At 44.2% G+C, this 144,179-nt stretch overlaps 6 protein-coding genes across 13 annotated transcripts; 4 read left to right on the top strand and 2 right to left on the bottom strand.

Annotated features, from left to right (window-relative positions):
- The first annotated feature begins 40,452 nt into the window (after nt 1–40,452).
- On the top strand, nt 40,453–91,183 carry LOC115112397 (chromodomain Y-like protein 2). 2 transcript variants are annotated; one of them, XM_029639436.2, is made up of 8 exons: nt 40,453–40,726; nt 58,474–59,134; nt 63,054–63,271; nt 85,141–85,313; nt 87,091–87,301; nt 87,453–87,596; nt 87,890–87,946; nt 88,074–91,183. In XM_029639436.2, the coding sequence occupies exons 1-8, from the start codon at nt 40,703–40,705 to the stop codon at nt 88,134–88,136; spliced, it is 1,551 nt and encodes a 516-aa protein (XP_029495296.1). In that variant the 5' UTR covers nt 40,453–40,702; the 3' UTR covers nt 88,137–91,183. The 2 variants fall into 2 exon arrangements, with proteins under 2 accessions (XP_029495296.1, XP_029495295.1); XM_029639435.2 differs by having other exon boundaries at nt 40,455–40,726; nt 87,890–91,183.
- A 2,369-nt stretch (nt 91,184–93,552) lies between these two features.
- Nucleotides 93,553–99,614, bottom strand: LOC115112395 (COX assembly mitochondrial protein 2 homolog). 6 transcript variants are annotated; one of them, XM_029639427.2, is made up of 5 exons: nt 99,214–99,614; nt 98,701–98,767; nt 98,485–98,555; nt 94,151–94,222; nt 93,553–94,017 (listed from the first exon to the last, which is right to left on the bottom strand). In XM_029639427.2, exons 2-5 carry the CDS (start codon nt 98,735–98,737, stop codon nt 93,934–93,936), a joined length of 264 nt encoding a protein of 87 aa, XP_029495287.1. In that variant the 5' UTR covers nt 98,738–98,767; nt 99,214–99,614; the 3' UTR covers nt 93,553–93,933. The 6 variants fall into 6 exon arrangements, with proteins under 6 accessions (XP_029495287.1, XP_029495286.1, XP_029495293.1 ...); XM_029639426.2 differs by having other exon boundaries at nt 99,263–99,614; XM_029639433.2 differs by lacking the exon at nt 98,701–98,767 and having other exon boundaries at nt 98,485–98,596; nt 99,214–99,613.
- A 489-nt stretch (nt 99,615–100,103) lies between these two features.
- LOC115112394 (centromere protein N) lies at nt 100,104–103,728 on the top strand. Its single transcript, XM_029639425.2, has 10 exons — nt 100,104–100,394; nt 100,804–100,849; nt 100,953–101,012; nt 101,178–101,251; nt 101,396–101,569; nt 101,685–101,786; nt 101,919–101,973; nt 102,108–102,217; nt 102,313–102,436; nt 103,434–103,728. The coding sequence occupies exons 1-10, from the start codon at nt 100,224–100,226 to the stop codon at nt 103,520–103,522; spliced, it is 1,005 nt and encodes a 334-aa protein (XP_029495285.2). The 5' UTR covers nt 100,104–100,223; the 3' UTR covers nt 103,523–103,728.
- A 76-nt stretch (nt 103,729–103,804) lies between these two features.
- Nucleotides 103,805–126,141, top strand: LOC115112393 (ATM interactor-like). The gene is given in 5 exon segments (XM_029639424.2): nt 103,805–104,242; nt 112,661–112,786; nt 119,639–119,838; nt 121,095–122,834; nt 122,836–126,141. Coding segments are annotated over 5 exon segments (2,337 nt in total). The 5' UTR covers nt 103,805–104,011; the 3' UTR covers nt 122,876–126,141.
- Nucleotides 126,142–126,876: 735 nt separating this feature from the next.
- Nucleotides 126,877–130,172, bottom strand: si:ch73-103b9.2 (uncharacterized protein LOC100150067 homolog). The gene is made up of 3 exons (XM_029639423.2): nt 128,801–130,172; nt 128,203–128,433; nt 126,877–127,946 (listed from the first exon to the last, which is right to left on the bottom strand). Exons 2-3 carry the CDS (start codon nt 128,404–128,406, stop codon nt 127,059–127,061), a joined length of 1,092 nt encoding a protein of 363 aa, XP_029495283.1. The 5' UTR covers nt 128,407–128,433; nt 128,801–130,172; the 3' UTR covers nt 126,877–127,058.
- A 118-nt stretch (nt 130,173–130,290) lies between these two features.
- On the top strand, nt 130,291–136,829 carry LOC115112391 (protein phosphatase 1 regulatory subunit 3E-like). 2 transcript variants are annotated; one of them, XM_029639421.2, is made up of 2 exons: nt 130,291–131,614; nt 131,931–136,829. In XM_029639421.2, the coding sequence occupies exon 1, from the start codon at nt 130,400–130,402 to the stop codon at nt 131,321–131,323; it is 924 nt and encodes a 307-aa protein (XP_029495281.2). In that variant the 5' UTR covers nt 130,291–130,399; the 3' UTR covers nt 131,324–131,614; nt 131,931–136,829. The 2 variants fall into 2 exon arrangements, with proteins under 2 accessions (XP_029495281.2, XP_029495282.2); XM_029639422.2 differs by having other exon boundaries at nt 130,291–132,079; nt 135,381–136,829.
- The last annotated feature ends 7,350 nt before the right edge of the window (nt 136,830–144,179 follow it).

Below are 144,179 nucleotides of genomic sequence, written 5' to 3'. Positions count from 1 at the left end.
GGTTATTGACAACAATCTCCTTTTCAAATAAGACCTGTAAAAGTTGTAGCCGACAGAGACAATGATTATTTCACTAATAAATAGTCCTCTTCTTCTCTAGACTCAACCTTTGACCCTTGAACTGGTTCTCTGTTTCTTTGAAACATTTTCCAATCTGGTGCAGAGATTGTGGCTAAGGGATCTGGGCATGTTTTGATTCCAGAGAAAACTGATTCAGTGTTGCTTTACCAGTGACCCTCTCTCTTTTCTCAGCTGTGATTGAAGGGGTCAAAGGTCAGCTGTTAAGCTGCTCATGACACATCCCTTGAGAATGATCCATGTGCGTGTATGCTCACAGGCATTGGCCAGAGTAAGCTGCAGTCATAAAACTTATTTTCATTAATAAAATAAACCTTACTTCAAAGAGATATATTGTGGTCGCTTTAGTTATATTAGATACAGAATTATTGAATTGATTCCCATTCATAATCGTTTTATTTCTAATAGCTGTTAGGAAATATTGCACTTTGACATGTTATCGTAAGTCTGTCAGTGGCAATACTAACATAAAGTGAATTGGATCAGTATTTCAACAGAGGTCAAGAAAGGTCAAGAGAATCTTACTCTGTTATATAGAGTGCAAGGCCTATATTTACTTGTTGAACATCCTGAAAAGGGAAAACACACAGTACACTAACCCAGGCCTGAGTGCCATGGCTGCTGTTAGCCTGCCTGTCTTCGTGTCTCCGTGTTAGTCATTCTATTTGAGCCACATTAACACTGCATGATGAGGTGTTAATGTTTGCCTGATCTCAGAGGGGGAGATATTAGGGCCTTCAGCTATGGCTGACATCTGGTTCCCATTAACTCTCCAGTCACACAGGCTGCCTCTCTCATCCACTGGATGATCCCCTCATTTACCTACTTGGAATGATGGATGGAATGGTCCTGGATAAAGGGCTACCACAGTCTGAGACTTCTGTGAGTAGTTGACAAGAGTGAGGCCTGTAATCTTCAACGATAAAATTACAAACAGCCATGCTCACTTTGTGGACTCAACATGTGACTATAAGCAAGATGAATTGACAGTCATGCCTAAGCATCAAATTGTATCCTGACTTTAACTGACACAACAGTGTTTTTCCACCATGCACATCTGCTTACTGTTAATGCCCACAGTGCCCACAGTGCCCACAATACACCCATTTGCTACTCTGTGGCGGTTCCCTTACATAAGCAAGACATGCCGAAGTCATGACGGGACGACCCTGGGCTGTCCCTCTTCTCCCATGTTCATCAGTACGGTCATTGAACCACACAGGATTTCCCACCACTGGCATAGAAATCTGGCGCCTGGCGATTAGGGCTTACGCCTTGTGAAATGTGATATTATATAATGCTCTGGATGTATCTCTGACTCTGACCATTAGGTATTAACACCAGACTGAAATGTTGTCCTCAGTACAGTTTAAAGAAAAGGTGTGGTCCTCAGAGCATCATGCTTACACACAGATGGGAAAGACATTAACCTTGTAGTGTTCTGTAAGACCATCCAGATAGACTGCAGGCATTACGGCTACAGGTGATGACATCTAATCTCCTGCATGTTCTAATGATGAACTAACACAGACACTTTCTGAGATGTAGAATGCCAATGCACATACATGAACTATACGACAGTAATGCATTGAACACACACACACAAATAAAAGTCCTACCAGCTCATGGAACATGTAAGTAGAGGGGAGCACAAGAGATTTCAGAATTACCACTGTAACCCAGCAAGAGGTTTTCCTAAATCTCCTCTTACAGAATGGGTGGCAAGACACAGGGCACATAGCCAGACTGTGTGTGTGTGTGTGTGTGTGTGTGTGTGTGTGTGTGTGTGTGTGTGTGTGTGTGTGTGTGTGTGTGTGTGTGTGTGTGTGTGTGTGGTGTGTGGTGTATGTGCATGTGTAGAACTTAATCCAGTGTTCAAGACTATTCAAGCCCAGCATGCTGAGACTTCACACTCTCCACCCCAGAAACCGGTTCTGGTCTTTCTGAGGGGGGCTCTCACTCTCCCGTCACGCTATATACCACATCCTGGCAGCTGCCCCTCCCAGTGGGAAGAAGGAGAGAAGGAAAGAAGGAAAGAAGGAAAAAGAGAGAGAGAGAGAGAGAGAGAGAGAGAGAGAGAGAGAGACTGTTGATGTTGGAAGCCACCAGCGGAGAAGGTGACAAGCCAAACTCCAGGAGCTGGGCTGAGGTGCGGGCCCTCCCCCATCCTACCCTTCTCTCTTCTCCTCTCTCATCTTCTCTGTTTTTAAACCACTCTGTTCCCCTTCTCCATTATGGTTCATTCTTCTACCCAGCTAACTATCTCCTCTCTTCTCCTCTCCACTTCTGTACCACTCATATATTCTACTCCTCCCTCTTCCCACTCATATCAGCTCTTCTCTTTCCTCCTTCCATCTGAACATGAACGTACACATCCTTTCTGCACAACATGTTTGGGTTTGGGTTTTCCTCGTGGAGCTTTTTCTGTCTCTTTCGGTCTCCTCCTATCCTCTTCTCTGCCCTCTGCTAATGCAGGCATGAACGAGCACCCTCTTCCCCTGTTGTTGCTCCTCTCTGTCTCTCAGTGGGAAAGGTGTCTGTCCATTGAGAGGAGAGCTGGGTTCTCTAGAACAGGTGTAAGGGTTTTCTGGTGAAAGAGAAGCGGACCAAAAAGCAGCATGGTGGTTATTCATGTTCTTTCATTTATAAAGAAACTACACATGAGATAACTAACAAAAACAACACACGTGAGAAAACCTAAAACAGTCCTATCTGGTGCAAACACAGAGACAGGAACAATCACCCACAAACACACAGTGAAACCCAGGCTACCTAAGTATGATTCTCAATCAGAGACAACTAATGACACCTGCCTCTGATTGAGAACCATACTAGGCCGAAAACAAAGAAATACCCAAAACCTAGAAAAACAAACATAGACTGCCCACCCAACTCATGCCCTGACCATACTAACTAAATACAAAACACAGGAAATAACAGTCAGAACGTGACAACAGGACACATGGCCAAGCCTTTGATTGAAGTTGTTTGCCAAGGGTTACTTATCTGATTATGAACTTCCAGAAGAGGAGTGAGAGCAAAATATGGGGAGTGTGTACTAGGGGTGTAATGGTACAGGCATTCATACCGAACTGTTCGTACGGAGACCTCAGTTCAGTCCGCACTGTGAACCTGAATGAATACATCAAATAAATATAAAATAAATATAGAACAAATAAAAACAAGCTGCTTTCTATGCTTGGTATGCCTGTTGAGTAAAACATTTCAGGCTATTCCATTAAAACAACAAGATCCTATGCACATATTGTAATCAAAATTCAAATCAAATTTGGCGCATTTCATACTGTCCTTTTGTGAGGTGCAGCCGGGAACTAGTTCTGTATAGTTCTGTACAGTGGCGAGTGGTGGGGTAGATAAACCAGGAGGATTGTCCATCATCGTTAGATGAACGGCGATGGACAGAGAGGGTATATCGCTACTGTTTAACAAGAATAGCCTATGCAGCAACAACACCTCAAACATGTTGACACGTTTACGCAGACATCACCCCAGTATTCCTGCCACCGGAACAAGACGGAAACGCAAAAAAACAACATGACTTCTTTTCCCTTCTGCAGTCAAGCAGTCTTTTGCAGCTGATTCTGACTGGGCCAAATAAATTACAAGTGCGATAGGTATGTTTATAGCCGCGGATATGCGCCCATTCTCAGTGGTTGAGAAGAATAGTGGGTGACAGCACCTTGTGAAAGTGCTCGGGCCACGTTACGAACGCCACCCTCGAACACCCATTACAGCTAACACGTAGTACCCGCTCTAAGCAATCTAAAGCCGAAGATGTCAATGAATTGGCCAACGCACCCTGAGTTGCGCTTGCTGCAGATGGATGGACCAGCAGGGGTACAGAGAGCTACTTATCAGTGACAGTCCATCACATTACCCTGGAGGGGGAAACTAGAGATACAGTGCTACAGACACGCCCCCTTTATGAGAGTCACACAAGTGTGCATATTATTCTCTTTGTAAGAAAGCATAATAGAATAGGTCTATACAGGTCTGAGCCTGTTAAATGTTAAATATTGATTGCACAAGCATATTGCACTTTATCTTAGTGTTGTTGATGAGTAACTGTGTGTTTTCATTGAAGAAAATACAAAGTGTAGTTATTCCTAGTTGGACTCTCATCAGGGATTATATGACTCATGATCATATGGAATCAGGAATACCAAACAGTTTCTATTTCATTTTCCCACTGTACTGAAACCGAACCATGACCTCAAAACTGCAATACGTGTAACGGCCGTTGAAAGAACTGGACCAAAGCGCAACAGGGTGAGCGTACATTTTTCCTTCATTTAAAATGACGACAACAAAACAATAAACCATACAAAACGACCGTGAAGTTTACGTGCCACAAGCAAAGACAACCTCCCACACAGAAAGGAGGGAAAAGGGCTACCTAAGTATACGATAGACAGCTGTCCCTGATTGAGAACCATACCCGGCCAAAACAAAGAAATACAAAAACATAGAAAATACAACATAGAATGCCCACCCAAATCACAAACTGACCTATGGTTGTGACAGTACCCCCCCCCCCCCCCCCCCCACCCCAGGGGACGTAGACCCCGCTCCAGACCCCGCTCCGTCGCTGGAGGCTCCGGACTGGGGACCGTCGCTAGAGACTCCGGACTGGAAACCGTCGCTGGAGGCTCCGGACTGGAAACCGTCGCTAGAGACTCCGGACTGGAAACCGTCGCTGGAGGCTCCGGACTGGAAACCGTCGCTAGAGACTCCGGACTGGAAACCGTCGCTGGAGGCTCCGGACTGGAAACCGTCGCTGGAGGCTCCGGACTGGGGACCGTCGCTAGAGACTCCGGACTGGAAACCGTCACTGGAGGCTCCGGACTGGGGACCGTCGCTAGAGACTCCGGACTGGAAACCGTCGCTGGAGGCTCCGGACTGGGGACCGTTGCTGGAGACTCCGGACTGGGGACCCTCACTGATGGGAGGAGACGTATAGACAGCCTGGTGCGTGGGGCTGCCACAGGGCAAAATACAGGAGGCCTGGTCCTTAGGGAGACATACAGGAGGCCTGGTCCTTAGAGGCACAGGATGAACCGGGCTGTGGGGGAGCACTGGAGATCTGGTGCGTAGCCTTGGCACCACTCCTCCAGGCTGAATTCCCACGTCCCGAGTGCAGGCACAGGTCGAACTGGGCTGTGTGGGAGCACTGGAGATCTGGTGCTTACCACGCGCACCTCTCCCTTTGCCTGCATGCCCACCTTAGCCCGGCACGTGCAGGAAGCTGGAACAGGCCACACTGGGTTCTCCTGGCGAATTGGGGATAGCGTGCGTAGAGCTGGCGCAGGATAACCCGGGCCGAAGAGACGCACTGGAGACCAGGAGCGCTGAGCCGGCACAATCCCTCCTGCCTGAATGCCAACTCTAGCACGGCAATTGCGGGGAGCTTGCAGAAAGCGCACCGGGCTATGAGAGCGCACTGGAGACGATGAGAGCTGCATAACCTGGTGCCTGACTAGTCACTCTCTCCCCACGGTAAGCACGGGGAGTTGGCTCAGGTCTATAACCTGACTCCGCCAATCTCCCCGTGTGCCCACCCCCAAAAAATGTTTTGGGGCTGCCTCTCGTGTCTGCTTCGCTGACTTGCCTCCTCATATCGCCGCCACTCTGCTTTAGCTGCCTCCAGTTCCTCCCTTGGACGGCGATACTCCCCAGCCTGCCTCCACGGTCTCTTACCGTCCAGGATCTCCATGTCCAGGAGTCCCTTTCACCACACTGCTTGGTCCTTTGGTGGTGGGAAGTTCTGTCATGACCGTCGAAAGAACTGGACCAAAGCGCAGCGTGGTGAGCGTACATTAATCAGAGTGGGTTAAATAAATAACAAAGGGGAAAAGGCTGCCTAAGTATGATTCCCAATCAGGGACAGCTGTCTATTGTTGTCCCTGATTGGGAATCATACTTTTCCCCTTTGTTATTTGTGGGAAGTGTTAGTGGCACTTAGCCCTCGTAAGCTTCACGGTTGTTTTTCGTTTGTTGTTTTGTTGGCGACATTAACTAAAATATAAAGGAAAAATGTACGCTCACCACGCTGCGCTTACCACGCTGCGCTTACCACGCTGCGCTTACCACGCTGCACTTACCACGCTGCACTTACCACGCTGCACTTTGGTCCAGTTCTATCGACGGTCGTGACAATACGTACCAAACCGTGGGTTTGGTGAACCATTACATCCCTAATGATTATGATTCTCGTTAGTTCACATTTAAAATGTGATAATGCGTTATGTCCACCTCAAACTCTCAACCTTTAAAACTATTTGTCTTGCATTCAATATGAAATAAAGAGCATTATAGAAGGTTACATGAGCCGGTTATGTTAAGGCCAAACCCTCTTCCATGAAGCCATATTGGACAAGTGGATCATGTTCTTATATAATATGTATTGAAAAAAGACATCTCTGCAGTGCCAGGGTCTTGACACTCTTGGATCTCAGAGAGGAAATGGAACTTAAAAATAAAAAATACTGAATGGCCGCAGAGGAACAGGTCCAAAGCCAGATTCTCCACAACACAATGAGCTGAAACCCAACCTATCACACCACAGGATGGAGAGAAGGAGTGATGGAGAGATGGAGAAGATGAAGAGAAGGAGCTATTGAGAGTTTCACTATATGTAATGGTACGTTTTTATTCGGCCTCAACATTTTGTTCTCTACATGATATATTTTGAGGGAGACAACATTAACCCATGGGAGCTTTATATTCCATCCCATGACACTGAAGTTACCCCAGCTGAATTAAAGTTCATGGTGTTGTCGTGACAAATTGAGACATACAGTTTGTAATCAGTCTACAAAGGCCCTGTCCCCTTCAGAGGTGACCTCTAGTCCCACTCCTCCTGTTCTCTCCAACATCCTCTCCTCCTTAGGCTTCACAACCTCCACCCTTTATCCACCACGTACTCTCTCTCTCTCACTCACACACACAAACACACACCTGCCATCCCATGTAGTTTTTCACCCCACTGCTCTGATTACTGGTTACACTGTCTAGCCTATTTCCACTTACAGCACCTTGTCTTCTCTCTCTTTATGATATTATTACATCTCTTTATCACCACCATCAATACTCCTCCACCACCTTGTGTGTGTGTGTATGTGTGTGTGTGTGTGTGTGTGTGTGTGTGTGTGTGTGTGTGTGTGTGTGTGTGTGTGTGTGTGTGTGCGTGCGTGCGTGCGTGCGTGCGTGCGTACGTGCGTACGTGCGTACGTGCGTGGTGTTTTGTGTGTGTGTGTGTGTGTTACACCGTATGATGGTCCTAGTTGGCCAAAGCCCTAAAGCGTTACTTAGAATTGTGTAAATACAGCATATGTTACAATCCAGCTTGTAGTTTATGTATTCTCTATCCCACATCGTCACCACTTCAGTTATATGGAGAAGATAATCAGTATTGATCACTGGGCTTGGATGTAATTTTCTTGCATGTTAATACTGGTTGGCTGCTCGGTGTTGTCCTCTGAGGAACGCAGAGGTTCGATAATTTGACTAACCAAGCATGTGGAGGTTTTGTTACAGGCCTGATAAACAAATGAATCAAAAGGAGATTAAATAGACATCACCGAGAAATCCAACTCCATTTCTCAAACTGTTAATTAACTTACACAGATAAGACAGGGACAGGAATAATGACAGGGAATCACAAGAAGAAGAGATGAGAGAAGAAACCACAAATAAAGAAAGGGAAAATGTGTTCCATAATTTCCATACCACTCCTCTCATACAGTATGTGTGTAAATCACATGTTTCGCACACATTTAAAGCGGACACTTTATAAACACACATCTCTCCTCTAGTCATTGAATAACTTCGCCACAAATCCATCTGGCATTTCCTTCCTCTTAGTCCAGGGTTAGTCTTTCCAAGTCCAGCCCCGGAGTTTTCAACCAAATACAAAAACCCATATTGAATGCAGATTATGTTTTTGGAGTGTGGGACAATTCCAGGTGTCGGCCAAAGGGGAATGGGCCGATGAGGGATGGAGGAGGGGTAAGAGGGGATGGGCCGATGAGGGATGGAGGAGGGGTAAGAGGGGAATGGGCCAATGAGGGATGGAGGAGGGGTAAGAGGGGATGGGCCGATGAGGGATGGAGGAGGGGTAAGAGGGGATGGGCCGATGAGGGATGGAGGAGGGTAAGAGGGGAATGGGCCTATGAGGGATGGAGGAGGGGTAAGAGGGGATGGGCCGATGAGGGATGGAGGAGGGTAAGAGGGGAATGGGCCGATGAGGGATGGAGGAGGGGTAAGAGGGGATGGGCCGATGGGGGATGGAGGAGGGGTAAGAGGGGATGGGCCGATGAGGGATGGAGGAGGGGTAAGAGGGGTAAGAGGAAAATGGGCCGATGAGGGATGGAGGAGGCGTAAGAGGGGAATGGGCCGATGAGGGATGGAGGAGGGGTAAGAGGGGATGGGCCGATGAGGGATGGAGGAGGGGTAAGAGGGAATGGGCCGATGAGGGATGGAGGAGGGGTAAGAGGGGATGGGGGGGGGTGTCCTGAAAAAAATCTAATTAAATCTTAAATAAATCAAACCAGCACACCACCTAGCAAATCACTCAGAGTAACAGAGATGTTCACAGGCAATATTGTATACTGGGTCTCAGTGTTGAGTCTATGAACATCGTTTCAAAATGGTTTACAAAGACATTCAATATCAATTTATATGGTAAATCTATATTGTCAAAATAAACCTTTTATTATTGATATTTTAATGCTTATCTATTTCAAACACTTCTAAAACATGTGACCGAAACGGGAAAAAAATGTTTTCACCATAATGTTGTTGATGGTTATCTGCCAGGAGCGTGGAGGCACCAGTATGTTGCCTGCTGAGGCATCAAACCACAGGAGATGAGGCTGTTGTCCATGACAGAGGGACAAAGTACAACAAATGAGCCCCTATTCTGGACTACCTTAACAGACAGAGATCGATTGAGGTGAGGAGATGAATAGAGCTGGTTTATAAATACACAGAGGCCTACCATGAAATGGAATAGTGACATGTAAATACACAGAGGCCTACCATGAAATGGAATAGTGACATGTAAATACACAGAGGCCTACCATGAAATGGAATAGTGACATGTAAATTCACAGAGGCCTACCATGAAATGGAATAGTGACATGTAAATACACAGAGGCCTACCATGAAATGGAATAGTGACATGTAAATACACAGAGGCCTACCATGAAATGGAATAGTGACATGTAAATACACAGAGGTCATCATACATCACACTGTTGGCACACAGAGGCACATTCAGTGGAAACTCAAACACAACTGTGCATGTGTCAGTCTAAAGTCTGTGTACAAAAGGCATAATTCAAGTACATAGTTCCATAGTCTTATCAAAACATTGTCTCTCAGTAGCAGACACTACGCCCATCCTTATCATTCAGAACATTATGAGGAAAACCACAGAGCAGGCCCAGGCTTCCAGCTCAGTAAATAACAGTTAGGCCAATGGAAGGGAATTATGGACGAAGGGACGACAGAGGCAGGTAAGTAACAGTCACTTAGGCCAATGTAAAGGAATTAGGGGTGAGGAGAAGACACAGGATCACTAATGGGGATGAATGGTAGACATCAGCCAGAGAGAGGGAGAGAGAGCGAGAGAGGGGGGGAGAGAGAGAGAGGGAGAGAGGGCTGGATCTGCCAGTAAACTGCAGAAGAAGTGGGTAGGGGTGGAACAGCCAGTAAATACCACAGAAGAAATAATGCAACAGGAAATGCTTCCTTGGATTATGTCCCTGTTAGATAATGTTAAATTTTTCTATCTTTCTTATAATACTGTAGATCTGCTTGTTCTCTCATAAATGCAGTGTGGGTGGGCAAGCGTTGTGTGTCTGTCTCTCTGTGTGTGTGTGTGTGTGTGTGTGTGTGTGTGTGTGTGTGTGTGTGTGTGTGTGTGTGTGTGTGTGTGTGTGTGTGTGTGTGTGTGTGTGTGCGTGCGTGCGTGCGTGCGTGCGTGCGTGTGTAAATCCCCAAAAGTCCCCTCAAGGATAGTAAAACAAAGACAATTCTCCCTCGTGGGGACATTTCCCACATCCCAAGCTTAGGGGTTAGGTTTAGGGTTCAAATTTATTTTAGGGTTAGGTTTAGAGTTAGGGGTTAGGTTTAGAGGTTAAGGTAAGGGTAAGGGTTAGGCGTTATGGAAAATAGGATTTTGAATGGAAATCAATTTTAAGCCCCCACGAGGATAGAAAAACAAGTGTGTGAGCGCTTGTTTCTTTGTGTCTGTGTACACAGTAGCTTGCCTTGATTAAAACCGGGTGAGATTAGCATGTGCAAGGCGTAAGCACGGTTTCACAATTATGCCGTTTGAATGTCAGAGGAGCAGTGTACTGCTGACAATTACTATTGACATCTTGCTAATTGTAGCTGAATAATTAATATTTAGTGTTGTGGAGAGGAGGGGCCAGGAAAGGTGAGGTGGCTACAGCAGCCCTGAACCCTGGTGCAACAGCAGTGACGCCAGTCGCTAATTGGAAATAGAATCATAATATTGTTTTATTGTATTATTTTACTGTTCCCCATCTCAGTTCAGGTTGTAGTTCATGGTTAAGGAGGTGAGACATTATCTGAATTTAAATCAGGAATACTGTTGCTGCTGAATACAGATGACCAACAAATACAGAATGTGCTCAAATTATTTAAATATTCCCGTGCTCTAAAGTGCTGGTAAACAAATTCACCAGTCACATTGTACTAAATTCCTTAGATGGAAACAGTGTGTGTACAGTATGTTAGCATGGATGTAGATATTGTGATTAATTTGGCTCCGTAAATTCTTTGTGAAGGACTTGTCTGCCCTCTGCAGGGTAAGAAGAGACACAGTCATCTCATTCACCAAACTCCTATGATGATGGGGCCACCAAACACCTCATATTTTACTACTTTATGAAATAGAAAATAATTAGTTATATTCTAATATCTAGATGTCATTGCATTACAAGTTTAGCTACAAGTTTAATTACAAACTGAACAGGGAGTTTAATCTTCCTAACAGATTGGAGTGGCTTGTGAGAGGAGTGACTGGAAAAACACACATCACTCTTTAGGTCTAATTTCTCCTATCTACAAGCTAATTCACACAACTGCAAATAAGATGTCATGTGATTTCCAATTAGGACATGACACTGCCATTCATTCAGTCAGATGTTGTGGAGGGGATGCATCTGTCTCAAGTCCAATCAAATCAAATTGTATTTGTAATTGTATACTTACCGTGAAATGCTTACAAGCCCTTAACTAACAATGCAGTTCTAGAAATAGACTTGAGAAAATATTTAATAAATAGACTAAAGTGGGGAAAAAAAGAATAATCTAAAAGTAACACAAGAAAATAACTACACAATAACGAGGCTATATACAGGTGGTACCGGTATCGAGTCAATGTGCGGGGTACAGGTTATCTAAAGACCATTAGATGAGAAGCATGTGATGGTGCTATCTGTTCTGATTAATAATGACGTCACCTGATTCAGCTGGACTAATGACGCTCTATTCATTCCTGTTGCTGCATTAACATGTGATTAAGAATGTTGAGCGTCCATCATAGAAATGCTGGTCTATTAGAGAAATGATTGAAAGACTATCATAGTAGGATGGAGTTGTACTTCTTCACTGATCTAAGGTCAGATTTACATTTCTACCTCCTATAGTTATGGTTAAGATTGGGAGATGGTTAGCTGATCCTAAATCTGTGCATGAAGCCAGGGTAACGTCTACCAACAGTTTAATGTGGTGGTCTGTAGGAGAGGTAGCAGTGTAGCAACAGTTTTTTCTATAATACAACAGCGCCATCTAGTGAGTGATCAACTGAACCGTGTCGTGATGTCCCGTTTCAGTCAACCTGTCCTTAAATAAACAGACTGTGTAGAGTAGACTACATTATGACCAGGGACTGGTAAACAATTAGAGGTGATACTGTTCTTTACCTTGATGTGTGATGTCCCGTTTCAGTCAACCTGTCCTTAAATAAACAGATGTGTAGAGTAGACTACATTATGACCAGGGACTGGTAAACAATTAGAGGTGATACTGTTATTTACCTTGATGTGTGATGTCCCGTTTCAGTCAACCTGTCCTTAAATAAACAGACTGTGTAGAGTAGACTACATTATGACCAGGGACTGGTAATTAGAGGTGATACTGTTCTTTACCTTGATGTGTGATGTCCCGTTTCAGTCAACCTGTCCTTAAATAAACAGATGTGTAGAGTAGACTACATTATGACCAGGGACTGGTAATTAGAGGTGATACTGTTATTTACCTTGATGTGTGATGTCCCGTTTCAGTCAACCTGTCCTTAAATAAACAGACTGTGTAGAGTAGACTACATTATGACCAGGGACTGGTAATTAGAGGTGATACTGTTCTTTACCTTGATGTGTGATGTCCCGTTTCAGTCAACCTGTCCTTAAATAAACAGATGTGTAGAGTAGACTACATTATGACCGGGGACTGGTAAACAATTAGAGGTGATACTGTTATTTACCTTGATGTATTCAGGTGGGTTCTTGATGTCCTCCTCTCATTCACCTCTTGTACGTCCTCAGTTCTTCATGTAGAGCCAAGCAATACAGCTCTGCTGTCAAGTTCTTCCTCACCGATCTCGGCAAACCATTTTTGAATGCTTCTTGCTTTGTGCATGGGGGCATTGTCATGCTGAAACAGGAAAGGGCCTTCCCCAAACTGTTGTCACAAAGTTGGAAGCACAGCATCACCTAGAATGTCATTGTATGCTGTAGCGTTAAGATTTCCCTTCATTGGAACTAAGGGGCTGAAATCATCCTCAGACCATTATTCCTCTTCCACCAAACTTTACAGTTGGCACTATGCATTGGTGCAGGTAGCGTATCCGCCAAACCCAGATTCGTGGGTCGTACTGGCAGATGGTAAAAAGTGATTAATCACTCCAGAGAACGCATTTCCACTGCTCCAGTGTACAATAGCAGCAAGCTTTACGCCACTTTACACCAGCTTTACACCGCAAGCTTTACACCAAACACCAAGTGTTTGAGGTGATGTGGTGATGGGGGTTTGTTTTCTCAGCCTCAAAACTGGAGATGAATAAGATATGGACCTGGCTGGCAGGACCTCCGCACTACAGAATATATGAAAAGCATTAATGCCCTTAAATTAATTACCCGCCCAGCATCCCAACTTTTACTGACCTGCAGCTTTCGGCAGACGTACGGAGACATTTACATCCAAAATGTATTTTGGCAGAAACGTGCTGCCGGGATCAGCTGGTGATTAAAGTTTGATTGGGAAATACGGTTCAGTTCTGATTGAAACAGACTCTCAATCCATTTGTTGCATTCTATTATTTGAGTGCTGGCTGATTTAGTACCTGAACAAAAACCCTGCAGGCCTATCGACACCTCTCGGACCATCAGATTACACGACCGGGATTACCGTTTTATAAGCTTTTTGGGCGAAACCTTTTTATATGAAAAGTACAGACCATTAAACAGTTAATTCACTATTAGAATATGTATTATTATCATAATGATACAATCTTAATTAATTCATCAAGATATGTCCTTCACAGCAACAAGGGTCTTGTAAGATCTCTCCTACGATGACAAGCTTGTGAAAAGTTAGGTGAGTACTGGTACAGTGTGGCATATCTGTTTTATTTACTGGTCAATGGAGTCTGTAAAGTCCTTTTATTTGAAGCGCTAGATGAGGACTCAAGACAGTGAATTCATGCATTATGCACTGGCCATTAATTGCCTTGGAGATGAACTAGAGATGAAGACACTACACCTACTTCCCTATCCCCTCTTTCTTCTCTCAAACTGTCCTCTTCCTTAGTGTTGGCAGGCTTCTCTAGCCATCCAACCTTTCAATCATATTGTCCATCTATGCTCTAGGATCCTCTCATCTCGTCTATGTGTCCTCCCCTCTCCTCTCCATCTGTATGTCCATATCTATCCTCTCATCTCATCTATTGCCACAGGTCCTCTTGAAATACCTCCAATATAAGGAGGGTATTAGGTTTTTGAACAGGGCCCATGTATTTAAAGCCTCCATGAAGAGAACACCCAGTGAAATTTTCCAGGGAATAGATGTTGTTAGATAAAGTGATATTTTGCATGGACATGAACAACAAAATTAGATTAGGAGTTTGCTCAGCCATGCAAATGTTTACACAATTAAATGCAAATCAGGCACACATTTGAGCTGAAGGACATTGTCTGCCTAAAGTCATATTCAGCAAGTAGTATCCTTGGGGTAAAATGAGTGATATGGCCTGCATTTGACCAGCACTGCAAGACAAGCCCTGTCTTACAATTACCTCTGCTAACATTAGCTGTAACTATAGGCCTTCTCATGAGTCATTCCACATCCCTTTTGATTAGCTGAGGTGATTCGGTCAACTGTGAAACGCATATCTAGAAACAATTGTTATTTGATTGCGATTGAAAATCTTGAACACTTCATTATTATCGAAAAATAAATGTACAAATACAAAATATACACTTATTTTTGGCAGTTTTTCCCACCGTTTTTATTGTAACAGTTTTGAGCCAAAATATTTTCTACAATGTAAAAAAAGCGCACAATAAGTGCATCTTTTCTATTTCTAAAATTATTTGAAAGTTGAGTTTCTGAGGTTTCCAAAACAATATTGTGTGCAGTAATCAGGGCCAGTTCCAGTCACTGCCTGGTACGGCAACTGCTCGGCCTCCGACTGCAAGGCACTTCAGAGGGTAGTGCATACGGCCTAGTACATCAATGGGGCAAAGCTGCCTGCCATCCAGGACCAGGCTGTGTCAGAGGAAGGCCCTAAAAATTGTCAAAGACCCCAGCCACCCCAGTCATAGACTGTTCTCTCTACTACCGCATGGCAAGCGGTACCGGAGTGCCAATTCTAGGACAAAAAATGCTTCTCAACAGTTTTTACCCCCAAGCCATAAGACTCCTGAACAGGTAACCAAATGGTTACCTGGACAATTTGCATTGTGTTAACCCCCCCCCCCCCCCCATAGTCACTTTAACGATACCTACATGTACATACTACCTCAATCAGCCTGACTAACAGGTGTCTGTATATAACCTTGCTACTCCTATTTTCAAATGTCTTTTTACTGTTGTTTTATTTCTTACCTACACACACACACCTTTTTTTCCCGCACCATTGGTTAGAGCCTGTAAATAAGCATTTCACTGTACAAGTAAACTTTGATTTGATTTGATCTTTTGGGGGCCCTAAGCAACATTTTGTTGGGAAGGCCCCCCCCCCACCTCCCGGGCCACCTCCCGGGTTAATGTTTTAGTGGCCCCAACTTGATGGTGGAGAATAATTTTTCCTGCTATTCTACATTTTGCTACACATGCTATGCTATGTTAATATGATATGAGTGACTAACAAAATCTATGTGGGCCCCCTGGAAGTCAGGACCTCTGGACAAGTGCTCTGCGTGCCCGGCCGATAATTCGACCATGATTACTACAAGTTTAGATAGCTGGCAAGACTAACTTACCAATAAAAAAATATATATATATGTATAACATGTTTACATAATATAACAAGAGAAAAAGTGCTGATACACAACCACACGTTTAAATAGCACCTTGTGTATTCTAGTATTCTAACTCTCAACAGTAAGTACATTTTTTTAATTGGGGTGGGGAGCCCCTTAGCGACCACGGGACCCTAAGCGGTTGTGCATGTGTATAGCACACTCTGCCAACCCAGATGTCTTAGCCGTGTCTGAATCCTGACTTAGGAAAACCACCAAAAACCCTGAAATCTCCATTGCTAACTATAACGTTTTCCACCAAGATAGAACTGCCAAAGGGGGCGGTGTTGCAATCTACTGCAAAGATAGCCTGCAGAGTTCTGTATTACTTTCTAAGTTTGTACCCAAACAATTTGAGCTTCTACTTCTAAAAATTCACCTTTCCAGAAACAAGTCTCTCACTGTTGCCGCTTGCTATAGACCTCCCTCTGCCCCCAGCTGTGCCCTCGATACTATATGTGAACTGATTGCCCCCCATCTATCTTCTGAGCTCGTGCTACTAGGTGTCCTAAACTGGGACATGCTTAACACCCCGGCCATCCTACAAACTAAGCTTGATGCCCTCAATCTCACACAAATTATCAATGAACCTACCAGGTACAACCCCAAATCAGTAAACACGGGCACCCTCAAAATACAACTCTGCTGTTTTCAATCAAGATCTCAGCGATCACTGCCTCATTGCCTGCATCCGTAATGGGTCTGCAACCAAACGACCACCCCTCATCACTGTCAAACGCTCCCTGAAACACTTCTGCGAGCAGGCCTTAATCGACCTGGCCGGGGTATCCTGGAATGACATTGACCTCATCCCGTCAGTAGATGATGCCTGGCTATTCTTTAAAAGTGCCTTCCTCACCATCTTAAATAAGCATGCCCCTCTCAAAAAAAATTGAACTAGGAATAGATATAGTCCTTGGTTCCCGCCAGACCTGTCTGCCCTTAACCAGCACAAAAACATCCTGTGGCGTTCTGCATTAGCATCGAATAGCCCCCGTGATATGCAACCTTTCAGGGAAGTTAGGAACAAATATACACAAGCAGTTAGAAAAGCTAAGGCAAGCTTTTTCAAACAGAAATTTGCATATTGTAGTACTAACTCAAAAAAGTTCTGGGACACTGTAAAGTCCATGGAGAATAAGAGCACCTCCTCCCAGCTGCCCACTGCTCTGAGGCTAGGAAACACTGTTGCAACCGATAAATAATTGAGAATTTCAGTAAGCATTTCTCTACGGCTGGCCATGCTTTCCACATGGCTACCCCTACCCCGTTCAACTGCCCGGCACTCTCCACAGCAACCCGTCAAAGCCCCCACCATTTCTCCTTTACCCAAATCCAGATAGCCGATGTTCTGAAAGAGCTGCAAAATCTGGGCTCCTACAAATCAGCCGGGCTAGACAATCTGGACCCTCTCTTTCTAAAATTATCTGCCGAAATTGTTGCAACCCCTATTACTAGCCTGTTCAAACTCTCTTTCGTATCGTCTGAGATTCCCAAAGATTGGAATGCTGCCGCGGTCATCCCCCTCTTCAAAGGGGGTGACACTCTAGACCCAAACTGCTACAGACCTATATCTATCCTACCCTGTCTTTCTAAGGTCTTCGAAAGCCAAGTTAACAAACAGATTACTGACCATTTCGAATCCCACCATACCTTCTCCGCTATGCAATCTGGTTTCAGAGCTGGTCATGGGTGCACCTCAGCCACGCTCAAGGTTCTAAACGACATCATAACCGCCATCGATAAGAGACATTACTGCGCAGCCGTTCCTGATCGACCTGGCCAAGGCTTCGACTCTGTCAATCACAACATTCTTATTGGCAGACTCGACAGCCTTGGTTTCTCAAATGATTGCCTCGCCTGGTTTACCAACTACTTCTTTGATAGAGTTCAGTGTGTCAAATCGGAGGGCCTGTTGTCTGGACCTCTGACAGTCTCTATGGGTGTGCCACAGGGTTCAATTCTCGGGCCGACTCTCTTTTCTGTATACATCAATGATGTTGCTCTTGCTGCTGGTGATTCTCTGATCCACCTCTACGCAGACGACACCATTCTGTATACTTCTTGCCCCTCCTTGGACACTGTGTTAACTAACCTCCAGACGAGCTTCAATGCCGTACAACTCTCCTTCCGTGGCCTCCAACTGCTCTTAAACGCAAGTAAAACTAAATGCATGCTTTTCAATCGATCGCTGCCCGCACCTGCTAGCCCATCCAGCATCACTACTCTGGACGGCTCTGACTTAGAATATGTGGACAACTGCAAATACCTGGGTGTCTGGTTAGACTGTAAAGTCTCCTTCCAGACTCACATTAAGCATCTCCAATCCAAAATTAAATCTAGAATCGGCATCCTATATCGCAACAAAGCATCCTTCACTCATGCTGCCAAACATACCCTCGTAAAACTGACAATCCTACCGATCCTCGACTTCGGTGATGTCATCTATAAAATAGCCTCCAACACTCTACTCAACAAACCGGATGCAGTCTATCACAGTGCCATCCGTTTTGTCACCAAAGCCCCATACACTACCCACCATTGCGACCTGTACGCTCTCGTTGGTTGGCCCTCGCTTCATACTCGTCGCCAAACCCACTGACTACAGGTTATCTACAAGTCTCTGCTAGGTAAAGCCCCGCCTTATCTCAGCCCATTGGTCACCATGGCAGCACCCACTCGTAGCACGCGCTCCAGCAGGTATATCTCACTGGTCACCCCCAAAGCCAATTCCTCCTTTGGTCGTCTTTCCTTCCAGTTCTCTGCTGCCCATGACTGGAACAAATTGCAAAAATCTCTGAAGCTGGAGACTCACATCTCCCTCACTAGCTTTAAGCACCAGCTGTCAGAGCAGTTTACAGATCACTGCACCTGTTCTTAGCCTATCTGTAAACAGCCCATCTACCTACCTCATCCCCATACTGGTATTTATTTATTTATTTATTTTGCTCCTTTGCACCCCTGTATCTCTACCTGCACATTCATCTTCTGCCGATCTACCATTCCAGTGTTTAATTGCTATATTGTAATCACTTCGCCACCATGGCCTATTTATTTCCTTAACTTACCTCATTTGCACTCACTGTATATAGACTTTTTGTTTTCTTTTGTTCTACTGTATTATTGACTGTATGTTTTGTTTATTCCATGTGTAACTCTGTGTTGTTGTATGTGTCAAATTGCTACACTTTATCTTGGCCAGGTTGCAGTTGCAAATGAGAACTTGTTCTCAACTAGCCTACCTGGTTAAATAAAGGTGAAATAAAAAATTAAAGAAATAAACAAATGTGGCTTAGTTGCTAGCAGCTAGATTTTCACAATTTTGAATTAGTCAACTGGGTGGGACTTCCTATGGGTTAAGGAAGGCTCAAATAATTAAATCTGGGTCATCAGGAGGGACCAACCAATGAATTATGCTCGTGAGCAAACATTTCATAACTGCAGGTGGCATTAAATCACCAACCTTGGCTTTATGCCGTTAAGGGAATTTTTATCAATGATGACTAATTATGTATACATTTCAATCAGGACTAACTAATCCGAATACTATTATGTTACTGTACATGCACTAATCAGAATACTAAATGTTACTGTATATGTATGAGTTGTCATTCTTGATCCCAGTACTGAAAATAATGTGTGTGTGTGAACGTGGGCAAAAGTTAGAACAATGACGGTCTGTTCCTTGGTACAAATGAATGAACTATCTCCAGACTGTCTAGAATGCTTATTTACACTGACTGACCTTGGCTCTAGGCGAGGAGGGAAGACTTGAGAGCTATAGGGCCTTTCTACCAGTGTCAAGAAGAGACGGAACATTTAGAAAACGCTGACGCCATTTTCAGTTTATAACCTGTGGTAAAATGTGTATGAACCCAGTACTCTCTTGAATAAAGACTGTTACTTGACTTTAAGACCGGGACTCTGTCCATTCTTATAAAATAAGGGTCTTACAAATCCTTATGAATTGACAGAGTGTTTAATTTTAATTGGGAATTAAAACAGAGGAATTAAATTCCTTCAACAATGCCTGTTCAGAAACACACTCCTGGTGGCAGTATACCTCCTTTCAGTTTGTTTACCAATCATAGAAATAGTAGAAGAAGAACATATATATTTTTTAGATGGCCTCAATGACACTGTCTGTGCACTCACAGATACCATAACGGGACATATACAAAGAAGAGTCCTTTATCATCCTCTATGCTAGCGACCCATATTGACTAGGGACGACATCATGTGATGAAATATTCATTTTCAATGGAGGGAAAGCGATGAGACGCTGAGTGGGCGGGGGAGCGTTGGGTAATGCGAGCAGGGTCAAGAGAGCATGAACAGGGCGGGAGTGAAGTTGGGGAAAGCTGAACTTCATACAAATGCTCAGCAATATTGCGGAGCAATTAACCAATCGAAGCTCACCATAGCATCCAGACACTACTGGATTGGCTGTTGATACCTAGCACTACGTACAATGCTGTCGGCTTGCTAGCACCCACGTCATGGGTGAAACTAGCAGGGCTAGCGAAAGTATCGCTGTGTAGTCAATCACGGCCGTAGGGCCGGCCTGGGTGATGATTATTTACGGTTAGACGGAGGGTCAGGACCGCTGTACACATTGACCCTGCTGTGGTGAATTGTTCAAATGAGAACATGTGGATATATATGTCCTTGGGTTCTCCAAGGCTACCTTAACTACAGCAGAGCAACCATACAGACGTCATGAAGCCAGTCAGCTTACAAGTCAAGGTGCAGACACGAGCAATAAAATACATAAAGAGATGAATTATTGATTTCATATTTATTCAGTTAAAGGGAGAACATAAATTATATTTTGTATTCAGCAAACCACTGTGTTTGTTCAAGGGCAGACATGTCAAGTCTCTATCTGTCTCATTGTAGCCAAACCATTGAACAGCCAGCTGCCGATGACAGTATGTAGGACGATGTCTGAGAACTCTAAATACAAAGACAATATTTTCTAAGTTTGTACTCGGTTTAGGCGCCAAACATTTGTTTGTTGCTCCGCTAGGTTAATTTGCCTTACCTTAATTTAACTTACCATGCCTTTTGTTAATTTAAATGTTATCACTAACAAGTGCACGTGTTTTGGGGTAATAAGATCGCGAGAGATCGTGTTCAGAACTTAGACCTAACTGCATTCTTTCTAGCTGAAGAGGTGACATTTTGGGAATTTATTTCTGTCTTGCTTGCAGGTAGATGACTCAAACAGCAGGTAGCCTAGTGGTTAGAGCACTGAGCCAGTAACAGAAAGGTTGCTAAATCAAATCCCCGAGCTGACAGGGTACAAATTTGTCATTCTGCCCATGAACAAGGCAGTTAACCCACTGTTCCTAGGCCGTCATTGTAAATAAGAATTTGTTCTTAACTTACTTGCCTAGTTAAATAAAGGTAAAAATAAGGTATAATAATTTTAAAACAAAGCGGTATTCAGAAGCGCCAATTATAATGCTGTTTGGGTGATGCTAGGCCTTGTTCCGTGGCCTCCAACTGCTCTTAAACGCTAGTAAAACCAAATGCATGCTTTTCAACCGTTCGCTGCCTGCACCCGCACGCCTGACCAGCATCACCACCCTGGATGGTTCCGACCTTGAATATGTGGACATCTATAAGTACCTAGGTGTCTGGCTAGACTGTAAACTCTCCTTCCAGACTCATATCAAACATCTCCAATCGAAAATCAAATCTAGAGTCGGTTTTCTATTCCGCAACAAAGCCTCCTTCACTCACGCCGCCAAACGTACCCTAGTAAAACTGACTATCCTACCGATCCTCGACTTCGGCGATGTCATCTACAAAATTGCCTCCAACACTCTACTCAGCAAACTGGATGCAGTTTATCACAGTGCCATCCGTTTTGTCACTAAAGCACCTTATACCACCCACCACTGTGACCTGTATGCTCTAGTCGGCTGGCCCTCGCTACATATTCGTCGCCAGACCCACTGGCTCCAGGTCATCTACAAGTCCATGCTAGGTAAAGCTCCGCCTTATCTCAGTTCACTGGTCACGATGGCAACACCCATCCGTAGCACGCGCTCCAGTAGGTGTATCTCACTGATCATCCCTAAAGCCAACACCTCATTTCCTTCCAGTTCTCTGCTGCCTGTGACTGGAACGAATTGCCAAAATCGCTGAAGTTGGAGACTTTTATCTCCCTCACCAACTTCAAACATCTGCTATCTGAGCAGCTAACCGATCGCTGCAGCTGTACATAGTCTATCGGTAAATAGCCCACCCATTTTTACCTACCTCATCCCCATACTGTTTTTATTTATTTACTTTTCTGCTCTTTTGCACACCAATATCTCTACCTGTACATGACCATCTGATCATTTATCACTCCAGTGTTAATCTGCAAAATTGTAATTATTCGCCTACCTCCTCATGCCTTTTGCACACATTGTATATAGACTCCCCTTTTTTATACTGTGTTATTGACTTGTTAATTGTTTACTCCATGTGTAACTCTGTGTTGTCTGTTCACACTGCTATGCTTTATCTTGGCCAGGTCGCAGTTGCAAATGAGAACTTGTTCTCAACTAGCCTACCTGGTTAAATAAAGGTGAAATATATATATTTTTTTTTAAATAAAGTTGCTAACCCTAGGGGAGAGTGTATTGTGTTGGCAGGTGCAAAGATAGGGCTGTACCTGTGCAAAGCACATGCCCCTTTGCCCTTCCAGTCTCCAAAGTGTCCTTTTGGGTGACGGTATAATTAGTATACATTTTTTAAAATGTTTTTTTGTTTCGGAACCGACTGCCAGCATGTCATCAACAAGTTCGCCACACCTACACCCCGTTCGTTGGTTCCACCTGTTGATCTGCCCTGTAGCCTACAGAGCTTGTGTGCGCCCAGTTGCACCTGGTATCCAAATGAACATGGCTTGAGAGATGTGGTTACCTATCGAGTGTGTGTAGCTAGCTAGCTACCTAGTTTATTAAATATCAACAATACTGTCACAGCAGCATTACACTTAATTAACACTTTATAACACTTGATTTAGCCTACACCATCATCAATATTCAGTCTGGTTGGCTGATACACAGCAGCATTACACTTCATTAACACTTTATAACACTTGATTTAGCCTACACCATCATCAATATTCAGTCTGGTTGGCTGATACACAGCAGCATTACACTTCATTAACACTTTATAACACTTGATTTAGCCTACACCATCATCAGTATTCAGTCTGGTTGGCTGATACACAGCAGCATTACACTTCATTAACACTTTATAACACTTGATTTAGCCTACACCATTTTTTTATTTATTTATTTCACCTTTATTTAACCAGGTAGGCTAGTTGAGAACAGGTTCTCATTTGCAACTGCGACCTGGCCAAGATAAAGCATAGCAGAGTGAACAGACAACACAGAGTTACACATGGAGTAAACTATTAACAAGTCAATAACACAGTAGAGAAAAAAAGGGGAGTCTATATACAATGTGTGCAAAAGGCATGAGGAGGTAGGCGAATAATTACAATATTGCAGATTAACACTGGAGTGATAAATGATCAGATGATCATGTACAGGTAGAGATATTTGTGTGCAAAAGAGCAGAAAAGTAAATAAATAAAAACTGTGGGGATGAGGTAGGTGAAAATGGGTGGGCTATTTACCAATAGATTATGTACAGCTGCAGCGATCGGTTAGCTGCTCAGATAGCTGATGTTTGAAGTTGGTGAGGGAGATAAAAGTCTCCAACTATATTCAGTCTGGTTGGCTGATACACAGCAGAGAGAGGCAGAAAGACATAGAGGTAGGCCTCAAACACAATCAGTAAAAGAAATGGAGCTATCTAACTATCAGATTTACATCAATTATCATAATCAATGATCAGCTGATAGCCCACCCTCTTATCCTGATGTCAATCTTCTTTAGGTGGTACTCTTACTAGCTTGCTTACAATTTGTGATGATGAGTGAGTGTGTTGTTGCAGCAATAAATAGGCATATGCAACAACAACAAAATGTATTATGTTATGAATTTCGAGATATGATTTATGCAGCGTGACCATGCTTTTTAAAAATGCACCAAATACAACAACCTTACAAGTGAAATGCTTACTTGCAAGCCCTTAACTAACAATGCAGTTTTAAGAAAAATACCTAATCAAATAAGAAATAAAAGTGGTTCCACAGCCTTTTTTTTCTTTACTCAACTTTACTGACATTTTTAGTTTGCCCAAACTTAGCTCCAACATGAGAAAAACGTAGGCAAAAATTCTGTCAACTTAAAATTATGTGTTTGCTCAATTTGCCTCATGTTCATTCCTGTTCATTCATTCATTCATTCAGTCGTTTAGCTCAGTTACCTTAGCAACCTTAGCAACCTTAGTTACCAAGAAAGCTAAGGTAACTGAGCTAAACGTGCTTTGAGAGACTAGTCAAGGACCATATCACCTCCACCCTACCTGACACCCTAGACCCACTCCAATATGTTTACCGCCCCAATAGGTCCACAGACGACGCAATCTCAACCACACTGCCCTAACCCATCTGGACAAGAGGAATACCTATGTGAGAATGCTGTTCATCGACTATAGCTCAGCATTTAACACCATAGTACCCTTCAAACGCGTCACCAAGCTCGAGACCCTGGATCTCGACCCCGCCCTGTGCAACTGGGTACTGGACTTCACTACAGTGGTAGGCTTGATTATTACCAACAACGACAAGACGGCCTACAGGGAGGAGGTGAGGGCCCTCGGAGTGTGGTGTCAGGAAAATAACCTCACACTCAACGTCAACAAAACAAAGGAGATGATTGTGGACTTCAGGAAACAGCAGAGGGAGCACCCCCCTATCCACATCGACGGGACAGTAGTGGAGAGGGTAGTAAGTTTTAAGTTCCTCGGCATACACATTACGGACAAACTGAATTGGTCCACCCACACAGACAGCATTGTGAAGAAGGCGCAGCAGCGCCTCTTCAACCTCAGGATGCTGAAGAAATTTGGCTTGTCACCAAAAGCACTCACAAACTTCTACAGATGCACAATCGAGAGCATCCTGTCGGGCTGTATCACCGCCTGGCACGGCAACTGCTCCGCCCACAACCGTAAGGATCTCCAGAGGGTAGTGAGGTCTGCACAACGCATCACCGGGGGTAAACTACCTGCCCTCCAGGACACCTACACCACCCGATGTCACAAGAAGGCCAAAAAGATCATCAAGGCCTGTTCACCCCCCTGTCATCCAGAAGGCGAGGTTGGTACAGGTGCATCAAAGCAGGGACCGAGAGACTGAAAAACAGCTTCTATCTCAAGGCCATCAGACTGTTGAACAGCCACCACTAACATTGAGGGGCTGCTACCAACACACTGACTCAACTCCAGCCACTTTAACAATGGAAATTGATGGAAATTGATGTAAAAATATATCACTAGCCACTTTTAACAATGCTACTTAATATAATGTTTACATACCCTACATTACTCATCTCATATGTATATGTATATACTGTACTCTATATCATCTACTGCATCTTTATGTAATACATGTATCACTAGCCACTTTAAACTATGCCACTTTGTTTACATACCCTACATTACTCATCTCATATTTATATACTGTACTCGATACGATCTACTGCATCTTGCCTATGCATCACTCATTCATATATCTTCCTGTACATATTCTTTATCCCTTTACACTGTGTGTTTAAGGTAGTAGTTGTGTAATTGTTAGGTTAGATGACTTGTTGGTTATTACTGCATTGTTTGAACCCGCCATCACACAATTACCAGTTGAGGACACAACAGTTCACCTGAAACAAGACCGACTCCAAACATTACATTACTCCAAACAAGCATTTCGCTACACTCGCATTAACATCTGCTAACCATGTGTATGTGACAAATACATTTGATTTGATTTGATTTGATTTAAAATGTATTTTTATTTTATTATCTTACCTAAAAACTAGTTACACACACAATGCTTTTAACATAAGTTTTAAATGTACATATTTGACACATTCCTGTATTATGTCCATGTCACACCCTGACCATAGTTTGCTTTGTATGTTTCTATGTTTTGGTTGGTCAGGGTGTGATCTGAGTGGGCATTCTATGTTGGATGTCTTGTTTGTCTATTTCTATGTCTGGCCTGATATGGTTCTCAATCAGAGGCAGGTGTTAGTCATTGTCTCTGATTGGGAACCATATTTAGGTAGCCTGGGTTTCACTGTGTGTTTGTGGGTGATTGTTCCTGTCTCTGTGTTTGCACCAGATGGGACTGTTTTAGGTTTTCTCACGTTTGTTGTTTTTGTTAGTTATCTCATGTGTAGTTTCTTTATAAATTAAAGAACATGAATAACCACCACGCTGCATTTTGGTCCGACTCTACTTCACCTAAAGAAAGCCGTTACAGTCCAGTCCCTGTGTTTTCAGAACCCTGCATGAACATGTAAGTATCCAGTGTACAATTAGGTTTCCTACCAAACATCTATACAAACTTCAAATAGACTCTGGAGTTCCACTGAACGCCTTAGAACTGAACTTTTTTCCTAATTGTCCATTTTCTTCTGATCCAGCTAGATGCTCTTGTGGTCTCTTTCTGTTCCTGCACATTATCCTCCCCTGGCTAAAGATCACAACATCAGCTCCAGTGTGCAGTGCTGAGTGTGATGTGCTCTGGGCTGTGACAAAGATTGTATTTCTGCACCAAGGGGACCAAAGGGGTTGTATTTCTGTGTTGCACAATAGGATCAATACGCTAGCCATCTAACTTTTATCAACTTTGAATAGAGACTCTCCACAAAGACTGTTTATTTTTGTCAAGGAGTTTCATCAGGGTCCATGAACCTGGATTTTAATTCCCAGATTAATATTGAATAAAAGGTTGGATAAAAATATATGAATATGGGACATTTAGAGAATCTAGATAATTGTCACGCCTTGGTCATTGTATTTTGTGTTTTCGTTATATGTTTGGGTAGGCCAGGGTGTGACATGGGTTTATATGTTGTTTTTCGTATTGGGGTTTGTAGTATTTGGGATCGCGGCTGATTAGGGGTGTTGTATAGGCTTGGCTGCCTGAGGCGATTCTCAATCAGAGTCAGGTGATTCTCGTTGTCTCTGATTGGGAACGTTATTTAGGTAGCCTGAGTTCGCTTTGTATTTCGTGGGTGATTGTTCCTGTCTCTGTGTAGTGTTCACCAGATAGGCTGTAATAAGTTTCACGTTCCGTTTTGTTGTTTTGCATTTTGTATAGTTATTTCATGTATCGCTCTTCCTTCATTAAAGACATGAATAACCACCACGCTGCATTTCGGTCCTCTCTTTCGACAAACGAAGAACGCCGTTACAGAATCACCCACCTCACACGGACAGAGTGGCGTGGTTACAGGCAGCGACAGCAGGAACAGCGAAGGGAGGACGTTATGGACAGCAGAGGCATGGAGTATACGACGTGGGAAGAAATCGACAGGTGGGCGGCCGACCCAGAGAGAGTGCAGGAGCCCGCCTGGGATTCGCTGGAACAGTGTGAAGAGGGCTATAGACGAATGGAGTCGAAAAGGAAAACACGGCGGCGCAGAGCGAAAACCGAAAGTAACCCCCAAATATTTATTGGGGGAGGGCTCAGAGAGAGAGTGGCGGAGTCAGGAGTCAGACCTGAGCCAACTCTCCCGGTTAATCGTGAAGAGCAGCTGCAGTGGGAGAGGCTGCACCACCTGGAGAAATGGACATGGGAAGAAGAACTGGACGGTAAAGGACCCTGGGCTCAGCCTGGAGAATATCGCCGCCCCAAGGAAGAACTGGAGGCGGCGAAAGCTGAGAGGCGCAGATATGAGGAGGCAGCACGGCATAGCGGATGGAAGCCTGAGAACCAGCCCCAAAAATGTATTGGGGGGGAGGGCTCAGGGAGAGTATGGCTGAGTCAGGGGATAGACCTGAGCCAACTCTCCTTGTTAATCGTGAGGAGCCAAGGAGGAGACCAGTACCAGGGCCGGTGTTAGAGGTGAGCGAAGCAGAGACTGTGAAGGAGTTAATGGGGAAAGTGGAGTGGAGAGTAATGAGGGAGTTGCTAGCTTGGTGCTATTGGTACAAAATTCGTCCGACGGAGCGAGTCGGGGAGTTGATGGCACCTGGGGCAGCGCTCCATACTCGTCCTGAGGTGCGTGTTAGTCGGCTGGTGAGAATTGTGCCAGCCTCACGCACTAGGCCTCCTGTGTACCTACCTAGCCTTGCACGTCCTGTGCCAGTCCTGCTCTCAGGCTCTCCAGTACACCTTTACGGTCCAGTCCATCCTGTGCCACCTTCACACACCAGTCCTCCGGTAGCAGCACCAGGCTTCCTGTGCGTGTCCTCGATCCTGTAGCACCAGTTCCAGCACCACGCACCAGGCCTTCAGTGCGCCTCGCCTGTTCAACACAGGCAGAGCCTTCCTTTCCTCCTACGCTGTCGGAGTCTCCCGCCTGTTCGAAGCAGCCTGAGCTGCCAGTCTGCAGAGAGCTGTCAGTCTGCAAGGTGCTGTCAGTCTGCATGAAGCAGCCAGAGCTGCCAGTCTGCAAAGAGCTGCCAGTCTGCAGGGTGCTGTCAGCCTGCATGGAGCAGTCAGAGCTGTCAGTCTGCATAGAGCAGCTAGATCCGCCAGTCAACCAGATTCTTCCAGATCAGACAGTCAGCCCTGATCTTCTAGATCTGCCAGTCAACCAGATTCTTCCAGATCTGCCAGTCAACCAGAATCTTCCAGATCTGCTAGTCAACCTGAATCTTCCAGATCCGCCAGCCAGCCAGGATCTACCGGAGCCTACTACCTGCCTGAGCTTCATCTCAGTACTGGGCTTCCTCTCAGTCCCGGGCTTCCTCTCAGTCCTGGGCTTCCTCTCAGTCCCGGGCTTCCTCTCAGTCCTGGGCTTCCCCTCAGTCCCGGGCTTCCCCTCAGTCCCGGGCTTCCCCTCAGTCCAGGGCTTCCCCTCAGTCCAGGGCTTCCCCTCAGTCCCGGGCTTCCCCTCAGTCCTGAGCTGCCCCTCAGTCCTGAGCTGCCCTTCTGTCCTGAGCTGCCCTTCTGTCCCGAGCTGCCCTTCTGTCCCGAGCTGCCCTTCTGTCCCGAGCTGCCCTTCTGTCCCGAGCTGCCCTTCTGTCCCAAGCTGCCACTCAGTCCCGAGCTGCCCCTCAGTCACGATCTGCTCCTCAGTTCTGTGGGGTTCTGGGTGAGGACTATTAGGCCATGGTCGGCCTAATGGTCCTCTCTTTCGACAAACGAAGAACGCCGTTACAATAATCAGATATATAGAGTTGTTAAAGCTGGCTAATTCATTAATGCTGCTTTGTGACATACCCCCTATACTGTTCAGAGACTGTGTGTACACAACACACTCCTGCACTCAATGAGGAAGTGGGCATTTCCTGGTAGTGTTTACATAACTCCAGCTAGATGTTGCCCTTAGGAACTGATGTAGGATCTTGGTCAGCTTACACTCTTTGAATTGTAACCTTTGAGGAAAGGGGAAAATACAAACACTGACCTAAGATCAGTGTTAGGTGCTAGTTTATCCAACTGTGTTTACATGGTGCTGTAGGGTATATTTGCCATATGACTGTGTTAGCATGCTAGCTAAAGTCTGGGCATTTGCTAATGCAAGTCTGCTGGTCTCAAACAAGGGTGATCATTATGTGAGCTTGGCTCACCCAATCCAGTTTCCTTTTTCTCCTAATGCATTGATATGGGACAGCTCTATGTTTTTATTTTGCCCCCGCCCAATGCATTGCTTTAGACAGAAACCTAAATCTGCTCTTCTGCAATGAGAACATTGCCCCCAGACATTGGCAATGATGAATAAAAGTAATTCCCCAGAAAAGGCTGCTCCAGAACGAACAACCACTTGAGGAGCAAAATAAATCAAAGTTCTGGGGAGTCTCACACGGCGATAAAGCCTGAAGTTGTGTATTACTTTTGTCTGATGCCTCATGACTGTTTTTGACTGAATCCTTTGCGGGCCACCAGGAGAGAAATGAATAAGCTATGTAGAGCATGGGGCTGCTGCGAGGAGGAATGGCTGCTGTGATAGACTGGAATGGTTCCTCTTTCCCTGGTTAAGGATTCACAAACTGTTACTGTGTAACCACACTGCCTGTTCTGTGGTGCAGAAGGAAATATTCAGCTCTCTAAATAGCATTTGGTGTGGTGCATGTTCCATTTCTCACACAATTGATGATATCGACTCAGCATCAGGATGTTGTTTAACCCAAATTCTGGAACACTGCTAGTGGCAGCCATTTTTTTTATTTGTCCTCTAATAATTTCTCACTCGCACTCTTTCTGTCTTTCTCCTTCTATTTCTCCCTATCTGTCATTGTCTCTATTGCTTACTCTCTCTGTCTTTCTTTCTCTTCTCCTCACTATCTCTCTTGTTTCTCTACCCTCACTAACTCACACTCTTCCCCTCTCTCTAGAAGGCTTTATTTATTCATATGCAGTGCTCCCTGCTCCTTTCTCCTGGCTACCTGCCACATGACTATGGTTTGACCCTGTTAGAGCTGAAACCCATTACCCCGTGTCAGGGCCGGCCCTAGACATTAGCAACCCCGACCGCAAGAAATACATCATTTTTTAGGAACTAAGTCTGGGTCTCAATTTACTGCTGCGAATTAGAATAGCAGAATTACTCCAGGTGCAATTTCTAAATGTGGTTGTGCATCAGCAGTTTTTCTCTTATGTCAGTCACTGACTGTCACTCAATTATCCCTTGACAGCTATTTATTTTGGTATTGGTAAGTTAGTCTACCCAGTAATCATGGTCAAATAACCGACCGGGCACATGTGCCCAGGTGCCCTGACCTCCAGGGGGCCCCCATTGATTTTTGTTAGTCACTCTCACTCAGATATCATATTAACCTGGCATAAGTTTTGGAAAAATCTATAGAATTGCATGAAATCAGCTTTCAAACTGCAAAATCTTCTCTCCGCCCCATTGAAAAATGTGTAGAATTGCAGCAAACCTTTTAACGTGCTTTTAATGCATAAGCATGGTAGCAATTGAAAGGGAACAGTTTGGAGATTATGGGAATATTATTAGACCAGTTGAGGACAGAACAGTTCACCTGACACAAGACCGACTCCAAACATTACACTGTTGATTACATTGTACATTTACTGTACACGTTTGCCACATTTGTATGATAACGAAATGTGAAAACACTCTGGATACGTTCAGTATAATGATAAGAATATTCTTTAAAATCTGGGGTAGGGACAAGGGTTTGAGTAAGAGGAAACTGGTGTCTCCAAGTAGCCACACACCTCTCCAAAGTGTTGACAGTTCCTAAGTAATTCCCCCATGCACTTCTATAACTCAAAGAAGTCTTCAACTATAAGGTGCTTTTTGAGCTCTCCAGGCTGTGCCGTTGAGGAACTAGAGCAATCACACTTAGTTGTTTTGTTTGGAACACAGCACTGCATCCCCGCCATCACACAATTGCAGTTGTTTACGCAATCCATAAACGTCCCCATTTATAAATCACAATCTGGGTAAGGTGGGCATCATTTGAAAGGTTGTTCTATTGCCAACATGACTAGCTAAGTTATAAAAAAAACAATCTTACAATGTTAGGCTTTCACAAGGCAATTTAAAGAAACAGATCATAATGTTGGGGTGTATAGAAAAGAGTTATGCATGCCACGTTTGTCTGTTTTCTTAACAATAGACAAATATAGGCTCATTCTGTTCCGAACAACCCAGGGTATGACACTATGTCATCTTGTAACCGTACATCAAACATAGCGATAATAAACGTTGACACTGTACATGACATTTTATGAAGTGAACATTTGGCTTGTTTGTATGACATCAAAGCGGTATTTACAGTTGAAGTCGTAGGTTTACATACACTAACGTCAATAAAACTTGCTTTTCAACCACTCCAAAAATGTATTGTTAACAAACTATAGTTTTGGTAAGTCAGTTAGGACATCTACTTTGTGCATGACACAAGTATTTTTTCCAACAATTGTTTACAGACAGATTATTTCACTTATCATTCACTGTATCACAATTCCAGTGGGTCAGAAGTTTACATGCACTAAGTTGACTGCCTTTAAACAGCTTGGAAAATTCCAGAAAATGATGTCATGGCTTTAGAGGCTTCTGATAGGCTAATTGACATAATTTGAGTCAATTGGAGGTGTACCTGTGGATGTATTTCAAGGCTCAGTGCCTTTTTGCTTGACATAATGGGAAAATCAAAAGAAATCAGCCAAGACCTCAGAAGAAAATTGTAGACCTCCACAGGTCTGGTTCATCCTTGGGAGCAGTTTCCAAATGCCTGAAGGTACCACGCTCATCTGTACAAACTATAGTCCGCAAGTATAAACACCATGGGACCACACAGCCGTCATACCGCTCAGGAAGGAGATGCGTTCTGTCTCCTAGAGATGAACGTACTTCGGTGCGAAAGTGCAAATCAATCCCAGAACAACAGCAAAGGACCTTGTGAAGATGTTGGAGGAAACAGGTACAAAAGTATCTATATCCACAGTAAAATGAGTCCTATATTGACATAACCCGAAAGGCCGCTCAGCAAGGAAGAAGCCACTGCTCCAAAACCGCCATAAAAAAGACAGACTACGGTTTGCAACTGCACATAGGGACAAATATCTTACTTTTTGGAGAAATGTCCTCTGGTCTGCTGAAACAAAAATAGAACTGTTTGGCCATAATGACCATCGTTATGTTTGGAGGAAAGGGGGAGGCTTGCAAGCCGAAGAACACATCCCAACTGTGAAGCACGGGGTGGCAGCAATATGTTGTGGGGGTGCTTTGCTGCAGGAGGGACTGGTGCACTTCACAAAATAGATGGCATCATGAGGGAGGTAAATTAGGTAGATATATTGAAGAAACATCTCAAGACATCAGTCAGGAAGTTCAAGCTTGGTGTTAATTAATTACAAGTTCTCACATACAACATCACAGAGTTACACATGGAATAAACAAACATCCAATAGAATAATACAGTAGAAAAATGTATATACAGCATGTGCAAATGAAGTAGGATGATGAGTGAGGTAAGGCAATAAATAGGCCATGGTACTTTAAGATAATTACAATATACCAATTAAACATTGGAGTGATAGATGTGCAGAAGATGAATGTGCAAGTACAGATACTGGGGTTCAAAGGAGCAGGATAAATAAATAAATATAGTATGGGGATGAGGTAGATTGGATGGGCTATTTACAGATGGGCTCTGTACAGGTGCAGTGATCTGTGAGCTGCTCTGACAGCTGGTGCTTAAAGCTAGTGAGGGAGGTAAGAGTCTCCAGCTTCAGAGATTTTTGCAGTTCGTTCCAGTCATTGGCAGAAGAGAACTGGAAGGAGAGGCGGCCAAAGGAAGAATTGGCTTTGGGGGTGACCAGTGTGTAACGATTTTCATTGGTGGAAGGAGAGGAGGACCAAAGTCCAGCGTGGTACGTATCCATAATACCTTTCATTAAGAATGAATACACGAACAAAAACAACAGACACAGGGACGGGGCGCAGACACAGGGACGCACTGGGCTGTGCAGACACACGGGAGACACAGTGCGCAGAGCCGACGCAGGATATCCTGGCCCGACGAGATGCACTGGCTGTCTGGGGAGCAGGGCTGGCACCATCCGCCCTGGCTGGATCCTCACCCTAGCCCGGCAGATGCGGGGAGCTGGGATGTAGCGCACCGGGCTAAAAATGCGCACTGGGGACACCGTGCACTCCACCGCATAACACGGTGCCTGACCAGTACGACGCCCGCCACGGTAAGCACGGGGAGTTGGCTCAGGTCTCCAACCTGACTCTGCCACTCTCCCCATGTGCCCTCCCCCCCAAAATGTTTGGTGCTGCCTTTCGGGCTTCATTGCCAGCCGTGTTCCCTCGTATCGCTGGTTCCCTTTTCCTGCTGCCTCCGCTTGTTCCCATGGGAGGCGATCCCTTCCAGCCAGGATCTTCTCCCATGTGTAGGATCCCTTGCCGTCTAGAATGTCCTCCCAAGTCCAGGAGTCCAGAACCCTCTGCTCCGGGTTACCATGCTGCTTGGTCCTTTTTTGGTGGGTGATTCTGTAACGATTGTCGTCGGGAGAAGGAGAGGAGGACCAAAGTGCAGAGTGGTACGTATCCATAATATTTTTAATCAAGAATTAATACACGAACAAAAACAACAAAATGATAAACGAACAGTTCTGGCAGGTGCAACAAACATTAACCAGAAAATAATCACCCACAACTCAAAATGGGAAAACAGGCTACCTAAGTATGGCTCTCAATCAGAGACAACGATAGACAGCTGCCTCTGATTGAGAACCATACCAAGCCAAACACATAGAAAAAGAAAACCTAGACCTACAACATCGAATACCCACCCACATCACACCCTGACCAAACTAAAAATAGAACAGACAAAGCAATCTACGGTCAGGGCGTGACACAGTGAGAAATACCTGCTGGAGCGTGTGCTATGGGTGGGTGTTGCTATGGTGACCAGTGAGCTGAGATAAGGCGTGGCTTTACCTAGCAGAGACTTGTAGATGACCTGGAGACAGTGGTTTTGGCAACGAGTATGAAGGGAGGGCCAATGAGAGCATACAGGTCGCAGTAGTAGGTAGTATATGGGGCTTTGATGACAGAACGGATGGCACTGTGATAGACTGCATCCAATTTTTTGAGTAAAGTGTTGGAGGCTATTTTGTAGATGACATCGCCAAAGTCGAGGATCGGTAGGGATGGTCAGTTTTACAAGGGTATGTTTGGCAGTATGAGTGAAGGATGCTTTGTTGCAAAATAGGAAGCCGATTCTAGATTTAATTTTGGATTGGAGATGTTTAATGTGAGTCTGGAAGGGGAGTTTAAAGTCTAACCAGACACCTAGGCATTTGTAGTTGTCCACATATTCTAGGTCAGAACCGTCCAGAGTAGTGATGCTGGACGGTCGAGCAGGTGCGGGCAGCGAAACGTTGAGGAAATGGGTCTTCCAAATGGACAATGACCCGAAGCATACTTCCAAAGTTGTGGAAAAATGGCTTGAGGACAACAAAGTCAGTCGCTCTGGATAAGAGCGTCTGCTAAATGACTTAAATGTAAAATGTAAGGTATTGCAGTGGCCATCACAAAGCCCTGACACAAAGCCCTCAATCCTATCTGTGGGCAGAACTGAAAAGGCATGTACGTGCAAGGAGGCCTACAAACCTGACTCAGTTACACCAGCTCTGTCAGGAGGAATGGGCCAAAATTCACCCAACTTATTGTGGGAAGCTTGTGAAAGGCTACCTGAAACATTTGACCCAAGATAAACAATTTAAAGACAATGCTACCAAATACTAATTGAGTGTATGTAAACTTCTGACCCACTGGGAATGTGATGAAAGAAATAAAAGCTGAAATAAATAATTATCTACTATTATTCTGACATTTCATACTCTTAAAATAAAGTGGTGATCCTAACTGACCTAAGACAGGGAATTTTTACCAGGATTAAATGTCAGGAATTGTGAAAAACTGAGTTTAAATGTATTTGGCTAAGGTGTCTGTAAACTTCTGACTTCAACTGTACTTTAATCGTCAATGTCTCATATTTCAAAATACATTGAGTCCTCTTAATTTACAGCATTTCTCTCACTCAGACAATTACCGGGAGGGATGTTGGCATCTTCTTGTCGCAAATGTGTGCATGTTCAGAACAACTGTCAGTCAAAACCCTAACTTAATTTATAGCATGTTACTGTGCAGCCAATGCGTTCCATTTTAGGCACTTATCAGTGCCCAAATCTGCCATTTTCAACCTGTCTATGGGTGTGAGTGCTTAGGACCCCCAAAATGCTAGGGCCAGCCCTGTCCCCTGCTTCAGAACTGAGGTATCAGGGATGGAATGGTGCATACCCCATTCCTCTCTGCCTTGGTTGAAGAGTCTGGAACAGGATGTAATAAAAGTAAAGGGGACATTCTCCTCGTCCGTGTGATTGGAGGTCAATGTTGGGATTCTGCCCAATCATCTTTTGGCCTATAGGGTTGATAGGATATCATACACGGTTCATTGTGGATGCCTTCCACACACACACACACACACACACACAGACAGACAGACAGACACACACACACAAACACCTCCAACCCCTCTCAAAGGTTCTATGCAGTGCACCTTTCCTAAACACCTCAGGTACTGAGGATAACAGGTGTGCCATTATACAGTTGAGTCTCTGAGTGACTTCAGATTATTCTGAGAAATGTATCATGTGCCATATGTTTACTGCTCTGGGCAAGTGTTCTGCACACATCAGTTGTTTATGAAAGGCATCCACAAGAATATATGATAGTTCTGATAAATGTGTTGCGTAGAGGTGACACCATCTTTCTGATGCAATGGAACAACAGTGGACTTAAGAAACTGCCTGACATTGTTTATAAAAGACAAATCAAACAATTACCTGAATGAAGTCTGTTGGGAGGACAGATAGTTTGAGAAAGACAATGTCTTAAGTATTGCCAAATAATGAGTAATCACTCCCAACTGATACAAGGTCAAATATGTCTGTGAGGACTGTGGCTCATACACACAATACTATTGGTTTATAATGGCTTCAAGGGCTGGAAAAGACAGGCTGAACCTTGATGTGTAAACTACAGGGGGATTCATTGACATACAGTAGATAGGCTTTTTTAGCAGATTTGTTTTATTGTATGAACACCTCAGAGGCAAAAGGCATAGTTAAAACCTAGCTCTGTCAAAGAAGCAAGCCACATAAGCACCCTGACTTTAAAGGCTTGATGGCAAAACATACAAGTACAGATTTTCTAGAATAGATGAAGTGTAAAATGGGGTTTTAAAATGGACCATTACTGTGGGATTCACACTGGTTGTTTTTTTATTAGACAAACACTGGCATGTATGACATTTAGAAGTGATCACAAACCGCACACACAGACCCACCACTTTACTGCTGGGTTGGTCTGGTGACATAAACATTGGGGAGAACAAGTATTTGATACACTGCCGGGTTTGCAGGTTTTCCTACTTACAAAGCCTTTAGAGGTCTGTAGTTTTTATCATGGGTACACTTCAACTGTGAGAGACGGAATCTTAAACAAAAATCCAGAAAAATCACATTGTATGATTTTTAAGTAATTCATTAGCATTTTATTGCATGACATAAGTATTTGATACATCAGAAAAGCAGAACCTAATATTTGGTACAGAAACTTTTGTTTGCAATTACAGAGATCATACGTTTCCTGTAGTTCTTGACCAGGTTTGCACACACTGCAGCCGGGATTTTGGCCCACTCCTCCATACAGACCTTCTCCAGATCCTTCAGGTTTCGGGGCTGTCACTGGGCAATACAGACTTTCAGCTCCCTCCAAAGATGTTCTATTGGGTTCAGGTCTGGAGACTGGCTAGGCCACTCGAGGACCTTGAGATGCTTCTTACAGAGCCACTCCTTAGTTGCCCTGGCTGTGTGTTTCGGGTCGTTGTCATGCTGGAAGACCCAGCCACGACCTATCTTCAATGCTCTTACTGAGGGAAGGAGGTTGTTGGCCAAGATCTCGCAATACATGGCCCCATCCATCCTCCCCTCAATACGGTGCAGTCGTTTTGTCCCCTTTGCAGAAAAGCATCCCCAAAGAATGATGTTTCCACCTCCATGCTTCACGGTTAGGATGGTGTTCTTGGGGTTGTACTCATCCTTCTTCTTCCTCCAAACACTGCGAGTGGAGTTTAGACCAAAAAGCTCTATTTTTGTCTCATCAGACCACACCACATGACCTTCAGATTCCTCCTCTGGATCATCCAGATGGTCATTGGCAAACTTCAGATGGGCCTGGACATGCGCTGGCTTGAGCAGGGGGACCTTGCGTGCGCTGCAGGATTTTAATCCATGATGGCGTAGTATGTTACTAATGGTTCTCTTTGAGACTGTGGCCCCAGCTCTCTTCAGGTCATTGACCAGGTCCTGCCGTGTAGTTCTGGGCTGATCCCTCACCTTCCTCATGATCATTGATGCCCCACGAGGTGAGATCTTGCATGGAGCACCAGACCGAGGGTGATTGACCGTCATCTTGAACTTCTTCCATTTTCTAATAATTGCGGCAACAGTTGTTGCCTTCTCACCAAGCTGCTTGCCTATTGTCCTGTAGCCCATCCCAGCCTTGTGCAGGTCTATAATTTATCCCTGATGTCCTTACACAGCTCTCTGGTCTTGGCCATTGTGGAGAGGTTGGAGTCTGTTTGATTGAGTGTGTGGACAGGTGTCTTTTATACAGGTAACGAGTTCAAACAGGTGCAGTTAATACAGGTAATGAGTGGAGAACAGGAGGGCTTCTTAAAGAAAAACTAACAGGTCTGTGAAAGCCGGAATTCTTACTGGTTGGTAGGTGATCAAATACTTATGTCATGCAATACAATTCTAATTAATTACTTAAAAATCATACAATGTGATTTTATGGATTTTTGTTATAGATTCTGTCTCTCACAGTTGAAGTGTACCTATGATAAAAAATTACAGACCTCTACATGCTTTGTAAGTAGGAAAACCTGCAAAATCGGCAGTGTATCAAATACTTGTTCTCCCCACTGTAGAAGGTAGGACACCGAGGCTTACATTCACTGCTGTATATCCAAAGTAGAGTAGAGTCCTTGCAGTTCTGTCCCTTCCTCCTTTTTGCTCTCTGTGACAAATGATTTGGGAGTAAGGTATGAGGTGAAAGTGCAAACAGAGAGCTGACATCATGTGTTCAAAAGGGCACACCTCCCGGTGTGCCTGATAATTGTGTTGTCATTCTAACAGTGAAGGGCATAAACCCTTTGTCATGGTCTGTAAATAGCCATGGCTAAACATTGGCGTTTGCCAAAGCAGCAGGAACATGTTACTTCAGGTCAACAGGTACGATGGGTTATTATGCAGTCATACGGCATTGTAGCACTTACCAGGAGCACTTATAATTTATAACCACATCATATCTTAGTAGTTCTGTACATGATAGGCCTACAGCAGTTTTGTAGACGGGAGACGTTTGTGTCCATCATACCAATACCGTATAGTGGTTTCACAACTAGAAATACAGAGAATTCAACTTTTTCAGGGATGTAATTTCTTATTCTTCTCTCTCCCTCTCTCAGTTTTGGCCTTGCTTTACACCTAACACTCTGCCTAGTCATGCCAAATACAATGAAATGCAGAGCGCATATGATAGACTTGGTGTTGGTGCACCTCCGGCTAAACAGTCCAAACAGTTTCCAGCAAATGGAAAAGGTGACTTATCCTCAGAGGAATCTCATACAGCAAACTGGAATCTATTCAGACTAGACTTCCTCCTCTGTCATTTCCTCATTCCCTTACTGCCAGAGATGTCCCTGATTTTAAAGGCAAAACGTGTCTGAGGTCAATGTTTTAATGTACCAGTAACATCCCTACAAATCATTCTCACAAATGTTCAGCACTTGTTTCATACTCCAAGAGAGGGGTTGTTATACAGTTAGAAATGGTGTCAACCTCTGACAACATTGAGGAAACTCCAGGATTTATTTTGCCTGTCATTAAATGGCCAGGGAAAACCCATGATTCTAAATAAGGCTGTATGAACTGCAGTAGGAGAGAGAGACGCAGACAGGGGACAGTAAATGGGGTCACAGGAAGATCCACAAGCCCTAATTTCCCATCAACCGTGCTGCTGTGTTGGCTTAGAGGCCGTTGTTGGGGGTGGGGTTGAAGGGTGTGGTTTGTTGTCAGCCACACACACACACACACACACATAGCCTTACTGGAACACAAATAACCCCTACTGTATGTCTCTGTAGAGAGAAACCAAGTGTCTCTAAATATCTGGTGAGTAGGGGCTAAATGTGTGTTGAGCATTTAAGAGTTTATTATGAAAGCAAACCACAGCCAATTAAAGGGGTATCACAGGACTATAATCAATATAGAGCAATACAATCTAAATTATCTATCTATTTCCCTCATACACTTTCCACTAAACTGTAAACTGTCAATAATTGCCGATGTAACATACACAACTGTTGAAAGTACCATACTGTTGCTTATCACTGTCTTCAGTCTTATTTGCATTGCATTGTGGCTATTGCCCATTTGTCAAGTCAAGGCTGGGCAACCCTGGATGTGGAATGCAACAGGTTCGGAAGGATTATGTTTTAAAATAAAATAAAACAAATGTGAGTCCACACTATGTCAGTATTGAAAAAGAAGTGATAATCTTATTCTTAATTAAATTAATAACCAGTTGAGTTTAGCCACCAACTAAAACACGAAGGTATTCAGAGGAGCAGGACTATTTTTATTAAGCATTTAATTTACACCTGGTGAGTAAATGTAACCCATTCATTATTGGAAAAGTAGGTCTATCTCATTTAGTGTAAATACATGTTAACAACTATGTTATTACATGGAGAACAGTCATTACAGTGAGTGTCAGGGTCATCGTGTCATTTTAACATTTAATGTGAAAAATTGCAGTAAAATGGAAGAGGACAATATGTTTACTACAATGTGCAATGATAGTTCTCTAATCAAATGTACTACATCGGATAAATCACAATAACACATGTGCTAGGTGAAATTGATTATAAAACCAATTAGTTCTGCAAATGATCGTCTCAATTCAACTGGACAGAGAGGAAAGGAAAGCAAATTGGACTCATCATTTGGTGTCCCTCAACAGTAGACGTCTATTCATCAGCCATTTGGTTCATGGAGATTGGGCTACCTCTACAGCGCAGACAGCGCAGGGGACTGGAGCGCATTTCGCACATGATTACGTTCATACGTTGACTAATTTCAGTCATCCACTCCGCACTGAATAAACAGCACCGCCCCAATCTCCCCTTGGTTGTTTGTTTTAAGTGAAGAGCGATCCATCGCAGAGCGCCGGGCTCGATTGACACTGTCTGATGATCTGCTACTGCGGCTGGCTCAGAATAACAAGGCTGCTCGCTAATACCCGTCTATCAGGGTTTTCGCCAAAACACCGAGCGAATAGGATCCAAAAAAGCCAACCAGGCAAGCAAGAACGCCGCGCCGCCGAAGTCCGCACCACAGGATGGCTTCGGGAGACCTTTACGAGGTACTGTGAAACCATGTCTAAGCGACATACTCTGTAGTATTGACGAATACTGGAATTAGGAAGTAAGGGGAGGTCCTCGTTTATGGTGAAAAAACGAAGTCCTAAACCATTTAACAGGCGTAACTAACCAACCCTCTCGAGAAGATGAGGCTCGTCTTTTTTTCGATGTGCCTCGGCGACTTTTGTATGGGGTGAATTGTATAGAGTTGTAAGTGTTCGAGTTCGCGATAAGATCATAAAATATAAACTCCCTATCGGTCGCGCTAGTTGAAAGTCATGATAAAGTGACAAGAGCACTAAACGTACACGGCGAATTGCTCCAGACTGGTGATGGTTAGGAAGGTGCGCATGCCAGAGGATAGGCAATGTATTATTAGCCTAGCAAACATTTAGTGGAGGTGACAACAATGTAGTGGAGAAGCTTCGATGGAGTTATTGTGTTTTAACTAGATGATGGATGTGTCGTGCCAGAATGTGCGCCTCAACAATTCCGGGGCGAAAAGTTTGCTAAATGTTGGGTGATGGATGGATGGAATAGCCTAGAAGGTCTCGATGATTACGCGCACATCCCACTGACCACATACGTCAGTTCAACGTCTAGTTTTGATTTAGGCCTAGATTTGGTTGAGTTTTCAACTAACGTGAATTCAACGTAAAATCAATGACATTGTGCATTTTTTGTTGGATTTAGGTTAAAAGTTGGGCGAAAAATGTTGATTACTTTTTGCAAATCCAGTTTTCCACGTTGATTCCAACGTCATCACATTGCTTTGGGGGGGGGGGGAATTATGTGGAAATATCGTTGATTCAACCAGTTTTGGCCCAATGGGGGTGGCATGACTTATGGTGATAGATTGACCAAGATGTTGGCAGCAATACATAGTATTCCATGCTTGTATTGTGCTTATTGTAGGCCTATTGTTGACAATGTTGCTGACTCCAACTCTTCTTTATTGGAGGAGTGATGTCATGCGACCATGTTTCACTTTCTTTTCACGGTGGCCTATACCAGTTGCACTACAAGGTCATAAACTAGTTGGATTGCCTGGTCATCACCAGATAGGTAAATAAATTCCCTTGTACTTGACCTATTGTGTGGCACGTCACCATCAACTGTTGACCAGGTTGACATTAGTGCTTGTTCTCAGCTGTGAGCTATTTCCTGCTGTTTGTTGTCATAACTAAAATGTGTGCTTTCCTCTGATTTATTGGCTAAGAATTCTCTGTTACATTGTTTCACTATTGCTTTGAGAAATGGTCAGTTAAATGTCTTCTGAAATGATCCCCATCTGACTGTGTTTGTTAGGCTGTAGTGATTGATTAGAATTCTTATTCACTACATTTGAGTCATTTAGCAGACGCTCTTATCCAGAGGGACTTACAGGAGTGAGTGAATACATTGTCATACTGACCCCCCTTGGGAATTGAACCCACAACCCTGGTGTAGCAACCGCCATGCTCTACCAGTTGAGCCATTAGTAATACCAAGTCATTTTTAGTCATTAGGAATAACATTGTCATAAGGCCTACATTTCCTGTGTTTGCTGACATAGTTGGAAAATGTGCATATCCACTTTCCACCAAATACTCCTCTTTGGGCGTTTGAATCCATATTCATTTTAATTGTTGCACCGTAAACAGTTGACCTTAAAAAAAACAATGCAGCAATGAGAAATGCACTTATATGATGGGAGGTCTGTTGCTCTATATAACCTAACAAGCTCTGGTCACATTTCATATGGCATATTAATTGGCTACAACGTAAATAAAACGGTGGCGAATCACTTACTGAAATTGACAGTCAGCACATGTTCCTTCTGGAAGTGCCTTTTTTGCACATAGATCTGTGTATTCCAGTAAGCGAGGTGAACTGGTTCAATCCCATGTGGTAATACAAGTATGAGAGGAAGACTTCACTATCAATAGTGTCCCTCTGTATGACTCATGAATTGGATTCAGGAAATGTAGGCCTGTACGTGTGTTACACGTGAAGGTGTGTTTAGGCTACCTAACAAACTGTAGGACTATGATCCACTTAGTTTAGAAGCATTAAGAAGCTATGATGTGCTGAAGAGGAATTTGAACTGGAGTTTTTACCTTCCAATTAGGAACTGCAACATCTAGGCCTATACACCCAGTTAAATGCCATGTAAGTTGAATCAAAATTATCTGAATCGAATTTGAAACATTGAAGAGCTCAGAATTATTGATATTTCAAGATCATCTCAACTTAATTTTACAAAGTTTTCAGAGGAATATCTTTGAAATATGATAGGCCTATGATTGTACAATTATGCTACTTTCTTATGCACATTCACTCAAACATTAATCTCTCAGTTTCTCTCTGCTTCTCTTTCTGCTTCTCTCTGTCCCCCCCCACACACACACACTCTCTCTCGCTCTCACACACGAACACTCATTTTATGTTCTCCCTCTCCTTATCTCATATTGATTGAGATGGTCTGGGCTATTCAAGTGGCCACCTACACTAGATGCTTCAATGTCTCAGAACACCTGCAGTTCTGCTAAATCCTCTGTTGTGTGACTGAGCAGCAGTAATCCTATGGATTAGCAATAGATAGGCTATATTTAGGAGTTTGTGTTATGTTATCAAGAAATGCATGATATGATGTGGGAAAATATGAATACTCTTTTATAGAAATAAATCACATTTGTACGCCTCCAGAAAATGTCATGAAAGTGGTCATGGAGTGAGCTAAATTAGAACCTTTTGATTAGTCAACAAGTGATATAAATATTGTTCAACATGATGAGCTGTCAAGATGCAGCTGAAATAATCATCAGTTCATTATTCTCTTCATTCAAAATTCATAAAGTAATCAAGTTGTTAACCATCTACATGCATCCTTTATCAGCACAAGTTCTCGCTCAAAACAAAAGTAGTTCCAACTGGCCATTGGGAGCGGTGGAGAGAGACTGGAGGAAACGGGTTGACCTCGCAGGGGGAAACGCGGGCCATGAGGGCAATAAACTATGCATTGCATGGGCGATACACAGCACTTAATGGGTCGCCACATACACTGAAGCTGTCTCGGAGACAGTATACTCACAATGTGTTCTTTGAGTCTTCAAGCCCATTGCGTAATTTGAGATTTGGCTTCTTTAATGAATTCGGTGTTCACCAACAAACATAAATGTCAATTTAATTGTAGAAGGACTAAATGAACCCCTATGACACCCGATAAACTGCAGTACTCAGCCCTGGAAGACCTCCGTGTGTTCCTGCTATACCCAGGCTCTGGGTACTGTGAACAGGATGCTCAGGATAGGCATCTCCCCCTCCGCTGATTCCCTGCCAGCTCATAGTCATGTATTGTGTGTGTTGTTGAACCCCTCTCCAACCCACTCCCCCTGTCTGTTTTACTAACCTGAGGAAGGAGAGTGTTTTCTCTGTCTGAAGTCGGCTTTGATCTGGTTAGTGTGACAGTGCGCGGGGCGGTAAGCATCATAATCGTCTCTTCATGACACCCCTGCTGCTCGCCCATCTTAGGTTGTTTAGTCATACTAATGTGCACAGCACCTCGGGTGGCAGGAGCATTCGTCACTGCTGGAGCTCAACAGCTCCACATCCACACCTAAAGCCTTTAACATTAAACATTCTCCTGATAGCCTAGTTGGAATGCAAAGGGAATAGAGGTGTGTGTGTTTCTTTTTTCTTTCTCGTATTTATGTCCACTTGTGTCATGATCGTTTAGAGATCGATTGGACCAAGGTGCAGCGTGGTAGGCGTACATTTTACTTTCATTTAAAATGACACCGAAAAAAATACAAAAACGAACATAACGTTACATGCAGTGCAGAAAGCAACTACACACAAGCAAGATCCCACAACTAAAGGTGGAAAAAAGGCTGCCTAAGTATGATCCCCAATCAGAGACGATAGACAGCTGCCTCTGATTGGGAACCATCCCCAGCCAACAAAGAAATAGAAAAACTAGAATGCCCACCCAGAACACACCCCGACCTAACCAAATAGAGAAATAAAAAGGCTCTCTAAGGTCAGGGCGTGACAACTTGTCTGCAAATGTGCACGTAATCAGTGTTTCTTGGCTTGTGACTCCTATTGAATAGTTGGTGAACAGGCATACAGAAATAATCAATTTGGAAGTAAGAACCCAGCAGGGTGACATGTCAGGTCCGGCCACTAACAATGGCCCTTATGTCAGAGTGAGAAAGAGGATGTTACGGTCTCATCACACCAGCCCAACTGTGTGTGTGTGTCTGTGTATATGCATGCACGGGTGTGTGTGTGTGTGTGTGCGCTACTGAGATTGAACGTCTGCCCCCTGCTGATTGTCCCCCTTGGGGGTGGTCATTGTCAGAAGGAGCAGACTGGCCAGGGCCACCATGGCGCTGAAAGAAGCAGCTGGCTCCAGGGAATGAGGTGAAGACTCTCCACAGCACAAGTCTCTTTAGTATATCTCCTCTCTGGTAATGAGCAAGCTAGGCACAGACCACCATTCAGGCTCAATATGATACAATGTGTGCAGTACATTTGGAAAGTATTCAGACCCCTTCACTATTTCCACATTTTGGTACGTTACAGCCTTATTCTAAAATGTATTAAATAAATAAAAATCCCCATCAATCAACAACATTTCCCAGAATGACAAAGCGAAAACAGGTTTAGACATTTTGGCAAATTTATAAAAAAATAAAAAAACAATACCTTATTTACATAAGTTTTCTTTTTAAAAAATGTCATCTTTACTTAACCAGGTAGGCTAGTTGAGAACAAGTTCTCATTTACAACTGCGACCTGGCCAAGATAAAGCAAAGCAGTGTGAACAGACAACAACACAGAGTTACACATGGAGTAAACAATAAACAAGCCAATAATACAAATCAATGACACAGTAGAAAAAAGAAAGTCTATATACAGTGTGTGCAAAAGGAATGAGGAGGTAGGCAATAAATAGGCAATAGGAGCGAATGATTACAATTTAACAGATTAACACTGGAGTGATACATGAGCAGATGATGATGTGCAAGTAGAGATAATGGTGTGCAAAAGAGCAGAAATGTAAATAAATAACAGTATGGTTATGAGGTAGATGGTCTATGTACAGCTGCAGCGATCGGTTAGCTGATCAGATAGTTGATGTTTAAAGTTGGTGAGGGAAATAAAAGTCTCTAACTTCAGTGATTTTTGCAATTCGTTCCAGTCACTCGCAGCAGAGAACTGGAAGGAAAGGCAGCCAAATGAGGTGTTGGCTTTGGGGATGATCAGTGAGATATACCTGCTGGAACGTGTGCTACGGGTGGGTGTTGTTATCGTGACCAGTGAACTGAGATAAGGCGGAGCTTTACCTAGCATAGACTTATAGATGACTTGGAGCCAGTGGGTCTGGTGACGAATATGTAGCGAGGGCCAGCCGACTAGAGCATACAGGTCACAGTGGTGGGTGGTATAAGGTGATTTGGTAAAAAAACGGATGGCACTGTGATAAACTGCATCCAGTTTGCTGAGTAGAGTGTTGGAAGCTTTTTTGTAGATGACCTCGCTGAAGTCGAGGATCGGTAGGATAATCAGTTTCACTAGGGTAAGTTTGGCGGCGTGAGTGAAGGAGGCTTTGTGTTACGGTTTTCATCCGTTGAAGGAGAGTCGGAAAATGCAGCGTGGTTAGTTCGATACATCTTTAATAATGAAAAAACACAAACAATACAAAACAACAAACGGAACGTGAAAGCCTATCTGGTGATTGTTCCTGTCTCTGTGTTTGTAATCACCCACGAAACACTCAAAGAATATGGCTGCCTAAATATGGTTCCCAATCAGAGACAACGAGAATCACCTGCCTCTGATTGAGAACCGCCTCAGGCAACCATAGACTTTGCTAGAACACCCCAATAAGCCACAATCCCAAAACCTACGAAAAACCCCAATACACAAACACACCACAAAATAAACCCATGTCACACCCCGGCCTGACCAAATAAATATAGAAAACACAAAATACTAAGACCAGGGCGTGACAGAACCCCCCCCCAAGGTGCGGACTCCCGGCCGCACACCAAACCCATAGGGGAGGGTCCGGGTGGGCGTCTGTCCACGGTGGCGGCTCCGGCTCGGGACGTGGACCCCACTCCAACCAAGTCTTAGTCCCCCTGTAACGCGTCCTTTGATTGGCGACCCTCGCCGCCGACCTTGTCCTAGTAAACCTCACCAAGGACCCCACTGGACTGATGGACCGCTCGGGACTGAGGGGCAGCTCGGGACTGAGGTAGAAGCTCGGGACTGAGGGGAAGCTCGGGACTGAGGGGAAGCTCGGGACTGAGGGGAAGCTCGGGACTGAGAGGAAGCCCGGGACTGAGAGGAAGCCCAGTACTGAGAGGAAGCCCAGTACTGAGAGGAAGCTCAGGCAGGTAGTAGGCTCTGGCAGATCCTGGCTAGCTGGTGGTTCTGGCAGATCCTGGCTGACTGGTGGATCCTGGCTGACTGGCGGATCTGGAAGATCCTGGCTGACTGGCGGATCCTGGCTGACTGGCGGATCCTGGCTGACTGGTGGATCCTGGCTGACTGGCGGCTCTAGCTGCTCTGGCTGCTCCATGCAGACTGACAGCCCTGGCTGATCCATGCAGACTGGAAGCTCTGGCAGCTCCATGCAGACTGGCAGCACCATGCAGACTGGCAGCTCTGGCTGCTCCATGCAGACTGGCAGCTCTGACTGCTCCATGCAGACTGGCAGCTCTGGCTGCTCCATGCAGACTGGCAGCTCTGGCTGCTCCATGCAGACTGGCAGCTCTGGCTGCTCCATGCAAACTGGCAGCTCTGGCTGCTCCATGCAAACTGGCAGCTCTGGCTGCTCCATGCAGACTGGCAGCTCTGGCTGCTCCATGCAGACTGGCAGCTCCATGCAGACTGACATCTCTGGCTGCTCCATGCAGACTGACCGCTCTGGCTGCGCTGAACAGGCAGGAGACTCCGACAGCGCTGGAGAGGAGGAAGGCTCTGATAGCGCTAGACAGGCGGGAGACTCCGACAGCGCAGGAGAGGAGGAAGGCTCTGACAGCGCTAGACAGGCGACGCGCACTGTAGGCCTGATGCGTGGTGCTGGCACTGGTGGTACTGGACCGAGGACACGCTCAGACTCAGCCCTCAGCTTGGCCGATAGCTCCGATAACATCCATGGCTCCTTACGGCAAACAGGGGGAGTTGGCTCAGGTTTGAACCCTGACTCTGCCACACTCTCCCTGAGCCCCCCCCAATACATTTTTGGGGCTGACTCTCGGTCTTCCGTCCGCGCCGCCATGCTTGCTTCGCCAACTCCATTCTCCGATAACCTTCTTCGCACTGCTCCAGCGAATCCCAGGCGGGCTCCAGCACTCTCTCTGGGTCGACCGCCCACCTGTCTATTTCCTCCCAAGTCGTATATTCCAACCTTGGTTGCTCCTGCTGCCGCTGCCTGTCACCACGCTGCTTGGTCCTGTTGTGGTGGGTGATTCTGTTACGGTTTTCATCCGTTGAAGGAGAGTCGGACCAAAATGCAGCGTGGTTAGTTCGATACATCTTTAATAATGAAAAAACACGAACAATACAAAACAACAAACGGAATGTGAAAACCTATACAGCCTATCTGGTGACTACAAACACAGAGACAGGAACAATCACCCACGAAACACTCAAAGAATATGGCTGCCTAAATATGGTTCCCAATCAGAGACAACGAGAATCACCTGCCTCTGAGAACCGCCTCAGGCAACCATAGACTTTGCTAGAACACCCCACTAAGCCACAATCCCAAAACCTACGAAAACCCCCAATACACAAACACACCACAAAATAAACCCATGTCACACCCTGGCATGACCAAATAAATATAGAAAACACAAAATACTAAGACCAGGGCGTGACACTTTGTTGTGAAATAGAAAGCCGATTCTAGATTTGATTTTTGATTGGAGATGTTTAATATGAGTCTGAAAGGAGAGTTTACAGTCTAGCCAGACTCCTAGATATTTATAGTTGTCCACATATTCTAGGTCGGAACCGTCCAGGGTGGTGATGCTGGTCGAGCGGGCGGGGTGCGGGCAGCGAACAGTTGAAAAGCATGCATTTGGTTTTACTTGTATTTAAGAGCAGTTGGAGGCCACGGAAGGAGTGTTGTATGGCATTGGAGCTCGTTTTGAGGTTAGTTAGCCCAGTGTCCAAGGAAGGGCCAGAAGTATACAGAATGGTGTCGTCTGTGTAGAGGTGGATCAGGGAATCGCCCTCAGCAAGAGTGACATCATTGATATATACAGAGAAAAGAGTCGGTCTGAGAATTTAACCCTGTGGTACCCCCATAGACTGCCAGGGGTCTGGACAACATGCCCTCCGATTTGACACACTGAACTCTGCAAAGTAGTTGGTGAACCAGGCGGGGCAGTCATTAGAAAAAACCAAGGCTATTGAGTCTGCCGATAAGAATACGGTGATTGACAGAAGACGGCTGCACAGTACTGTCTTTTATCGATGGCGGTTATGATATCGTTTAGTACCTTGAGCGTGGCTGAGGTGCACCCGCGACCGGCTCGGAAGCCAGATTGCACAGCGGAGAAGGTACTGTGGGATTCGAAATGGTCAGTGATCTGTTTATTAACTTGGCTTTCGAAGACTTTAAATAGGCAGGGCAGGATGGATATAGGTCTGTAACAGTTTGGGTCTAGGGTGTCACCCCCTTTGAAGAGGGGGATGACCGCGGCAGCTTTCCAATCTTTAGGGATCATGGACGATACGAAAGAGGTTGGACAGGATGGTAATAAGGGTTGCAACAATGGCGGTGGATAGTTTTAGAAAGAGAAGGTCCAGATTGTCTAGCCAAGCTGATTTGTACGGGTCCAGGTTTTGCAACTCTTTCAGAACATCTGCTATCTGGATTTGGGTGAAGGAGAAGCTGGGGAGGCTTGGGCGAGTAGCTGGCCGGGGTTGGAGTAGCCAGGAGGAAGGCATGGCCAGCCGTTGAGAAATGCTTATTGAAATTTTGATTATCATGGATTTATCAGAGGTGACCGTGTTACCTAGCCTCAGTGCAGTTGGCAGCTGGGAGGAGGTGCTCTTGTTCTCCATGGACTTTACAGTGTCCCAAAACTTTTTGGAGTTAGAGCTACAGGATGCGAATTCCTTCTTGAAAAAGCTAGCCTTTGCTTTCCTGACTGACTGCATGTATTGGTTCCTGACATCCCTGAACAGTTGCATATCGTGGGGACTATTCGGGGCTATTGCAGTCCGCCACAGGATGTTTTTGTGCTGGTCAAGGGCAGTCAGGTCTGGAGTGAACCAATGGCTATATCTGTTCTTAGTTCTGGATTTTTTGAACGGGGCATTCTAATCTAAGATGGTGAGGAAATTACTTTTAAAGAATGACCAGGCATCCTCAACTGACGGGATGAGGTCAATATCCTTCCAGGATACCCGGGCCAGGTTGATTAGAAAGGCCTGCTCGCAGAAGTGTTTTAGGGAGTGTTTGACAGTGATGAGGGGTGGTCATTTGACCGCGGATACAGGCAATGAGGCAGTGATCACTGAGATCCTGATTTGAAAACAGAGGAGGTGTATTTGGAGGGCAAGATGGTCAGGATAATGTCTATGAGGGTGCCCATGTTTATAGATTTAGGGTTGTACCTGGTGGGTTCCTTGATGATTTGTGTGAGATTGAGGGCATCTAGCTTAGATTGTAGGACTGCCGGGGTGTTAAGCATATCCCAGTTTTGGTCACCTAACAGAACAAACTCTGAAGCTAGATGGGGGGCGATCAATTCACAAATTATGTCCAGGGCACAGCTGGGAGCGGAGGGGGTCGATAGCAGGCTGCAGCAGTGAGCGACTTATTTCTGGAGAGGTTCATTTTTAAAATTAGAAGTTCAAACTGTTTGGGTATAGACCTGGAAAGTATGACAACATTGCAGGCTATCTCTGCAGTAGATTGCAACTCCTCCCCCTTTGGCAGTTCTATCTTGATGGAAAATGTTTTAGCTGGGTATGGAAATCTCACAATTGTTGGTGGCCTTCCAAAGCCAGGATTCAGACACGGCAAAGACATCAGGGTTGGCGGAGTGTGCTAAAGCAGTGAGTAAAACAAACGTAGGGAGGAGGCTTCTGATGTTGACATAAATGAAACCAAGGCTTTTTCAATCACAGAAGTCAACAAATGAGGGTGCCTGGGGACATGCAGGGCCTGGGTTTACCTCCACATCACCCGAGGAACAGAGGAGGAGTAGGATGAGGGTACGGCTAAAGGCTGTTTAAACTGGTCGCCTAGAGCGTTGTGGACAAAGAATAAAAGGAGCAGATTTCTGGGCGTGGTAGAATAGATTCAGGGCATAATGTGCAGACGGGTATGGTGGGGTGCGGGTACAGCGAAGGGAAGCCCAGGCACTGAGTGATGATAAGAGAGGTTGTATCTCTGGATAAGCTGGTTATAATGGGTGAGGTCACCGCATGTGTGGGAGGTGGGACAAAGGAGGTATCAGAGGTATAATGAGTGGAACTAGGGGCTCCGCAGTAAACTAAAACAATGATAACTAACCTAAACAACAGTATATAAGGCATATTGACATATGAGAGAGACACAGCGAGGCATAAAGTAATCACAGGTGTTGATTTGGAGAGCTAACTAAGACCACAATGGGTGAGACAATCAGCTAAAAACAACAAAAGGTAAAATGGCGATGACTGGGCAGAGAGGGTCGGTTAACTACACACAGGGCCTGAGTTCGAGGCTGGGGCCGACCGATAAAAAAAATTGTTTTATTTATTTGTAAAAAAAAACACACAAAAAACAGAATGGAGTACCGTGATTAATGGACAGTCCAGCGGGCATCAGCCAGCTATGTTGCCACGGGATCATAGGGTCCAGGGGGCAGCAATAGAAGGAACAGGGGAGCCGCGGAGTAGTCGCTATCACGCGGGTGACACAGCGTTTAAAGCGTCTGCTCCGACTGAGGCCGATTGAAGGCACAGCGGATGGAGTTTGTCGGCAGACCTGTTGTGGTGCTGCGGCGGGCCGCCATGTCGACTAAGTAGGCCGGGAGGTGGGCCTCAGGGATAGCGTCGATACTGGGTAACTCGGTGGGTGCTAGCTAGCTGTGAAGATCAGGAGAATGGTCCAGGGATTACGGCAGGAATCCGGCGTTGTAGTGGAGAGACAGTCCGTTACTGGTAGGCTCGCGAGTATTATCCAAGCTAAAAAAAAAGGTCTGGTACCTGTGCAGAAGGTAAAGGCCGCTAGCAGTGGCTAAATAGCTTGTAGCTAATTAGCTAGTTAGCTTCTGATGGCTAGGTGGTTCTTGCTATAAGGTTTAAATATGAAAAATAATAGCGGTTCCGTATCACATTGGGTGAGGCAGGTTACCAGAAGGTATAATTGAACTAAAATGGAGAAGAGATTGAAAATAAAATTGAAATATATTCAAAAAAAGACGAAAAATACAAAAGTGCACGAGAGGACGAACAAAACACGTCTGCACTGCTACGCCATCTTGGAGAATGAGTATAAGTATTCAGACTCTTTATTATGAAACTCAAAATTGAGCTCAGGTGCATCCTGTTTCCATTGATCATCCTTCAGATGTTTCTACAACTTGATTGGAGTCCACCTGTGGTAAATTCAATTGATTGGACATGATTTGGAAAGGCACACACCTGTCTATATAAGGTCCTACAGTTGACGGTGCATGGCAGAGCAAAAATAACAAGCCATGAGGTCGAAGAAATTGTCCGTAGAGCTCTGAGACAGAATTGTGTCGAGCCACAGATCTGGGAAAGGGTACTAAAAAAATGTTCTGCGGCATTGAAGGTACTCAAGAACACAGTGGCCTCCATCATTCTTAAATGGAAGAAGTTTGGAACCACCAAGACTATTTCTAGAGCTGGCCGCCTGGACAAACTGAGCAATCGGGGGAGAAGGGCCTTGGTCAAGGAGGTGACAAAGAACACGATGGCCACTCTGACAAAGCTCATCTGTGGAGATGGTTGTCCTTCTGGAAGGTTCTCCCATCTGTGCAGCACTCCACCAATTAGGCATTTATGGTACATTGGCCAGGCAGAAGACGCTCCTCAATAACACATAACAGTCCACTTGGAGTTTGCCAAATGGCACCTAAATGACTCTCAGACCATGAGAAACAAGATTCTCTGGTCTGATGAAACCGAGATTGAATTCTTTGGCCTGAATGCCAAGTGTCACATCTGGAGGAAACCAGGCACAGCTCATCACCTGGCCAATACCATCCCTACGGTGAAGCATGGTGATGGCAGCATCATACTGTGGGGAGGTTTTTCAGCAACAGGGACTGGTACTAGTCAGGACCGAGGGAAAGATCCTTGATGAAAACCTGCTCCGGAGCACTCAGGACCTCCGACTGGGGCGAAGGTTCACCTTCCAACAGGACAACGACCCAAAGCACACAGCCAAGACAATGTAGGAGTGGTTTCGGGAGAAGTCTCTGAATGTCCTTGAGTGGCCCAGCCAGCGCCCGGACTTGAACCTGATTGAATATCTCTGGAGAGACCTGAAAATAGCTCTGCAGAGCTTGAAATTATCTGCAGAGAAGAATGGGAGAAACTCCCCAAATGCAGGTGTGCCAAGGTTGTAGCATCATACCCAAGAATCAAGGCTGTAATCGCTGCCATAGGTGCTTCAAAAAAGTACAGAGTAAATAGTTTGAATGCTTATGTAAATGTCATATTTCAGTTTTTTTATTGTAAATTTGCCAACATTTCAAAAAAACTGTTTTTGCTTTGTCATTATGGGGTATGGTGTGTAGATGGGGGGGGGGTTAATCCATTTTAAAATACTGTAATGTAACAAATTGTGGAAAAAGTGGGTCTGAATACTTTCTGAATGCAGTGTAACTGTTATACACAGGCCAGCATAGTATCAATGTGGAGCGGCTCTGTATTTCTGTACCTCTTTCTCATCCCATCACTGTCTGGTAATGGGCAGATGGCCATTTGGGCTCAGTGTCTTCCTATGTGTTAATGGGCTTGCTGGGAGGCAGACGACCATTCCGGCTTTCTGTGTGTGTGTTACACAGAGGTGTATGTCGTGTGGAGCTCTGCGCTGCTCGCTCTCTCCTGTGTGGGTGTGTTACACAGAGGTGTATGTCGTGTGGAGCTCTGCGCTGCTCACTCTCTCCTGTGTGGGTGTGTTACACAGAGGTGTATGTCGTGTGGAGCTCTGCGCTGCTCGCTCTCTCCTGTGTGGGTGTGTTACACAGAGGTGTATGTCGTGTGGAGCTCTGCACTGCTCACTCTCTCCTGTGTGGGTGTGTTACACAGAGGTGTATGTCGTGTGAAGCTCTGCGCTGCTCACTCTCTCCTGTGTGGGTGTGTTACACAGAGGTGTATGTCGTGTGAAGCTCTGCGCTGCTCACTCTCTCCTGTGTGGGTGTGTTACACAGAGGTGTATGTCGTGTGGAGCTCTGCACTGCTCGCTCTCTCCTGTGTGGGTGTGTTACATAGAGGTGTATGTCGTGTGAAGCTCTGCGCTGCTCACTCTCTCCTGTGTGGGTGTGTTACACAGAGGTGTATGTCGTGTGGAGCTCTGCGCTGCTCACTCTCTCCTGTGTGGGTGCAAATCACTACTTTTTGTTACTCCTTTTTTTAAAGGCATTTCATTAAACTCTCCTCTGTACACTTACACTGCCCCTCCCACCTTCGATGTCATGTGGGTGGGAGGATGTTTTCTAAAGGAAAGGAGAAAAGCATTTAAACTGGAGGCAGGCAGCTACATAACTAGTGGGGAGGGTAAAGTATAGTAGCCAGACTGATGTCTGCATGCTCCTTAGTGTGGGAGTCTGCTTGTCTTCCCACAGCATGTCATCCGCAGCATTGTGTATGAGACAACTAAACACCAAGGAAAGGCTGGGGCTAAATGTCAGGGCACTTCCATCTGGTACAAGGTTAACTGCTGAAGAAAAACAACTCTTGGCAAGATGTGAGGTTGTGTGATGAATGGAGGACTGGATCAAGAAATGGATTGCAGTATAAAACAGACTCTGTTCTCTATAAAACCACCCCCTTTCCAATACTAATTTGGTTTCTATCTTTGTTGTACTGTCAGAGAACAACCTAGGTCAACAGTTTAAGTTAGTAGTTGACAATCAGTGTACTGTATATTAATTTGCACACTAAGAGCCCATCACAGATTATTGAAAGAGGACATCATAGATATCGAGTTGTCTAATAACACACTTGAATTCTACAGTGTGTTGCTTCCTAAATGTAATAATAAAGATTGCTTTTCTGCAGAATGTAATGCTGGTTATTGGAATAAAGCATGAATGGCTACAGAGAACCTCAGTGAGGTCCCTGAAGCATCAAGGTCTGCTGCTAGTTTCTCCAGTGCCATTGTCAACTGCCTCCATGAGAACAGGAGATCTAGAGGGAAGGTCCCTCCTGAGATGATGTGGTGGAGGGCGTGAGAGAGCTGCTGCCAACCAATTAGGCTTGTTTCTGTCTGCTTGGTCTCTGGGGGTGGACATGCAACAGGCAAACAGGAGAAGACCTGTACCACACGCACATCTATGCACACATGAACATAGTCCGAAAACAGAATGTTATACAGAATAATATCGACCACTGAAAGGGTCATGACCCATGATCCAGAGAACATAACCTTTATTATGCATCTGGGTGTCTGTGTGTAGAATGGAGAAAGCTCCCCCTTGACTATTTTGTATTCTGTGGTCATTCATAATGGCTCTGTCAAATGTCATGCTCAACGTGTGTGTGTGTGTGTGTGTGTGACCATGAATATCCACAGTCATGTTTAAGGGTTCTACATGATAACAGCTTACATGTCAGCCTATGGGTTCTTATCTCCTTCCCACAGTGGGTCCTACTGTATCTGCCACCAGCAGCACGTTACAAATGTACTTTTAGGAATCAACTAACCCCGGAAGCTGAGAGACATACACTACATGACCAAAAGTATTGTTGTACATTTGTTGGACATTTCATTCCAGAATCATGGGCATTAACATGGAGTTGGTCCCTCCTTTGCTGCTATATCAGCCTCCACTCTTCTGGGACGGCTTTCCACTAGATGTTGGAACATTGCTGCAGGGACTTGCTTCCATTCAGCCACGAGCATTAGTGAGGCCGGGCACAGATGTTGGGCGATTAGGCCTGGCTTACAGTCAGCGTTACAATTCATCCCAAAGGTGTTCAATGGGGTTGAGGCCAGGGCTCTGTGCAGGCCAGTCAAGTTCTTGCACACTGATCTCGAGAAATAATTTCTGTATGGACCTAGCTATGTACACGTGGGCATTGTCATGCTGAAACAGGAAAGGGCCTTCCCCAAACTGTTGCCACAAAGTTGGAGGCAAAGAATTGTCTAGAATGTTCATTGTATGCTGTAGCGTTAAGATTTCCCTTCACTGGAACTAAGGGGCCTAGCCCGAACCATGAAAAACAGCCCTAGTCCATTATTTCTTCTCCACCCAACTTTATAGTTGGCACTATGCATTGGGGCAGGAAGCGTTCTCCTGGCATCAGCCAAACCCAGATTTGTCCATCAGACTGCCAGATGGTGAAGTGTGATTTATCACTCCAGAGAACGCGTTTCCACTGCCCCAGAGACCAATAGCGGCAATCTTTACACTACTCCAACCGACACTTGGCATTGCGCATGGGGATCTTAGGCTTGTGTGCGGCTGCTCGGCCATGGAAACCCATTTCATGAAGCTCCCGACGAACAGTTATTGTGCTGACGTTGGTTCCAGAGGCAGTTTGGAACTCTGTAGTGAGTGTTGCAACTGAGGACAGACAATTTTTGCGAGCTGTGCGCTCCTGCACTCGCCAGTCCTGCTCTGTGAGCTTGTGTTGCCTACCACTTCACGGCTGAGCCGTTGTTGCTCTTAAACATTTTCCCTTCACAATAACAGCACTTACAGTTGACCGGGGCAGCTCTAGCAGGGCAGAAATCTGACAAACTGACTTGTTGGGAAAGGTGGCATCCTATGACCGTGCCACATTGAAAGTCACTGAGCTCTTCAGCAAAGCCATTCTTCTGCCAATGTTTGTCTATGCAGATTGCATGGCTGTGTGCTAGATTTTATACACCTGTCAACAACAGGTGTGGCTGAAATAGCCAAATCCACTAATTTGAAGAGGTCTAAGAACTTCATGAAGTTATCTGTGCTAGAATATTCTGAGATGTTAGAGTAAAACCTGTTTTTGAATGGATATGGGATATGCTGCCCTGACGTTCCCAGCTCTCTGGAGTTGGTACTATTGGCCGGCTTGAGTAGTGTTAATATAGAGTTTAGGAAGAAGTGCTTTGTGCTTCTGTATGTAGCTTATACTGTAAGTGTCTATATGGCAAAACCAAATGATTTGGTCAGCTTTGAAACAGATTCTTCCACTTCAGAGATCCTTCTGTTTAGTCAGGGGTGTGTGTCTGTCAGTCTGTATTTATGTGTGTACTATTCCACTGACATCTACTCTTTATCAGTACATTTGTGTTCCTCTGCCAGTCCTTCTGTGTTGGAGCCAGGATGGAATTGCTTCTATTGTTGTTCTTTCTGTTTGTGTGTGTGTGTGTTGTTCTTATTGAGTCTGTCTGTGTCAGTCTACACTTTAAGGTTTGGGATTTGTATTATTTGTGTATTCCAGATATAGTCGCTGAACATTGAATGCTTCCTCATTGGTAATGGTCTTGTTCAGTGCTGTCAAACATTGTCTCCATCATTACCAGCTCTCCTGAGTCTAATTATTGTGCATTTGACAATATGTCAAAAACACCCTGCCTGTCTGTTACACAATGGACAAACAAGACTGTAGTGGAGGCACTATAATCACCAATTTCATTTCATGTTTCTAAAACAATGAAATCTCTCAAGTGAATGAGAAAGTGCCCATTGCTTTCAGACAGCAGTTTGGAGTCACGCTTCTCACTTGTTTGTAGGCATGACATGGCTTTCACCTCTATAAGTGATTATTAAAGAGTTTGACAACCCTGTTTGTAAGCTTTCAAATGACATCAAACCCAGCTGTTTATCTTTTTTCAGTGATGAAACATGGATGTCTCATGGTAGGGTGGGTATACAAAAGGGGTCAACTTTGAGCACATTTATCTCCTGAATGTTTTGGCAATTATGTCAAGCAAGTCACTTTCTGACCACTCCTACCATGGGCAAACATGCATGGAAGGTTTCATGCAAATCAAAAGTGGGGCAGTCAGAAAGGGATTGAATTCATATAGAACTACCCTTATGCCAAAATGCTCAGTCTGTCAGCTCCACATTTTACATGATTGAAGTTAGAAAACTTGGAAATGTACCACTCTGACTTGCTGATCAATCCTCTCTCATCATCCACAGAACAGATATCTGGTTCATCTGTAATGGTGTGATCACAGTGCTGCTCCCATTGTTCCTCTCCTACATCTCCCAGAACCGCTCTCTCTAACACATGATGAGAGCTTGCCTATCAGCACAGCCATTCCAGGACAGAATCACTGATAGACTGGTTATGATAACATTAAAGAGGAGAGATTCAAAGTGGAGCTCTAACCTGGTCAGACTTTATTTACATCCCTATTACACATACTTACTAGAGAATGTCATGGTGACAGGTGGTATTTTTTAATCTGATTTGAAATCATTACAAATGGGGTTGTGTGCAAATTTATGAATGAATCGCCAAGAAACTGATAGGTATTTGTTAGGTAAGGATAATGTCATTGAATTGTGATGATGTCGTTTGAAATACTGACTCTTTCTTGATTTTCTCCCTCTAGGTGGAGCGGATCATGGACAAGCGGCGCAACAAGAAGGGCAAGTGGGAGTACCTGATCCGGTGGAAGGGTTACGGCAGCAAGGAGGACACCTGGGAGCCCGAGCACCACCTGCTGCACTGTGAGGAGTTCATCAACGGCCTGCATCTGCACACCCAACACAAACAACCCAAACCTCCCAAGCTGCCCGCCGGGACGGCAGGGGGACCATGGAGGCCGGGAGGGCCCCCAGGGGGGGTTGGACCACACCTCCTATCCGCCCGTCCTCCCGCCCCAGACACCCCAAGAGCACGAGCAGAGGCACGTAAGAAGAAAAGGACTGGTGTTAGTCCAGGGGCCGGGGTTAATCCTGGGGCAGGAGTAAGGGAGGGCATGGGTTTGGGGGTTGGTACTGGAGCTTCTCAGAGGCAGAAGAAGGTAGGCGGAGGAGGGGGGGGGAAGCATGTCTCTCCACACAGGATGACCAAAGCTATGCCGTACAAGGCTCCTCCGGGGGGACTGCAGTTTGTGCCCCCGGTAAGGGCCCCTCATAACGGACTACAGAACGGAGAGATGGACCATATCCTGTACAGGGCAGCAGCCGGGACACACAGACTGACCCATGACACGGAGAGGGTGATGGGGGGCGTGGAGACCCCCGGGACACCACTGGTCAATGAACTAGGTAAGTGACGCACACTGCATGGTGTATATATACCTTTATTATAGATAGTTGGACCGTGAGTTTGTCCTGGACAAGTGACCTGGCTAGAAAACATTCAGTCCCCTAGCTATTGATTGAATGAACATGTGCAGTAAACTGTAGGATTTCTAGTAGGATTGATAGACGGAACATTTACATCACAGCTTGAGGTGATGCTGGTTTGTTCAGTCAGCTTGCTGTCTTGCCAATATGCCAGCCAACGTTAGCTTACATAGTATCCCAGTGGAAATGACATTGTTATATTGTTGTCATTTTCGTTTTCACTCAATTCCAATTCAATGTAGTTTTGTTCTCTATTGAATTACAGTGATTCCAGCGGGATGGGAATATTAATTTGAAATGGAGACGCGTTGTATCCTGGACAGTTAGCTACATGCCATAGTGGATTTGGTAAACCAGGTTGTATCTCTGCATTGTACCAGATGTAGATGAGACAGCCAGAGGATGCCTCCGTAACCTATAGTTGAATGCATGCTCTGAGGTCCTTATGGTTCAACATTGTACTACTGAGAGTGGTGATAAGGACAGTGAATTTCACTCCCGGGTCACAGTCCAAGACTAGTCTCATTGAGTTAATGATTATATTTATAAAGTCCTTTCCACCTCTGCCAGGGTCAAATCACAATGTGTGGGGGCTGTTTGTCATCACATTGATAGTTAGATTCTTCTACATTTGTCTCGATAGACTGGGTGTTTGTCAGTGGTAGTATTTTGCACTCTTATTATGATTTTGTTTTAATCCAATCTCATACCCAAGCAAATCAGTGCCATGTGACACATTGCAGCATACTGATGATATACTGAAGGCAGTTAATGGCCACATTACCACAATGTGTGACACTTTACAACTTGAAACACAGTACTATTGTACACCTCATATTTATGTTAGGTGTGAATCATGTTCTGCAAAGCATTTTATTGTTGCTGTTAGTTCTATATTAGCACTCAGGATAAGCTGGAGCCCTCGGCCACGGTAGAGCTGTGAAGATGTTGAATAATGTTTGCTTATCTGACTAGAACAAGACATGGAAAGTCACTGCATTTATTTGTGCCAAACTACGAAGAAAAGTCAAAAGCAGGCATGCTTGTATTACCCTTGTAAAAAGCATAAACAATCTGTGCTTTTCCACAGACACCCTTTGTGTGTTTCCACAGACAATAATTGTTTTCCTATCCAGAATCAGTAGACCCCAGCTGAAAGACACATCAATGGGCTCATAACTAGCTACCTTTGCAGCTGAAAGGCACAGCAATGGGCTCATCAATGTGACCCGTTTCCGGAAGCTAGGCTTATGTCATACGTCACTACTTCACAGGAGAGGCATTTGAACGTAATAGTTTTATTTTTATAAAAATGTGTTTTTGGGCAGAAATGCCTTCTGGAATATGTGAACGTTCATCTGTCTTAATAACAAACTTATATGCCATGTGTAAATACAATTGTTAAATTACGAGCCTAGTTGGTTTAGCCACGGAAAAAGACAAGAACCTTCCTGCTAGCCATGATTGGCTGAGATAATTGTTGGGCTGGACTTGCCGAGAGATGAGTTTGGATTGGTCTGCCTTGTAGCATGCTTCTGTCAATAACAGAAGCCTTCCTACCGCATATTATTTTTAAAAGATTTAACGTCAGCCATGGAGAACTGCAAAAGTGTTGCTACTGCTCGAAACAACATTGCTTCCCTGAATTTAGCAGGTGCTATTGACAAAGTGGGATAAAGTTGTGGACTACTTTCTGTACACGGTCAGTGTGAACTGGAGTGACTTGACACAACACAGGCCAAACTAGTTGTACAAGCAAACTGTACCATTTACACTTTTTGTATCCTGTGCATGTGACAAACACGCTTTGATTTTGTTTGGTATAGTGTGTGTTTACCAGAGACGGTAATGTGAACAACAACGTTACCTGCACCAAAGGCAGATTAGTATATAGGCAAAGGACTACATAGTGTATTGTTACCTGGAGTTTTTCCTTATTGTAGGCTACTACATTCACCACTTTTAGTCTTGAAATCTTTGGTTATTTACTACAATACCTTACTCACTCTGTTTAGCACATGGCCTCGCATGTGAATCCCTAAAGAGATGGGTGGGGCTAAAGCTTAAGAGGGTGTGAACGATGATGAAGATGTGTAGACAAAGAAGAGCTCTGCAGTAGGTGTACCAAAACTTTCAAGGGCCATTTCCTCAAAAGTGGGGCTACAAGTTTATCAACTTTCAAAGCAGAATGACTTTTCCATTGTTCCTCATCTGCATTGTATGACATACCATTTTGTAGCTCTGAATCACTACTTTTGTCCAACGTTTAAAAAAAAACGTCTAATTTTGCAACATAAGACCGAATCGAGGTGGTCAGTCACAAATTAGCTACAGTCCCTTATGCTTTGCATTATCGTCTCTACCTCTAACTATCATGAACGCAGGGCAGGGTTGAGGTTTTTATGTCATCCATCTATATACATCCACTATACGGATTCATTAGTGTCAGTATAGAAACATTTGCCTCAATATGGTCCCATCGCAACAAATGTAATAGTTTATTGGTTGGGTGATAACATTGACCTACGATGTCTAATGTCACAAGATGCCAGAGGAGAAATGTCTGTCACACTTACAGCTAGCCTTGGATTCTAACATCTGGCTGGGGTCTGGGGACTCTTGACAGGCCTACCTACCCCTGAGGGATCAAACCAAGGTTTGGACATGGTTTTCCACCATTTACGATCTAGCTCTTTTTCCCATGGTCAAATCAGGTCATAGAATACTTGTGCTGAAACATGTGTTGTGATAAAATATATTTGTAGAAATAGAATAAATGATCATTGTAGTTGGTAATGTCTCAATGGGTCAAGTTAAGTTTCCCTTGGTCAATAACTGAGTGTTGGTCCCTGTTTGGTCTTCTGTGCTCAGCAGTGCTCAGTAACTGTTCTATGTTGACCCGTAAACAAAATGAATCACTTTGTCTCTCTCTGAAGATCCTAGTCTTGCATTTGAATGTTGTCACAGCCATAGTTTACCCCAGACTGGGGAATTGGTGTGAATCCATTCTCTGTGCTCATTTGCAGTCATGCCTCTTTCATTGTCTTAGAAACTAATAGAATCAAGATGGGGTCTGATTCAATAGTTATGATACGTTGACAGGAGCAGCATGCAAAATGAGGATGATGTTTCCTGATGATAAAAATTGATATAGCCTTCTCACTCTTTCAAGGGAGTATTTTAAGAAAGTGTGAATAGACAACTATTGACATGCAAACAGAGCAATGTAGTTGACCAAGTTTTTTTTCCCCTTCGATATCAGTAATGCACATCCCATCTCTACGGAAGTTAAAATAGGATTTACATGTCTATTGTGTCACTAGCTGAGCTGGCACTTGCAGTACTACTGTGGGCACAAAAAATGTATCTGAATAAGTCTTCCAGTGAAGAGGCTCAAGTACACCCCTTGAGATGCACCAGGTCGTTTTCCAGGAAAGTCTCTCTAAAGTAGGGTACACTGCTCTGACTCCTGATGGGCTGAGGATCCATCACGCACTCTGCCCATCACGCACTCTGCCCATCACGCACTCTGCCCATCACGCACTCTGCCCATCACGCACTCTGCCCATCACGCACTCTGCCCATCACGCACTCTGCCCATCACGCACTCTGCCCATCACTCACTCTGCCCATCACTCACTCTGCCCATCACTCACTCTGCCCATCACTCACTCTGCCCATCATTCACTCTGCCCATCACGCACTCTAACCATCACGCACTCTAACCATCACGCACTCTAACCATCACGCACTCTGCCCATCACGCACTCTGCCCATCACGCACTCTGCCCATCACGCACTCTGCCCATCACGCACTCTGCTCCATATGTTCCAACAGGCTCCACACTCTCCAACGGTGAGGTGAATCTGCACAGCTCTGTGAAGAGGAAGCTTGGAGAGGACAAAGGCTACGTGTTCCACAAGCGGCTGAGGTACAACGTGCGGCAGAACGAGACCAACTGTCGATTCCGTGACATTGTCGTCAGGAAGGAGGAGGGCTTCACGCACGTGCTGCTCTCCAGCCAGACGTCTGACAACAACGCACTAACACCGGAGGTAGGGGATACGTTACACACACACTCATGAATGCACGCACACACACAACAACAATGCAATGACACCATAGGTAAAAGCTTTGACATAGAAATTGGACTCAAGCTGTGCATTTACCTTTTTGAATAATTCAGTACCTAGTGTTTTTTCCCATGTATGTACTGGAGCACTACATAATGTATATGTCACTATGCATTGCCTCACATTTTAAATGAGTAACAATGTTTACGACCCATCGCAGACTGTTGTTTGATGGGATTTCTATGGATATCTCAATAGGAAGATTATGACCGAGAAATGAATACCTCTCTGATAGTGTTACATTTTGATGCCAAAAACCTTTTATTGTCTTGACATAACTCAGCATAGAAGCGTTTTTTCCTATTTTTCTTACGCACTGAAAATGGGAATGGATTGTCGTTGTGTAAAATATGACTATTGTCAAAGTATGCCTTCACAGTGGTTCTCAGCAGTACTTTCTTCACTTCAAACAACTGTACTGAGCGATTCGCAAGCCTGTCCATTACGTCGCGTTAGCGATGGTGAAATGTTTTTGGGAGTCTCGATACATGAGAAAACCCACTGCCTCTCAAATGACACTGTTGCCCAGTTATCAGCGGGTCCTAAACTGATCATTACCACTGCTGAAAAGCTGCTATTAATTGGCCAATTAGTTCCTCTACTGCTCTGACTGTCCACGGTACTGGAGGCTTTGTCCTGGCTAACTCACAACATGGCTGTAACAACTAGGGCCGATGTTTGTTCAATTTACTTTTTCGCACCCTCAAAAGAGCTTATCTCATTGGCGACTGTTACTGTAGAAAACTGCCATGAGCTACCGGAGCAGCTCTAGTGATATGCAAGATTCCCTTGCACAAAATCCTTCTGCTTAAGTGTGGAATAAGTCTTACTCATCCACTCAAGTGCTGTATTTCCATACTGCTCTTCTATGATATATTCCATAGATTTCCGAGCTGAGTGGTCCCCCTTCAGAAAATCTTCTCTTGGGAGATGTGTATCTGTCTATGTGTGTGTTTGACTGACAGCTGATTGCTTATTTCCCCAGGCATCAAGCTATTAATGGGGCGGCAGGTAGCCTAGTGGTTGGAGCGTTGGACTAGTAACCGATAGGTTGCAAGATCAAATCCCTGAGCTGACAGGTACCAAATCTGTAGTTTTGTTCCTAGGCCGTCATTGAAAATAAGAATTTGTTCTTAACTGACTTGCCTAGTTAAATAAAATTAGATAATAAGCAGTTTTATGAGTCTATGACACTTCCCTGTGCATCCCAGTAGGCCATAACATAATGTTTGTATAAATCAAATCAAATGTTATCGGTCACATGCAGATGTTATTGCGAGCAGATGTTACTTAGCGACAGCGTCTTCTCCATGTTAATGTGCTTGCTCCCTCAATCCCTCTTTTCACCTTTGGACACTTTCTTTCCTTTTACCAAGCCTGTAGATGACCATTACTCTGTATATGGAAATGCATATTTAACTGGCTCTGGAGTGTGCTTGACGTAATCTTATACAAGGTCATATGCAACCCAGTATTTTTCATGGAGCATTTGCCCTCTGCCGTATGTTCCTCCAGTTGTGCCAGATAAATTAGGGATCATTGGGGGTGAAAACCTTCAGTCTGGGGAATCACTCATGCTTTGTCTTTGTTTTCTTCATATTATGTCTATTTCTGATTAGCTACCCAGGAAAGGGCAAATAATAGCCCATATTAATATATTTTGCCTGAGAAATAAGGTTTATGAAATCAATAAATTGCTAAAATCAGTTAACATTCAAACAGTGCCTTCAGAAAGTAAACACAACTCTTGATATTTTCCAAATTTTGTTGTTACAGCCTGAATTTAAAATGGATTATATTGAGATTTTTTTGTTCACTGGCCTACACACAATACCCCATAATGTCAATTTGGAATTATGTTGAATAAGTCTGGCTGCACATCTGATTTGGCAAACTTACTGTAAATTGAGAAATTATGTGACTAAACTGAACAAAAATAAGAATAAATTGTATTATGAAACCAAGATAAATGACAAAGTATGATGGATACAAGTTTTGAATACTTTAAATGAAATTATGGGCAGAAAGACTAATTAAACTCAATCTTTCATTGAATCAAATGCCTCGTTTGTCACAAAACCTTTTGATGTTGCCAATTACTTTACGGTAGAGTGGCCAGACGGAAGCCACTCCTCAGTAAAAGGCACGACAGCCTGCTTGGAGTTTGCCAAGAGGCAGCAAATTGACTCTGACCATGAGAAACAAAATTCTCTGGTCTGATTTGACCAAGATTTAACTCTTTAAATCATCACATCGGTAGGAAACCTGGCACCATCCCTACGGTGAAGCATGAGTGGCAGCATCATGCTGTGGGGATGTTTTTCCGTGGCAAGGACTGGGAGACTAGTCAGGATCGAGGGAAAGATGAACGAAGCAAAGACCAGAGAGATCCTTGATGGAAACCTGCTCCAGAGCACTTAGGACCTCAGACTCGGGCAAAGGTTCACCTTCCAACAGGACAACGATCCTGAGAACACAGCCAAGACAACATAGGAGTTGCTTTGGGGCAAGTCTCGGAATGTCCTTGAGTGACCCAGCCAAAGCCCAGGCTTGAACCCGATCGAACATCTCTGGAGAGACCTGAAAATAGCTGTGCAGCGATGCTACGCATCCTACCTGACAGAGCTTGAAAGGAGCTGCAGACTAGAATGGGAGAAACTCTCCAAATATACACTACCATTCAAAAGTTTGGGGTCACTTAGAAATGTCCTTATTTTTTAAAGAGTAGCACATTTTTTTGTCCATTGAAATAACATTAAATTGATCAGAAATACAGTGTAGATGTTGTTAATGTTGTAAATGACTATTGTAGCAGGAAACGGCAGATTTTTTTTATTTTATGGAATATCTACATAGGTGTACAGAAGCCCATTATCAGCAACCATCACTCCTGTGTTCCAATGGCATGTTGTGTTAGCTAATCCAAGGTGATCATTTTAAAAGGCAAATTGATCATTAGAAAACTCTTTTGCAATCATGTTAGCACAGCTGAAAACTGTTGTCCTGATTTTAAAGAAGCAATAAAACTGGCCTTCTTTAGACTAGTTGAGTATCTGGAGCATCAGCATTTGTGGGTTCGATTACAGGCTCAAAATAGCCAGAAACAAATAACTTTCTTCTGAAACTCGTCAGTCTATTCTTGTTCTGAGAAATGAAAGCTATTCCCTGTGAGAAATTGCCAAGAAACTGAAGATATCGTACAACACTGTGTACTACTCCCTTCTCAAAACAGCGCAAACTGTCTCTAACCAGAATATAAAGAGAATTGGGAGGCCCCGGTGCACAACTGAGCAAGAGGACAAGTACATTAGTATCTAATTTGAGAAACAGATGCCTCACAAGTCCTCAACTGGCAGCTTCATTAAATAGTACCTGCAAAACACCAGTCGCAGCAACAACAATGAGGAGGCGACTACAGGATGCTGGCTTTCTAGCCAGAGTTGCAAAGAAAAAGCCATATCTCAGACTAGCCAATAAAGAGAAAAGATTCAGATGGGCAAAAGAACACAGACACTGGACAGAGGAATTCTGCCTAGAAGGCCAGCATCGCAGAGTCGCCTCCTCGCTGTTGATGTTGAGACTGGTGTTTTGCGGGTACTATTTAATGAAGCTGCCAGTGTTGGAGGCTATTTTGTAAATGGCATCGCTGAAGTCAAGGATCGGTAGGATAGTCAGTTTTACGAGGCTATGTTTAGCAGCATAAGCGAAGGAGGCTTTGTTGCGAAATAGGAAGCCGATTCTCGATTTAATTTTGGATTGAATTTTGGATTGAAGATGCTTAATGTGAGTCTGGAAGGAGACACCTAGGTATTTGTAGTTGTCCACATATTCTAAGTCAGAACCGACCAGAGTAGTGATGTGCGGGCAGAAATCGGTTGAAGAGCATGCATTTATTTTTACTTGCATTTAAGAGTAGTTGGAGGCCACGGAAGGAGAGTTGTATGGCATTGAAACTCGTCTGGAGGTTTGTTAACACAGTGTCCAAAGAAGGGCCAGAAGTATACAGAATGGTGTCGTCTGCGTAGAGGTGGATCAGAGAATCGCCAGCAGCAAGAGCGATATCATTGATATATACAGAGAAAATAGACTGCCAGAGGTCTGAACAACAGGCCCTCCGATTTGACACACTGAACTCTATCTGAGAAGTAGTTGGTGAACCAGGCGAGAAAATCATTTGAGAAACCAAGGCTGTTGAGTCTGCCGATAAGAATACGGTGATTGACAGAGTCGAAAGCCTTGGCCAGGTCGATGACGACGGCTGCACAGTACTGTCTCTTATTGCTGGTGGTTATGATATCGTTTAGGATCTTGAGCGTGGCTGAGGTGCACCCATGACCAGCTCGGAAACCAGATTGCATAGCAGAGAAGGTACGGTGGGATTCGAAATGTTCAGTTATCTGTTTTGTTAACTTGGCTTTCGAAGACTTTAGAAAGGCAGGGCAGGATGGATATAGATCTGTAAGAGTTTGGGTCTAGAGTGTCTCCTCCTTTGAAGAGGAGGATGACCACAGCAGCTTTCCAATCTTTAGGGATCTTGGACGATACGAAAGAGAGGTTGAACAGGCCAGTAATAAGGGTTGTAACAATTGCGGCGGATACTTTTAGAAAGAGAGGGTCCAGATTGTCTAGCCCAGGTGATTTGTAGGGGTCCAGATTTTGCAGCGCTTTCAGAATATCAGCTAGGAGAAGCGGGGGAGCTTGGGCAAGTTGCTGTGGGGGGTGCAGAGCTGTTGACTGGGGTAGGGGTAGCCAGGTGGAAAGCATGGCCAGCCATAGAAAAATGCTTATTGACATTCTCGATCATCGTAGATTTATCGGTGGTGACAGTGTTTCCTAGCCTCAGTGCTGTGGGCAGCTGGGAGGAGGTGCTCTTATTCTCCATGGACTTTACAGTGTTCCCGAAACGTTTCTGTTTGAAAAAGCTAGCCTTTGCTTTCCTAACTGACTGTATATTGATATTGGTTCCTAACTTCCCTGAGAAGTTGCATATCGCGGGGGCTATTCGGTGCTAATGCAGTACTCCATAGGATGTTTTTGTGCTGGTCAAGGGCAGTCAAGTCTTAATTGAACCAAGGGCTATATCTGTTCTTAGTTCTACATTTTTGAATGGGGCATGCTTATTTAAGATGTGAGGAAAGCACTTTTAAAGAATAAACTGGCATCCTCTACTGACGGGATGAGGTCAATGTCCTTCCAGGATACCCGGGCCAGGTCGATTAGAAAGGCATGCTCGCTGAAGTGATTTAGGGAGCGTTTGACAGTGATGAGGGGTGGTCATTTGACCCCGGACCCATTACGGACGCAGACAATGAGGCAGTGATCGCTGAGATCCTGGTTGAAGACAGCAGAGGTGTGTTTAAAGGGCATGTTGGTCAGGATGACATCTATGAGGGTGCCTGTGTTTACGGATTTAGGGTTGTCCCTGGTAGGTTCCATGATAATTTGTGAGATTGAGGGCATCTAGCTTAGATGCCCTCTTTCTCAGTTGTGCACCAGGGCCTCTCACTCCTCTTTCTATTCTGGTTAGAATGAGATTGTGCTGTTCTGTGAAGGGAGTAGTACACAGCGTTATACAAGATCTTCAGTTTCTTGGCAATTTCTCACATGGAATAGCCTTCATTTCTTAGAACAAGAATAGACTGACGAGTTTCAGAAGAATGTTATTTGTTTCTAGCCATTTTGAGCCTGTAATCAAACCCACAAATGCTGATGCGCCAGATACTCAACTAGTCTAAAGAAGGCCAGGTTTATTGCTTCTTTAAAATCAGGACAACCGTTTTCAGCTGTGCTAACATGATTGCAAAAATGTTTTCTAATGATAAACTTGGATTAGCTAACACAACATGCCACTGGAACAGAGTGATGGTTGCTGATAATGGGCCTATGTATATATTACATAAAAAATCAGCCGTTTCCAGCTACAATAGTAATTTACAACATTAACAATGTCTACAGTGTATTTCTTATCAATTTGGTGTTATTTAAATGGTCAAAAAATTTGATTTTCTTTAAAAAACAAGGACATTTCTAAGTGACCCCAAACTTTGAAACAGTAGTGTAGGTATGTCAAGGTTGTAGTGTCATACCAAAGAAGACTCAAGGCTGTAAACATTGCCAAAGGAGCTTCAACAATGTACTGAGTAAAGGGTCTGAATATTTATGTAAATGTGATATTTCAGTTTATTTGTAATTCATTTGTAAAAATGTCTAAAAACCTTCTTTTAGAAAAATCATTAGGGGGTATTGTGTTTAGATTGATTAGGAACAAAAAAAAGTGTCAATTTTATAATAAGGCTGTAACGTAACAAAATGTGTAAAGACGAGGGGTCTGAATGCACATTATGTCATGCATGTATTGATGTCATAGAGCAGCTGTCAATCAGTCATTCTGTATTGCCTTTATTTTAGTCTCCGTCTATGCAGTATTTATGTGGAACCCCCACTGGGTGAGACCATTATTCCATGAACCCCGAGGTCGTCTGGAGCCTCATAACCCTGCCATCACATTTACATTTACATTTAAGTCATTTAGCAGACGCTCTTATCCAGAGCGACTTATAAATTGGTGCATTCACCTTATGACATCCAGTGGAACAGTAGTGCATCTAAATCTTTTAAGGGGGGGTGAGAGGGATTACTTTATCCTATCCTAGGTATTCCTTAAAGAGGTGGGGTTTCAGGTGTCTCCGGAAGGTGGTGATTGACTCCGCTGTCCTGGCGTCGTGAGGGAGTTTGTTCCACCATTGGGGGGCCAGAGCAGCGAACAGTTTTGACTGGGCTGAGCGGGAACTGTACTTCCTCAGTGGTAGGGAGGCGAGCAGGCCAGAGGTGGATGAACGCAGTGCCCTTGTTTGGGTGTAGGGCCTGATCAGAGCCTGGAGGTACTGAGGTGCCGTTCCCCTCACAGCTCCGTAGGCAAGCACCATGGTATTGTAGCGGATGCGAGCTTCAACTGGAAGCCAGTGGAGAGAGCGGAGGAGCGGGGTGACGTGAGAGTGACAACTGCACCGGTTGTGCAGGTTCTCCCACTTGGAGGGATGGGGGGCCTGTGGTTTTCATCGTGGGTGCACTTCGGCTATGGCAGACAGGTTGAGAGGGAGGAATCCAGAAAATCACATTGTGGGATTTTTTATTTATTTATTTGCGAATTATGGTGGAAAATAAGTATTTGGTCACCTACAAACAAGCACGATTTATGGCTCTCACAGACCTGTAACTTCTTCTTTAAGAGGCTCCTCTGTCCTCCACTCGTTACCTGTATTAATGGCACCCGTGTGAAGTTGTTATCAGTGTAAAAGACACCTGTCCACAACCTCAAACAGTCACACTCCAAACTCCACTATGGCCAAGACCAAAGAGCTGTCAAAGGACACCATAAACAAAATTGTAGACCTGCACCAGGCTGGGAAGACTGAATCTGCAATATTAGGAAATGTACCCCACCTCTTTAAGGAATACCTAGGATAGGATAAAGTAATCCTTCTCACCCCCCTTAAAAGATTTAGATGCACTATTGTAAAGTGGCTGTTCCACTGGATGTCATAAGGTGAATGCACCAATTTGTAAGTCGCTCTGGATAAGAGCGTCTGCTAAATGACTTAAATGTAAATGTAAATGTGAGAGAACTTGGGAAGGTTGAACACCAGACGGGCTGCGGCGTTCTGGATGAGTTGTAGGGGTTTAATGGCACAGGCAGGGCCAACAGCGAGTTGCAGTAATCCAGACGGGAGATGACAAGTGCCTGGATTAGGACCTGCGCCGCTTCCTGTGTGAGGCAGGGTCGTACTCTGCGGATGTTGTAGAGCATGAACCTACAGGAACGGGCCACCGCCTTGATGTTAGTTGAGAACGACAGGGTGTTGTCCAGGATCACGCCAAGGTTCTTAGCGCTCTGGGAGGAGGACACGATGGAGTTGTCAACCGTGATGGCGAGATCATGGAACGGGCAGTCCTTCCCCGGGAGGAAGAGCAGCTCTGTCTTGCCGAGGTTCAGCTTGAGGTGGTGATCCGTCATCCACACTGATATGTCTGCCAGACATGCAGAGATGCGATTCGCCACCTGGTCATCAGAAGGGGGAAAGGAGAAGATTAATTGTGTGTCGTCTGCATAGCAATGATAGGAGAGACCATGTGAGGTTATGACAGAGCCAAGTGACTTGGTGTATAGCGAGAATAGGAGAGGGCCAAGAACAGAGCCCTGGGGGACACCAGTGGTGAGAGCACGTGGTGTGGAGACGGATTCTCGCCACGCCACCTGGTAGGAGCGACCTGTCAGGTAGGACGCAATCCAAGCGTGGGCCGCGCCGGAGATGCCCAACTTGGAGAGGGTGGAGAGGAGGATCTGATGGTTCACAGTATCGAAGGCAGCCGATAGGAGTCTAGAAGGATGAGAGCAGAGGAGAGAGAGTTAGCTTTAGCAGTGCGGAGCGCCTCCGTGATACAGAGAAGAGCAGTCTCAGTTGAATGACTAGTCTTGAAACCTGACTGATTTGGATCAAGAAGGTCATTCTGAGAGAGATAGCGGGAGAGCTGGCCAAGGACGGCACGTTCAAGAGTTTTGGAGAGAAAAGAAAGAAGGGATACTGGTCTGTAGTTGTTGACGTCGGAGGGATCGAGTGTAGGTTTTTTCAGAAGGGGTGCAACTCTCGCTCTCTTGAAGACGGAAGGGACGTAGCCAGCGGTCAGGGATGAGTTGATGAGCGAGGTGAGGTAAGGGAGAAGGTCTCCGGAAATGGTCTGGAGAAGAGAGGAGGGGATAGGGTCAAGCGGGCAGGTTGTTGGGCGGCCGGCCGTCACAAGACGCAAGATTTCATCTGGAGAGAGAGGGGAGAAAGAGGTCAGAGCACAGGGTAGGGCAGTGTGAGCAGAACCAGCGGTGTCGTTTGACTTAGCAAACGAGGATCGGATGTCGTCGACCTTCTTTTCAAAATGGTTGACGAAGTCATCTGCAGAGAGGGAGGAGGGGGAGGGGGAGGAGGATTCAGGAGGGAGGAGAAGGTTGCAAAGAGCTTCCTAGGGTTAGAGGCAGATGCTTGGAATTTAGAGTGGTAGAAAGTGGCTTTAGCAGCAGAGAGAGAAGAGGAAAATGTAGAGAGGAGGGAGTGAAAGGATGTCAGGTCCGCAGGGAGGCGAGTTTTCCTCCATTTCCGCTCGGCTGCCCGGAGCCCTGTTCTGTGAGCTCGCAATGAGTCGTCGAGCCACGGAGCGGGAGGGGAGGACCGAGCCGGCCTGGAGGATAGGGGACATAGAGAGTCAAAGGATGCAGAAAGGGAGGAGAGGAGGGTTGAGGAGGCAGAATCAGGAGATAGGTTGGAGAAGGTTTGAGCAGAGGGAAGAGATGATAGGATGGAAGAGGAGAGAGTAGCGGGGAGAGAGAGCGAAGGTTGGGACGGCGCGATACCATCCGAGTAGGGGCAGTGTGGGAAGTGTTGGATGAGAGCGAGAGGGAAAAGGATACAAGCTAGTGGTCGGAGACTTGGAGGGGAGTTGCAATGAGGTTAGTGGAAGAACAGCATCTAGTAAAGATGAGGTCGAGCGTATTTCTTGCCTTGTGAGTAGGGGGGAAGGTGAGAGGGTGAGGTCAAAAGAGGAGAGGAGTGGAAAGAAGGAGGCAGAGAGGAATGAGTCAAAGGTAGACGTGGGGAGGTTAAAGTCGCCCAGAACTGTGAGAGGTGAGCCGTCCTCAGGAAAGGAGCTTATCAAGGCATCAAGCTCATTGATGAACTCTCCGAGGAACCTGGAGGGCGATAAATGATAAGGATGTTAAGCTTGAAAGGGCTGGTAACTGTGACAGCATGGAATTCAAAGGAGGCGATAGACAGATGGGTAAGGGGAGAAAGAGAGAATGACCACTTGGGAGAGATGAGGATCCCGGTGCCACCACCCCGCTGACCAGAAGCTCTCGGGGTGTGCGAGAACACGTGGGCAGACGAAGAGAGAGCAGTAGGAGTAGCAGTGTTGTCTGTGGTGATCCATGTTTCCGTCAGTGCCAAGAAGTCGAGGGACTGGAGGGGGCATAGGCTGAGATGAACTCTGCCTTGTTGGCCGCAGATCGGCAGTTCCAGAGGCTACCGGAGACCTGGAACTCCACGTGGGTCGTGCGCGCTGGGACCACCAGATTAGGGTGGCCGCGGCCACGCGGTGTGGAGCGTTTGTATGGTCTGTGCAGAGAGGAGAGAACAGGGATATATAGACACATAGTTGACAGGCTACACAAGAGGCTACGCTAATGCAAAGGAGATTGGAATGACAAGTGGACTACACGTCTCGAGTGTTCAGAAAGTTAAGCTTACGTAGCAAGAATCTTATTGACTAAAATGATTAAAATGATACAGTACTGCTGAAGTAGGCTAGCTGGCATTGGCTGCGTTGTTGACACTACACTAATCAAGTCGTTCCGTTGAGTGTAATAGTTTCTACTGTGCTGCTATTCGGGGCTAGCTGGCTAGCTAGCAGTGTTGATTACGTTACGTTGCGTTAAAAGAACGACAATAGCTGGCTAGCTAACCTAGGAAATCGCTCTAGACTACACAATTATCTTTGATACAAAGACGGCTATGTAGCTAGCTATGTAGCTAGCTACGATCAAACAAATCAAGCCGTTGTACTGTAATGAAATGAAATGAAAAATGTGATACTACCTGTGGAGCGAAGCGAAATGCGACCGGATTGTTGAGTGCAGAAGTTCTGTTCGGTAGACGTTGGCTAGCTGTTGGCTAGCTAGCAGAGTCTCCTACGTTAAGGATGACAAATAGCTGGCTAGCTAACCTCGGTAAATTAAGATAATCACTCTAAAACTACACACTCTAAACTACACAATTATCTTGGATACGAAGACAGCAAAGACAACTATGTAGCTAGCTAACACTACACTAATCAAGTCGTTCAGTTGAGTGTAATAGTTGTGCTGCTAATCGGTAGACGGTGGACTAGCTAACGGTGGACGTTAGCTAGCTGGCTAGCTGCAGGGCAGTATAGACTGCGTTAGGACGACGAAATACGATAATTACGCAATTATCTATGATACAAAGACGGCTATGTAGCTAGCTAAGAAGAAATTGCTAAGATTAGACAAATCAAACCGTTGAACTATAATGAAATGTAATGAAATGTAATACTATCGCTGACCTTAACCCATGTCATCTGATTACTAGGGACAATACCGGGGTATCAATATTTTTCCCATGGCAGAAATGAAAGCACGAAGCAAGTCTTTGGTCCTTTTTAAAAACCTGCTGTATGTTAAATAGTGTGCTATAGTTTGGAAAGTAAATACATGTGGCACTGGATGACAACACAATAATGTTTCTTTCCAATATTAGGACTGTTTTCCTAAAGAAGTTAAGTCCCCTTCGTGTTTTGTTTCCTTGCCACGACACTAACAAGTATCGCGATACTGGTATAGTCCAATCCTACTGATTACCCCCTGACCCAAATAGTCTCCCAGTCAACTCAATTCAACATCTCCTACACACTGCATAATCCATCCTGAACTTCAGCCGGATGTGGTGTGTGTGTGTTTGTGTGTGCATGCCTGCTCATGTGTTTGTGTCAATGTCAGATTAATTTATCCGGCTCAATTAAACCTGGGGACAGACAGACCGGGCAGGAGAGTGATAGTGACACAACTGGAAGGGGGTGGGTCTGGCATGGTAGGCTGTCTGTAGCGGTGGTGAAGACACTTCAGCCAAACAGTGTCATTCAGAAGACAGCCCTGTACACAGGCCCTGCCTGGGAGCCATTTCCAGGAAGCAGCGAGGGGCATCCACAACAAATTGGACTAGAACCATGTTACATGTCAGCTCCCTGAGAAGGAAAACTACACCACATCAGGGACAGACAGCCAAAAGCTGTGTTTGCGATGTAGAATGAATAGTGTAAAGGTGAACCATGCATATATATTGTGAAAGCAAAATGCACGTGTATGCAATACGTGTGTGTTAATTTGTCAGCGTGTGCTTGTGCGCCCTTTGCGTGTGGTTGTGCATGTATGTGGGTGTGCATGTGTGTTCGCACTGGGCTTGTCTTTGTGTTCGGACCACACGCACTGTGTGTGTCTTTGCACTCTGTGTGTGTGTGTGTGTGTGTGTGCGTGCGTGCTGCCCTAGACTTGGCTTCTGGGCCGTGTGTCTTTCCCCTCCATGCAGCATCTATGTGGATTGAGGTCAGCGGGCTAAGCACCCCTCTACAGAGAGCTATCCACCAGGGGACACGGCGTTAGCATGCTAAAGGCAGGTAACCCTCCTGCTAGTACAACTTAAATCCCTCAGAGGGATATAGGAGTTATGAAAGAAATAATACTGGAAATGGGAACTCACTATAGCTGCTACAAAGGAATCCCCTTTGACATCTAATAAAGCAGTGTTTTTCATGATTTCTGTTTGTGACAACTCCCTTTCAGCCCTTCCTCAAGTCTTCATACAAGCTAACCAATTGGTATTTTATTAGGATCCCCATTAGCTGTTGCGAAAGCAGCAGGGGTACAAACAAAACGTGCCATAATAAAGACATTAATAGACAGAACAGCTCAAGGACAGAACTACATACATTTAAAACATCACACACAGCCTACATATCAGTACATACACACACAATATCTAGGTCAAATAGGTGAGAGGCGTTGTGCCGTGAAATGTTGCTTTATCTGTTTTTTTAAACCAGGTTTGCTGTTCACTTGAGCAATCTGAGATGGAAGGGAGTTCCATGCAATCATGATTCTATATAATACTGTATGTTTTCTTGCATTTGTTCTTGATTTGGGGACTGTGAAAAGACCCCGAGTGGCATGTCTGGTGGGTTAAGTGTGTGTCAGAGCAGTGTGTAGGTTGACTTGGCAAACAATTAGGAATATTTCAATTGTGTTTCTTATAAAAAGAAGTGTTGCAGTCAGTCTCTCCTCTACTTTTAGCCAAGAGAGACTGGCATGCATAGTATTGATATTAGCCCTCTGATTACAGTCAATAACAAGATATGCCGCTCTGTTCTGGCAGCTGCAGTTTTTCTAGGTCATTCTTTGCAGCACCTGACCATATGACTGAGCAATAATGAAGATAAGATAAAACTAGAGCCGGCAGGGCGAGCTTTGTGGAGTGGAGTGTCAAAAAAAGCAGAGCATTGCGTTATCACTGACAGGCCTCTCCCCATCTTTACAACCATTGAACCAAAATGTTTTGACCATGACAGTGTACAATCCAAGGAAAAAACCAAGTCATTTAGTCTTGCTCAGCAGACCCATTATTCTTTATCAGATTCAGCTGAGGTCTAGAACTTAGGGAATGATTTGTACCAAATAAAATGTTCTTAGTTTTAGAGATGTTCAGGAATAGTTTATTACTGGCCACCCATTCTAAAGCTGACTGCAACTCTTTATTTAGGGTTACAGTGATTAGCGTATAGGGTTGAGTCATCAGGATAAATACAGTGCATTCACAAAGTATTCAGACCGCTTGACTTTCCCCCCTCAATCTACACACAATAACCTATAATGACAATGCAAAAACAGTTTTTTAGAAATTTCTGCAAAATGTATAAATAAATTGAAATATGACATTTACATAAGTATTCAGACCCTTTAGTCAGTACTTTGTTGAAGCACCTTTGGCAGCGATTACAGCCTAGAGTCTTTTTGGGTATGGCACTACAAGATTGGCACACCTGTATTTGGGGAGTTTCTCACATTGTTCTCTGTAGATCCTCTCTAGCTCTGGCAGGTTAAATGCCTTGCTGCACAGCTATTTTCCGGTCTCTCCAGAGATGTTCGATCGGGTTCAAGTCCGGGCTCTGGCTGGGCCACTCACGGACATTCGGAGACTTGTCCAGAAGCCACTCATGCATGGTCATGGCTGTGTGCTTTGGGTCATTGTCCTGTTGGAAGGTGAACCTTCGCCCCAGTCTGAGGTCCTGAGCGCACTGGAGCAGGTTTTCATCAAGGATCTCTCCGTTCAGTTTTCCCTCGATCCTGACTGGTCTCCCAGTCCATGCTGCTGAAAAACATCTCCACAGCATGATGCTGCCACCACACTTCACCTTAAAGCTGGTGCCAGGTTTTCTCCAGAAATTACCCTTGGCATTCAGGCCAAAGAGTTCACTCTTGGGTTTCATCAGACCAGAGAATCTTGTTTCTCATGGTCTGAGAATCCTTTAAGTGCCTTTTTAGCAAACTCCACGCGAGCTGTCATGTGCCTTTTACTGAGATGTGGCTTTCGTCTGGCCACTCTCCATAAAGGCATGATTGGTGGAGTGCTGCAGAGATGGTTGTCTTTCTGGAAGGTTCTCCAGTCTCCACAGAGGAACTCTGGAGCTCTGTCAGAGTGACCATCGGGTTCTTGGTCACCTCCCTGACCAAGGCCCTTCTCCCCCGATTGCTCAGTTGGGCCAGGCAGCCAGCTCTAGGAAGAGTCTTGGTCGTTCCAAACTTCTTCCATTTAAGAATGATGTAAGCCACTGTGTTCTTGGAGACCTTCAATGCTGCAGACATTTTCGGTACCCTTTCCCAGGCCTGTGATTCAACACAATCCTGTCTCGGAGCTCTACAGACAATTCCTTCTACCTCATGGCTTGGTTTTTGCTCTGACATGCTCTGTCAACTGTGGGATCTTATATAGACAGGTGTGTGCCTTTCCAAATCATGTCCAATCAATTGAATTTACCCCAGGTGGACTCCAAGTTGTAGAAACATCTCAATGTTGATGAATGGAAACAGGATGCATCTGAGCTAAATTTCGAGTCTCATAGCAAAGGTTCTGAATACTTATGTAAATAAGGTATTTTTTTTATTTTGTTGCAGAAAAATAAAAACCTGTCTTCACTTTGTCATTATGGAGTATTGTGTATAGATTGAGGGGAAACAAATATTTTATCAATTTTAGAATAAGGCTGTGACTTAACAAAATGTGGAAATAGTGAAGGGGTCTGAATACTTTCCGAAGGCACTGTATAGAGGAGGTTTGATTGCTGCTGCTATGTCAAATTAGGATTCTGCCTTCTCTGTCATTAAGGGGAATATTTATGCTGGGATCTAGAGCCATGTGCACTGATGGCTCTGTCTGTAGCCTCAGTTTCATTGGGCAAGGTGTGAAGAATTACACTGAACAAAAATATTACGCATGGTGTAAAGTGTTGGTGCCATGTTTCATGATCTGATTAAAAGATCCCTGAAATGTTCCATACGCACAAAATGCTTATTTCTCTCAAATGTTGTGCACACATTTGTTTACAATCCTGTTAGTGAGTATTTCTCCTTTGCCAAGATAATCAATCCACTTGATAGGTGTTGCATATCAAGAATCTGGTTAAATGGAATAATTATTACACAGGTGCAGCTTGTGCTGGGGACAATTAAAAGGCCACTCTAAAATGTGTAGTTTTGTCACACATGACACATATGTCAAGTTTTGAGGGAGCGTGCAATTGGCATGCTGACTGCAGGAATGTCCACCAAAGCTGTTGCCAGAGAATGTAATGTTCAATTATGTACCATAAGCCACCTCCAACATAATTTTAGATAAACCGGCCTCACAACTGCAGGCCACGGCGACTTGTGGGCGAGTGGTTTGCTGATGTGACATTGTGAACAGAGTGTTTCATTGTGACGGTGGGGTTATGGTATAAGCAGGCATAAGCTACGGCCAAACAAACACCATTGCATTTTATCGATGGCAATTTGAATGCACTGAGTTAGCGTGACAAGAACCTGAGGCCCATTTGTCATGCCAGTCATCTGCCACCATCACCTCATGTTTCAGCATGATAATGCACAGCCCCATGTCGCAAAGATCTGTACACAATTCCTGGGAGGCACTGGATTGATGTGTTCGACAGCATGTTCCCGTAACTTCGCACAGCAATTGAAGAGGAGTGGGACAACTTTCCACAAGCCACAATCGGCCTGATCAACTCTGTTACATGATGCTACATGCTGGTCACACCAGATACTGACTGGTTTTCTGATCAATACTTTTCTTATAACCTCTCTTGGGTAGGGGGCAGTATTTTCACCTCCGGATGAAAAGCGTGCCCAAAGGAAACTGCCTGTTACTCAGGCCCAGAAGCTAGGATATGCATATAATTGGTAGATTTGGATAGAAAACACTCTAAAGTTTCCAAAACTGTTAAAAATGTCTGTGAGTATAACAGAACTGATATGGCAGGCGAAAACCTGCGAAAGATCCATCCAGGAAGTGGAATTATTTTCATCTGGCTGTTTTTCAACTCGATGCCTATAGAGAATCCAATGGGTTATGAATCAGATTGCAGTTCCTATGGCTTCCACTAGATGTCAACAGTCTTTAGACATGGTTTCAGGCTTTAATTGAAAAGCAAGTAAACAGCCATTGTGGTCAGAGGACAGAGGAACTTTACAGACCTGATTCAGCACACTCCTGTGAGCGTGCCGTTTGTTTCTTTTTCCTTTCTATTGAAAACGGTATTGTTCGGTTGAAATATTATTGATTATATAGACCATAAACAATGTTTGGAATTGGCTGGTAAATGTTTGTTTGCTTTTTTACAAGGGGCGCTGTCCTCAGATAATCGCATGGTATGTTTTCACCGTAAAGCCTTTTTGAAATCTGATACAGCGGCTGGATTGGTGACAGGGGTGCAGTGTTGAGTAGCTTGGATGAATGAGGTGCCCAGAGTAAGCTGCCTGCTACTCTGTCCCAGATGCTAATATATGCATATTATTATTAGTATTTGATAGAAAACACTCTGAAGTTTCTAAAACTGTTTGAATGATGTCTGTGAGTATAACAGAACGCATATGGCAGGCGAAAACCAGGGGAAAATCCAGGTTTCCAGTCCATCAAATCAAATCAAATGTATTTATATAGCCCTTCGTACATCAGCTGATATCTCAAAGTGCTGTACAGAAACCCAGCCTAAAACCCCAAACAGCAAGCAATGCAGGTGTAGAAGCACGGTGGCTAGGAAAAACTCCCCTAGAAAGGCCAAAACCTAGGAAGAAACCTAGAGAGGAACCAGGCTATGTGGGGTGGCCAGTCCTCTTCTGGCTGTGCCGGGTGGAGATTATAACAGAACATGGCCAAGATGTTCAAATGTTCATAAATGAACAGCATGGTCGAATAATAATAAGGCAGAACAGTTGAAACTGGAGCAGCAGCACAGTCAGGTGGAAGTTGAAACTGGAGCAGCAGCATGGCCAGGTGGACTGGGGACAGCAAGGAGTCATCATGTCAGGTAGTCCTGGGGCATGGTCCTAGGGCTCAGGTCAGTTGAAACTGGAACAGCAGCATGGCCAGGTGGACTGGGGACAGCAAGGAGTCATCATGTCAGGTAGTCCTGGGGCATGGTCCTAGGGCTCAGGTCCTCCGAGAGAGAGAAAGAAAGAGAGAAGGAGAGAATTAGAGAACGCACACTTAGATTCACACAGGACACCGAATAGGACAGGAGAAGTACTCCAGATATAACAAACTGACCCTAGCCCCCCGACACATAAACTACTGCAGCATAAATACTGGAGGCTGAGACAGGAGGGGTCAGGAGACACTGTGGCCCCATCTGAGGACACCCCCGGACAGGGCCAAACAGGAAGGATATAACCCCACCCACTTTGCCAAAGCACAGCCCCCACACCACTAGAGGGATATCTTCAACCACCAACTTACCATCCTGAGACAAGGCTGAGTATAGCCCACAAAGATCTCCGCCACGGCACAACCCAAGGGGGAGGTGCCAACCCAGACAGGATGACCACAACAGTGAATCAACCCACTCAGGTGACGCACCCCCTCCAGGGACGGCATGAGAGAGCCCCAGTAAGCCAGTGACTCAGCCCCTGTAATAGGGTTAGAGGCAGAGAATCCCAGTGGAAAGAGGGGAACCGGCCAGGCAGAGACAGCAAGGGCGGTTCGTTGCTCCAGAGCCTTTCCGTTCACCTTCCCACTCCTGGGCCAGACTACACTCAATCATATGACCCTCTGAAGAGATGAGTCTTCAGTAAAGACTTAAAGGTTGAGACCGAGTTTGCGTCTCTGACATGGGTAGGCAGACCGTTCCATAAAAATGGAGCTCTATAGGAGAAAGCCCTGCCTCCAGCTGTTTGCTTAGAAATTCTAGGGACAATTAGGAGGCCTGCGTCTTGTGACCGTAGCATACGTGTAGGTATGTACGGCAGGACCAAATCAGAGAGATAGGTAGGAGCAAGCCCATGTAATGCTTTGTAGGTTAGCAGTAAAACCTTTAAATCAGCCCTTGCTTTGACAGGAAGCCAGTGTAGAGAGGCTAGCACTGGAGTAATATGATCAAATTTTTTGGTTCTAGTCAGGATTCTAGCAGCCGTATTTAGCACTAACTGAAGTTTATTCAGTGCTTTATCCGGGTAGCCGGAAAATAGAGCATTGCAGTAGTCTAACCTAGAAGTGACAAAAGCATGGATAAATTTTTCTGCATCATTTTTGGACAGAAAGTTTCTGATTTTTGCAATGTTACGTAGATGGAAAAAAGCTGTCTTCGAAATGGTCTTGACATGTTCTTCAAAAGAGAGATCAGGGTCCAGAGTAACGCCGAGGTCCTTCACAGTTTTATTATTTAGTTCATCTCTTTGACATTCCAATATACAGTGTAAATGGGGTCATATTGCACTTCCCAAGGCTTCCACTAGATGTCAACAGTCTTTAGAGCGTTGTTTCAGGCTTCTACTGTGAAGTGTGGGCGAATGAGAGCTGATTGAGCCAGGTATCTGGCAGAGTGCCACAGGCTCTGAGGCGCAGTCACGAGAGAGTTAGCTCTCGTTCCATTGCTTTTCTACAGACAGGAATTCTCCGGTTGGAACGTTATTTAAGATTTATGATAAAAACATCCTAAAGATTGATACTATACTTAGTTTGACAAGTTTCTACGGGCTGTAATATAACTTTTTGAACTTCGTCCGACGTTCAGCTGGACCTGAGCGCGCGTTTGGATTTGCGCTAACAAAATAACCTATTTGGACATAAATGATGAACTTTATCAAAGAAATCAAAATTTTATCGTGGAACTGGGATTCCTGGGAGTGAATTCTGATCAAGATCATCAAAGGTAAGTGAATATTTATAATGCTATTTCTGACTAATGTTGACTACATGGCGGATATCTTTTTGGCTGCTTTGTTGTCTGAACGCTGTACTCAGATTATTGCATGGTTTGCTTTTTCCGTAAAGTATTTTTGAAATCTAACACAGCGGTTGCAGGATATCTCTAGTTCCATGGATAACACTTGTATTTTCATCAAAATTTATGATGAGTATTTTTATGAATTGATGTGGCTCTGCACAATCACCGCATGTTTTAGAACTACTGAACGTAACGCGCCAGTGTAAAATGAGATCTTTTGATATAAATATACACTTTATCGAACAAAACATGCATGTATTGTGTAACATGAAGTCCTATGAGTGTCATCTGATGAAGATCATCAAAGGTTAGTGATTTAATTGTATCTCTTTGCTTTTTGGGACTCCTCTTTGGCTGGAAAAATGGCTGCGTTTTTCTGTGAGTTGGTGGTGACCTAACATAATCATTAGTGGTGCTTTCGATCTAAAGCATTTTTTAAATCAGAGACTGTGGTGGGATTAAGGAGAATTTTATCTTTAAAATGGTGTAAAATACTTGTATGCTTGAGGAACATGAGATTTTTGTTTTGGCGCCCTGCACTTTCATTGGCTGTTGGCGAGGTGGGACTGTAGCGTCCCACATATCCCAGAGAGGTTAAGCCGATGTATATCACTTGTATATTTTATGAATGCCTATTATGTGTAATCCTGTATTTTGAATTTGACGGTCTGCAATTTTACCGGATGTTGGCCAGGTGGGAGCGTCCCACATACCCTAGAGAGGTTGTCCGTGACCAAGTGTCTGTGACCAACCGATGCATATCTGTATTCCCAGTCATGTGAAATCCATAGATTAGGGCCTAATTAATTTATTTCAATTGACTGATTTTCCATATATGAACTGTAATTCAGTAAAATCTTTGAAATTGTTGCATGTTGCGTTTTTATTTTTGTTCATTAAATATTGATCTGATTGCTCAGTTAGATACAGTTAAGTTGGAAGTTTACATACACCTTAGCCAAATACATTTCAACTCAGTTTTTCACAATTCCTGACATTTAATCCTAGTAAACATTCCCTGTTTTAGGTCAGTTAGGATCACCAGAATGTGAAATGTCAGAATAATAAGAGAGAATGATTTGATTTATTTCAGCTTTTATTTCTTTCATTAAATTCCCATTGGGTCAGAAGTTTACATACACAAATAGTATTTGGTAGCATTGCCTTTAAATTGTTTAACTTGATCAAATGTTTTCGGTAGCCTTCCACAAGCTTCCCACAATAAGTTGGGTGAATTTTGGCCTATTCCTCCTGACAGAGCTAGTGTAGCTGAATTAGGTTTGTCGGCCTCCTTGCTCGTACACGCTTTTTCAGTTTAGCCCACAAATATTCTATAGGCTTGAGGTCAGGGCTTTGTAATACCTTGACTTTGTTGTCCTTAAGCCATTTTGCCACAACTTTGGAAGTATGCTTGGGGTCATTGTCCATTTGGAAGACCCATTTGCAACCAAGCTTCGTGACTGATGTCTTGAGATGTTGATTCAATATATCCACAAAATGTTTCTTCCTCATGAGGCCATCTATTTTGTGAAGTGCACCAGTCCCACTTGCTGCAAAGCACCCCGGTTGGGATGGTGTTCTTCGACTTGCAAGCCTTCCCCTTTTCACAAACATAACGATGGTCATTATGGCCCAACAATTCTATTTTTGTTTCATCAGTCCAGAGGACATTTCTCCAAAAAGTATGATCTTTGTCCCCATGTGCAGTTGCAAACCGTGGTCTGGCTTTTTTATGGCAGTTTTGGAGCAGTGGCTTCTTCCTTACTGAGCGGCCTTTCAAGTTATGTCGATGTAGGACTCGTTTTACTGTGGGTATAGATACTTTTGTACCGGTTTCCTCCAGCATCTTCACAAGGTCCTTTGCTGTTGTTCTGGGATTGATTTGCACTTTTCACACCAAAGTACGTTCATCTCTAGGAGACAGACCGTGTCTCCTTCCTGAGCGGTATGACGGCTGCATGGTCCCATGGTGTTTATACTTGCATACTATTGTTTGTACAGATGAACGTGGTACCTTCAGGCATGTGTAAATTTCTCCCAAGAATGAACCGGACTTGTGGACGTCTACAAAAAAATGGAGGTCTTTGCTGACTTCTTTTGATTTTCCCATGATGTCAAGCAAAGAGGCACTGAGTTTGAAGGTAGGCCTTGAAATACATCCTCAGGTACACCTCCAATTGACTCAAAGTATGTCAATTAGCCTATCAGAAGCTTCTAAAGCCATTACATCATTTTCTGGAATTTTCCAAGCTGTATGTAAACTTCTGGCCCACTGGAATTGTGATTCAGTGAAAGAATCTGTCTGTAAACAATTGTTGGAAAAATGACTTGTGTCATGCACAAAGTAGATGTCCTAACCAACTTGCCAAAACTGTAGTTTGTTGACGAGAGTGGTTGAAAAACGAGTTTTAATGGCTCAAAGTATGTAAACTTCCGACATCAACTGTATAACCTGTTTTACCTGTCTCTAGCTTTTGATAAAGGTATCCCACAGCTACGCTTGCATTGCCTGTAGTATGTACACTCTTATCTTGTCTGTAGATCATGGGGGTAATGTACAGCAGGGCTCTGATCTGATAGTTCAATCTTCCATCTCTATTCCTCCCCCTCTCCCTCTCCCTCTCTCTCTCTCCACCCTAACTCCCTTTCTCACTTTCTCTCCTCCCTCTCTCTCTGTGTAGATAATGAAGGAGGTGTGTCGGGCTCTGGGGAACGCAGCAGCTGATGACAGTAAGCTGTTGCTGCTCAGTGCTGTGGGGAGTATCTTCTGTAGTGGCCTGGACCCGTCCTACCTGATAGGACGCCTCTCCACAGACCGACGGAAAGAGAGCAGCCGCATTGCTGACGCTGTACGGTAAGAGAGGAACATAAGCTATAGCCACACACACACATGTGCGGAAGTAACACACGATTGCCATTATCCACCTAAAGAAGGCTACAGCAGGAACAGAGAACACAGCACACATGCACACTTACCTAGACATCTCTTACCGTTAGTGCATTTACTTGACGTCTTACCAAGGTCAATTATCTTAGCGCACTGGAAGATAATTTTGCTTATTTTAACCTAAAAAAGGCTTGATACAAGTGGGTAAGATAAGTTATTTTATTTAAAGATATTTGATCTTAATGAGATGTCTTACCAAGACCAATTATTTTTCATACTTTAACTTCTTCGGGGTAGGGGGCAGTATTTTCACGTCCGGATGAAAAGCGTGCTCAGAGTAAACTGCCTGCTACTCAGGCCCAGATGCTAGGATATGCATATTATTAGTAGATTTGGATAGAAAAAATCCAACCAGGAAGTGGGAAATCTGAGGTTTGTAGGTTTTCAAGTCTTAGCCTATCCAATATACAGTGTCTGTGGGGTCATATTGAACTTCCTACGGCTTCCACTAGATGTCAACAGTCTTTAGAACCTTGTTTCAGGCTTCTACTGTGAAGTGGGAGAGAATGAGAGCTGATTGAGTCATGGGTCTGCCAGAAGGCCATTGGCTCAGTCAGGCGTGCGGCCGTGAGAGTTTGCTCCATTTAATTTCTAAAGACAAAGGAATTCTCTGGTTGAAACATTATTGAAGATTTATGATAAAAACATCCTAAAGATTGATTATATACATCGTTTGACATGTTTCTATGAACTGTAATATAACCTTTTTGACTTTGTCTGGACCTAGTGCCTGCGCATTTGGATTACTGTACTGAATGCGCGAACAAAAAGGAGGTAAATGATGGACTTTATCAAACAAAACAAACATTTATTGTGGAACTGGGATTCCTGGGAGTGCATTCCGCTGAAGATCATCAAAGGTAAGTGAATATTTATAATGTTTTTTCTGACTTTTGTTGACTCCATAACATGGCGGGTATATGTATTGCTTGTTTTGGTCTCTGAGCGCTGTACTCAGATTATTCCATGGTGTGCTTTTTCCCGTAAAGCTTTTTTGAAATCTGACACAGCGGTTTCATTAAGGAGAAGTATATATTTAATTCCATGCATAACAGTTGTATTTTCATCAACATTTATGATGAGTATTTCTGTAAATTGACGTGGCTCTCTGCACTTTCACCTGGATGTTTTGGAGGCAAAACATAACAACGCGCCAATGTAAAATGAGATTTTTTGATATAAATATGAACTTTATCGAACAAAGCATACATGTATTGTGTAACATGAAGTCCTATGAGTGCCATCTGATGAAGATCATCAAATGTTAGTGATACATTTGATCTCTTTCTGCTTTTTGTGTCTCCTCTCTTTGGCTGGAAAAATGGCTGTGTTTTATTGTGACTAGGTACTGACCTAACATAATCGCATGGTATGCTTTTGTCGTAAAGCATTTTTGAAATTGTACACTGTGGTGGGATTAAAAACAAGTTTATCTTTAAAATGGTGTATAACACATGTATGTTTGAGGAATTTTAATTATGAGATTTCTGTTATTTGAATTTGGCTCCCTGCACTTTCACTGGATGTTGGTCAGGTGGGATGTTAGCGTCCCATGTACCCTTGAGAGGTTAAACTAAGTCTGCTTGCCCTGATTCGCCTAAAGCAGGATAAGCATGAATAAGCACAAAGACAGTCATATTGTACTGTATAGTTTATAATCACTGTTTTGTGTCTCCTCTCCCAGAGACTTTGTGCTGGCGTTTATCCACTTTAAGAAGCCCATCGTGGTGGCCATCAACGGGCCTGCCCTGGGCCTGGGGGCCGCTATCCTGCCTCTATGTGACGTGGTGTGGGCCAGCGAACGGGCCTGGTTCCAAACGCCCTGTGCCGCCCTCCGCCTCACCCCCTCTGGCTGCTCCTCCTACACCTTCCCCCAGATCCTGGGAGTGGCTCTGGTGAGTCTGGTTGCCTGGTCACCTGTGCAGATTTTTCTTCAAACTCTGCAGTAAAACACGATTCAACTAACTATTCAAAGTTTTACATCTATATTACCTTGTTGTACATTTAAAAAAATTATCTCCCTGTCCCCGCCTCTCACCCTGACAGACCAATGAGATGCTGTTCTGCGGGAGGAAGCTCACGGCACAGGAAGCCTGCAGCCGGGGCCTGGTGTCACAGGTATTCTGGCCAACCACGTTCAACCAGGAAGTGATGCTGCGCGTGAAGGAGATGTCCACCTGCAGTGCTATGGTAGGCTTTTCTGACATAGAGATAGTCATGTTGAGCTGAAATGCTATATCCCAGGACTTGAGCTAGGAGCCTGCCAGGAGCATTGGTCTATAAATTGCATATAACTCTTAGATAATATTATCTAACCACATACAGAAACCACAAATAAGTGAAAAGGGAAATATATATATATTTGTGCATGGGTTCTGTAACTAATACAGTACAATGCTGCCAGATCAAGTGTGTAAAAATGAAGGGCCTCGATCTATGAAGCAGGCTGCCTCTTACTCTCTGTTTGACCCTGTGTGTGGAAGGTTCTGGAAGAGTCTAAATGCCTGGTGCGGAGCATCCTGAAGTCGGTTCTGGAGGAGGTGAATGAGAAAGAGTGTCAGATGCTCAAACAGCTGTGGTGCTCCACCAAGGGACTGGAGGCGCTCTTCAGCTACCTGCAGAACAAGGTGTATGATAACTGACCTCTGACCTCTCACCTCCACACAGCTGCAGAAATATCTATGGGCCACGAGATCTGGTCTTCAGTTACCTACTGAGCAACATCCCTGAAGATATAGGGCTTTGATCTTCAATTACCAACAGTCTTCTTTAACAACCAGCAGAGCGTAGTTTGCCAGTCTCCGAGGCCTTAGCTCCGCACGTCAACATCTGGGCCTGCAGAGCACCACCATCAATGTTTGTTTTACTTTGGTCATCCCTCAACGTCCCTGCCTGTAAGAGGGGATCCGCAAAGCATCAACTTCTGGAGAGGATTCATTCTGCGTTCATAATGGCCTACTGGGAGTCCAGTGACCGTGAACAAGGCTCTTCAGGAAACGGATACACAGCAGCAGAATGTTGTGGGAGTGCGTGGAGGCAAAAGAGCTCATCTGATGGCTGTCATTGTTCAATTATTTATTTGAAAATGTATTTAGGTTTGATCCTAAAAGCATACCATGTGTATATATTTTCTATTAGTCTGCTGTTTTTTTTTGTATCTTGCTTTAGTCTTTCTGTTTTGAGGGGAAGTGTCCTCCTGGGCTCTGAGGTGTAGTGAAAATCAATGCTATGCTTGAGGTCAGAGTGAAACATAGATTTTCTCACCTTACAATGCAGTAACCCTGGCCAAAGAAGTAAATAATAATTGAAGTGAAACCTGTCCATTGAATTAGGTGTGGTGTAATAGGAGGGCCACAGGGGAAGATTTAGAGGTAGTTTATGCCCAATGATACACACCCTTAAGTGGGAAGTCACTGTGAATGGGCAGTGTTGACAGTGAACTCTTTCTGGATTTATATAGACCATTTTGCGATGCTCTTTTGGAAGTGTTTATTCAATTTGGTTTGTCAGTAAGGGTGTTTGACCTCTGATTGAATGTGAATGTGAAGGAGGGCCCTCTTTGACCACGACCAACACTCCCATAGAGAACCAGAGCTGTCTGATTGCATCCCTTCATTAGAATGTGGAGACTGTCGATAGATCAAAAGGAGACCTCTCCCTGGGAAAGGGAGGAAAGAGAGAATGGGGGTGAGACCTATGTCATCGTTATTATATCAGCAGCAACAAGTGCAGCGTCATCATTATCATCAAGGTACATATATGACGTGTATTACAGTGCAAAGGTGTAGCGGGAGTGGTTTGCTTATCTACTTTTCTGTGTTGACTAACCTTGCCTGAGACCTGAAGACTTCTTTTGGCTCCCAGAGCTAATGCCCGGCCTTTAGCTCAGTGGGCTACTGCAGTCTTGAATCGTGAAGACGACCAGGGTTTGATACCCCGTTCATTATATTGGCATGTATATTACATTGTGAAGAGTGTAGCTATGATATTTGGACAGATAATTATTTTGATATTACCTTGCAATCAGTTATTAGTGAGACATTGTGTATTTTTGTAACCACAGAAAGATGTTTTGTCCCAAATTAATCACTGCACTTTTCGTCTATTGGCTGTCTGTGTTGTGAAGATGCAGTAGTAGTGCAGCTGAAGCAGATAATACCTGCATGTGATGATGGCTTCAGGAAATGGGAAATGTATATCTACATATATTGTATGTATGGATAACTATTTTTGGTTTACCCAATAATGAAATGTAGTTTTGTGGAAATTGTTATGTATCATTCAGGAAGTGGTGGGTTTTTGCAGTTGTATACATATATGAACCATGTAGGTGTTATATGGTGTAACTATATGCATGTACAATATTGTAGATACGTGTGTTGCCTGTCAAAATATGTTACATTTCAGGGTATGTTTTGTATTGCCATAGTAAGCAATGTTAGAAATCTTGCACAATTATTATTTGTATTTATTTAAAGTTAATGCTCAAGTTCCCCTTGGGGCTACAGTGCCATAATGTTTCCCTTTCCCCAGAGGCATCTCTTTCTCTCTTATCTTCTGTTCCAGATATTCTCAGTAAATTGCTTTTTTCCCTAGATCTGCCCTGTGTGATAGTGGTGACACAACAGACACACACCAAAAACATGGTTACATGAAGCATCATTATTTTTAAAGGCTGTTGATAACCACTTTATGCCAAACTTTGAAACATTTAAAGTAATATTGCTCTTAACAGCTCTGACAAATCAAAGCTCTATCAATTTCTAATCAACCATTCCCAATTATATTTGAATAACACTTTCCCTGAATTTCCCTAATTGATGTATTATTTGCGTGTTGATCAGTATATTGCTAAAGTATAGTGTAAGATTAAATGTATATTAATATATTCAAGATTTGAGTTTTGCCTGTACCTCTCCCCAACCTGGTCTCAAGTGTATTTTGTCTTATTATGTATGTAAACCCATACACTCCATTTAGTATGCTATGTTACTTCTGTATGGTATGTATTCATTTGTGGATGTCCATCAACCGTTCGTATGATATGTTACGAATTTGCAAAATGTACATGTTCCGAATTCTAGCTAGGTGGTTAACATTAGCTAGCTGGCTAACATTAGCTGAGGTTAGGGGTTAGTATTAAAGTTTGGGAAGGGTTAGCTAACATGCCAAGTAGTTGCAAACTAGCTAAAAAGTAGCGGAAAAGTTACTAATTAGCTAAAATGCTAAACTTGGTCGTGATGAGATTTGAACTCACAACCTTTAGGTTGCTAGACGTTCATGTTATACACCAACCCATCCACCCCACACAAACTCATGTTTGCCTTAAGTAAACATCTGTCTTATCTAACAATACCAAACGTAACATATCATACAAATTTGTATCTCAGTTTACATTTACTTTGTTACGTATAGTCTGAGACCAGGCTGCTCTCCCAGGACCCAAATAGAGTAACATTGTGTTTGAATGAATCATTTGAAGTAAAACCGTTATAATTCATTTGTTGAGGACTTATCCTTGAAAATGATGACCGGCACTGTAAGCCATGTGTTTAGGTTTAGTTTGTAAACTCCTATCATCACCATATGATGTTTCTATGCATCTTCCAAGCATTTACAAACCTATTACATGTTGAGTTTCTACTCCTTTCTCTCGTCTAAAATCTCACCTCGGGGTGCCTTAGAAGTTGTATCTTTTGTCTGTAGGATGCTGTATCCATATGTTGTGAGAGTTTGGGGATCGAGCTGCTTTGAATAAACTATGACATTAATTTAAACATGGTGTTTTTGTTGTGTGTTTTAAAAACATTTGTTCCTACTTAGTCATCACTCCTACAAACTTTATTTTTGTTCGCTGCATTTGTATAGTATCAATGTCCTTGTTTGGATAAAAGCACACATCATTTGGATCAGATAAATACAAACTAAAAGAGCATCCATCTGTCCTTGGGCTCCTCTCCATTGAAACACACCACATAAAATAAACATGAATGGGTTGCTCCTCTATGGCACTCTCACTATAACCCTCTTCAGCATTCTTTTCACCGTCACTCTGCTTTCCAGAAATGACTGGAGGCCTAATGCTAAACTGCTGTGAGTCATCCAGACAGGAAAAGGAGGGGGGATGTTTGCTCTGAATAAAATATTACAATGTTCCACACAATTACCTAGTAGAATGCATTCAGGATTTAGGCAATACCAACCATGGCTGTGTCTCTGTAGCGTTTCATTCTGCATAACTAAGATGATGATCACTTAACATTTACAAAGTGCATGTTATTCCTAGTGCGAACTGCTGTATAGATGGTCATTGTATTATGTTTCTCTGGAAGATCCACTGACCTTATGTATGTCCAGATGCTTCCCCTCTGTGTTCTGACACACACACACACACTGGGTGGGAGCCAGACTATTCGTTTGACTGAAGTGCCAGACCAATAACAATCGACCACAGCTGAGAATAGGCCTCAGGTGAGTCAAAACGGCCTGCTTTGAAAAAGGACTTATTTACTGTGATAACAAATACAGTGGATTGTTCAGGACGAATGGAAGCTGGATATGAACAATCATCCGATGAGGACTTGAGTGAATCAATCAATCGATCAAATGTATTTATAAAGCCATTTTTACATCAGCTGATGTCACAAAGTGCTGTACAGAAACCCAGCCTAAAACCCCAAACAGCAAGCAATGCAAGTGTAGAAGCACGGTGGCTAGGAAAAACTCCCTAGAAAGGCCAGAACCTAAGAAGAATCCTAGAGAGGAACCAGGCTCTGAGGGGTGGCCAGTCCTCTTCTGGCTGTGCCGGGTGGAGATTTTAACAGAACATGGCCAAGATGTTCATAGATGACCAGCATGGTCAAATAATAATAATCACAGTGGTTGTTGAGGGTGCAACAGGTCAGCACCTCAGGAGTAAATGTCAGTTGGATTTCATAGCCGATCATTCAGAGTTAGACAGCAGGTGCGGTAGAGAGAGAGAGTCCAAAACAGAAGGTCTGGGACAAGGTAGCACGTTCAGTGAACAGGTCAATGTTCCATAGCCGCAAGCAGAACAGTTGAAACTGGAGCAGCAGCATGACCTGATGGACTGGGGACAGCAAGGAGTCATCAGGCCAGGTAGTTCTGAGGCATGGTACTAGGGCTCAGGTCCTCTGAGAGAAGAGAGAGAATTAGAGGGAGCATACTTAAATTCACACAGGACACTGGATAAGACAGGAGAAATACTCCAGATATAACAGACTGACCCTAGCCCCCCGACACAAACTATTGCAGGATAAATACTGGAAGCTGAGACTGGAGGAGTCGGAAGGCACTGTGACCGTGTCTGACGATACCTCCGGACAGGGCCAAACAGGCAGGATATAACCCCACCCACTTTGCCAAAGCACAGCCCCCACACCACTATGGGATATCTTCAACCACCAACCTACTACCCTGAGACAAGGCCAAGTACAGCCCACGAAAATCTCCACCACGGCACGAACCCGAGGGGGCGCCAACCCGGACAGGAAGATCACGTCAGTGACTTAAGCCACTCAAGTGACGCACCCCTCCTAGGGATGGCATGGAAGAGCACCAGTAAGCCAGTGACTCAGCCTCCGTAATAGGGTTAGATGCAGAGAATCCCAGTGGAGAGAGGTGAACCGACCAGGTTGAGACAGCAAGGGCGGTTCGTCTCTCCAGTGCCTTTCCGTTCACCTTCACACCCCTGGGCCAGACTACACTCAATCATAGGACCTACTGAAGAGATGAGTCTTCAATAAAGACTTAAAAGTCGAGACCGAGTCTGCGTCTCTCACATGGATACACACCATTCCATAAAAATGGAGCTCTATAGGAGAAAGCCCTGCTTCCAGCTGCTTGCTTAGAAATTATAGGGACAGTAAGGAGGAATGGGTCTTGTGACCGTAGCGTACGTGTAGGTATGTACGGCAGGACCAAATTGGAAAGATATGTAGGAACAAGACCATGTAATGCTTTGTAGGTTAGCAGTAAAACATTGAAATCAGCCCTAGCCTTAACAGGATAAGGCTGTGAATATGGCACTGACACATTTGTAAATGAATGAAATGTCCTGTGAGCTTGGAGCTTTCACATATAAGTAAAGCATCTGCTGACTACCCATATGAAAATAACAAGGCAATTCTGTGTTTTGATACACTTTATTCAATAGAAATCCAGTGTTCAATCATCATTGCCATTCCCCAGTCAGAAACGCAGACAATTTAAAACAATTATTTTGTTAAGTACTTTAAATATGCAATCAACCATGATTGCAGGGGGTTGGGTAGCAGTCCTCGAAACTCTGATCCCTGAGTAGCGAAATGATCATCCACCACTGTCTATGACAATCCACCCAACACTATTCAACACACATACTGAAACCGACATTATGAGAGACCTCTTGTGGCCAGATGTCCAGGCAGTAAGGTAGGCTTCTCATGGTAGGCCCCAGTAAATCCCAAGTCCTCCAATACCCAGTTCCTGTGGCCCTTCCTAGAGCATCGGCTCAGTCTACTGCCATTCAGAAGTCTTCCTTAGGGCCGTCTTTCAGCCTCTGTCTCATCTCTTTAGCATGTTGTTTGCTTTTCTCCCTCTTTGCAATTCGCTGTTGGTCAGAAAGAGAAACACACACACATTGTTGAAAATACCGAAGTGCTCCCATCAATGAAATATGACAATAGTAGTCATCTGGTGAGGCATCCCTTGTGAATTAAAACCAAATTGCTGGTAGTCCTCACCTCGTCCTTCAAACAAGCTCTCATGGCACGGTCCATATCATTGCAATGACCAAAGAACTTCTTGACATTGTGCTGAGGATGAGACATTACAACATGTTTTTGACGGGTAAGAGTGTAGCTATACTTGACTGCTCCTACACATTAGTTTAGAACAGCTAGTGTAGAGCAATACAGTAGATCTTTCAGGTGGAGGTCTATGTGGGACATGTTCTTAGACGCTGTTGAGTCGTTCCACCTCAAAAAGCACAAAAAATAGGATTTTTACACCCACCATCTCAGATTGTTCTGAAATTGTTTCTGTGGTTAAACATATTAGATTAACACTCCTGAAACATTACTTTGTTGAAATATAATTTGATCGCTGAGAAATTAAGGTAATTGATTGCACCCTAATTGGCCATTTTAATTTCTAGGATTCATATAATCTTTAATAAATATATACTGAACAAAAATATAAACGCAAGGTGTAAAGTTGTGGTCCCATGTTTCATGAGGTGAAATAAAAGATCACTGAAATCTCCATATGCATAAAAAGCGTATTTTTGCACAAATTTGTTTACATCCCTGTTAGTGAGAATTTCTCCTTAGGCATGATAATCCATCCACCTGACAGGTGTTGCATATCAAGAAGCTGATTAAACAGCATGATCATTACACAGGTGTACCTTGTGCTGGGGACAATAAAAGGCCACTAAAATGTGCAGTTTTGTCACACAACACAATGCCACAGATGTCAAGTTTTGAGGCTATGTGCAATTGGCATGTAGGTTGCAGGAATGCCCACCAAAGCTGTTGCCAGAGAATTCAATCTTCATTTCTCTACCATAAGCTGCCTCCAATGTCGTTTTAGAGAATTTGGTAGTATGTCAAACCAGCCTCACAAACGCAGACCACGTGTAACCACACCATCGCAGGACCTCCACATCCGGCTTCTTCACCTGCGGCATCGTCTAAAACCAGCCATCCGGACAGCTGATGAAACTGAGGAGTATTTCTGTCTGTAATAAAGCCCTTTTGTGGTGAAAAATTCATTCTGATTGGCTGGGCCTGGCTCCCCAGTGGGTGTGGCACCCATGGCTGTGCCCCTGCCAAGTCATGTGAAATACATAGATCAGGGCCCAATTAATTTATTTTAATTGAATGATTTCCTTATATGAACTGTAAATGTAAAATCTTTGAAATTGTTGCGTTTTTATATTTTTTTCAGTGTAATACCTAACTTCTGATTTGGACCATAATTCTTCCTAGCATGAGAAATCCAACAAAATTATCAAAAGCCACCCAGACCTCCACACCAATCCCAACCCAACAACTAGGATACAGTACTCTATGTGGCAGGTAGCCTAGAGGTTAGAGCGTTGGACTCGTAACCGAAAGGTTGCAAGATTGAATCCCTGAGCTGACAAGGTAAAAATCTGTTGTTCTGCCCGTGAACAAGGGAGTTAACCCACTGTTCCTAGACAGTCATTCAAAATAACAAGTTGTTCTTAACTGGCTTGCCTAGTTAAATAAAGGTCAAATAAAAATTAAATGTCTGACAAGTAGTATGGAGCTGCTGTTGCTTCTTCATCCTTTGTAATGTATTCCCTGTGATGTTATTTACCATAAATTAGTGTGAAAGTACCAGGTTTTGCCTACTAGATGCCGCTGTTTCTGCTACTGCCACCACAACCTTTTATCCATTTTGCTGGTCTCTTGTGTTTATTAAATATCACGTTTTCTTTGCAACTTTGGGTAGAAAACCAATATCTTTTGCTCATGATGGAAATAAATTGTATGGTCATCCTCACAATTAAAGCCAGTCCTCCATGAAAGCAATTCAGTTTGTCCTTCTCTTAGGCTTAATTTGTGTCCAGGAAATGGCACCTCTGTGTGTGTGATTTATTCCCTTCAAAAAAGGTCTGGGCTAGTTAGGCCATTCCTGGCGAACAAGCAAACCATTAGGCTATAGCAGTTCTAACTGTTTCAATGGTAAAAGTCCCAAACACACACTGTATAGTGTTTTAGCATTGGCAATGGTATTGGGTTGGGTTTAATGGTACATGTCACTAATCACACTACATACAGAGGTATTTTCTAATAATTTTATTGAAAAACATGGAATGCCATGCAATGGTTTATAATTGTATTATTTTATTAGGATTGTCATAACATTTTAGTTACTAGCCCAAGTTTTGGACTTGTAGGAAAAGTGTTCATATGGTAATTGCTACATACGGATAGCCCTCTCAGAAAGCTGACATTTGTTGGACTATTCATGGAGAGTCTCCTGACCCCTCCTGTCTTAGCCTCCAGTATTTATGCTGCAGTAGTTTGTGTCGGGGGGCTGGTGTCAGTCTGTTATATCTGGAGTAATTCTCCTGTCTTATCCTGTATCCTGTGTGAATTTAAGTATGCTCTCTCTAATTATCTCTTTCTTTCTCTCTCTCTCTCTCGGAGGACCAGAGCCCTAGGGCCATGCCTCAGGACTACCTGGCATGATGACTCCTTGCTGTCCCCAGTCCACCTGGCCGTGCTGCTGCTCCAGTTTCAACTGTTCTGCCTGTGGCTATGGAACCCTGACCTGTTCACCGGACGTGCTACCTGTCCCAGACCTGCTGTTTTCAACTCTCTAGAGACAGCAGGAGCGGATGAGATACTATTAATGATCGACTATGAAAAGCCAACTGACATTTACTCCTGAGGTGATGACTTGCTGCACCCTCGACAATTACTGTGATTATTATTATTTGACCATGCTGGTCATCTATGAACATTTGAAAATCTTGGCCATGTTCTGTTATAATCTCCACCCGGCACAGCCAGAAGTGGACTGGCCAACCCTCATAGCCTGGTTCCTCTCTAGGTTTCTTCCTAGGTTTTGGCCTTTCTAGGGAGTTTTTCCTAGCCACCGTGCTTCTACACCTGCATTGCTTGCTGTTTGGGGTTTTAGGCTGGGTTTCTGTACAGCACTTTGAGATATTAGCTGATGTAAGAAGAGCTATATAAATACATTTGATTTCAGTTGGGTTGAAGCAATAGGTTGTTAAAAGAACGACAAACTGAATTGCTTTCATGGAGGACTGGCTTGACCACACTATTTATTTTAAACATGAGCAAAAGTTATTGGTTTTCAACCCTAAGTTTCAAAGAAAACGTTGTGATCCATTTTTATATTTCACCTTTATTTAACCAGGTAGGCCAGTTGAGAATAAGTTCTCATTTACAACTGCGACCTGGCCAAGATAAAGCAAAGCAGTTCGACAAAAACAACAACACGGAGTTACACATAAACAAACGTTAATAACTTAAAGGTCCCAATGCAGCCGTTTTTACATCAATATCAAATAACTTCTGGGTACCAATTAAGCAACTTACTGTGTTTGTTTTCCATTAAAATTGTCAAAATGAAACAAAAATAGCTTCTTAGCAAAAAGCAACTTCTCAAGCAAGAATTTAGCTAGGACTGTCTGGAAGTGGTCTAAGTGGGGAGGGGGACACTTAGACCCCCCCGCCACACACACACCTGAAAACTAGCTGTTACTGGCAGAGAGTTTTGGAACTCTTTTATAAAACTCCATACCGCCAAAACATGCTGAAATATTAGGCAGTCTTTTCAAAAAGCTCTTACACTAAAGGGCATGATCATTATTTCATTATTTTCATTTCATTATCATCATTATTTAATTGGAAATATAAATAAAACACAGGAAAATCACGTATTTAACTGCACTGGGCCTTTGATAAGAACCACAAGAGACCAGCAAAATGGATAAGTGTGTGGTGGCAGTAGCAGGAACAGCGGCATCTAGTGGGGGAAACCTGGTACTTTCACACTAATTTATGGTAAATAATTCTTCAATGGATAACTTCTCTAAACGGGGAAAAACCATCACCTGATTCCCAGAGAATACAATACAAAGGGTGAAGAAGCAATACTCCAAGCCTCACAGGTCCATACTACCTCTGAGACACAGAAAACTGATACTGTATACTGGTTGTTGGGGTGGGATTGGCCTGGGGTGTGGTGGGTCCGTGAGTGGCTTTTGACCATTTTCTTGGATTCCTTATGCCTTATGCAATGGTATGAAGAAGTTTGATTCAAATCGGATGTTGGGTACTATATTTGTTGAATATTATGTAAATCTTATTCATTAAAAGGGCCAATCAATGAGCTTAATTTCTCAGAAATCAAAATAAATTTCAACAAAATAATGTTTCAGGAATGCTAATCTTATCTGGTTCTAACTTCAGAAACGATTTCTGAACCATCTGAGATGGTGGGTGTAAAGGCTTGCTGAAATGACATGTAATGACCCAGTCTATGGTTCTCAGGCAAGTATACAATATCTTACCTCCGTGTGGCACTGCTTCAGCAGGTTTATCAGTATGTTGCACTCATCCGTGTGCAGGTGAGGCGACAGATCAGAGTGCATTCTGAGTTAAGGGTTTACCACTCCAACAATACTGGAAGACAAACAATACCAACCATGTTTGTGACTACAATGTATGCTGAAAATTACTATTTGACTATTTGGGTTTCTGTAATGTGTGTCTACTCTAAAGGATACTCCATCCACCCAGTCCCTCTCCATCCTGCAAACTCATGGGGATGATACGTTTTCTGTTTACACTTACCTGCAATGAAAGAGAAAACAGGTGTAAAACACAGGTGGGCAGGTTAAAACTAATACAAGTCTAGGTAAAGACATGGATAGCATTGCCTGTGTGGGTTAATGAAGGACAGAGTACCAGACACAATGAGGAGTGGCAATTGTCATACAAGCCCATCCTTTCATCCTGATTAATCTCAAAGCTGTGATTGCCGAAAAGTGATTTCAGCCTCTACTGTAACAAGTAGGCTAGCAGTTGGCAGCGTTGTTATAAACAGTCATAAAATTGTGGTTGTATGGAGATGGACTTTGTTACATATTCAGAGACCGGTTGAAATAGACTCAATGTGTATGCAGCAAAGGGGCCAAGTTGTGAAATTAAATTATGCTAGTTAGTTAAAGACTGTTCTAGCTACAGTGCAACTCAGACTGGTAGCTAGTACGGTAGCTACCAAAATAGACTGGAATTACCTTAAAAGCTGTGAATCGAATAAGGTAGCTAGTCGAATAAAGATATTACCAGTTCAGTTGGGATATCATTGAGATATCTATCTTCCAGGAATAGAATATATCGTAGATAGCAAGTTGACCAAATGTAGCTAGCTGCCAATGCCTAGTAGCGAGAAATACCACTTAAGGGCAAATGCAACGTTCTTTCAACCCCTTGTTTTAACTCCTATTACTGCCAGGTTACTGTCGATGTATTTACATCTAACTAGCTACTGTACAAAGCTTGAAAAATGTGTTTAACAATTCTGACATAGCATTAAATTGTAAACCTAGTAATGTATTTGATACATGGAGGACATGCTGGTAACATGCTAGCTAGCTACACGTCTCTCACTCTTTCGTAACAGCAAAGACAGTAAACTCTGTGGAAAATGATAACCTGATTGACATTACAGTAGCAAATCAACACCTGCTACCGTTGGATGGTGGACCAATCACATTAATTGTTGATCCCATGTGGGCGGGCACTCCCTCAACGGGCACACAACAAATAACTAATTATAATCATTGCAAGACTGGAACATAAAACACATTTTATTACATATTTATGTACGATTGTAGTGTGTATGCATTATAGCTATATCATCAAATGTAATTAATCCTAAGCACTGTGCATCTATGCCTCTCCAGCAGACGGCGCCATCGCATGTGGCAGTGGAAAGAAGAATACATTTTTACGAAACAAAATCCCAGATGTTTTCTATTTATTTTGTTTTTACACATTTGTTGTATAATTTAGGACAATATTAAAACCCATTTAACCCCATATAACATCTAAACATCTCTAAAGCATGTGAATATGTGGTAAACGTTATTTGGGGGGGAAATGACGAAACGGGAAGTGTGACCCACCAAATAATTCCGATTGGTTGACTCTCGTTCGGCGGTTTGTTTTGTATTTGCGTGTCTGCTGTTAGCTTACTATCTAATGCGTTTTAAGAGTTTACTTGGTTAAAACAAACATTTTAAGCATGGATGACTCTACAAAGCGTATAGTACAACGTCTGATACGACGAATCCCTTATCAAATGCTCCAGACAATGCTTGGCAAGTGGGCTCATCTATCAAATGAGGACCTGCATTCGCTGGACTTCACACAACCAAAATGGGTGTTGACGGAACATCTACTGGCTCTCTGTGAGGTAGATGTAGCTGCTTGACTATATAGTTAACGTTACCTATCTAAGTAGCTTTCTAGTGATGGATGTGATGTTCTCTTTAGCTAACTTGTTCACTTAATATAGTGTAACAGTTTAACTTTAGTCCGTTCCCTCGCCCCTACCCGGGCTCGAACCAGGGACCCTCTGCACACATAGACAACTGACACCCACGAAGCATCGCTCCACAAAAGCCGAGGAACAACGACTTCAGGTCTCAGAGCGAGCGACGTCACCAATTGAAACCCTATTAGCGCTCACCACCGCTAACTAGCTAGCCATTTCACATCGGTTACACTAGCTCACCTTAACAGTTCATCGTGGGCTAAGTGTAATCAACATTTTTTGTTATACTTTCAACCTTTCTGATACACTCTACTTGTATCTTTCCCAGGAGAAGGGCTTGACAGTGAAACACATCACAGAACTCGAAATGATCTGTAAGTGTTATCTGACAGTGTGAATGAACTAATTCCCCCCTCAGTAGCTAATGGTCTACTTCGTTGTCAGTAATAGATAATACATTTCACCAATGCTTTCCAGATATCATTGAGAATCCAAACCAGGGTATGTGGCATGGCTTCCAACTCCTTGATGCAGAGGGTAAATGAAAGTCTAATACCTTGCTCAACATTTAGTATCTGGTGCTTTCACTGACACTCACAAAGTTCCTTTTGAAAGTGGACCTTAATCAATATTAGAGTTCCAAGGTATTAAAGGTAGCCTAATCAGCATTACTGTTAATTTCAAGCATATTTTTCTTCACAGAGGATGCACCATCCATTGAACTGACACAGTTCAAGGAACAGTTCAAGGCCAACCTCACAGAGCTCATCAGCCATGTATGTATGATTTCCAGCTTTTATATGCTTGGTAGAAAAGACAGAACTAACATTAATTAAAATGGACATTGGCTTGTAATGTCCCTCAATTGCTGTGTTTGCGTGTGCCATCTCTCAATGCCTGTTTTTGTCTTTCCTTCCAAGGTGTCTATTAAAATAAAGAAACACACAGATGAGGCCATATGGATACGTGTTGCCTGGGGGGACAACTTCACAAAGCCTTACCACCTTAAACCCACATATGCTGTCCACCATCTTCAGACCCCTTATGTCTTTGTGACCGGTGTGACTTCAAAGCATAAGCCTCTTTTAAACCAGGCAAGGATGCTTTCTAAATTGCCCTGTGGGGATTCATAATGTCATATTGCAGTGCTTTGAATTCAGTTTCTATGGTCTCTATCGCCTGTTTAACAGACTGGGTTCTGTCATACAGGCCTTGGTTCTGGCCACCAGATATCGCTCTATGAAGGACGCTCACCTCAGTGGACGGAACCTCATCGCCATCAGAGACCTACTGACGAGGCAGTACCAACAGGTAGGCCTTGGCCCTGTCCCCTACGGGCCATATAAAAGCCTTTATCATGACCATCCCACTGCTTACTGATAACAAGGAAAGCCTATAGAACTAACTAGATTCTGTGTTCTGCACCTTTTCATTCATTCATAGGTGTTCCCCACCAAACATCCAAAACCTCTTCAGGAAAAGAATCCTGTCCCTAGAAGTATGTTTTGTTGTCTGCTTATAAAATACAATTGTAATGTATACATGAACATAATTATGGTGACAACCACAACTAATTAGATATCAATAGAATATTAGTTTATGTTTCACTGACATTCTATTTTCTAATTTTAGACCCCAATATAGAGAACGAACAGGCTGAGAATACAGAGAACCGTCTTCAGATGGCCTGTGAGGCCTTCGGCGATGGGACACTACCTCAACTGCAAAAAGCTGTCTACAAGGTGCAAGAAGTTGAACTATGGGTTGTTTATAAAAAAGCTTTCTCCTCGTGCGCCTGCTATGCTGTGTGTGACAATGTATTCTGCTCTATTCTCAGCTGGAGACCAAGTTCCGAGATAACTCTAACAAAACGTTGACAGGCAGAGAAGAGCCCTTCAGAGGAGTGGTGGAGTTTGCCAGCACCAACCTCCTAGAGTCACTCAGGCACTGTGTGTCCTCAGGTACAGTGTCTGTATGTCTGGGGCTGGGCTTTGTTTAATATCCCCTTTAAGCTCTGTCAATGAGCCACATCTTCTAGTTTTTTAAATCTATTTAACTTGGCAAGTCAGTTAAGAACAATTTTTTATTTACAATGACGGCCTACCCCAGCCAAAAACCCTAACAACTCTGGGCCAATTGTGCGCCGCCCTATGGAACTCCCAATCACGGATGGTTGTGATACAGCCTGGAATCGAACCACGCCTCTAGCACTGAGATGCAGTGCCTGCAGCGCCACTCGGGTGCCCCATTAGAGCTGCAGAGACAACAAATTATGAACAATAGCTCTCTCTCTGCACTTTGTTCCATACAGGTTTAGAAGTCACGGCTTCCAGGTGATGCTCAGCATTATAATGTTTTATTTGATGTGGTTATAGTTAGTTAACGGCTCATATATGGCTCCACTTCTTTTTTCAATTCTGTCCATGGCCACAAGGGGGCAGAGGAACAATGACAGACTTTCACTGTGTCCATCTCATTCTCCAAACAGATGTGCTGAGTTTGATGCTTTTCAGAGGGTCTGCTAATAAGTGAGTGGATTCGATTAGACTGAACCGGGGTGAATCAGGCAATGGCCAGTCACATGACCGGCTAAAACCGGTGAGGGCGGAGTACCCTGCTCAAATTGAACAGTAATATGCTCAACCTGGTCACATTGTCAACATGGCAGCATGATGGATCATTCAGAAAAAAACGTATTTTCCATAAAAATGTATGTTCATATTTTCAAACTAGCTTTCTTTTGGACAGTAGATGGTGATATATCAATAGCAAACAGTTGTGCAGGTGAACATGAAATCCTAACTCATTACTCCATGTGTTATATCACTTTTGTTTCGTGCGGGGCACCCGGCTCATGCCAGGGAAGACTCACAGATTTAAAAAACGAATGCAATCACTTTTAACCATGTGCAAAATCAGTAAAAATGAATCCCCTCAGTAATTGCTTGTGTTTTACAGGTATGGCGTCAACCCCAGTCACCCCTCTTCTCTCATCCATCACACAGAAAGGGAGAAACTATTTTGTTATCACAGACAAAGGAGTTTAAATCAAATTTAACTATAAGAACTACCAGAACAAGTCGTGTATATTTTGTATTGAATGTGTTAACATTTTATGGGGTTTAACATTTTTTTAGAACACCTTGTTTACCCATTGACTCTGTCCTTCGCCCAGGTGTTAATAAGAATCATCTTGTATTGTTTCTCAATTAATATACGACAATCTGTACTCTAATAAATGTTATTGTATGGATTTTTTACTTTGTGTTACTTGAGAAGTGTACAGCAAACGGTCATGGTTTGCTTGTTTTACATTTTTCCACATGTAATATGTCAGACTTTAGCTACAATATTGTCACTTGCCAGCCCTCTGATGTTGCCAGGACGCTTGTGTGGGAGTGGCTGTCTGTTGCTAAGAAAGGTCTACCGGAAGTGGCCGCGTCCTTGTATTTTCCGGACCATATTTTCCTGGCTTGTTTGCAGCAGCGCGTCTGCTGCTTGATGAGCAGTTGGTTTGGTGACTTGTCAACAGAAACATGGCTGCCTCTGCGTCCGGGAAAGCGTACGGAAACGATAACGCTTCCACGGGCAATCAAAAATGCACCGAAGAGCCCCCTGCACCGACGCGGGAGATTATCAAACCGTCTATCATGGAGCTCACCAAAGAAGTGCGGACCAATATCCTATGCACTGTAGAAGGATGTGGCAAGATTCTACCGAACACGCCAGCCCTGAACATGCATCTCGTGAAGTCCCACAGAGTAAAGGTAGCTAGCTTGTTAGCCTATTTGCAATTTAACCAAAGGGGCTACTGACATATTTCAACACGTTGTCTTTTTTTCAATTCATGAGGCTTGTAATCACTAATTAGTTACGTTAGGTAGTTCGAGGCATGCTTATTGGGAAAACGGCAAGTCATTGTGCACTGTTTGAGGCCAGTTCTTTGAAGTTGGCTAGCAACAACTGTATATTGCTGATAACGTTACTTTCTTACTATTGTGTTACATTGCTTTAAGCAGTGTTTCAATCATCCTTGGCTAGGATCATAGCTGCATGAGACTTTATCCGCGCTAATGTTAAGCTTTCTTGTACTGCCTTTACATGTCAGCCATACACATATTATCTGTTAAAATCCACACGTTTAGATGCGCACAATAATAAGAATATTGTGGATATTCAGATGAATATAATAGTAAGTTTAAAACGTTTATATGCTTTGCAAGAACGATTTCCCTAATAATTCTGTTTTTGTGGACACATCTGAAATTAGGCTACTGATGGGACTTTTGATAAATGCAGAAAATCGCCAATGAAAATAAACGTTCTACCACATTGACCATGTTATATTTGAGAAGACGATCTGATTCTGCGTTAGGACATATGTGTGTAAGTGAAAATATATACTTTCAGTTTTCCGAACTCACGCAGGGAGGCTTGCGCTACGGGTGCTGGCACATGCGCAGATCAAATACACCGCTGGAACGACGATTAAACTGTTTACATGCCATAATTCGAAGGTTGCTCCGAAAACCAGGTGTTTTAATTGGTTTATGTTTACTTCGATTATGTCCTTACGCCGATTAAGATAAGCAGAGTAAGGTGTTTACATGACGAATGCCAAACTCAGTTTAATATCGAATTATTTCTGTGCATGTAAACACGCATGTCTCCATGCCCACACAGCCTAACTGTGTGTCATATTATTGAGTCATTTGGTTCTCAAGAAGTTTTGGGAAATTCAAGCAATTAAAATAACCCTCGGTGAATTAATGTTTAAATGGCTGAAGAAGATGGGCTAAACCTGAGATGTGCAATGAAATCAGTCTGGTCATACAACCAACTGTCACACTGTCTTTAGGCTAAATATGAATACTAGTTATAGTAAGGGAAAGTCTTGGAGACAATGGTCCTCCTCTTTAACTGAAATGTATGCAATGTCCTGGCCTAGTCTTGCTGCCCGGTGGGAGTCCTAGTGATTCCAGTTTCCCCCAAATGAATGCTGGGATCTAGCAATCTTTTGGCTTTCTACAGACTGAGCTCGTTGAAGGTGAATGTTTGAATTAGGTCAGAAAAGCACTTCATGCTCCTCATTCCCCCACATAAATGCTAACTAATTCAACTGGGTCTAATTAGCAGGAGAATGAGAGATGGAGGAGAAAATGCATGGTGCAGCAGTTCATGAAGGAAACTGTCAATCTGAACAAAATGGTGCCAATTGAGCATAGTCGTAGATGTCTATGACTGTGAAAGGGCTGACAGTAGAGGCAACGCTACCCTTGCTTTCGAGAACCCAGGGCATTATTCCTTCTCACACAGGTTCTCCGCTATAGGCACCGTTTACCGCTGGGACCATGTGACTACAATCCCAACGCTCTGTTTTAACGTTTTGTAAACGGTCTTCGAAACATATGGAACTTATCTTTAATTTCAAGGTGAAATAATCTTTCAATAAAATATATTTACTGTAGCAGGTTTGCACAGATCCATACGGCTGTGTGCGTCCAGCCACACACAACACATCCTCGCCAGTTACGCTTACACACAGGTGTTCGAGCAGGCTTGATGGCTAGGTAGCACAGGTGGTCGCCTCTGTCTTCCGTATAAAACCGCTGTAACATGGAGCTATGGCCGCGTGGGAACACTTAACTATTTAAAGGTGTGTAGTAATTTAACCTTTCGTTTAAAAAAAATTAAAAATATATTTATATATATCACTGATATTAAAGATGTGTTACTTATTACGTTTCCAAATTCGTATCGCAAGCAATGCGTGTTAACATTCAGAATTAGCGTCAGGGCTCATAACAGAACTCCCCCGGCCAGAAGATACCTTCATAAATAGACACTAAAGGTAGTTAATGGGCTAACGCTACTCAACCGGAGTTATCAGGCCAGGAAAGCACAGGCTGCTTACTGTTCCTCCGCTGTTACGTACTGGCCAGGCTTGTTCTGTTTTATTAATTGATGCAGAAAGAGATTTGGGTTATAACACGGTTGTCGCTGGACACTCACTGTGCCTTAGCCCGACTGAACTACCATATCACATTTGACAATCAATTTAGTTTCACACACTTCTGAACATTACAACAGGTACGCCCGACTAGCATCACCACCCTGGATGGTTCCGACCTAGAATATATGGACATCTGTAAGTACCTAGGTGTCTGGCTAGACTGTAAACTCTCCTTCCAGACTCATATCAAACATCTCCAATCTAAAATCAAATCTAGAGTCGGCTTTCTATTCCGCAACAAAGCCTCCTTCACTCACGCCGCCAAACTTACCCTAGTAAAACTGACTATCCTACCGATCCTCGACTTCGGCGATGTCATCTACAAAATAGCTTCCAATACTCTACTCAGCAAACTGGATGCAGTTTATCACAGTGCCATCCGTTTTGTTACTAAAGCACCTTATACCACCCACCACTGCGACCTGTATGCTCTAGTCGGCTGGTCGTCGCTACATATTCGTCGCCAGACCCACTGGCTCCAGGTCATCTACAAGTCCATGCTAGGTAAAGCTCCACCTTATCTCAGTTCACTGTCACGATGGCAACACCCACCCGTAGCCCGCGCTCCAGCAGGTGTATCTCACTGATCATCCCTAAAGCCAACACCTCATTTGGCCGCCTTTCGTTCCAGTTCTCTGCTGCCTGTGACAGGAACAAATTGCAAAAATCGCTGAAGTTGGAGACTTATCTCCCTCACCAACTTTAAACATCTGCTATCTGAGCAGCTAACCGATCGCTGCAGCTGTACATAGTCCATCGGTAAATAGCCCACCCAATTTACCTACCTCATCCCCATACTGTTTTTATTTATTTACTTTTCTGCTCTTTTACACACCAGTATCTCTACCTGCACATGACCATCTGATCATTTATCACTCCAGTGTTAATCTGCTAAATTGTAATTATTCGCCTACCTCCTCATGCCTTTTGCACACAATGTATATACATTTACATTTACATTTAAGTCATTTAGCAGACGCTCTTATCCAGAGCGACTTACAAATTGGTGCGTTCACCTTAAGACATCCAGTGGAACAGCCACTTTACAATAGTGCATCTAAATCTTTTAAGGGGGTGAGAAGGATTACTTTATCCTATCCTAGGTATTCCTGAAAGAGGTGGGGTTTCAGGTGTCTCCGGAAGGTGGTGATTGACTCCGCTGTCCTGGCGTCGTGAGGGAGTTTGTTCCACCATTGGGGGGCCAGAGCAGCGAACAGTTTTGACTGGGCTGAGCGGGAACTGTACTTCCTCAGTGGTAGGGAGGCGAGCAGGCCAGAGGTGGATGAATGCAGTGCCCTTGTTTGGGTGTAGGGCCTGATCAGAGCCTGGAGGTACTGAGGTGCCGTTCCCCTCACAGCTCCGTAGGCAAGCACCATGGTCTTGTAGTGGATACGAGCTTCAACTGGAAGCCAGTGGAGGGAGCGGAGGAGCGGGGTGACGTGAGAGAACTTGGGAAGGTTGAACACCAGACGGGCTGCGGCGTTCTGGATGAGTTGTAGGGGTTTAATGGCACAGGCAGGGAGCCCAGCCAACAGCGAGTTGCAGTAATCCAGACGGGAGATGACAAGTGCCTGGATTAGGACCTGCGCTGCTTCCTGTGTGAGGCAGGGTCGTACTCTGCGGATGTTGTAGAGCATGAACCTACAAGAACGGGCCACCGCCTTGATGTTAGTTGAGAACGACAGGGTGTTGTCCAGGATCACGCCAAGGTTCTTAGCGCTCTGGGAGGAGGACACAATGGAGTTGTCAACCGTGATGGCGAGATCATGGAATGGGCAGTCCTTCCCCGGGAGGAAGAGCAGCTCCGTCTTGCCGAGGTTCAGCTTGAGGTGGTGATCCGTCATCCACACTGATATGTCTGCCAGACATGCAGAGATGCGATTCGCCACCTGGTCATCAGAAGGGGGAAAGGAGAAGATTAATTGTGTGTCGTCTGCATAGCAATGATAGGAGAGACCATGTGAGGTTATGACAGAGCCAAGTGACTTGGTGTATAGCGTGAATAGGAGAGGGCCTAGAACAGAGCCCTGGGGACGCCAGTGGTGAGAGCGCGTGGTGAGGAGACAGATTCTCGCCACGCCACCTGGTAGGAGCGACCTGTCAGGTAGGACGCAATCCAAGCGTGGGCCGCGCCGGAGATGCCCAACTCGGAGAGGGTGGAGAGGAGGATCTGATGGTTCACAGTATCGAAGGCAGCCGATAGGTCTAGAAGGATGAGAGCAGAGGAGAGAGAGTTAGCTTTAGCAGTGCGGAGGGCCTCCGTGATACAGAGAAGAGCAGTCTCAGTTGAATGACTAGTCTTGAAACCTGACTGATTTGGATCAAGAAGGTCATTCTGAGAGAGATAGCGGGAGAGCTGGCCAAGGACGGCACGTTCAAGAGTTTTGGAGAGAAAAGAAAGAAGGGATACTGGTCTGTAGTTGTTGACGTCGGAGGGATCGAGTGTAGGTTTTTTCAGAAGGGTGCAACTCTCGCTCTCTTGAAGACGGAAGGGACGTAGCCAGCGGTCAGGGATGAGTTGATGAGCGAGGTGAGGTAAGGGAGAAGGTCTCCGGAAATGGTCTGGAGAAGAGAGGAGGGGATAGGGTCAAGCGGGCAGGTTGTTGGGCGGCCGGCCGTCACAAGACGCGAGATTTCATCTGGAGAGAGAGGGGAGAAAGAGGTCAGAGCACAGGGTAGGGCAGTGTGAGCAGAACCAGCGGTGTCGTTTGACTTAGCAAACGAGGATCGGATGTCGTCGACCTTCTTTTCAAAATGGTTGACGAAGTCATCTGCAGAGAGGGAGGAGGGGGAGGGGGAGGAGGAGAAGGTGGCAAAGGAGAAGGGGACATAGAGAGTCAAAGGATGCAGAAAGGGAGGAGAGGAGGGTTGAGGAGGCAGAATCAGGAGATAGGTTTGAGCAGAGGGAAGAGATGATAGGATGGAAGAGGAGAGAGTAGCGGGGGAGAGAGAGCGAAGGTTGGGACGGCGCGATACCATCCGAGTAGGGGCAGTGTGGGAAGTGTTGGATGAGAGGGAAAAGGATACAAGGTAGTGGTCGGAGACTTGGAGGGGAGTTGCAATGAGGTTAGTGGAAGAACAGCATCTAGTAAAGATGAGGTCGAGCGTATTTCCTGCCTTGTGAGTAGGGGGGGAAGGTGAGAGGGTGAGGTCAAAAGAGGAGAGGAGTGGAAAGAAGGAGGGATCGAGTGTAGGTTTTTTCAGAAGGGGTGCAACTCTCGCTCTCTTGAAGACAGAAGGGACGTAGCCAGCGGTCAGGGATGAGTTGATGAGCGAGGTGAGGTAAGGGAGAAGGTCTCCGGAAATGGTCTGGAGAAGAGAGGAGGGAATAGGGTCAAGCGGGCAGGTTGTTGGGCGGCCGGCCGTCACAAGACGCGAGATTTCATCTGGAGAGAGAGGGGAGAAAGAGGTCAGAGCACAGGGTAGGGCAGTGTGAGCAGAACCAGCGGTGTCGTTTGACTTAGCAAACGAGGATCGGATGTCGTCGACCTTCTTTTCAAAATGGTTGACGAAGTCATCTGCAGAGAGGGAGGAGGGGGAGGGGAGGAGGAGAAGGTGGCAAAGAGCTTCCTAGGGTTAGAGGCAGATGCTTGGAATTTAGAGTGGTAGAAAGTGGCTTTAGCAGCAGAGACAGAAGAGGAAAATGTAGAGAGGAGGGAGTGAAAGGATGCCAGGTCCGCAGGGAGGCGAGTTTTCCTCCATTTCCGCTCGGCTGCCCGGAGCCCTGTTCTGTGAGCTCGCAATGAGTCGTCGAGCCACGGAGCGGGAGGGAGGACCGAGCCGGCCTGGAGGATAGGGGACATAGAGAGTCAAAGGATGCAGAAAGGGAGGAGAGGAGGGTTGAGGAGGCAGAATCAGGAGATAGGTTGGAGAAGGTTTGAGCAGAGGGAAGAGATGATAGGATGGAAGAGGAGAGAGTAGCGGGGAGAGAGAGCGAAGGTTGGGACGGCGCGATACCATCCGAGTAGGGGCAGTGTGGGAAGTGTTGGATGAGAGCGAGAGGGAAAAGGATACAAGGTAGTGGTCGGAGACTTGGAGGGGAGTTGCAATGAGGTTAGTGGAAGAACAGCATCTAGTAAAGATGAGGTCGAGCGTATTGCCTGCCTTGTGAGTAGGGGGAAGGTGAGAGGGTGAGGTCAAAAGAGGAGAGGAGTGGAAAGAAGGAGGCAGAGAGGAATGAGTCAAAGGTAGACGTGGGGAGGTTAAAGTCGCCCAGAACTGTGAGAGGTGAGCCGTCCTCAGGAAAGGAGCTTATCAAGGCATCAAGCTCATTGATGAACTCTCCGAGGGAACCTGGAGGGCGATAAATGATAAGGATGTTAAGCTTGAAAGGGCTGGTAACTGTGACAGCATGGAATTCAAAGGAGGCGATAGACAGATGGGTAAGGGGAGAAAGAGAGAATGACCACTTGGGAGAGATGAGGATCCCGGTGCCACCACCCCGCTGACCAGAAGCTCTCGGGGTGTGCGAGAACACGTGGGCGGACAAAGAGAGAGCAGTAGGAGTAGCAGTGTTATCTGTGGTGATCCATGTTTCCGTCAGTGCCAAGAAGTCGAGGGACTGGAGGGAGGCATAGGCTGAGATGAACTCTGCCTTGTTGGCCGCAGATCGGCAGTTCCAGAGGCTACCGGAGACCTGGAACTCCACGTGGGTCGTGCGCGCTGGGACCACCAGATTAGAGTGGCCGCGGCCACGCGGTGTGGAGCGTTTGTATGGTCTGTGCAGAGAGGAGAGAACAGGGATAGACAGACACATAGTTGACAGGCTACAGAAGAGGCTACGCTAATGCAAAGGAGATAGACTCTTTATTTTTTCTACTGTGTTATTGACTTGTTTATTGTTTACTCCATGTGTAACTCTGTGTTGTTGTCTGTTCACACTGCTATGCTTTATCTTGGCCAGGTCGCAGTTGTAAATGAGAACTTGTTCTCAACTAGCCGACCTGGTTAAATAAAGGTGAAATATATATTTTTTATATATATTAGCCTACTGTACTAAGCAGGCTGTAGTGTAGTCTAGTCACACTTCCTGTCAAACTTTGCATGTTAAACACTTTTGATGACCTGACTTCTTGAATCAGCCTACTGACAGATTTTCAGATTGTATTTCCTAGCTGCGATGCTGCTCAGCAGACCCTACCCAGGCTGTCTTGTAGCAGACAGAAACAAAGATATCTCTGCCTGTATCAAAGTCTGGCAATGCACTGTGCCTGGATAATCTTTAGCACTATGCAGGATGTTTATGTATATTAGCCTAACTTCCATCAAAACGTCTCTTTTACTAGTACTGTACAAATTTTGGACTCCCGAGTGGCGTAACGGTCTAAGACACTGCATCTCAGTGCAAGAGGCATCACTGCAATCCCTGGTTCGAACCCAGGCTGTATCACATCCGGTTGTGATTGGGAGTCCCATAGGGCGGCGCACAATTGGCCCAGCGTCGTCCGGGTTTGGCCGGGGTAGGCCGTCATTGTCAATAAGAATTTGTTCTTAGTTGACTTGCCTAGTTAAATGAAGGTTAAATAAAAACCAATGACACAGTAAATGTAGCCTGCTAGGTGACCTTGGCCAGTGAAATAGTGCAATGCTAATAAGGATGGTTAGGATGTACACACGGGAATTGGAATTGTACACACGGGTCAATGCTGAGGTCTATCTGTGGCCTGTGAGTGTGTGCTGTACTCTTACATAAGCATCATGCTGCTGTTCATTGAGTTAATGTAATGTGCTGCTGACAGCTGCTTCGGCACGGCTATCTGGAGACTGCCAGGAGTGTGGAGTGATGTAGCACACTGGAAAGCACAAACGCGATGTGCTGTTAAACTAATAACTCATCTGAACCTCCTTTAAAGTCATAGATGTGGACCCTCCATCTGGACCACCTTCGTGGTCCAGATGGATGTATTTGACATTCATATGGTTTTCTACAAAGGATCATTGGCGTGTCAATCTACTGGATGTTTTCATTGTAATGGTACTCCAAGGCTAAAATCATCACTAACTAAGGTATAACTAATACCTAGGCCTTTAGCTCAGCGGTCTTGAGAGTTGTGCTGATGGCCTACCTTTCTACTTGTTGTTGGTTAGCCTACATTATTTCAGTGCTGATAGATGACACTAAATCTTAAGCCTATAATATCACAATCTAATCATTCATCCTCTCTCTCCATAGGACGGCCTTGTCAACCCCACCATCAGGAAGGACATGAAGGGCTCCCAGAAGCTCTACTGTTGTCCCATAGAGGGCTGTCCACGAGGCCCCAACAGACCCTTCTCCCAGTTTTCCCTGGTTAAACAGGTACCACATCCCTACAGTCAGTCTAAGATCTGTATAATGACAGAGATTGCCTGGCTGAAAATGTTACGCCCCTGAAAACAGGGGAGAAATAATCACGAGAGTGATACGGTGTTGTATTCTCAAGTCAACATTTAGTTCAATAATTTCACAAAAGTAACACATTACATAACAGAAAACCCATTATACAAATAACACAGCAAAATATCTTATTAACAACACGCATGTTCATTCACAATCGACATAAAATGGCAGCTACTCTCAGTACGATGCTATCCTTCACTTCAACCGAGCAGGGCTAATATTACTCTCTTCAAACTTAACTCTAACTTCCTCAAGACGTTACTAAAACACACCTTAAACACTCTTGACATGTTCGCTAGTTATAACATTTAAATTACTATTTTTATCATCAATAAAGTACCTGAAAACAGGGGAGAAATAATCACGAGAGTGATATGGTGTTGTATTCTCAAGTCAACATTTAGTTCAATGAGAAAAGACCGCGAATTTCCCCAGGAATATGGGTGGAGACCAGAGCAATCGATCTCCGGCTCATAGATTAAGAGCATTTCGTAGATCACAGATTAACACTTTTAGGCACCACAAAATAAAGTAATCAATATAACGTTTAAACATTACTCTCACAATTCGTACCCTTTGACAGATTTGAACTTTAACACAATTATATGAATGTTATCAATCTCTATCAACTAATACTGAATGCATCTTTTTAACCTTAGATGTTTTAAGATCCTCACATACTATGAACTTACTAATACTTTTCAATGTATAACAGGCTATGAATATGTCCTTTAACCTGTCACAAAACCACCTGAGTCAGACTCATGCGGATTGTCTAATGAATGGAATGACTGAGACAGACATTTCCTCCTGGGTTTTCCCCTAATCACTTTCGGGTCCTGCTTTGGATCTCCCCTGAGATGCTGATGGTGGATGGGAATTGTAAATGATTGGAAAGTGTGTCTAATAATTATGTCTCAATAGAGAGGCTTTTGAAGTATAACTAGGAAATTGGAATTAGTGAACAAGAAGGGAATAATACATTCTTTTATTGCTTTTTTCCAGTTCGTGTAACAAGTAACCTCCTCTCATAGCCCTATGTAGTGTTGAAGTTGGAAGTTTACATACACATAGGTTGGAGTCATTAAAACTTGTTTTTCAACCACTCCGCAAATTTCTTGCTAACAAACTATAGTTTTGACAAGTCGGTTATGACATCTACCTTCTGCATGACACAAGTCATTTTCCCAACAATTGTTTAAAGACAGATTATTTCACTTATAATTTACTGTATCACAATTCCAATGGGTCAGAAGTTTACATACGCTAAGTTGACCGTGCCTTTAAACAGCTTGGAAAATTCCAGAAAATTATGGCTTTAGAAGCTTCTGATTTAGCTAATTGACATCATTTGAGTCAATTGGAGGTGCACCTGTGGATGTATTTTTAAGGCCTACCTTCAAACTCAGTGCCTCTTTGCTTGACATCATGGGAAAATAAATCAGTCAAGACCTCAGAAAAGCAAATTGTACACCTCCACAGGTCTGGTTCATCCTTGGGAGCAATTTCCAAACACCTGAAGGTACCACGTTCATCTGTACAAACAATAGTACGCAAGTATAAACACCATGGGACCACGCAGCCGCCATACTGCTCAGGAAGGAGACGCGTTCTGTCTCCTAGAGATGAATGTACTTTGATGCGAAAAGTGCAAATCAATCCCAGAACAACAGCAAAGGACCTTGTGAAGATGCTGGAGGAAACCGGTACAAAAGTATCTATATCCACAGGATAAAGAGTCCTATATCGACATAACCTGAAAGGCCGCTCGGCAAGGAAGAAGCCACTGCTCCAAAACCGCCATAAAAAAGCCAGACTACGGTTTGCACCTGCACATGGGGACAAAGATCGTACTTTTTGGAGAAATGTTCTCTGGTCTGATGAAACAAAAATAGAACTGTTTGGCCGTAATGACCATCGTTATGTTTGGAGGAAAAAGGGGGAGGCTTGCAAGCCGAAGAACAACATCCCAACCGGTAAGCACGGGGGTGGCAGCATCATGTTGTGGGGGTGCTTTCCTGCAGGAGGGACTGGTGCACTTCACAAAATAGATGGCATCATGAGGCAAACATTTTTTGTGGATATATTGAGCAACATCTCAAGACAGGAAGTTAAAGCTTGGTCGCAAATGAGTCTTCCAAATGGACAATGACTCCAAACATACTTCCAAAGTTGTGGCAAAATGGCTTAAGGACAACAATGTCAAGGTATTGGAGTGGCCATCACAAAGCTCTGACCTTAATCCCATAGAAAATGTGTAGGCAGAACTGAAAAAGTGTGTGCGAGCAAGGAGGCCCACAAACCTACATTTACATTACATTTAAGTAATTTAGCAGACGCTCTTATCCAGAGCGACTTACAAATTGGTGCGTTCACCTTATGACATCCAGTGGAACAGCCACTTTACAATAGTGCATCTAAATCTTTTAAGGGGGGTGAGAAGGATTACTTTATCCTATCCTAGGTATTCCTTAAAGAGGTGGGGTTTCAGGTGTCTCCGGAAGGTGGTGATTGACTCCGCTGTCCTGGCGTCGTGAGGGAGTTTGTTCCACCATTGGGGGGCCAGAGCAGCGAACAGTTTTGACTGGGCTGAGCGGGAACTGTACTTCCTCAGTGGTAGGGAGGCAAGCAGGCCAGAGGTGGATGAATGCAGTGCCCTTGTTTGGGTGTAGGGCCTGATCAGAGCCTGGAGGTACTGAGGTGCCGTTCCCCTCACAGCTCCGTAGGCAAGCACCATGGTCTTGTAGTGGATACGAGCTTCAACTGGAAGCCAGTGGAGGGAGCGGAGGAGCGGGGTGACGTGAGAGAACTTGGGAAGGTTGAACACCAGACGGGCTGCGGCGTTCTGGATGAGTTGTAGGGGTTTAATGGCACAGGCAGGGAGCCCAGCCAACAGCGAGTTGCAGTAATCCAGACGGGAGATGACAAGTGCCTGGATTAGGACCTGCGCCGCTTCCTGTGTGAGGCAGGGTCGTACTCTGCGGATGTTGTAGAGCATGAACCTACAGGAAAGGGCCACCGCCTTGATGTTAGTTGAGAACGACAGGGTGTTGTCCAGGATCACGCCAAGGTTCTTAGCGCTCTGGGAGGAGGACACAATGGAGTTGTCAACCGTGATGGCGAGATCATGGAACGGGCAGTCCTTCCCCGGGAGGAAGAGCAGCTCCGTCTTGCCGAGGTTCAGCTTGAGGTGGTGATCCGTCATCCACACTGATATGTCTGCCAGACATGCAGAGATGCGATTCGCCACCTGGTCATCAGAAGGGGGAAAGGAGAAGATTAATTGTGTGTCGTCTGCATAGCAATGATAGGAGAGACCATGTGAGGTTATGACAGAGCCAAGTGACTTGGTGTATAGCGAGAATAGGAGAGGGCCTAGAACAGAGCCCTGGGGGACGCCAGTGGTGAGAGCGCGTGGTGAGGAGACAGATTCTCGCCACGCCACCTGGTAGGAGCGACCTGTCAGGTAGGACGCAATCCAAGCGTGGCCGCGCCGGAGATGCCCAACTCAGAGAGGGTGGAGAGGAGGATCTGATGGTTCACAGTATCGAAGGCAGCCGATAGGTCTAGAAGGATGAGAGCAGAGGAGAGAGAGTTAGCTTTAGCAGTGCGGAGCGCCTCCGTGATACAGAGAAGAGCAGTCTCAGTTGAATGACTAGTCTTGAAACCTGACTGATTTGGATCAAGAAGGTCATTCTGAGAGTGATAGCGGGAGAGCTGGCCAAGGACGGCACGTTCAAGAGTTTTGGAGAGAAAAGAAAGAAGGGATACTGGTCTGTAGTTGTTGACATCGGAGGGATCGAGTGTAGGTTTTTTCAGAAGGGGTGCAACTCTCGCTCTCTTGAAGACGGAAGGGACGTAGCCAGCGGTCAGGGATGAGTTGATGAGCGAGGTGAGGTAAGGGGAGAAGGTCTCCGGAAATGGTCGGAGAAGAGAGGAGGGGATAGGGTCAAGCGGGCAGGTTGTTGGGCGGCCGGCCGTCACAAGACGCGAGATTTCATCTGAGAGAGAGGGGAGAAAGAGGTCAGAGCACAGGGTAGGGCAGTGTGAGCAGAACCAGCGGTGTCGTTTGACTTAGCAAACGAGGATCGGATGTCGTCGACCTTCTTTTCAAAATGGTTGACGAAGTCATCTGCAGAGAGGGAGGAGGGGGGGGGGGAGGGGGAGGAGGAGAAGGTGGCAAAGAGCTTCCTAGGGTTAGAGGCAGATGCTTGGAATTTAGAGTGGTAGAAAGTGGCTTTAGCAGCAGAGACAGAAGAGGAAAATGTAGAGAGGAGGGAGTGAAAGGATGCCAGGTCCGCAGGGAGGCGAGTTTTCCTCCATTTCCGCTCGGCTGCCCGGAGCCCTGTTCTGTGAGCTCGCAATGAGTCGTCGAGCCACGGAGCGGGAGGGGAGGACCGAGCCGGCCTGGAGGATAGGGGACATAGAGAGTCAAAGGATGCAGAAAGGGAGGAGAGGAGGGTTGAGGAGGCAGAATCAGGAGATAGGTTGGAGAAGGTTTGAGCAGAGGGAAGAGATGATAGGATGGAAGAGGAGAGAGAGAAGCGGGGGAGAGAGAGCGAAGGTTGGGACGGCGCGATACCATCCGAGTAGGGGCAGTGTGGGAAGTGTTGGATGAGAGCGAGAGGGAAAAGGATACAAGGTAGTGGTCGGAGACTTGGAGGGGAGTTGCAATGAGGTTAGTGGAAGAACAGCATCTAGTAAAGATGAGGTCGAGCGTATTGCCTGCCTTGTGAGTAGGGGGAAGGTGAGAGGGTGAGGTCAAAAGAGGAGAGGAGTGGAAAGAAGGAGGCAGAGAGGAATGAGTCAAAGGTAGACGTGGGGAGGTTAAAGTCGCCCAGAACTGTGAGAGGTGAGCCGTCCTCAGGAAAGGAGCTTATCAAGGCATCAAGCTCATTGATGAACTCTCCGAGGGAACCTGGAGGGCGATAAATGATAAGGATGTTAAGCTTGAAAGGGCTGGTAACTGTGACAGCATGGAATTCAAAGGAGGTGATAGACAGATGGGTAAGGGGAGAAAGAGAGAATGACCACTTGGGAGAGATGAGGATCCCGGTGCCACCACCCCGCTGACCAGAAGCTCTCGGGGTGTGCGAGAACACGTGGGCGGACGAAGAGAGAGCAGTAGGAGTAGCAGTGTTATCTGTGGTGATCCATGTTTCCGTCAGTGCCAAGAAGTCGAGGGACTGGAGGGAGGCATAGGCTGAGATGAACTCTGCCTTGTTGGCCGCAGATCGGCAGTTCCAGAGGCTACCGGAGACCTGGAACTCCACGTGGGTCGTGCGCGCTGGGACCACCAGATTAGGGTGGCGCGGCCACGCGGTGTGGAGCGTTTGTATGGTCTGTGCAGAGAGGAGAGAACAGGGATAGACAGACACATAGTTGACAGGCTACAGAAGAGGCTACGCTAATGCAAAGGAGATTGGAATGACAAGTGGACTACACGTCTCGAATGTTCAGAAAGTTAAGCTTACGTAGCAAGAATCTTATTGACTAAAATGATTAAAATGATACAGTACTGCTGAAGTAGGCTAGCTGGCAGTGGCTGCGTTGTTGACTTTGTAGGCTAGCTGGCAGTGGCTGCGTTGTTGACACTACACTAATCAAGTCGTTCCGTTGAGTGTGATAGTTTCTACAGTGCTGCTATTCGGGGCTAGCTGGCTAGCTAGCAGTGTTGATTACGTTACGTTGCGTTAAAAGAACGACAATAGCTGGCTAGCTAACCTAGAAAATCGCTCTAGACTACACAATTATCTTTGATACAAAGACGGCTATGTAGCTAGCTATGTAGCTAGCTACGATCAAACAAATCAAACCGTTGTACTGTAATGAAATGAAATGAAAATGTGATACTACCTGTGGAGCGAAGCGGAATGCGACCGGGTTGTTGAGTGAGGAAGTTCTATTCGGTGGACGTTGGCTAGCTGTTGGCTAGCTAGCATTGTCTCCTACGTTAAGGACGACAAATAGCTGGCTAGCTAACCTCGGTAAATTAAGATAATCACTCTAAGACTACACACTCTAAACTACACAATTATCTTGGATACGAAGACAGCAAAGACAACTATGTAGCTAGCTAACACTACACTAATCAAGTCGTTCAGTTGAGTGTAATAGTTTTTACAGTGCTGCTATTCGGTAGACGGTGGACGTTAGCTAGCTGGCTAGCTGGCTAGCTGCTGGGCAGATAGCAGTGTAGACTACGTTAGGACGACGAAGTACGATAATTACGCAATTATCTTTGATGCAAAGACGGCTATGTAGCTAGCTAAGAAGAAATTGCTAAGATTAGACAAATCAAACCGTTGTGCTATAGTGAAATGTAATGAAATGTATACTACCTGCGGACCGAAGTGCGAATGCGACCGCTCGCTCCAACCCGGAAGTAGAAAACCTGACTCAGTTACACCAGCTCTGTCAGGAGGAATGGCCAAAATTCACCCAACTTGTTGTGGGAAGCTTGTGGAAGGCTACCTGAAATGTTTGACCCAAGTTAAACAATTTTAAGGCAATGCTACAAATACTAATTGAGTGTATGTAAACTTCTGACTCACTGGGAATGTGATGAAAGAAATAAAAGCTGAAATAAATCTTTCTCTCTCCTATTATTCTGACATTTCACATTCTTAAAATAAAGTGGTGATCCTAACTGACCTATAACAGGGAATTTTTACTATGATTAAATGTCAGGAATTGTGAAACTGAGTTTAAATGTATTTGGCTAAGGTGTATGTAAACTTCTGACTTAACTGTATATTCTGCTCTATCCAGCACTTTATGAAGATGCATGCAGAGAAGAAGCACAAGTGTTCCAAGTGCAACAACGGCTACAGCACAGAGTGGGACCTGAGGCGCCACATAGAGGACTGTGGGAGGACCTACCGCTGCACGTGTGGCTGCCCCTACGCCAGCAGAGCAGCGCTACTGTCACATATCTACAGGACCGGCCACGAGGTCCCCACAGAACACAGGTAGAATGTACAAAACATTAGAAACACCTGCTCTTTCCATGACATAGCTTTCACCTGGTCAGTCTATGATCCCTTATTGATGTCACTTGTTAAATCCACTTCAATCAATGTAGATGAAGGGGAGGAGACAGGTTAAATAAATATTTTTAAGCCTTGAGACAATTGAGACGTGTATGTGTGCCATTCAGAGGGGCGGGGGGGGTTATAAAATCAATGTTACTAAGGTTTTGTTCACTCGGTGTATACTGGATATCATCCTGGAGGGCAGTGTTTCCATTAGCCGGTTGTTGACGGGTTTTGGCCAATTTAAAAATACACAAAATGCATAAAATATAAGCATTGTCCAGCAAAAAACATCCTCCATAAATCACATTAGCTACGCATGGAGGTTGGTTCACGTCGTCTTTCAATGATCTCTCTACTTTGCCTGTTTAACTGCCTGCCTGCCTGTCTGTCTTGAGCTCATGCTCTCACTAGCAAATTAGCATTGTATCAACTGGAACAGGCCCACAAAATGTTCACATGCCAGTCTGACACGCAGCTGCATGCATGTGACTCAGGGGAGAATGATGATTTTATGCTACATGAATCTCCCTAAAATAGAATTTACAGTAATATCCACCGAGGAGGAATATAGGATATTAAATAATCGTGCTTCCATACTCTAATCTACTGCCTGTTTGTGTAGTTAACTCAAAAATGCTTGTCTAGTTACTGAACCAAGGTTGGAGGTACAGACAAGTGGACAAATAGACACTGAAACAAAGGATTTTGACAAGCCAGATGGACAGATTGAGACATGCATTGTGCAAGGAGCCAATGTTCACTTGGTAGGCTATCCTTCCTCCTTGCATATTGCAGTCACTTCCATGTGGTGTCATTGAATCGGCAGTGGATGCTCCTAAAAGCATTAGTCTACACATGACATTCAAATGGGTTTCTATTAAAAAAGACTTGTATTTGGTTGGACATGCTGTTGGAGGGTTTTAAAGATGTTGTGGAGACGTGGTGGCAGAGAGGCTCAACGTCTTCAAGTGTCATGCAGTTTATCCAGTAAACCATGTCATTATTCAATAACAGATCATGTTGGGACAAACGCCTGCATGCACAACGTGGCTTGAGAACAGACCTTGAATTTGACTGCACAACGATGCTGCCACTGCACCTTGCTTTTATTAGTGTTTGTCAAAGCTTTAGAACTACCTACTGCTGTTTTGTCTGCTTGACGTATTCTCTCCTCCGCCCGGTGTTTGCAGGTATCCACCAGTGAAAAAGAGGAAGATGGAGAGACTGATAAGTGGAGAGGAAAAAGTCAAGCCCAGTGAATTCATGTGTCAGATCATAAAAACGGACAGAGAACTCTCAGAGGACTCCCTCCCTTCAGACAGGGTCTGCCACAACAACCCCCCTAAACACCTCCAGAAACTCCTCCTACCCAAGCCCAAAGTGGCTCTGGTGAATTTCCCTGTGATGCAGTTGGCCCATCTCCCTGTCCTCCTCCCCTCCACAGAGAGCGGGGTTCTGAGGTCTGTGGTGCTGGCTGTGGACAGCCAGGGCTCCTTCAGCACCCTCCACCTCATGCCCCAGTCCATGGTGCCTCACCTAGACCCTAAGACCCTGGGCTTCAGGGGCAGCATGCCTGCCTCCCGCTCCAGTCTGGGGCCTGTCAGCATGGGGGTGCAGGTAAGTCTGGAGTCATTGGGCTCTGGCGATGACCTAGGAGGGACCAGGGGGAGCAATGCCTCCACCAACATCCAGACAGACATCTCATACTTGTCCAGGATGCCTATGGGGGTCGGGGTGGGGACGGAGATGTGCCCCGTTGGTGAGTCATCGGTCTCCTCGTGTTCTCAGACAGATATTAGTGTGAGTGCTCAGGTCCTGCTGCCGGTCAGTGTAGAGACCCAGACGTTCCCCTCGAAGGCCAAAGCCACCATCGGGGCGCAGACAGATACCCTCAGCCAGCTGCCCTGCCCCTATTCCTCCCCATCCCAGTCCCCCTACATTACCAAGCAGACCCAGACCAGACTCGCCCTGGCTGGGTCAGAAGAGAGGGCTCAGATGGACCAGGCCATCATGTGCTCAGACCTCTTCGACAGTTACTCCCTCAGTGTCTCAACACAGACGGCACTGACAGACGGAAGCTTCAGAACCCACGGTGTAGACGACCCCCTCTGCGGTGTCGGTAACGGTCTCTATGACGAAGACAAGTCAGCAGGAGGCATGTGTTTTGGCGTAAAGACAGACGATCTCCAGTCGGGCAGCGTGGCGGACAACCAAACCCAGACCACCTTGGCTCTGTTCAACGACTTGGAGAATATCTTGTCAGGTCACTCTCTGTCCGGTCACCAGACGCAGATGGATTCTTCAACAGGCTGTGGGTCAGGTCTGGGCTCTGTTCAGGAACAGCACACGGGCATCGACTTTGACTTTGAGGAATTCCTGAACGCGGCCCACATCCAGACCCAGACGGAGGAGAGCGAGCTGAGCCGTCTGGGGGCCGACACACCCCTGGAGGTCCTGGATATCCAAACCCAGACAGACTTCCTCCTCCTGGAGGGCCTGGGAAACAGTGAGGGGCCAGGCCGGAGCCAGGCCAGTGACCTGGAACTGGAAATGTTTGACACCCAGACCCAGACTGACCTCAACTTCCTGCTGAAAGCCGGAGGCCACATGCCCCTGGGCAACATTCTGCGACAGTCCAGCTTCTCCATGAGCACAGAGTCCTCTGACACTGAGACACAGACCGACCTCCGCCGACCGCTGACACCAACACCAAACTCCAACACCCTTCCCTCTGTGTCCCAGGGTGACCAGGCCAGGCTCTTGAGCAGCACGGAGACTCAGACGGTGACCGACGCATCTTCTGAGGGCCTCGGAAACCTCTTCCTGACCAGCAACGAGACCCAGACAGTCATGGACGACTTCCTGTCAGCTGACATGGCCTGGAACATGGAGTCCCACTTCAGCTCGGTGGAAACGCAGACGTGTGAGGGGTTGTTTGCTCTTTCAGCACTCTGAGAAGCCCATCAGCTGACCCCCCACCCACACACACACACACACACAGGGCTACCACCTCAGCCCACACAATGTGTTTCTGGTTTCCGTCAAGGAGGTCCTGGGCTCCAACTCATCATCCTCTACAGTCTATGTCCCTCTACTACTGGAGGTTTAGGTGTAGAAGTGAGCCGCCTTAAGAAGTCTTAGGACATTCTACAGGGGGGTAGCATGTCTAGGATAACATGTCCGGGCATCCCCTTCATGCTAGCTCTAAAGCACTTTATTATCAGTTCATGGATATGATTTCCCATCCTTGTTTACATGTTTATTTGCACATCTTACTACTTAAATATATATTTTGTCTGAAAAGCCAGTTTAGTCCGTTTTCAAAGTTTGAACACTGTTTGCTGTAAGAGAGTATGTAATGCCTGTTGAGCCTTTCCTTAATCATACTGCTGTTGAATGACTTCCGGCAGTTTTGATGTGGCACAAACGCATTAGGGAAATTCTAAAATAGTTGCCGCACTCCCATTGTTGACATGTGATTGTGAAGTACAGTCTTGTAGAATTGCCCCATTGTTACAGGGCCACCCACCTATAAGCTGGGTCACCGCGTTAGGAGACTAGCCTGTCATGGTCTTTGACTTATTCATTAGCTGGCTGTAAGTATATAGCAGCACAGTGTGCTGAAGTGATACAACACTGTAGAGAAACACTATGAGGATCTAGCTACTCACTAGTCACTGTGATTACATGGTGATTGTGTATGTCCACCACCACCATATACAGTGCCTTAAAGTATTCACACCCCTTGATTTTTTTCCACATGTTGTTGTGACAAAGTGGGATTAAGTGGAACAAAAAATGGAAAATAAAACGAATATGTCTTCATTAAATAAGTATTCAACCCCCCACATGTTAGAATCACCTTTCAATTACAACTGTGAGTCTTTCTGGGTAAGTCTTTAAGAGCTTTCCACACCTGGATTGTGCAACATTTGCCCATTTATTTTCAGAATTATTCAAACTCTGATGAATTGGTTGTTGATCATTGCTAGACAACCTTTTTTGGGTCTTAGATTTTCAAGTAGATTTAAGTCAAAACTGTAACTTGGACATTCGGGAACATTCACTGTCTTCTTGTTAAGCAACTCCAGTGTAGATTTGGCCTTGTGTTGTAGATTATTGTCCTGCTGAAAAGTGAATTCATCTCCCAGTGTCTGGTGGAAAGCAGACTGGACCAGGTTTTCCTCTAGGATTTTGCCTGTGCTTAGCTCCAGTCCTTAATGATTACAAGCATACCCATAACATGATGCAGCCACCACTATGCTTGAAAATATGAGTGGTACCCCAAACATAATACATTGTATTCAGGGCAAAAGGTGTATTGCTTTGCCACATTTTTTGTATTGTGGAGTAAATACAATTGATCCATCCTCCATTTTCTCCTATCACAGCCATTAAACTATTAACTGGTTTAAAAGTCACCATCGACCTCATGGTCAATGGTGTGCGGTTTCCTTCCTCTCCTGCAACTGAGTTAGGAATACACTATCCAAAGTGTAATTAATAACCTCACCCCATTCACAAAGGGATATTTAATGTCTGATTTCTTTATTTTTATCCGTCTACCAATAGATGCCCTTCTTTGCGAGGCATTGGAAACCTCTCTTGTTTTTGTGGTTGAATCTGTGCTTGAAATTCACTGCATGGCTGAGGGACCTTTCCGATAATTATGTGTGTGAAGGGTACAGAGATTAGATATTTTTTAAATTACTATGTTAAACACTTATTGTACACAGTTTGAGTCCATGCAACTTGTTATGCACATTTTTACTCCTGAATTTATTTAGGCTTACCATAACAAAGGTGTTGAATACTTACTGACACCAGACATTTCATCTTTTCATTTAGTTTGTACAATTTCCTAAAACATAATTCCACTTTGACATTATGGGGTATTGTGATAAGGCCAGTGACAAAACAAATCTTAATTTTAATCCAGTTTAAATTCAGGCTGTAACACAATTTTTGGTGTGGAAAAGGCAATGGGTGTGAATACTTTCTGAAGGTACTGTATAACAACCCCACTAAACGTTACCGAACATAAACTGATGAAATATTACAATTTCTATCAACATTTTCTTGAACTACACTCTAAAGTCTATCGTATTAGTCAAAGCTAGCTGTTGGTATCATTACAATATTTTACCTCATTTGCACATGCATCCCATTCAGATTTCAAGAAACAGACATTTGTTGAGACAGTTTTATTGAATGTGAACTTCACAAAAGAGCTCCAAGTTTAGAGTATTTGTCCATGTTGGATTTTGATCTGTTGGTGCCTTAAGACAAGTATTTTTCATGGAGCATTTTATGTTTCCGTTGGTCAGTGATGCTCTAAGCAGCTTTACGAGGTAGGAAGAAGTTCAGGATCAAAATGTATTTAACATTTACATTATATTTATTTGTGGAGGGTGTCTTGGAAGAATACTTCAAATACTTGGGTGTCTTTAATTTGCATGTTGAATATGTTTGAATGCCTTCTATGAGTTGTATTTGGAAAAAGCTGTTTTGTGTTACACATCCAGGTTATAAGAATGCAATGCAGTATTTGTTTCCAAGGCAGCATTCGCCCTACAGTGGTACACTATCAATATGTGGAGAAGTGGACCCAGAAACGGCAGAATGTAGCCTACATGACACTGTGCCCATACTACACAACATGGCTTAGTTTTTGCACTGCATCTTAAAGTAATCCAAACAGGACTGTTTCATTCCAGTATATAACAGACTTTCATACTCAACCACATTTCATAACAATGTATTGTGCTGTACTGAAAACACTACTTCTGTTTAATTTATCCTTCTTGAACTTATAATAGCGCTTAAGGGAGAAACTGCCTTCCTTAAAAAACATGTACATTAGACTACATGGCAGGATTGAAGTCAATTCTATTTGTATTCCAGGCAATTGAGAAAGTAAAGTAAACCAAATACCAATTCTGAATTTTCCTCATTTTGAAGAGAACTGGAATTTCTATGTACTTCCTGAATTAAATGGAATTGATCCTAACCGTGCTACATGGGGATGTCAACTTCAGCGCTTTGGTTTTTCTCAGTAGGGAGTGCATGCAGTCTTTGGTGCCAATATAATTTATTTCAGTTGCATTTCTGTTTGCGGTCTTATCTGTTGTATTTCAGTTGCCTGAATGTGTAGAGGGTCGATAAAGGTTGCCTCTCGTTATTTGTGTTGTTGGTGCTATTCAGCAGACGCTCATAATAAAGTCTTCATAAAGGGTTGATTGTTTGAGTTGATGTATTAGCTGGTTGTTTGTACTAGCTTAGTTCCAGTACACTTCAAATCAAAGGACAGTAATGCAGCGCTGTGTAAAGCCAAGTCAAATATTTTGTTACTGGTTAAAGCACACACTACTTTTGATTTACAACACCATACTCAATATTGTACACACTCAATGTGCTCTTTTTCAGTAAATGTCAGTCACAGTTTTCACCTGGGTTGTGTGGCAGTACAAGTTAGTTTGCTATGTACATGTATTATGCTCAGTCTGTTTGAATACAATATTGTAATTGTGTAAGACATTTGGAATATGATACTAATCCCTCCGCCCACACACCTATGCTGTCACAGCCCCTCAGAGTCACAGTGTGGTTCACTTCTAGCATGTAATTCAATAGGCTACCAATGACATCTTCACATGGGTTGGAACACTACAATCACTGACTGCTCATTCCATTAGAGTGCACTAGCATGCTTTGGCAATGGCTCAGATCATGTTTTGTCTTGATGAGTTCGGACATAAGAATGTCTGCAGCCTAGTTGCTGAGTAACTAAAAGCTCAAGTGTGAGCACCACAATAAAAGCACATGCAAAATGTAGGACTGAAATCACACATGCATCACTCCATTTAAAATTATTCAATCATGTCCAGGTGCGTGGAGGGTTCATAATTAAGGAAGGCTGAGGTGGTATAGCCTATAAATCACATAGAACTAACAAATCTGTAAACTCATATGTTAATTCCATGTAGTTTAATATGACCAAGTTGAATTAGTCACAGCTTTTTTTTTTTATACAGTCATCAATATCATACAAAAAATATGAAGAAATTCCACAAAGTTTCTTTTTAATCACAAACCCACAGAGGCTGAGCTTTTGGGTTGGGAGAGAGTATGTAGTGCGAAGTAACAGTCTCTGTTCAGAGTAGTCTCTGTGCAGAGGCTGGGATGGGCACCCTGGTTCCAAACAGAATGGGCAGCTGGGGCTCTGCACGCTTTAGGATCTTGGTCTTCAGTCCAAAGTAGAGTCTATGAGCACTGCTGGTCCGGGGATCCTGTCTGAGGTGTCTGTCCAGGGGGTAGGTGGCGCGGGGTAGAGGATCTGACAGTGTGCTGAGGGGCATGTCACATCTCTTGGGGACAGGGATGCTGAATGCAGACAACAGGTGGCGACTCTGCTGGCTCTCCACACCTCCTCCGCTCTCCCAGGCAGGCGTGACACCGTCTGACCCAGCCTCTGCGGTCTCCCCGTCTGAGGCGCTGCGTCCCGGTCCAGCCTCCCCCCTCCGGAGCTGGCTGGTGACCTTAGGGTGTCTGGGCTGGGAGGCCTTCACGGGCGGTAGAACGGCGAAGCTGTTGATGATCAGCGTCATGGGACACTCTGAGGCTGAGTGGTGGTGACCCTGCGAGGGGGCCGAGCCCAGCAGTGAGTCACTGATCTCACACACCTCAGCCTTGTCCTCCATCATCTTGTCTCGGAGTGTCAGTTGCTGTGTGGCTTTCTGAAGGTCCCTGAAGGACTCTGGTGGGGACTCCTCTGAAGAGATGCTAGAGGTGTGACTGTAGGGTCTGTTCAGGAAGTCTCCCAGGGTTGTGGGGGAGCTTTTCGCCCATGGGTCCAGGGTGGAGTCCCAGAAGGACTCAGGGGAGTGGGTTAAACTGGATTCAGAGTCAGGGGGGTCAGAGAGCTTCACAAGGTCCACACACAGGTGGCAGTGGTGGTCTGTGTCTCCAGTCTTGACCCTCTTTCCTCTCCTCTGGGTCTGAACCAGGCAGCCAAGTGGAGTAGTTCTACCCCAGCCCCGGATCTGTCTCAGCATTAAGGGAAACATAATTACATTTTAATCAGTGTTTCGCAATTTAGAGAAAATTAGGTTTCACCTTTTAAGATGATTTCTGAGATTGAATGTAGTTATAAACAGTGAATAAACATACTAACACTGTTTCACTTTGTCTTAACTTGCATGAAATTGAAGTGTGTATCTGGTGCCTACGCAATAACGTGACACTGGCTGAATATCATTCACAATCTAGCCAAAAATAAAACCGCAGTGTATTACTCACAGCTTCCTCCCATCCGGAGAGACAGAGAAACTCAAATGGCTCCTGCTCTTTGGATGAGGTATCATCGCTGATATCCAAAAGGGCATCGACATGGCCCCTGTTGGGTATTTGTCGGCTCTGGTCCCATCCTGTGTACTCGACTGCCACACTTCTGTCTTCAGCCACTTCTACAGGCGCCTGATCCCATTCCTTGAATTTGTCCATTCTAAGATGAGCCTTTCAGGGTGAAATCTGTTGAGAGTGAAAAAACATCCCTAATTCGGCACTCATCTTGTAGGCTCGTTGGTAAGAGTGGATATATATGTACACAAACAGCAAGAAACCTATAATGAATTGTAAGCGTTGCAAAACTATTTGTAAGATATCTGAAGACGTGTAACCTTTGACGTGTTAACTCAGCGTTAACAAACTTATTAACCCTGTTTACAAAATCTGTCCATTAAATGGATTCATAAACCTTATCGCTAGCTAGCAAGAGAACCCCACATTTCTCCCTATCTACTAACGTTAACGTTAGGTAAACACTGGCAACTTAAGTAGGAAGCTTGTTCTAACGTTAGCTGAAGCCAGAAGAAAGGCTGTTGAAGAGACAACTTACCATTAAAGTGGGTCGAGTTCGACATTTTCCTCAGCAATACCATACAAGCATTTGCTCCCGGGGGTTTGACATTCAACTTAATAGGCAGTAACATAGAATAGTCATCAAATATTTATTACAGTTTGGCAGGTATCAGGAGACGACCCAAAAACAAAGTCAAAGATGTGCTTGGCCCACGAAGTGTTTGGAGCAGAGATAGAACGTCGTTGCCATGACAACTCCGCTACAACAGGGCGCTCAGAAGTGACGTAGGGGAAACGAAGAGAGAAATAGGAGGGGGCGACAGAAAACAAATTGCAGTTGACAGGTTGTTGCTAATCTCCATGTTAACTAAGAAAATGTAACAATTTTTAGACCTGGATTTGCTGCTTGTCACTATTCGTGATTTACAGCATGGTGTCCACTATGTTGCTGACTATTTCATTCAATATCTATAATTAAGACTAACCCTAACATTTCTGTAATCTATAGTAAAATGTTATATACAATATAATCTAAAATAGCCCATTATAACAGTATTATAATATGCATAATATAATGTAAGGCTATAAATAGAGGGCATGGGCCTATGTTAATTTGATTCAGATGTAAATTATTTACAGGTATCTAGAATATACTCTCAAAGCTAGAGTCCTTGTTGAAACAATAACAAAGTGGCCACACAACTCTGTTTCGGTATAAAAAAAACTGAGAAAGGAAATTGTGTGTTTTATCTCATGGCCGAAATTAGATTGCCTAGCTGCCCATCCACATCGCTCCGGGCAAACGCAACGCCCACTAACGTTTCTTCTCCGGGAAGCATTCGATATAGCAGCGGAATTAAATTCAGGATGAGTCGTCAGGCAAGAAATGAGACGTGCTATTCGGCACGTCGTTGTCCAGCCAGGCACAAACCTTGTGACTGTAATGTCATGCCTCTCACTCGGTCCCCCTAGCTCTGTGCAGTTTTTATGTGCACCTTGGCTGTTTTGTGTGCTGTATTGTTGTCTCTACCTTCTTGACATTTGTGCTGTTGACTATGCCAAATAATGTTTGTACCATGTTTTGTGCTGCTACTATTGTTATGTTGCTACCATGTTGTGTTGCTACCATGGTGTGTTCTCATGTGTTTCTGCCTTGCTATGTTGTTGTCTTATATTGTATTTATTTTATTTTTTTAATCCCGGGCCCCGTCCCCGCAGGAGGCCTTTTGGTATAGGCCGTCATTGTAAATAAGAATTTGTTCTTAACTGTCTTGCCTAGTTAAATAAATGGTAAATAAATAAAAAGCTCAGCCACACACACACCTTGACTAGGGCATGCTGCTGGAAACGTGCACAAATAAGAGAATCCCCAATTTCATATTCTTTCATAATGAACGAATTTGCCTGAATGAAATCTAAAATTACGTTAGGTAGGCATGTTTGGTATTTGTGGTGCGTTGTTCTAGCTGCACTTGCAGAAGCTTGGCTTATTGGTTCAGAAATGCGCAGTGTCATAGTCTGACGTGGTACTACGGCGCCTATCCTTGTGTTTATCTCTGACACCTGACGGCGTGTTCCTTTCTCGGTTCCCCTGATCACGACCACTGCGACTGCAGACCAGCGACTCTCCCGCTTTATGGAAACCCAGGCTGTGCGCTCTGTCGTGGTCATGCTACCTCCCAAGAACTGCCTCCCGAGGAACTACAGCTGCATAGCTGGGTTGTTCGGGAGCTTGACAGCAGACCCGAGATTAGAAGACGAAGAGGGGATGGAGCTGAACGGAGAAAGCGAGCCCATCGAGATGCACCATGTGGTGGATGAGAGACCAAGAGGACGTGAATCCTTCCTCAAACCCCCGCAGAGTCCGAACCTGCGCCGCAGGTGCAAGTCTCTGCCGACCCCCATAGAGAGAGCGAAGCTTGAGATCTCCCGCAGCCGGAGTCCCTGCAGCCAGAAAAAGGTCCGTTTCGCCGACTCTCTGGGTCTGGAGCTCACCTCTGTGAAGCACTTTAATGACACAGACATGCCCGATGTGCCGGAGCGCATAATGGCGAGATTCGACAGGGGTCCCCTCCACCTGAACCCCTTTGACAAGTTCCCCAGGGCACCGACCACCCAGTCAAGTTTTATGGAGCTGCAATTCAAGAACCCCGGGACCCTACCAGGCTTTACTGAGAAAGTGAAAGAAGTGAAAGTGTTGTTGGAGTGTGCTGAAGCCGACGAGTTCAGTCTGTCGGGCGTCGTGCGGGTTTTGAACATGGCGTTCGAGAAAAGTGTATATTTGAGGTTCTCAATCAACAACTGGATAACCTTCATGGACAGTCTGACATCTTATGTCCCCGAATCAAGCGACGGTGTGACAGACCAATTCTCCTTTAAGATAATCACACCAACGACGTTTCTGGAGAGCGGAGGCACATTCCAGTTTGCCATTAGATACTGCGTTGGTGGAGATGAGTATTGGGACAATAATAACGGGTTCAACTACAAAGTGCGACGCCACAGGTTTAAGATTTCCCCACCCCGTGAGTGGGAGGATGGCTGGATTCACTTCATCTAACCTGCATGCGCCCTTGGCGTTCTCACCGGCGCACTGTGTGTGTAAAGCACGCAATCTCTCCACGGGCACCGCTTTACCATAATGAAGAATAGGGCTACCATAGGCTATAGCCTCTACACATTGTGTTAATGATCCAACCGCCGTGTCCAGCTGTACACTCAGTCATTTTTCACATTGTTTGGGTTATGATTTTTTTCACCACCGTCACATTGGTTTTGTTTCATGTCATTATGTTTGACAGATTTGACAGGATTGGAAGACAAGCCCTTCATTAGGTGTCCGCCGTGGGAGGTAAATCTGCTGTATGCTAATTAGCCTTGGTGTTGGGGACTCTGTAGTCTTGTGCCCTTTGGTGTGGCCCGACTATACTCTTATGTAATGCAGGGACATGTGCCATTGAAAACGTGCTAGGAATAGACCCCATTTAAGCGTCACTGTCCCTCTCTAAAACGCAGCGATGGCTCGCTTCAATCCCCACTTTTGACTATTTCATTAAACATCTTGTGCGATGTCTTAACTGTCAACGACTGCTTATACAAAACTGAGGAAAATGGTTATGAAAAACACTAAGACAGCTTCTCGCCTTCTCTCTGTTTATTTCCGATAGCATGGGACTGTGCTCACGTGCATCCCCCTGTGTACCTGTCATGCCGGATTTCAATCCCATTCTCTCATCTGAAAACTCCAGCGGATGGAGCAGGCCGAAGCTCAGTCACAACAATATTCGCACTGGATCAACAAAGGAAATATCAAATTGTAATTTGTTTGACCAATTCCTCATATTTTCATTTTATTGGATATGCCTTATAATACCCCTTATAACTAAAGGGGAACGCTGCTGTGCTTTTATCTTGATCAATATTGGGTGTATTCAGTTTTATAACTATTTGAACATTAATATTTCAATGTTGGGGTAATGATTAAACCCTCTCTATAGCACTGCTCAACGAGATGATGTTAGAAAAAGGAAATCATCCCACGAGCTTTGTTCGCTGGTTATAAATGCACCATCATTTTTTCTCCAGAGGATGGTAACCAATAGCAGGAGAGTAGACTGTGGGTCAGAGTGGAGCCCTACAGTCTAGCAGTAGGTTAGCCTATTAGGATGCTCTGGTATAACCCCCAAACATGTTACATAATAATATGTGGATATTTACCACTCTAAAATGCCAAATAATGCATATGCTACATGCATTATTTTAAACTAGAGGACATGTATATTTGACAAAAAAAACTGTTGTACAGAATTTTTTGTACGGGATCTTATGCTAGATTTTTCTCTGCAGTGCAGTCTGCATGTATCTGACAGGTGATATTTTACAACATTCCTGTTGTGACACTCTTGATCTCAACCAGTCACAATAATTCACCAGGTGTCTTGTAAACAATAGTTGAGGATAGCTCTAACCCTAAGGTCCACTGCAGAGTCAGTCACCACTGCCTCATCCATACAGTATCTTTACCTTCTTCAAGGTTGAGCTTTAATGATAAAATCCACACGCATATCACTCCATTTTATAACTGTTATTACACAATGATAAATTACAGAGACAGATACTGTTGGACTTTTGTTTCTGTTCCTTGTTGGACCTGAAATGCAACTGTTGTTGTGGAAAATGATACATTTACCTCAGATCGTTTCTAGAGTGCGGACCTGACGATCTTCCAAAAATTCCAGGTTTCTCTCCTTTTATTCAGGTTGAACAAAACATTATTTTTTTATTAAGTACAGTAGAACCAAAATAGTCAAACTCATGCCATTTTTAAAACACTTCCAGTCCAGTAAAACAGTAGCATTTCATTGTCAGTATTTTGTAAATAACTTCCACTGTGCAATGTTGTATTTTACAGTAGAACTATGGTGATGACAGCATCTGAACTACTTTTACTGATTTCAAAGTGGTAATGCCAGACTTGGCTGATGATATAGAAAAGAGCCGTGTTTGGTAGGAGTACATATCATACAGTTGATGCTATTGCACTGGTGCTTCATGCTGAACTCATTTGTTGGCACATTGGCATCACATAATGCATGTGTCAAACTCATTCCACTGAGGGCAGAGTGTCGGGTAGTTTTCGCTCCACCCTTGTGCTTGATTGATGAATTAAGGTAAACAATTAGTAAGGAACTCCACTCACCTGGTTGTCTTTGACACCCCTGACATGAGGTGAGGGAGCTCATTATGGATGGATGTCAAACTAAACTTAGGTTATGTAGCGCAACAGCCACATTACACAAACGGTTTGTTTACATGTGTACTGGATGTACAGCATGTTTAAATTAGAGTTTCTATTTATTTGGGTTATTATAATTTGTGGGAGTTTTCTATGCCATGAATGCTTGGAATGTATCAATATTTTGTTTTGAATAGGACGCCTCTGAGAGATCAGCAGCTCGGAGATGTATCTGTTTAGAAAATGGAATGCATCTCTGAGACTAACAGATGTAGTTATTTAATGTAGTTTGTTACTGTCTGGCTATGGTGGTCAGTAAGAAAAGCCTGTGTTTACATGAACCAGGACTTGGCAGGAGCTTGGTCAGATAATTCAACCCTTGACATTGAAAATAGACTACTCATGTGACCACTGTCCAAATGACTCAAACAATTTAGAAGAGTTGTTTGGCTTATAGCAGAGCTGTTTGGTTTCCAGAGTCCAGCAGTTGGCTCTTTCTAATATCTCTATGGGAAATCTGTAGAGCCTGATTGGACCAAAATAACCTCAATCACGGTCTCACGTCCACCATGACATTAACCAACCTCTAGGGCTGCACGATATGGGCAAACAAATGTAATAGCCATTTTTATTTTTTTAACAAATATGGTTATTGACGTGTGATAAATATCCAAATATTTGGGTGAACTGTTGGAATTATAGAAATATATTGAATTAAATTAAGAAGCTAAGTGGAAAGCAGCATCGTTCTTGTTTGGAACAATTTGTTGACTGCGTTGACCTGACGGAACAACATGCACATTTATAGTCCATCATCTAACAGCGAGGGGGAGGAACTGCGCTGCTTGAGTGACAGGGGGCGAGGCTTAGTGTGTGTGGGAAGCAGCCGCAAGATTGAAAGAAAACGGAGTTAAAACCGAAAGTTACTCACGGCTGAGATGCATTTCAAAATATTGCATATGATATGGATCTCTTGCGATATGGATATGATTTTGATGTGAATTCGATTAATTGTGCAGCCCTCTCTTGAGGTGAGACATGACCATTGGTTGACAGCTGGTTGGCCTCACTGTGTTCAGAAACATGCTGGTCTGTGCAGTCAGTGAGTTCCACACACGGCAGCTGTATCTCCACAAAGACTACTGTGGTTAACAAGATGTCACACCTTGTCAGAGATGGTTTTATCTTCTTAAGTCTGATGAAATATAATGGTTATTTTTCCTCATGTACCTTTTGCTTATGATTTCTGTTAACTGTAAATATTCTCTCAATAAGTGAACATGTAGTACAGTATGATTTCAATCATGAATTGTTTCAATCAAAACATTTCACTTTGTGAATATGTCATGGAGGTAAAGATGTTTTATAGGGGAAGGATGAAAGGCTTCCAGAAACAGACTGTATAGGGTTTGTCAACACAACATGAGCTATATGAATCACTCCAATATATTGGTATCACTCTGCGCCGGAGGGATACATCCGAGGTGAGGATTTACAGATTTACTCCCATGTACACCTGTGTCATGGCTGGGGTCCGCCCCTATATATAGACTCCATGGCGGTGTCACACATTCTCTACATCATTTTTGAGGCCCCTCTAGCACCGCAGAGGATTGGAGTGATCCATATAGCTCACATAACCGTGCTTACATACGTAACCTTCGTTATGTTTCACTATATTGGATCACTCCAATATATTGCTATACACGTACCAGATTATTCTGTGCTAGAGGCCATGTCAAACTAAACATGACATTTCATTGACTGGCCAGCCAGCGGCAAAGTCCCAGCACAGGACCGGGGACCTCAGTCCACCCTGATGGTTGATGTAAGCCACCAATGCGGTGTTGTCTGTTCTCACCTGGACATGTCTTCCTTTCAGATGTGGAAGGAAAGACCGCAGGGCCATGGAGTCGTAGTGTAAAGCTAACAAAACACAAGCATGACAAACCACGGGCAGAATATACAGATCAACCGTGCGCAGCAAGGGGAGCACTCAAGAGGAGGGGCTGCTCCAGGCTGCAAAACAGCCAGTGAGTATACTTCCACGCAAGATATTACACTTACCAGTGACTTACCAAGCGAACTTCAGAAAGTTTGTACCTCAAACCATACGGACGTCCCCCAAGAAAATGAAAGAGAACTTGTCACGGCCATGGGGTCTATATATAGGGGCGGACCCCAGCCGTGACACAGGTGATCACAGGAGTAAATCTGTAAATCCTCACCTCGGATGTATTCATCCGCCGCGGAGTGATACCAATAAATTAGAGTGATCCAGTATAGGGAAATATAATCACATTTTATGAGCACTCGCTGATGTTTATCTGTTTTTATGTGTCGCATATTGAATGTCTTTCTGCTATCATATTATGTCGTATAATAGCATTTCAAAAACAGGATTGCAAGCGGTGGATGGATACCCAACTCAGAACTAGAAAGTAATCTAAAAACAATCTGAACAAAATAGAATTTCAGGAAATTTCCTTTAAAACTGTGGTACGTCACTGAACCTTAAGCCAAAATTTGGGCGGGGTACCAGGAATGATAGGGTTATTGTATAAGGTGTAACTAAAGATGGTTCCATTGCCTTATGTTTAGAGTTCATACTGAAATGAACACATAAGAGGTCTAAGCTGTGAAGGGATGTTATGGTAGGTCGATCAACATGTGATAATAGGTCGAGCAGTCAAATCATACTGGACAGTATGTACTGGGACTAAGCTGAGGGGATCTTTAGGCTAAAGAGTTGCATTCATGCCACTGAAGACAACATACACTTTGGAGTATCTGAAACATCTGAAAGGAGAGACTAATGATTGTAATATTGAGCTACTCAAAGTGCATAGTGCACTTTGAGTAGAAAAGTAGGAAAGCTAGGAAAAGAGGCATGGTTTGGTTTGGTATGCCTCTTCCGACTTTACATGTATTCCTGTGAATTGCTACTAACCAAGATGTTCTCCATCCCCAGTCATGTTTGATACACAGCTTTCTCGCTCACTGTGAAATGTTAAACATCTGAAATAGGTTAAATCAAGTTCGTTTTACTGATATGTGGAGTGGAGGAAGTGAATTTCCCTTGGTTTGACCTATACGGTTATCAGTATTCGTCTTTTGAACCTATGCAAACCTTAGTACTGCAATCCATCATCTGTCTGTGTTGATGTGTCTTGGTGTCTGGCGTGTTGTTTGGAGCTAATGTTTATCACTGTATTCTGGCTGTTTGCATGCACGGCGGAAGTACCCCTGTTATTTTTATGGTGAGTTTGTAATCTAGCCTATATTTTATTAAAACAACGACAATAAAGGCCTTTGTGATGGGAAATTTAAATGTGTTTTAGTTTTGTCCATTTCCTTTATCACGCTACAGTCAGCAGCATGGTATATTTAAGCAATAAGGCATGAGGGGGTGTGGTATATGGCCAATATACCACGGATAAGGGCTGTTTTTATCCACAACGCATCGTGGAGTGCCTGGACACAGCCCTTAGCCGTCATATATTGGCCATATACCACAAACCCCCAAGGTGCCTTATTGCTATTATAAACTGGTTACCAATGTAATTAGATCAGTAAAAATACATGTTTTGTCATACCCCTGGTATAATGGTCTGTCTGATACACCACGGCTGTCAGCCAATCACACACCACCCAATTTATAATAACCTTTACCTTAACCTTTCATTACAATAGCTTTATTAACTCAATTAGAATCAATGTCACAGTATCCTCTGAGATGACACAGGTTTAATACAAAGGTCTACAGATTAATTTCCCTGCAGGGTGTGATTTTGATTGTATTATGAGAGATCTCATTTTCTCCTCTGAATGCTCCACTGCTGTCTGTCTGCTCTGAGCTGACTGGCTCATTTATCAGACGACCATCTAATCCACACAGGGTCCTAGTCCTGTAGGCCATAACATGTCTTGCTGCGCTGCGGACGCCAGCCACCCAGCCCCTCGCCGCAGTCATGACGAGACACATGTCCTTGAATTGATCATCTTTGTCGGCACGCCCCTCAGTGTTGCATGGGTGGGGTTGCATGGGTGGTTTTGGAGGGCAGGAGGACAGGCTGAGGGATATCTTGTGATCAGGAGGGTTGGCTTCAGGCACAATTTTGTCTCTGACATGTAGGCTGTATAACAGAGAACAGGTACTCTTGGTGTCCTTGACTTTTTCCATTCTGATGGATGGGCATATTCTTATAATGTCTTCATGGTATAGGGTATCTATTTTATATGCAAGGGCACACAGAGTTCCAGTTACAGCCGTATGATATTACCATGACATTTCATTAGCTAGTCATTGATCTATTCAATAGATTGCATTTAGCTCTCCATTGACTATTTTCCTCTCAAAATATTGATTGCTCTGGAGCACACTTCTATAGGACGGAATCTTAATAGTGAAAGACTCTATAGGATGGAATCTTAATGGTGAAAGACTATAGGATAGAATCTTAATAGTAAAAGACTATATAGGATGAAATCTTAATAGTGAAAGACTATAGGACTGAGTCTGTATAGTGAAAGACTCTATAGGACTGCATCTTTATAGTGAAATACTTTATAGGACTGAATCTTTATAGTGAAAGACTCAATAGGACTGAATCTTTATAGTGAAATACTAAATAGGACTGCATCTTTATAGTGAAAGACTCAATAGGACTGAATATTTATAGTGAAAGACTCAATAGGACTGCATCTTTATAGTGAAATACTTTATAGTGAAAGACTCAATAGGACTGCATCTTTATAGTGAAAGACTCAATAGGACTGAATATTTATAGTGAAAGACTCAATAGGACTGAATATTTATAGTGAAAGACTCAATAGGACTGAATATTTATAGTGAAAGACTCAATAGGACTGAATCTTTTTAGTGAAAGACTTTATAGGACTGAATATTAATAGTGAAAGACTTTATAGGACTGAATATTAATAGTGAAAGAATATGTCAAATCTTGACTGTACTTAATACAGTAGTAATTATGCCATGAAATCAGGCACCATATCCATCATTGATTCCCTTGACTCTGACCCAGTTATATATGAATGAGGACATATTGAACTGAGGCCTCAGCCCCTGTTATTTTTGCTATTCACAAACCAATGATGAGGGCTGGGGGAGGATAAGAGAGGGGAGGGAGAAGGGTGGTAGAAGGGGTATACCCTGAGGAAACAGTCAAGCTGTTTTGCTTCTTGCCAGATGACAACTCTATGTGTGTGTGTGTGTGTGTGTGTGTGTGTGTGTGTGTGTGTGTGTGTGTGTGTGTGTGTGTGTGCGTGCGTGCGTGCGTGCAGTTGCCTCTCTCCTAAATGTGAAAGGGCAGTTAGAAAATCTTAGTTCTGATTCTAGATGTCATTCCAAGAGTCTGTCTGGAATGGGTGTAAAGGTCGTTTTGGGTACATAGTCCCTTTTTGAAATACCTTCTGGGTATAAAAACACAACAACATGAGTTTAATTTGTCACAGGTAACCTCCAGCTCACCCCTTTGAGTTGATGTGAATAAACTGAGTTTAGACCGTTGTTTTATAACAATCGTCTACCAAGTCAAACATTCATCACTAGTGAATATGATTGATAATGTTATAGCCTGCTCTGACTCAGTGTGTATCAGTCAGCAATGTCTGGCGGACCACATCAGAACACAAGTAGTCAGAGAACCAGACAAACAGAGCAGCCAAACAATTGGGGCTACATTGACAACATAGATTAAAGCGATGGTAGCAGACTACTGTATGTTGCCACTTCTATTTGCCACATCTTTAATCTGTAGATTAAAGTCTGTAGAGTGTTTTTCCACAGACCTGCAGGGAAGCAAAAGTCATTCTGCTACCAAAAAATGGTAAAGCTGTCACGTTCTGACCTTTATTTCCTTTGTTTTGTCATTATTTAGTATGGTCAGGGCGTGAGTTGGGTGGGCAGTCTATGTTTGTTTTTCTATGTTTTGGGGTATTTCTATGTTTCGGCCTAGTATGGTTCTCAATCAGAGGCAGGTGTCATTAGTTGTCTCTGATTGAGAATCATACTTAGGTAGCCTGGGTTTCACTGTGTGTTTGTGGGTGATTGTTCCTGTCTCTGTCTCTGCACCAGATAGGACTGTTTAGTTTTTCCATGTTTATTGTTTTGTAGTGTTCATGTGTACATTTACGTATTAAACGAACCATGGACACTTACCACGCCGCATATTGGTCCTCTGATCCTTTTCGCCTCTCCTCTTCGGAAGAAGAGGAGGAAATCCCGGACAAAAGCTCCCTTTGCTGGTTCTAACAGCCGACCAATCAGCTTGCTGCCATTTCTTAGCAAATTTATGTAAAAGATTGTGTTTTACCAGATACAATGCTATTTTCTGTGAACAATTAAACAGCTGACTTTCAGCACACTTATAGGGAAGGACACAAAACATGTTCTGAACTGACACAAAGTACTAATGATTGGCTGAAAGAAATTGATAATAACAAGATTGTGGGAGCCTTTGATATTATTGACCATCATTTGTTATTGAAAAAAATGTAGAATCTGCCGTATCATGGATAGACAGAGTTACCTTTAATGGAAGCTTCTCTGACGTTAAACAGTGGTGTATTCCACAGTGGAGCTGGTTCAGAGTGGAGGACAGATTGACTGCATCAGTGCTGCTCTTTGTAACAAGTATTGATATGTTGAAAGTAATGAAATTGTCTGTTCAGCCAGTTAACACACAGCTCAAAAACCCATATATACTCCACAAGACAAGCAATCAGGTGTCTCTTCACAGTCCCCAAGTCCAGAACAGAGGCTGGGAGACACACAATACTGTATAGAGCAATGACTATATGAGTTACCTCAGGTAACCCAGGCAAGAAGTACAATCTATTAAAAAAAATACAATAAAACAACACGTCAAGGAACAACGAGGACTGTGAAGAGACACGCGCACACACACTCACACACACAGCCTAAAAGTGTGTGTGTGTGCGCGACAACCTAAAAGTGTCGACATGGCAAAGCACTTGAATGTTTAAGATGAGTATTATTCATGTATTTATTTTATCCTTCTTCTTCTTCTTAAAAACAAAGAGTTCTTCGTTTAAATGTGTGTTGCTGTTCTTGTCCATTAGTGTTCTGTATTTTGTCATGGTCTATGTCTTGTGTGGACCTCAGGAAGAATAGCTGCTGCTTCTTCGACATCTAATGGGGATCCGAATAGAAATCACAAAAAAATCACATTGAGTCAGCAGCAGGGAGCCTGCCGTCCAAAATCACCCATTGACTTTATGGTCACTATGTCATTACAGATTCAAGTTCATCTTTTGAACATCTTGGCAACAAGCTTTTTAGAGAGCTGATGTAGAACCAGAGCATGAAGTACAGTAAGGTGTCTTTCCACTATATGGATATGACAGAATGGGTTGATTCTAATCCTACCTCTAACCCTAGCAGTGGTACAGTCATAGTTCTATGTGGTTAATCACATCAGAAGGAGATGGGATCAATAATTTGTATTTTTTATTTAAACTTTATTTAACTTGACAAGTCAGTTAAGAACAAATTCTTATTTACAATGACGGTCTACTCTGGCCAAACCCTGACGACGCTGCGCCAATTGTGTGCCACACTATGGGACTCACAATCACGGCCGGTTGTGATATAGCCTGGAATCGGTTGTGATACAGCCTGGAATCGGTTGCGATACAGCCTGGAATCGGTTGTGATACAGCCTGGAATCGGTTGTGATACAGCCTGGAATCGGTTGTGATACAAATCAAATCAAATCAAATGTATTTATATAGCCCTTCGTACATCAGCTGATATCTCAAAGTGCTGTACAGAAACCCAGCCTAAAACCCCAAACAGCAAGCAATGCAGGTGTAGAAGCACGGTGGCTAGGAAAAACTCCCTAGAAAGGCCAAAACCTAGGAAGAAACCTAGAGAGGAACCAGGCTATGTGGGGTGGCCAGTCCTCTTCTGGCTGTGCCGGGTGGAGATTATAACAGAACATGGCCAAGATGTTCAAATGTTCATAAATGACCAGCATGGTCGAATAATAATAAGGCAGAACAGTTGAAACTGGAGCAGCAGCACAGTCAGGTGGACTGGGGACAGCAAGGAGTCATCATGTCAGGTAGTCCTGAGGCACGGTCCTAGGGCTCAGGTCCTCCGAGAGAGAGAAAGAAAGAGAGAATTAGAGAGAGCATATGTGGGGTGGCCAGTCCTCTTCTGGCTGTGCCGGGTGGAGATTATAACAGAACATGGCCAAGATGTTCAAATGTTCATAAATGACCAGCATGGTCGAATAATAGTAAGGCAGAACAGTTGAAACTGGAGCAGCAGCATGGCCAGGTGGACTGGGGACAGCAAGGAGTCATCATGTCAGGTAGTCCTGGGGCATGGTCCTAGCCTGGAATCGGTTGTGATACAGCCTAGAATCGGTTGTGATACAGCCTGGAATCGGTTGTGATACAGTCTGGAATCGGTTGTGATACCGCGTGGAATCGGTTGTGATACAGCCTGGAATCGGTTGTGATACAGCCTGGAATCGGTTGTGATACAGTCTGGAATCGGTTGTGATACCGCGTGGAATCGGTTGTGATACAGCCTGGAATCGGTTGTGATACAGCCTGGAATCGGTTGTGATACAGCCTGGAATCGGTTGTGATACAGTCTGGAATCGGTTGTGATACAGCTTGGAATCGGTTGTGATGCAGCCTGGGGTCTGTAGTGATACAGCCTAGAATCGGTTGTGATACAGCCTGGAATCGGTTGTGATACAGTCTAGAATCGGTTGTGATACAGCCTAGAATCGGTTGTGATACAGCCTGGAATCGGTTGTGATGCAGTCTGGGGTCTGTAGTGACACCTGTAGCAGACAGGCAGTGCCTTGGACCGTCGCACCACTCGGGAGCCCAAGGATTTAAGTAAAACAGTTGAACCATTGATTGACAATATTGGTTCATTCCAATACCTCAAAATGTCAACATATATCATTCTTAATTAAACATAACTAATTGAATGTGTGAATGTGCACTATTGGATTGTGTTGGTATATACTGTACAGTGACTGTTGTTATTGAACCTTCAGGGTGTCCGTAGAACAAGGTTATCCTGAGTAATCCTACAGTATGACACATTATCTAGGCCTGGCCTGTAACGTTACTGTATGTTAGTGTATCATGTATGTGTCACATTCGTGTCACGTTCCCGTGTGCTTCCCCCCCATGCTTAGTTAGGCTGTGCTTCTCCCCAGAGTGGTGAGTGACCTGTGCTGGCTCACAGTTAGATGAGAAGGGGAGTGTGGAGTGGTGCTTAGGCAGGGTCATGTTGATGGTCATGTCATGTTTATAGCTGCACAACAGGCCCAGCAGGTCACTTTGTATACCTTATTCTAGGTGTCTCCAATCCTGGTTCTGGTGTGTGGCATGAATTTACGTGACATTCATTTGTCATACATTTTAAAAGGCTCTGGAAATGATATACAGTGGCTTCATTTATAAAACATTACACATCGCCCTAAACCAAGATAGAACGCTCTGTGTTTTTAATATGAGGAATGCTCAAATGTAGTACTATATCAGTCTGTGTGTATGTGCGTGTGTGTATGTGCATGTGTGTGTGCGTGTGGGTGTATAGATTTACATTTACATTTTACATTTAAGTCATTTAGCAGACGCTCTTATCCAGAGCGACTTACAAATTGGTGCGTTCACCTTATGACATCCAGTGGAACAGCCACTTTACAATAGTGCATCTAAATCTTTTAAGGGGGTGAGAAGGATTACTTTATCCTATCCTAGGTATTCCTTAAAGAGGTGGGGTTTCAGGTGTCTCCGGAAGGTGGTGATTGACTCCGCTGTCCTGGCGTCGTGAGGGAGTTTGTTCCACCATGTGTGTGACACATATATGTGTGTATGCTTGTGTAACACGGGTGACTTGTGTGGGTGACGCATGTGTGTGTGACTTGTGTGTGTGACCGACTGTGTGCTTGTGTGTGTACGTTCATGCTTGCATGCGTGTGCGCTCATTTATCAGTCTCTCATCATGGGGTGGTAATCAGCCGTAAAGTCATGTGCTGTTTGACATAACCACTGTGTTAATGTGCCCATCTGATGATTGTGCCTCCCTGCACTGGGACGTTATCACACCACCACAGCCTCAGTGCTATATTTAGATGCTAGACAGCTTGTTCATAATGTTTGATATACTCAGTGTTTATTTTGAAAGATGGTTATGTGTCGTGTCTTTAATATCATTAACTGAAGACTGATAGTTTTTATCAAAGATTCTCTGTAATTAGTTATTACGCGATCAACTGATTAATCACGTAACTAATTAACTAGGAAGTCGGGGCACCAAGGAAAAATATTCAGATTACAAAGTAATCATTTCCTAAAATAACTTTTCAGATATTTTATATGATCAATTAGTCTTCGAATTATTGAATTATTTACTTTACCTCACGTTAGTCTCATTCCAAACGTTGTAAATTATTGGTTATCTGCACCGAACCCAGTCTTCACTATGAGTCATACATACATCAATTGTCTTAAATCATTTATTTATTGCTAACTAAGTAATTCACATGCATAAACAAACAAACAAGGAAAATGTGGTTACATGAAATGATAGGAGAATGTGCCCTAGTGGGATAAACCGGCATGGTGGCTTGTTAGACAAAAGGGGAAGTGGGGGTCGACTAAG

Source organism: Oncorhynchus nerka, linkage group LG27 (assembly GCF_034236695.1).
Source record: "Oncorhynchus nerka isolate Pitt River linkage group LG27, Oner_Uvic_2.0, whole genome shotgun sequence".
NCBI lineage: Eukaryota > Metazoa > Chordata > Actinopteri > Salmoniformes > Salmonidae > Oncorhynchus > Oncorhynchus nerka.
This window is presented reverse-complemented; position numbering and strand designations above follow the sequence as displayed.

Excerpts from the sequence above, each read along its gene's own strand:
- LOC115112397 (XM_029639435.2), top strand. The coding sequence starts at position 40,703 with ATGGCTTCGGGAGACCTTTACGAG. Across the intron at positions 85,314-87,090 it reads CGCATTGCTGACGCTGTACG|AGACTTTGTGCTGGCGTTTA; the intron begins GTAAGAGAGGAA and ends CTCCTCTCCCAG. Across the intron at positions 87,302-87,452 it reads AGATCCTGGGAGTGGCTCTG|ACCAATGAGATGCTGTTCTG; the intron begins GTGAGTCTGGTT and ends TCACCCTGACAG.
- LOC115112395 (XM_029639427.2), bottom strand. The coding sequence starts at position 98,737 with ATGAGTTTGCAGGATGGAGAGGGACTGGGTGGATGGA. Across the intron at positions 94,223-98,484 it reads TGAAGCAGTGCCACACGGAG|CACAATGTCAAGAAGTTCTT; the intron begins GTAAGATATTGT and ends TCTCATCCTCAG. Across the intron at positions 94,018-94,150 it reads GAGCTTGTTTGAAGGACGAG|CGAATTGCAAAGAGGGAGAA; the intron begins GTGAGGACTACC and ends TCTGACCAACAG.
- LOC115112394 (XM_029639425.2), top strand. The coding sequence starts at position 100,224 with ATGGATGACTCTACAAAGCGTATAGTACAACGTCTGATACGACGAATC. Across the intron at positions 102,218-102,312 it reads TGCAAAAAGCTGTCTACAAG|CTGGAGACCAAGTTCCGAGA; the intron begins GTGCAAGAAGTT and ends CTCTATTCTCAG. Across the intron at positions 102,437-103,433 it reads CAGGCACTGTGTGTCCTCAG|GTATGGCGTCAACCCCAGTC; the intron begins GTACAGTGTCTG and ends TGTGTTTTACAG.
- si:ch73-103b9.2 (XM_029639423.2), bottom strand. The coding sequence starts at position 128,406 with ATGGACAAATTCAAGGAATGGGATCAGGCGCCTGTAGAAGTGGCTGAA. Across the intron at positions 127,947-128,202 it reads TCTCCGGATGGGAGGAAGCT|ATCCGGGGCTGGGGTAGAAC; the intron begins GTGAGTAATACA and ends ATGCTGAGACAG.
- LOC115112391 (XM_029639421.2), top strand. The coding sequence starts at position 130,400 with ATGGAAACCCAGGCTGTGCGCTCTGTCGTGGTCATGCTACCTCCCAAG.